Genomic DNA, 125563 nt, shown 5'->3' on the forward strand with positions numbered 1-125563 from the left:
ATCTCCTGAGTTAAATGTCCTGCAAATACTAGGGACTACTGTATCATGCAAGGTAAGGTGCAAAAAATTTTTGAAAATTGCTTCTGAAAAAATTTGGAACTTTGACATTCTTATTTATCAAATCACTTATATTTGGGTTCATATATTTATTGTGCCTTTGTGATGTGAATACTTATACAAATATGGGCTTACTGATTTATTTAACACTGATATTACCTGTATGACAAATAATGGGGTTGTTCTGAGAAGGAAGAAATGTGGTTTGGGGAATGGTAGACTGAGTCATTGTACTGACAGATCTGAGGTCAGAGCAAGTTGACATCCTAAATGCTCTAGAGAGATAAGTGGATTTGTCTGGTTTCATCACATTCTAGAAGTCAACCTAAAAGTTAGAAATGTGCCCTGAACATCAAAACTTTTGTGTAGTAAACCATCCAGATTTAAGTTTGTTTTGCTTTTGTGCTCTAGAAAGTTATTGACATCAATGGTTTGAAATACCAAACATTTAAACCCAGATACAAGACAAGCTGTTAAAAATGATTATTTAATTTTCCTAGTGCTTTTGTAGATTTATATTTAATGATTTTTAGATTTCCTTAAAATTTATATTTGAGAGCCGGGCGGTGGTGGCGCACGCCTTTAATCCCAGCACTCGGGAGGCAGAGCCAGGCGGATCTCTGTGAGTTCGAGGCCAGCCTGGGCTACCAAGTGAGCTCCAGGAAAGGCGCAAAGCTACGCAGAGAAACCCTGTCTCGAAAAACCAAAAAAAAAAAAAAAAAAAAAAAAAATTTATATTTGAGAAACTATTGTCTTTAGATTGAGTTGTCATAATTAAAGGGATAGAATTTAATTTGGCTATCAGTATATGGAAACATTAATGTGAACAATGTTCATTTGTGTTTTTAAAGTAGTTACTAGCAGCTGTGATACTGGCTATAAAGGACAGTGTACTTGTTATCCTTAAATAGATTTTATATGTATTAAGAATAAATAAACACTAGACTTTTATTAGTATAAAACAAACTTTTCAGCCAAGGAGTATAACTAATTTTATCCAGAATATATAAAACTAGAGGCATTAAGCGGTATTAAATTCTATTAATTCCTCCTTCCAGGCTGAGATATCTTAGTTTTGTAATGTCTCATTTATTAGTAAAGTACTTTTAGTGCATTTAAGGTGTGGACTTACATATAGTTCTAAGAATCTCGTACGTAAAGTTTGACTTTCGAAGTTGACAATTTATGTGGAGGAACAATGAAGGCTGAGTGAGTAATCCTTGTCTGAATGCTTGAAACCAAACATGTTCCAGGTTTTGGGAGATTTGTGCAGAACATTCCTAATTTGAAAGTTGTGGTGCATAAAAAATTTAGTATTTGAGGTAGGCATGCTTGCTTAACTTAGAATTATATGTAAACAACAAAACTTAAATGTGTACATTCATTCTTGGGTAAGAGGGCCTAGTTTGGAAGAATATAGATTAACAAAAACCTCAGATTTATCACTAGTAAAAACTATATGTCTTCTATCCAAAGATCATCAGGGATTCACATTGGAATTCCAATTTTAAGGACCCGTTGTAAATGTCACATAGATTTAACTGCTGAAGATTTAGTAGAGTGGGAACTTGTCACTTGGATTATATGTCATTAACCAAGGACTGCTGGTATCACCTGCAATTCAGAGAAACTTATGATAAAGGAAAGTTAAAAGAATTCCACAACAAAGTCATTACCTGGGGAATTTGTCACTTGGATTATATGTCATTAACCAAGGACTGCTGGTATCACCTGCAATTCAGAGAAACTTATGATAAAGGAAAGTTAAAAGAATTCCACAACAAAGTCATTACCTGACCCCCAAGTGAACTGTACTACCTGTAGAGTTAGAAGTGGATGCTGTGGAATATCTTTCTGTATGCTGTGAAGGTGTTGCTCTGATTGATTGATAAATAAAACGCTGATTGGCCAGTAGCCAGGCAGGAAGTATAGTGTAGGCGGGATAAGGAGAGGAGAATTCTGGGGAAGTGGAAGGCTGAGTCAGGAGACTGTCAGCTGCCCTATGAGAAGCAAGATGTAAAGGTAGAACTGAGAAAAGGTACCAAGCCACATGGCTAAACATAAATAAGAATTATGGGTTAGTTTAAATGTAAGAGCTAGTCAGTAATAAGCTTGAGCTAATGGCCAAGCAGTTCGTAAATAATATAAGCCTCTATGTGTTTACTTGGGTTCGAGTGGCTGCGGGACTGGCGGGTGAGAGGAATTTGTCCTGACCACCGGCAGGCTGGGACACAGGAAATCTTTAGCTAGAAGTGGATATATTCATTCACACAAAGTACAGGATTAATAATTGGGTCTTTAGAGAGAACGTACATTTAGAAATTTTGCAGCATTACTTTTATATTAATTAACCCAAGGGCCTTAACTTACCATTTTAGGCTCATGCTGAAGATTCGGTTATGGACCATCATTTCCGGAAGCCAGCAAATGATATAACGTCTCAATTGGAGATCAATTTTGGAGACCTAGGCCGCCCAGGACGTGGTGGCAGGGGAGGACGTGGTGGCCGTGGCCGTGGTGGACGTCCAAACCGTGGCAGCAGGACTGATAAGGTGATTTTAAGAGGCTTTTTTTCTGTTTTAAGCAATTTAGGACTTGTAAGAGATTACTGTCTGGATATTCTGGAGGGTGGGGGATACAGAACTAAAGAAAGAAGTGACTTATTTTCAAAAACATTTTTAACAGTTTCACTATGTGGCTCCAGCCTGCCTGGAACTCATCTGTGTGGGTCAGGCTGTCTTTGAACTCTTTGATCTGCTGTGAAGTGCTGGTAAACATACACTGTGACACCAGGCATTAGTTTTATTTCTGTTTAAAGGACTTTAATGATTATAGTAGTGCCAATGAGTTGAACGAAGCATACTGTTGAATTCTTACTTTGTGCTTGTCAGGGTGCTGCGTTAGGCTTTTTGCATGCTGGCATAATTTCTTTTTATTCTGGGGTGTTTATCCTCACTGCTGAGTAAATTGAGGTATAGAAAATTCTTAGGATTGCTAAAGTTGCTGTGAAACATACTCTATGCCATGATATAAGAGTGGGATACAATATTAATTTGTTTATGGGTGCTATGTCAGGCTATTCCCAAACTTGCAGTCAGGCCTCACCCTCCCAAAGGTCCTTTATATCATGTCCAGCTCTAAAACAAGCTCAAGGAGTTGATTTTGAATTCAGAATTGTCTGTTGACAGAGTATTAGGGATAGCTTTAATGTCCAGTTTGAAAAACAAACCATATTTATTTTATTTTTGGAGCTTTTTTTGTTTTGAGACTGGGTCTCACTACACAGCCTTGGCTATCCTGGAACTCACTGTAGACCAAGTGGCCTTTGCCTTCCAAGTGCTGGGATTGGCAAAATCTTGTCCCAAATGGGGTGGGGAGGGGCCAGGAAATGTAACAATCAGTGGTAGAACATTTAACCTAGCAATATACAAGCTCTGTACATGAGACCTAGCACATCAGATAATTAAAGTACTTCATTGGAGAAACAGAGACTCATTGCTGGTGTATGTATAGTTTTATTCTGATGTATAATTTTGTGTCTAAAAGCTTCAATCTATTTTATGTAGTGTTTTAACCTGAAGACTTTATAGAATTCAGTGTCTAAATATAGACACTAAGAGCCTATTTTTAATATTTGAGAATTGTGGTTAATTTTTTCTTTTTTTTTTTCCTCCTCAGTCAAGTGCTTCTGCTCCTGATGTAGATGACCCAGAGGCATTCCCAGCTCTGGCCTAACTGGATGCCATAATACAACACTGGTTCCTTTGTGGACCCTCCTGTTCAAAGCTTTTGCATGCTTAAGGATCCCAAACAACTAAGAATTAAAAAAAAAAAAAAAGACTGTCATTCATACCATTCACACCTAAAGACTGAATTTTATCTGTTTTGAAAATGAACTTCTCTAGCTACACAGAAGTAACAAATATGTTAGTCAGTTTTGTATTTAGAAATGTATTGGTAGCAGGGATGTTTTCATAATTTTCAGAGATTATGCATTCTTCATGAATACTTTTGTATTGCTGCTTGCAAATATGCATTTCCAAACTTGAAATATAGGTGTGAACAGTGTGTACCAGTTTAAAGCTTTCACTTCATTTGTGTTTTTTAATTAAGGATTTTAGATGTTCCCTCAATTACAAGCCGGTTTTAAATATTAGACACAATACTGGTTTTAATATCTGCTTTGCATTTTCACACATGGTCAGCTGGGACATGTAAACTTCTGATTTACCAGATTTTATGCTGCGTGAAATACTAACCACTATGTATTTTAACTATATATTTTTATTTGGGAGTTGAATTTTTTTCCACAACTTATGATAGCTGATATATACTAAATCTTTATACAGAATTATCAGTACTTGAATGAATTCAAAACACATTGGTTTATTAACTCTTGGCTCATGCATGGTTTATTAGGTTCAAATTATATCTGATTCACCTATATTTACTTTTAAAATGTATGGCTTCCTCATTTTAAAAGTAAAACTAAACACTGCTTTTGGAACTTGTTTAAGCTACTACTTGTTTACAGATATAGCCTGTGTTCATTAAAATAGTTCTGTGGGTGTGGACAGAGTAAGTTAGTTTGATAATGCCTAACAGTTAAACTTGTATAAAAATAAGAGCCTAGCCATTTGATATTTGCGTGCGAAAGGTCCCCAAATCAAGGTGGTTATCTGTAATTAACAATCTTTATTTTTGATTTATATAAACCAAAGGGCACTCATTGGTTACTATGCTGAGATGGAAAACTATCTTGTAGTATTTCAAAACCAGCTTTACTTAGTTTGGAACAACAACACCATACATAAAATACAAAATAATATCTTGTTTATGAACTTCCTATATATTGTTATGATTTTGCCCTGTGTTGATAGACAAATGTTTCACAGAAAGTGTTATAAGTTTCCATTTCCTCCATTAGAAAATTAGGTAATCAATGGATTTTTGAACAGAAGCATCACTGCTTATTAAAAAGTATGTACACAGAATTATCAAAAAACAAGTTTTCTAGGATATTTTTATTCACATTTATTAATTAACCAGGGAAGGAATTTTACTCAAAGATTTTAAGACTTGTCAGTTGTTAGTAGTTTTTTTTAAATCTGTTGTAATTTTAGAAATAATGGAGATCTTAAATCTTACATTTGCTAGTTAGATGATTGATTTTTATGTACACATCTAAATGGTATTGTATAGTACATTTAGTTATTCATTTAATTGCAATTACTTATCTGGTTGCCAGCAAGTCTGACAGCTTGAAAAGAAGGGTTTTGTGTTTTTTTGGTTTTTTTTTTTTTTTAATAGAACTTGATGTACAAGTTCTGTACTAATGCTGATACCTGACTTTTCACATGTTAAAAGACACCTCTCCAGAGGTAAGGGTTAGCCCATGTGGACTTGTTGGCCCTTGGAGAGTGCAGCATATGCACCCGTAAGTCAGTATGTTTAAACTTTCAAGTATCTTAATTGACTTTTTAATAGTAACACCTTTATAAATTCAGATTTCCAGTAACATTGCAGAAAACACCTTCTCTTAGAACACACAGGTTTTACTGAGCCACTGTCACCAGAAAACACAGTGGCATTTGCAACATTGTTGTAAACTTTCAAAGTAGGTTGAATTTGAAGAGGTAGGTCTAGTCTTTCTAATACCTGTGAGTTTGCTTTCAGGTTTACTTTCATGTGAAGAACTGAACGTAGACTTTGCTTATTGAAAATAACAATTTATTTGCATGTTCATTTCCTGAAAGATACAAAAGCAATCAAGTGGGAGCCCTTTTATATATGTTTCTTGGCTTCCCATTTTCTGATCTCTGTGCACTGTCAAGATAATATTACTTTTAAGATTTTGAATGTTTAGGTATCACGTGAGGTTTAAAGTGAACCGCTGACTCCTATGCGAAGAATACTTAATGACAAAGTTGGGAAAGTTAGTACAATAATTTCAAGAGTGGATATAATAGTTGGCCTAAATGCTTTTAAATATAAATGGTATCAGTTGAAATTTTTAGGATAGTTCCAGCTTGGATTGACGGGAGAATGAACTTTATTAGTTGAATACTATTTGGAGTTGTCCAGAGATCTTAAATGTACCAGCAGGTACTACAGTTCATTTTATTCAGTTCACGACACGTAATTTCCAGAGTTGTGAATGTATTTGGTTTATTTTGGGTATGGGTTTGGAGAGATTATTACATATTCCTTCTGATTGTTATTTTTATAATTACTAGAGATGATTGATGAAATAGAAAAAATGTTATACTTAGTTTGCAAGTGAAGTGTAAGTATTTTGTGTTAAATTTTTAAAAACGTCTTCAGAGCATTAGCAGGTGGAAGAAACCAGGTATTAAAAGTTAAAAATGAGAAGCTGCCAGAACCTTACCCATGTTGACTCTAAAGGTAAGACAATGCAGGCACATCTTCTGGACAGGTGGCCCAACACTGAACTAACTGGTATTGTACACCTATCATGCATGCCGTTTTGCTTCCCCTCCCCGACTACTTTGGTGCTGGGTATCTGCTGGGCAAGTATGCTGAGCTATAACCACAGTACCACAGTAAAGGAAAAGTTGAGTGAATATATTCTAGCCCAAACCTTTGTGATTATAGTGAGATTAATATGTAAATGTTAGATCTGAATGTCATATCTTCACATTAACTCAAAGCCTGGAAACCAGACTACTAGTATGCTTTGAAGAGTATGACTAATAACAAGACAGTAAAGTATTACCTTATTGAACACCCTTAGTAATTTATCTGCATCAGCAAAACCAGTTGTCAGGTATTTTTTAAGGTTGATTTGAAGTGCTAGGGATTTGTGTATTCTAGGCACGTGTTTTGCCACCAAGCATTCCTTAACATGAGTTGCCAGGTTTTGTTGGGATAAATTAGTTGGCTGCTTTCTGAAGTGTGAGTAGGGTTTGCTAGCTATGTCCTTCCTGACTGTCTGCTGTTCCTGATCATCCCAGGCCAGAATGTAAACGCTCCTTTAAAATAAAAGTTTACCTCTATGTATCCATTAAGTCATGCTACTCTTAAAACAATCTGTCACTTTAATCCAAAGTGTGGGGTTGGGTACAGTGTCTATCTGGTAGCCACTTAAATTGCCCATAGTCAAAAAACTATAGAGGTAATATCTGTTTTTTTTTTTTAAAGATTTATGTGTGTGAGAGAGAAGAGTGGTGTATGTCTGTGTGTCTTTGAGCATGTGAGACTGCAGCTGCCCATTCAGTCCAGAAGACATTAGATCCCCTAGAGCTGTAATTAGAACTCTAGCCTCTGATTTTGCTATTTTAAAACAATATATTATAGCTTGCATTAGTTGAATTGGTTTTCATTACAATACTTGGTTTACAGTTATTTCTAAAATTTAGTAGTGTCTACTTTGTAGAAATTTATTTACATACACACAAAAATCTGTGAACTCCAAATTAATTTATTTGACTAGGATTTTCTTTGGGCCTAAATGCTTCTAGTCAGTACTGAGACAATTTTTTTTAGTTTTATTTAATTTTTCACTAAATTTTAGAGCACATACAAAGGTTCTTTTTATACCTGTAATCCACAGAGACCTAATGTTCAGTTTGGATGCCAGTTTCTGTGGGAAGTTCTTGACAGGGCTCTTTTAGTAATTCAGTATTTAGTAATGAATTTAAAAAATAGGTTCAAGAAGATGTTTTAGTGTTCTCCCATCACATACATGAACATGCTGAAGTTTCCATGATGTGAAGTTAAATGTATTTTTAGAGACAGGCAGTTGGGTGGGATTTTAGTGTTTTGTTTTTCTAGAGGCAGTGCTTTGCTCAGCATTGCAAGCTAGCCTGAAACTGGGGGTCTCCAGCTTGGGTTTTCTGAGTGGGTTATAGATAGGCATTACCATGCCTGGCAGTTCTTTTGCATATTCTTCCCGGTTTTCAGAATTTCTACTAGCTTCGACTTTATTCTATACACCTTTTTAAGTGTTTTCTTTATATATTCATGAAGGGTTTACCTGGGTGTTAACATCTAACATCAAGTAAGACAACTTTGGTATGTGGGAGACCTGGGTAGTTCATTGCCTCCTTATCAGTGTGCAGTGGTGAATCCATATTCTTAGTTACGTAGTATGTGCCTCACATTAATTTTTTTCTTTTAACAGTATACTTACTATGCCTTTAAAAGCAGATGACACTTTGTCACTGTATCAGAAAGATCTAGGTTAATTTTTCTATTAGTGATAGGCCTAGCTTCCATGAATCTCATTTTTTAAGAGTCGAGAAGAAGAGTTAGTTTTACCTGAAGTGGAGGATATTGCCAGTAAACTAGCACTTCCTAGTTACAGGAGAGCATGGACGCTTTCTTTTTCAGCTTCATCAATCAGTCTCTTGATATTTAGAGTTTATTGCAGTTTTAAAGTATCACTTTTCTGAGAAAGGCACTTTTCTATTGTTTACAGGAATTGAAAAGAATCTAAAAATTGAGTTGTCCAATGTTGAGGGAAATTAGTGTTTTACTACAGTTTTAGGTAAAGAAAACAGATGGTCAGTAGTCTTTAATTTGTTGTGATGGAATAAAAGTTGTAACTTCTGTTTCTTAGTGAAATCTTAGAGTCCCACGTATTAGTGAAAGGTTTGATTAAATCTGAAGTTTAGCAAGTGAATAATGAACAGCGTTTTTGTTGCTTATATTCAGTTTTGAAGGTATTTTTACAGTTTTGAAAACCAGGAACTGTGTAGACGAAGACCAAGCTGGCCTTGAGTGGTGGCATTGAAAGCATGAGCCACTGCACTGGATTTAGTGAAAATACTCTGGATGATTTTTTGATAAGTTAATGAGAATCAGTCTTCATAATGTTACCTGGTTACCCATTTTTTCTGGAAGCGTTACTGCAATGTATAGCTCGTAATATCTAGAGTAAAGTAAAAGACTTTTTTTTTTTAACTGACTGAAAAAATTATTCATGGCACAAGATTCAGGCATCTTTTTTGACTTAAATAACTTAAGCCACACTTCAAAATGTATAAAGTGGGTAGAATTAGGAGGTGGAAGATTATTCTCAGTTAATTAGTGTTCAAAAGGCATGCTAGGCTTGGTGGTTCTTGAGGCTGAGTTTAAAGTTAGAAGCTGAAGGTCAGTCTTCTTGCATAGAAGGAGATCTACCTTAAAACCCAGGTCTCTACACCTCCCAAGAAAAAGCATGGTTTATTTTGTTTATCAGTGTGATAGGTTTTTTGGTTTTGTCAGATTGTCACAATCAGAGTTGTCTGAGAAAAGGGGAATTGCACCTATTAGATTGGCCTGTGTGTAGTCAAATCTATGGGGACATTGTCCTAATCTACAGGAAGAGGTGCCACCCCTGTATCTCTGGGTTGTATTACAAAAAGCAAGCTGAGCATGCCAGTGAACAGTTTTCATGGTGTCTTGCTTCAGTTCCTGCCTCCAGGTTCCTGTTGTGACTTTTGGATGAACAGTGATTGAAATTGTATGACAAATCATGTACTCTCCATTTACTCTCCAGTCTGCTTTTAGGGTTTTACCATAACAACAAAGTAAACTAGGACGCAAGTTGGTACCAGGAATGGAATAATGCTGTGACAGACCTGGCCTTGTTGCTTTGAGGAAGACTAGACATGGCTCAAAGCTAAATGGGCTATTGTGTGGGAGCTTGGAAGTGCTGAGAAAAAGCCCAGAGAGCAGTGTTCTTTCATGGTCTCCACTTCCATTCCTGCCATGGCTTCTCAGTAGTGGTCCATGATGTTTTATCATACCAATAGAAAGCAATCATACAGAAGTTGGTACCAGTAGTAGAGTTTGAATCTATACAGACAGGTACAATGTACTTGTATGGGCATGTTCACTTCAGTGTGGAAAGCAGGGGCATTGCATTGTGCTCCCCCACCCCCCAGCCAGACTTAACAGGCAGTTTTAAGCCATCCTGTGTGGATGCTGCGAATTAAACTCTGGTCCGCTGCAGCAGCACTCCATGCTTTAATAAGACTTCATTTTATGTGTATGAGTATTTTGCATTTTAAGTGTGCACTATGCATGCTGTAGCCATGGAGAAACAGCTACCAACTTGATGTTGGGAGTGGGACCTGTATCCTTTGTAAGAGCAAATTGCTCTAAGCCACTGAGTTTTCTTCTTTATTCTGTATAGTATAGTATAGTATAGTATAGTATAGTATAGTATAGTATAGTATAGTATAGTATAGTATAGTATCCTTTATCAGTTTTATGCCCTGTCTTAATTTTAGGGATATCAAAATGTGAAAGGCTAAGTCCTACATGCCTCTAGCATGCACAAGGCCAGTTTTATTCTTAGCACCACTAAAAAGAAAACACCGAGACCAGTGGCACAATGCAGTTTAATTAGGGTTTTGCTTAGAATTCAGAATCATGTAGAGTCGAATTCCTTGAACTCCACAGTATTTTTATTGTACAGATAGGCACTACTAGTTTTTGAAGGGCCACCATTTCAATTTACCGATGAGAAATCCTGTATTCCTAAGATACTAAGCTGCTCTTGGCTATGTTGATGAGAATTGAGTTGGCTATTAGAATTTTGTTGAACATTATCTGGCTGCCCCTCAAAATTGTCTACTAATACCAGTTTCTCTTGATTAATACTGGCTAATTTGCTCTGTAATCGCTGCTAAACTGGTGGAATTACTTAGTACTTGGTTTGCATTTCTTCAATTACAGTTGACCACAGTTAATTATGTACTTTGTGTCATTGAAGTGCAGTCTTTCAGACGTACTTGTTCAAGTGCCTTATTAAGGAACTCGTTTTATTAGAAATTTATTTTGGTATAAGCTATAAATTCCAACTTCTTTCAATCACTCAGATTGAAAAGTTCTACCACATATAAGAACTTGGGAATCCAAGTGGTAGGCTATTGCTTCTCATAGAGCTATGCCTTTTAGTCGGAATTGCTTTTCTATTTGAGGGAAGAAGGAAGGTCTTTATCTGAAGCTCTTTGAAAGTGCTTTGTTCTGGAAGTTTTAAAGTGGACAGTGCAGGCTAGAAGAAAAATAAACCTTGAGAGGGCTTGATCTTTGATATTGGACTGGAGGCAAGTTTCAGGTGACTCAAGAACAGACCCTACTTAGAAGAATGGAGCACAGAGTAGCTAGTGGAATTTTTCCCCCCTGGCTCCAGGACATGGGTGAGCTGTGGTTGTAGCTATTAGTGGGAGATGAAAAGTGATGACAGGGTTAGGACTGGGGGGTTCGGTGTGGGAGAATGAGAGATTAAGTTTGACATCCCTCCTGCCTGCGAGAGGACTAGGAAAAACAAACAAAAACTCCTGGCTTCTGGGAAAGGACATTTTCAGGGCAGTGTGAGAATCCCTACCTGAACTTGAGGTCTGGACACAGTAGAGTTTGTCTAACAGAATCATGGATCCTACCCCCACACCTTCAAAACAAACCCAAGATTTCTCTGACCTTTAGTGTTGTACACTATGGTATTTAGGTTCCAGAGAATTGTGGAATTTTATGAGTTAGGAAGTAGATTTAGTTGGTGTTGATGGAATATATTTTAGACTTTAAAAATACCAAGGAATGAAAGACTTAACTCTTTGGAGTTTTACTTGGGGAAGAACTACTTGTAGTAGTGGGCAAAGATTACCTGTTTCTTTGACATTCATCAAGATCTGTCAAATTGAACAGTCAAAGAGAGACATGCTTAATGTACCTGAAAAGTAATGTAAGTCCCTTAATGTGATTTTGTTTGTTTTTTTGTAAAGCTTGTGCTATAATAGCCGGTGGGTGGGAAGCAAGCAAGTTGGGCCAACAGAAGTGATGACAGGTGACATGACCAGGAACTATACTTGCCAAGTAGGTTGTAGATTAAAGTAACATGAGAATCTTGATGAGGGAAAAGCATGGAAGAGACGGTCAGCCTTACATAGAACCTTGTCATGGCAATCAACTAAGGGCACTTGATGGGTGCAGAGATGCCAAAACTATACAGTAGTTAGGGTAGAGTAGAAATGTAATATACTTTGAAAAGGACTTCAGATTAAGTCTGGAGTAGCAGCAGGAAATGATGTTTATGAGCAAACTGACCAGATACGTTCAGTTTCTAGAGCTGCATAGGAAACAGACTGAGAACAGTTTACAAGACTAGGCTATACGACACATTGCTAATTTAGTAGGTTAGAAAAGGAAGTACAAATTTACAATAGATAAGCAAAACAGCAAGGTCCATGTTCTTGTGGCTTGAGCTTTTTAGACCCAGAGGGAATTGGTGTTAAAGGCAGCAAGTCCCTATGGTGAAACTAACAGTCCTGAGACAGCTGGCTGGTCTGCACTGTCCTGAAGCTACAGCCAGGTCTGATACTACCAAGGATGGTGACCACTGGAGTAGGAACTGGGTAACTAGATATGTTGTGCTGCTCTTGTGATTATAGTTAATGGGCACATTGACTTTCTAGGTATCAAGCCTCATTACTCATGAGGGAGTCATACCCCATCTTTAACTGATCTAGAGTCAGCCTCTCACCACAGAAGGTGAGTGGGCGAAGAGAACTTGATGCAAAAATGGAAAGAGAGATGTGTTGGTGCTCCAGTTCTAAAGAATCAGTTGAAGGAGCCTCATGTGGAGAGAAGTCTTCTATGTTGGAGGGTAAATAGCCTTCATGGCTGGGAAGGTAGTCCACTGGGGTGACTGTCAAGGAATTGGTCAGGTTGCCCAGTTTTGAGTCAGGTTCCCTGCTTCCCAGCACCTTGTATAGATGAACTAGTCTTGTGTCGGCTGTGAGAGTTCCTGTAGGTTGTAGACTGGAGGCAATGTATATTGTGTCTTCCTTGGGGGTAGAGTGATCTTGGAACCTTTGTCTTCTTTTGGGGCAATAGGGTTGTCTGAAGATTGGGGTCATTTGGTAAAGGACCTCATTGATGATTAGGGGCTCAGGCTCTTCGGGAGTGGGCCAGGCCATCAGGAGACTGTCCATGGCCTGGGAGAAGAAAGAATGGGTATGTAGGTCACTTTGACAACCTGTATCTCTGAGTTTCCAAAACTTGGCACCCTGCCCTGTCTCAGCCTCAGATGAGAAGCTGGGCCTTTAAATTTTGGAGGCACCAGAGCCAGATATCCATGCCCTACTCATCATTGCCAATCTCCAACCAAGGGCAGATTGATGAGCTTAACCTTCAGTCTCTGAATCAAGCTATACCATTTGCTTTTTCTAGTGGCATAGGCCTGGAGACAGAATGGGAAGGCTCGAGCAGAGTCTGGAGAGAGGGAGTATTTTCCAGGTTGGAGGTGGTAGAGGGAAATTAGTGTATTGAGCCTGCTGGTTTGTTGTCTTCCACTATTCATTGCTGAGAATCAAATCCAGGGGATTATACGTGCTAAGGCAAGTGCTTTACTATTGAGTCACATCCCTAACCCTGTTATTTGTTAGTACTGGGGAAAAAACAAAAACAACAGAGTTTAGAAATGGGCGAGACTACTCATGAAGGGCTTCTACTAAAGACCGCATCATCACTATGTAGCCCTGGCTAGCCTGGATATCTGCCTCCTGAGTGCTGGGATTAAAGGTGTGCATCATGTCATTAAGGCCCTTTAAGAGCATGCTAAGGGGTTTGGGCTTTGATGGAATTAGATGATTTCAGATAAGGCAATGTTCTTGTCAGGTTGGCATTTAAAGAGTATTTGAATAGCTTTTCTGTAACAGATTTTCATCTTCCCCTTTAGCTAGTCTTGATAATGCATTACTAAATTTTTCTGTTAACTTTTCCAGCATCTCTTTGGTCATCAGCTCTACCATGTCTTCTTAATAAGTTTACTGCCAGTTCTCAAGTTCAAGTCCTTGGCACTTGATTAACATTTCTCCTACCAGGCTTTAGTTGAGTTCTTCTTACATCTTATTCTGTTGCACAGTTTGTCTGGGCTTCCCAAGGTAGAGCTGTTAACAACTAGGCTTATATGAAAAGATTTCAGCCCCTAGTCTGCTCCTTTCTGCATCTATTTCCCATTTTACTTCCACATAGTTTCTCAGTGGCAGCAACACATCTGTTTGGCACCTGACATTTCCATTAGTTCCCTATTTGCACTCCATTCAAGCAGTGCATTCAGACCACCCAGGAGGATCTGAATACGTAACTTAGAGAATGGGCAAATTCTGAGGATGAGCCCCAGCTTTGATAGTCTTTGGGAAATTTTGATCAATCTCTGCCTTGTTTTTCTCATTTATTAAATGACAAGTTGCACAAGAGGGTCTTGGTATAATTAGCCTCTGATATGGCCACCTTTTGAGGGCATGACAAGTGTCATGAATGATGACAATGTCAAGAATTCCATGAAAGGCTTCCATTGTTCTCTTAAAAGTTGGTTCTCCCATGGTCATCCTCAAGCTGGTCCTGGCATGTATGTTTGTCTTGGAACATGCATGGCAGCTGTGCCAAAGCAAGGCTACCATATGGGAGAGATTAACAGGATGAGAGAAGTTTGTTTGTTTTCACTAGGTGAGCTGTTCTGCCTCTGTGGGACAGTACTGACAGACTACTCTCTAGCACTTCCTTAAGGCTGGCTTCTAGAAAGCCCCAGGGTTCCTTTAGCCTTATGGTTCAGGAATACCATGGGCACCGATTTTAGTGATCCTCTGTGTAGTTTGGCCTTTTCCTTCAGAGTTTTAAGGTATATCTTTATTTCAAATCTATTTTCTGCCTCAATCGGGTACAAAGTGCATTATATAGTTTTTTAGAAACAGACTACCTATGTACTTTAGAAGTCAAACCATCCAGGCTGTGGGACTGCTTCAAAGTCTTCATCAACTACATTTTTAAAGGCTATTTATGGAGATGGCTCAGAGGTTAAGAGCACTAGCAGCTCTTCCAGAGGTCCTGAGTTCAATTCCCAGCAACCACATGGTGGTTCACAACCATCTAATGAAATATAGTGCCCTCTTCTGGTGTGCAGACATAAATGCAGACAGAACACTACACATAACAAATAAATTAAAAAAAAACCCCAAACCCTTAAAGACTATTTGTTCTTTGTGTATATGAGTGTTTTGCCTTCATGTATGTTCTGTTCCACATGTGTGAAGTACCTGCAGAAGTCAGAAGAGGACATTGGACCCCAGAGGTGGTTGTGAGCCACCTTTTGGGTGCCAGTAACAACTCAGGTCCTCCTAAGCAAAAATGTGTGCTTTTGACCATTGAGCCATCTTTCCAGCCACTGAAAGCTACTTAATTTTTTCCCCCAATGGACTATTTTTACAAAGTAATAATTCAGACGTCAAAAAGAATATGCAATAAAAATCAAAAGGCTTCCTATTCTCAACTTCTCTTCAGAAGCAGCCACCATAATGGGCTTATGTATTTGGCAGGCTTCTGTAAAAGCTATCTCAAGCACTTGTTACAAACTTGTTGACTTTTTTGTGAGACTCCTGATAGCTCACATTGCTCCTCCTGCTTTAGCCTCCCCAGTACCTTTTACCTCTCACTTGTAAGTGGGTTAAAAATCTTTAAGCACATACAAGTCTCACTTTTCTTTTAAGCGTGTTGTATTATTGCTATGACTAGTGTACTTCTGCCAGGTGTCTTTGGGCATCTATTTATATGACAGTTTTTGCTACTGTACTATCTCTAAACTTTTGTGCATCTTATTTGATGTTTTGTCCAGCCTGTAGCATCTCTGTGTTGCCTCTATTTCCTGGTCAGAGTCCATGGTTACAGTGTGAAGGACAGTGTTTTCACCCAGCACAGAGCTGCCTTCCACTGTGTTTTAGCCTTAGATTGTCAAGCTCAATTGGTTCAAATCCTGGTACTTGAATACTCTCTTACGCCAGCAAGGCAACTTCTAAGGCCTTGTGGCTCATTGTATACTCCCGTAGATTATGGTCATCCAGTGAGGGCCAGTGTGTGGATACCTCCCTAGTGAGTGTTCAGCTCTGCAGTATGGGACACTAGAAACACTCGTCATACTGTGCTTAAAGGTCTGTTGTAAGGTGTAATGTCTTCATATCCTGCTTGGAAATGAATTTAGGATCCATTGTTTATCACTAGTATTGGGCAAATTATTTGGTCCTCTGCTTTAGTTTCCTCATCTGAAAAATCAAGATAATACTATGTCTTATAGCTGCCAATAAATTGCTGATACATGAAATTAAAAGTGCCTGCTACATAGGAAGTAATATGTAGGTTATATATAAATACAATATGTTGATGTACTCTAATTATGTACTTGACTAGTACATAGTATAGTATATAGTGTATATACATCTATCATTGTTACTACCTGTGCTATTGTAAACAAAAATCTCTCAATAGAAGTCTCCAAGTATGGTTGTTCTTGGGAAGAAATGAAAACTGAAAAGAAGTGAACATGGTGGATGATGCCTATAATCCCAGCATCATGGGAGTCTGAGGCAGGAAGATATTTGTGAGTTTGAGGTCAATCTGAGCTATAGAGTGAAAAGCTATCTCAAAAACAAACTGCAACAAAAAAGTAAAAAGCATTTGCTTCACATGGCATCTTATTTACACTTCTGTAATAAAATGTGAAACGATGGCACTTGGTATTCAGATAGTTGGGCAAGTTATCCAAGATGCACACATGGTAAACAACAGCAGCAGGCTCTTCCAGAACCAGTTGCAAAGATGCTGAACTGCAGTGATTGAAATTCCTAAAGCAGAGGTGGCTAGGAGCAGTTCCTCTAAGCAGAGGCTGAGCCACTGGCTTTTGGCTTAAGGAAGTGAATCAAAAGAATCTTGAAAAAAGGCTTTCAGGACTCACAGCAGCAGGAAAGATTGGCATGTGGCTTCCTTTCCCTCTTGTTCTTCAGATGCCACAACTTTCCGACCTCCAGAGATACCCATCTCGCTCCCTCCCGTAAACAGTGGCAAAGTCCCTTTGCTGCTTTATCCCCAGTGCTCTTTCACTTGTATGTTGAGCCATCTCTTCCATAAAGCCTTTTCTTTATATACATAATGACTTCCCACAAAATTCAAAACTAAGGGTTGCTTTTACTTTGTTCTGTCCTCTAACAGGATTGGGAAAGTTAAATTCAATTGCCTGAATTTGGATCAGTTAATTATCAGGGTACTATTCCAAATGACAAAAAACAACCAAAAATACATACTTTCTTCTTTTGAAATAAGTTGAAGTGAGGGGCATGAAAGCTCCTGGAGTCATAAATCTTGGTAGGTCTTATGTTCATGGGCTTCAGTTCTCATGCATGGACTGCTCTTGAGTCCAGAAGAAAACATAACTCATTATCAACTCTGCCCATCCACAGTATCTTATTCCTGGGAGGATTTCTTTAGATGTGGTTATTTACTAGCACTACATTAGCTGCAATGTGACTTTGTACCTTACCTCTGCAATGGGGTACTTCTTTACCCATGTGCTATTTGCTGGATCTGGAATGGTTCTGCTGTACCATTGAGGTCTGAGAGTAGAAAGGAAAGCAAATAACCTATAAATAAGAAAACAGTGACAAATAGTTAAATGTGTGTACAAAGGCACAGTTTCACAGGCTCTCAGTGCAGTTATTTTAGGGGAGAGGATTCTTTTGTATGAAACGAGTAAAAGACAAACCCTGAAAGAAACATTGTCCAAGGCAGGAGTTCTTTGGATTGATGACAATAAATCACGATACAACCACTTAGAGTTTGCTAAATAAATTAATAACTTTTGAGGCCGGGCGTTGGTGACGTACGCCTTGAATCCCAGCACTCGGGAGGCAGAGCCAGGCGGATCTCTATGAGTTCGAGGCCAGCCTGGGCTACCAAGTGAGCTCCAGGAAAGGCGCAAAGCTACACAGAGAAACCCTGTCTCGAGAAAAAAAAAAAAAAAAAGGAAAAAAAAAAACCTTTTGTTCCACTTAATTTTTAGTAGTCCCTCACTATTTAGCCATGCATTAATTCAGCAAGTAACATTAAACTAAGTATGTGATCAGTACAGTGGCACATGCTGGGAATAGAAGAGCAAAGCAGAAGATATTGTTCATATGCTTGGGGATCTTGCTAGTGAGCTAATTAAAATATTAGTACATTATTATAATGAAGATTTAAAATAGGATATAGAATAGTGTAATATCTTGATTATAATGTTTAAAATACCAAGGAAAGGGTATTTTAGAGAAATATCTGTTAACAGTGATTACACTTTGTGATCAGAGGAAATTGGAGGTCTTGTGATGAGAAAAAATTCAAGAAGCTTATTAAGTACACATGACTTAAAACTATTGGCCGTTAAAGAATCAAAACCAGTCAGGCAGTGGTGGCACATGCCTTTAATTGCAGCACTTGGGAGGCAGGGGCAGGTGGATCTCTGTGAGATTGAGGCCAGCCTGGTCTACAGAGTGAGTTCTAGGACAGCCATGGTGGTTACACAGAAAACCCTGTCTCAAAAAAAAAAAAAAAAAAAAAAAAAAAAAAAAAAAAAGGAAAAAAAGAAGAAAGAAAAAAAATCAAACCCGATATAAAGTATTGTTCAAAGACTGATAAGCTTTGATGAAGAAAGGCCAGCTATGATTTAACTGTTAAATCAGGGATTCTCAACCTTTCTAATGCTGTAGCCCTTCCATATAGTTGCTCATGTTGTGATAACTTCAACCATAAAATTATTTTCATCTCTACTTCATAACTAATTTTGCTACTGTTATGACTTGTAATGTAAATATCTGATATGCAGGATATCTGATAAGCAACTTCTGTGAAAGGGTTGCTAACTCACAGGTTGAGGACCACTATGTTAGATGACTAGCTATGCTATGTGGCAATGGTGGGTAGTGATAGCTTGGATATGATTCTCTTTTACTCCTGAGATAAACTTTATCAAAGTATTTTTTAAAGTTATTTGTTTTTGTCTTTTTATGTGTATGGATGTTTTGCCTGGTGCCTACAGAGGCCAGAAGAGGGCACCAGATCCCCTGGAACTAGAGTAACACAGTTGTGAGCCACCATGTGGGTGCTAGGAAATGAACCTGAGCCCACTATAAGAGCAACTGGTGCTTTTACCTGCTAAACCATGTCTCTAGCCCCTTACAAAGTCTAAAGAGTTCTGCTCTGGTGATCTTTGGGTAGATCTGCCAGACAAAGTGCACTGTCTGGCAGAATGTCAAGTTTGTTATATTTGAATGCCAAGTTGTATTGCTTGGCATCTAAAGAAAGCTTTGTGTTGAAAAATGAACTGATTATTTTTCCTTTGCAAAATAGTATATTTTAAAATTAATTTTTAAAAAAAGATTTAAAATATTATTTTGTATTGGTGTGGGTGCACATGTGTTATCATGCATGGGAAGTCAAAGGACAGCTTGGTGTAGTGGGTTCTAGGGATCAATCTGTCATCAGACTTGGTGACAAGTGCCTAACCCACTGAGACATCTGTCTTGTTGGCCCAACTTTTATAAAATAAGTAGAAATAAATTCACCTATGGTTCCCAAATATAACCACCATTTAATACTGTGTTGTGTATCTTTGGAGCAGAGTGTTCATTGCCACTTAATATTTTATTTCCTCCTTTTTCCGCAATTCAGGATCTTGATTTATTGAGATGACAGTGAATGCAGCTAAAAGACCATAATGTTAGTCACTCTTGCCTCATTGAGTTATGTCTTTTGAGATAAAACTGAAAGTATCATATGCATGCAACTTTCAAGCTCCTTAAAAGGAAAGAATTGATACCTTTTCCTTTTTCCCCCATTGTAGAATACAATACTGGTAGTTCCCACAGCTATGAGATCACAGGGTGAAAGGTCATGAAGAAGCTGTAGGATAATAGAGTGCAATATATCATCCAAATCAGGATAGAAAATTTGTTGCTGTCAACTGTAGCCCTTTACCCAGGTGAGAACATGCTACACAGCTTATATAGATCCAAGCTAATGGAGTACACACAACCAACTGCGTATTGAGAGCTTATTTGGAGGTTCTAACAGGAACACAACTACTCACATACCCTTGATGGAAGAACAGTCCTCTACCTTGGAAAATGACTCTTGGTGTGTTCCTTTGGGAGGCACTGCATAGAGTGATGAGGAAAGAAGCGGACCTCTTCCTAGTTAGTCAGATGAGCTGAGTCACCCTGGTGACTAGTGGGGTGTCAGATGTAGTCAGATTGCCTGCTCACCTCAACTGTGTATGTGACATGTTTCTGTGTATTATTTCGAAATATAAATACTGTTTGCAAAATTTAAAAACTAATAGCATTCATTACCTCTAACTTCAATATTATCTTTAGTGGATAAATAGTAAGACACCCAACATCCTTCTCTGCCCTCCACATACCTATGCATAGTTTCCCTGTATGTACATACACATATGTATCACACACACACACACACACACACACACACACACACACACACACACTCACTCACATATTAAATTGGGGGATGTAACAAACAACTCACTTTTGCCGGAAGGAACGGATTGAGAAAAGACCCACCGTGATGATAGCAATGCAAATGCTTGATGCCACAAATGCTTTCCAGTTGGCTTTGCCTGCAAAGTTAGCAAATCTTGTTATGGTGTTATCGTCAGTAAAGACTTCAAAAGTCTGACTTTTGTGAATCCTCTGGACCTTAACCCACAGTGCCTGGGTAGTTGGGTTTAGGAACAAAGTCAACTCACTTCTGACTATTCAGTTAGAAGGACACTGTGGGGACCCAGCTGTATATATTCTAAGAGGCATCCAGCCCTGCAAGGGCTCCCCCAGCTCACAGGTGTCGAAGGAGTATTCAGTGGTGGATATAAGCCTCACAGGGCTTCCTGGATGAGGGGTAATATTTCTACTGCATTTTGAAAAATGAGTTGACAAGTCTTCAAGTAGACAGTGCGGTGGGAGGGCAACATATAGTGCGGTGCGGTGGGAGGGCAACATATAGGTTAATAGCAAGTGGGAAGTGCCTGCAAGAAAGACAGCAGTGAGGTAAGAAAAGTTGAGTAGGAATGTGTCTATGTTAGAGTCCACAGTGGACTGGCTGTCTTCATTTTCTTACCCTGGGGACAAAATTCCCTTTCGTTTCCTTGGGGACTTTCACCAGCAGCAGTCAGAGCTGTCATCCATAGGACGTATGTCACTCCAGGCTGCAGGCTGCTTATTGGATGTGAATTTTGGGAGTGTCTGTATGGGATTTCTGAAAGGAAGACAAAGGAAAACAAGGCTGTGTAAAGAAAATAAGCAATGTAGGTACTCACCTATTTTTATTTTTAATGCATCTTTTAATTTGAGAGAGAAGCATATTTGCCTCCTATGTACTATCTCCTGGGTTGCATCCTCAGCATCTGTCAAGCTAGAATGTGAACAGCAGTAGCTGCTGGCTCACTCAGCCAGCCTGTGCCTATGCTGAGGACAATAATGGAAACTGGAACTGAAGACTGGATCCAACTTCATCAATGGCCCATGAACAGTCACAGATTCGTGTTGCCCGCTCTGAACATACAGCATCACCTCAGAGAATTCACCATGTAACAGGAAGAACAGACTTTGTCCACTCTTCTGTTCTACTTAACTATGGGTAGATAGTAAGAAGGAGCCCTGGAAAATTCCCTCTGCCCCACTAAAAAGGGTTGAGGCATGAGCAGATCATTTCGTAGGCTATATTTTACAACTTTTTTTTTGTATTTTACAACCTGTTGAGAAAAGTATCTTGTGGAAAATTCCAAGGTCTGCTCAAATTGCTTACACAGACTTAAGCAATATGATTAAGTGGGTGTGTGGGGATCCCTATTCCTAAAGGAGGGGATTTTTTAAAAAAAAAAAACTTTCTTTTAGGAAGTGCTTCTGTTCATCTTGCAGGCACCAGGGAGTCAGCTGTCCAACTGTGTGAGGTGTTCTGCGCTGAGGAAGTGAGATGAGACACTGGAACAGAAAGGAAGGGATTTCTATGGTTTGCTGGGCTGGTTTGCACATGCCTATTTGAAGAACAAAAATAGCAGCTGATGTGGGGAGGTGAGAGTGGCAGAGTCAGCAGTTTTGTTGGCAAAATAGGCTAAGTTGTGTAATGAGACAAGTCAAGCAAGAAAGACTGGTCCTGCTGCCTCTGGGCTGTGATCCCAGGAGAGATAAAGGGGTCCCTTCAAACCTCAGTGGATGGAAATTTAAACTCAGGTGGTTCAGTAATAAAGGGATGAATTTAGAAGGATGTGATCGCTGCCAACTCTCTGATAGAATGTGGCTATGAAGGTCAAGAAGAGTAGACCTGAACAGTTACACTGATTCTGAGAATGAATTCAACCATTTGTTATTCAATGGATACCCTGCTTACTTAGTAAGTACACCTACCATCTCTCTGGTTGTGTTCTAGAGGAAAGAAATGGTGATTGAATTGCTACAGCTTGTGTCCTTGAATGCTCAGAACTCGTTCGCAAAAACAGGCAGGCAGAGGCAAGTGTCCTGCAGAAGGGAGGTTTTTGCAGTTGGAGCACCAGTGCATGTGGCCATGCCAGCAGATATCCCGACAGCAGGCTGTGCACTGATGCCAGGGCACTCTTAATTCTTCACCTCACCTGTCCCTGTAAAGCTAGTGTAGTGACAAAGAACTGATACTTCCACATGCGTTTGCATTGCTCTATGGGACTGAGTAATGTAGTGGTATTTGCTGCGCCCATGACCTTGGGCTGTAGGGCCCGAAGGAGGTGGTGTTTCCTGCCCTTGTACATGACCTCTTAAAAGGAGAGGGAGAAGGGTCACATGTTCTTTAACTCTGGCATGATCAGACACCAGCAGGCCTGGGAACTGAATCTGGGTCCTCTGGAACATCAGTCAGTGCTCTTAACCACAGAGCCATCTCTTGTACAATGCACCCATAGCCCAAGGTCATGGGTGGAGCAAATACCACTAGACTTTTCTAGTTCCTCGGCACACTGAATGCTCTGAGGCTAGGGAATGGGGCTTAGTCACTAATGTGTGCTTACTGGAATAAGTGGGAATTTAATCTAGACTAGTAAAAAGTCAGACTGTGAATCTTGCCTTTTAGCTTATTTAAAAATACCCTTGTGTAGGCTCTACATGCATCAGATCTGTGAGAAAATATAGTAGGCTATTTTCAACATCTACAGCAACAGCTACAAGGACCAACTAACCACACTGATCTTTGTGGTTGTGAATGGGCATTAGCTTAGATTTTGCCAAAAGGAAAATCATTTCTGGGGCAAATATTATAGGAAGGATCCCAAATACCCCATGAAAAGGCCAGTTGATTGGCCAGCCTTTAGGAGGCCTCTCAGAACTGTCTTACCCTGACAGGCCTGGTGACAGATTAGCTAACAAATGACAGAAAGTCTACAGAGCTGTTAATTAAGAATGAATCAACTCACAGAGACAGATGTGGGGAGATCATCGAAAGTGCAGGTCCATATAGAAAAAGATCCCAAGCACATTTTTGTGTGTGTTATTCGCACCCCCCCCCCAGAGGAATATACACAGAACAGCCTGAGAACTTTTATTTTCTCTGAAAACTAATGTAAAAATTAATAGTGAGAGTCATAACTGAGAGAAAGGTCAACAGAGAAGACAACTCTTCTTAAGGTTCCTAGGCAAAAAGCTCTCCTGTGGCAACACTCTGGAGCCTACCACTCAAGTAGTCTTATATTTCTCAGCCAATAATTCCAATGAAGGGATGAAAATGCCCCTTCTTTCTAACAAATGCTCCTGAAAGAAAGCCAGCTGCTTATGAAACAGAGAGGGCCAACCAAAGAAACAACAAAAAATAAAAACAAAGCAGCTCTGATTAGATCAAAGAACTGAAGAGCAGAACTCAAGTGACTAGTTACTTCAAGGAATGATTTATGAAACCATTTGAGATAATGCTGCAGCCAGAATTTATTGTAATTGTTTGCTTTTCCAGCTGTAGAACAATTATAGGTCATAAAGAGTTATCTAAATTATGCTGTATTTTATCTATTCCAAGAAGAAGAAAATATAGTAATTACAAATGTGAAGAGTTAAGAAGTATCTGAATGTTTTGAGCCTCAAGGACGTATATGATTAGCACTGACGCGCCTTTACTGTTTGTTTCATTAAATTGTCAGCTCTACTTTGACAATCAACATCATCAATGACATTATAATTCTGAGCTTTCTTGAGTGTCATATTCCTCTTGTTTAAAAACTCAGGATAAACCAGGAGTTTGGGGTTGTAAAACTGGATTTTTTTTTTTATCTTTTACCTGTCTTTATGTCCCCCCCCCCCCCCCCCCCGACAGGGTTTCTCTTGTATAGCTTTGCACCTTTCCTGGAACTCACTTGGTAGCCCAGGCTGGCTTCGAACTCACAGAGATCCGCCTGCCTCTGCCTCCCGAGTGCTGGGATTAAAGGCGTGCGCCACCACCGCCTGGCCTTTTTTTTTTTTTTTTTTTTTTTTTTTAACCAGTTCAACAAATGCACAAATGTTATTATTTGTCATCTGCTTTGAGACAGAGTCTCACTGTGTAGCCCTGGCTTACCTTGGCTTGCCTTAGCTATCCTAGTTTGGTCTTTGGGAGCAGGCCCTGTAAGAGGTTAGTCCACTCATTTCATTTCTATATTTTAAACAATTTGCTTAGCATGTAACACATATTCAATATCTTTTCATGTGTGCATTTAGGTGTCTTTTATTTTTCATAATTCAGCTCATTTCACAAGTGCTGACTTAGTGCTAGCACTTGTGTAGAGTGGAGACATGCCTAATCTGTGCTTTTCCAACATCTAAACAGGAGGCCCCACAGCACTTGGTTTTCACACATACCACAGAGTTCAGGCTGCCCAGTAGAGTTTCGTTCTTTCCAGTATATTCTGTAATGGAGGATGCAGCCCACTGACTCCTCGACTGGGATATGGGACCAGGAAATCAAAAGGCTCTCCTTTTTCTCTATGATGTCAGTGATCTGAGGGCCAGTCAGTGGTGCTGGGGAAAAGGACACAAGAGGTTTCTGTCACCCTCCAAATCCAAACCACTAACCGAAGCTTGAGTGAAAGATCCTAAAGGTCACCTTTGTGGCTGGAGTCACCCAGGGTGGAGATGCAACCCCCTTGGTCCTCTGACAGTGCATGCACCCGGATTTCATAACAGGTGTAGGGATAGATGTTCTCTGCACGAGAAAAAGTCATGTTAATACCTGCATCTAAGTCATTTTTAGTTTTCCTTAGTTTGAAGATTGAAGAGCAGTCTGGACTGAATAAAGGGATGGCCTAAGTTAGAATTTCCCAGCATCTTATGTCAATGATGCAAGCTTCTAGGTACCACTTCCAAGAAACATAAGGGATTTTATTTATTTTTGTAATAAATTCTTTTTATGTAGCCCAAACTGTCTTCAAATCCACAGCAGTCACCCTGCCTCAGCCTTCTTAGGCCAAGAGTTCAGGCATACATTACTATGCCTAGTTTCTTCATTTAAGTGACCAGAGTAACTGTTCTTTTTTTTTAAAATTAATTAATTTTATTTTATTTTACAATTCCATTCAGTTCTACATATCAGCCATGGGTTCCCCTATTCTCCCCCCTCTCACCCCCTCCCCTTACCCCCAGCCTACCCCCCAATCCCACCTCCTCCAGGGCAAATCCTCCCCCGAGGACTGCGATCAACCTGGTAGACTCAGTCCAGGCAGGTCTAGTCCCTTCCTCCCAGACTGAGCCAAGTGTCCCTGCAAAAGCTCCAGGTTTCAAATAGCCAACTCATGCAATGAGCACAGGACTTGGTCCCACTGCCTAGTTGCCTCCCAAACTGATCAAGCGAATCAACTGTCTCACCTATTCAGAGGGACTGATCCAGCTGGGGGCCCCTCAGGAGTAACTGTTCTTAAAAAGGAGATAAAAGCCTTTAAAAAGCTCTAATGAGGATTTAAACATATCCATACAAATACAAGCATACCGAATATTGGATTCTACAAATGAGTCACTTGTTTATATGGAGTTGTTGGAGTTTTGCAGGTATAGCACCTCAGTGGCTTTCATATGGCACACTGGTTTGTGACTAAGGGGTGTTTGCAATGCAATCCAGCCCCTGGTTCCTGCTCTCGGCTCCCCTCCAGTTAGATCTCAGTTGTCTTACAGCCTCAAATATTAAGGTAATTTCCAGGAATGTTAATGCTCCTTTCTAGCTTTGAAATGCTATACTTTGCAATTTTTTTTGTCAGTCAGTGACTCTTTCCCACCCAAAGTCCTTATTGTACTGCCTGTGAAGGATGGTAAAGTCCTTATAACACAGCCCATGATGTGCCTTTAAAATTCCAAATCTTGCTGGGCCTGGTAGCACACACCCAGCACTGGGGAGGCAGAGGCAGATGGGTCCTTGTGAGTTCAAGGCCAGCCTGGTCTACAAAGCGAGTTCCAGTATAGCCAGGGCTACACAGAGAAACCCTGTCTTGAAAAACCAAACCAAACCAACCAACCAAACAACCCCCAAATTTGCCGGGTGGTGGTGGCGCACACCTTTAATCCCAATACTCAGGAGGCAGAAGCAGGTGGATCTCTGTGAGTTCGAGGCCAGCCTGGGCTGCAGAATGAGTTCCAGGAAGGGCTCCAAAGCTATACAGAGAACCCTGTCTCAAAAAACAAAAACAACAACAACAAACACCCCCAAAAAACCCCAAATTCCAAATCCCCTCCATCTTATTTTTAGTTGTGTGTGTGTGGGGGGGGGCGGGGGTGGTGAGGGCGGGGGTGGCTTGGTGTGTCTGAGGAAGCCAGAATAAGAAAGGCATCAGATTCGTTAGAGCTAGAGTGACAGGCTGTTGTGAGCTGCCTGATGTGGTTCCTTTGGGAGAGCAGGAAGTGCTCTAAACTTTTGAGCTATCTCTAGCCCCTAAACTCCAAATCTTGAAGGCACAAGAGAGATGATTCTCACTAGGTAACTATAGTATCAGGTGCTTAGTGCTGCCTGATGGCTTACTTGGGTACCTCTACACTGATAATTGACTAGGATTTAATGTCTTTTTGGGGTGCAGAGGAATTTTACCTCACACAATTATCGATTAAATTGTGTGTGTTTACATGAAAGCCCACTAAATCATCACACAACCAATGTTGGAAGAGAGCCTGACAAGATAAGATTCATATGAGAGTGGGTGCCAACTGGAGTTCATAAACCAGAGAAAGTGGAGAAGACACTTGCCACCTTAGCCTGTAGAGTGCCATGGGATCCATGCTGAAGGCAACGGAGGATATGGAATCACACTTCCTTGGGAAGGGTCTGGCAAGTGGCTCTCATTTCCAGTGTTTGGTTTACTTTACTGTCCCATGTCTTGAGAAGAGCCAACTGACCCACTGCCCTGTGGAGATCTGTGAGTTCCTGATGAGCCTTGCAAAGCAAAATGTGAGTGAGGGCACTACTATACTGATCAGAAGCTGGGTTTTTGCCCCCTGTGAATTGCCTGTCCTTAGTCAAGGAGGAAAGATAACGTGGCTGTGCATCTTCATTGACATTTTCTCTTTCAAGAAGAGCAGAGCCTTCCTACCAAACTTTTTACTGATTTTGGCCTTAAGGAGACACTTTTTTTTTTTTTGGATCATTTTGTATGAACGCTCCCTACCCCCACCCCACTCCTATGGGTATCTACTCCCCACCTTAAGAACCTTAGTGGAGGAAGCCCACCTGCAGAAGACTCTCATTTCCTTTGCAATATGACCCAGTTTCCAAGCTCATTTCATGTTACTATGCTGACCTATATGCACAACACCCTTGGGCAAAGGCCTTGTCTTTGTTTATAAGCTATTCTACAGACTTTTTTTTTTTCCTCTGCAGAGATTTAGTTTCATGTCAGGTGTGGGAGAATATAGGCAACTCTTCCATGAATAATGTACTCAAGAGTCATTCTGTACACACCAAGACTAGCTTGTGAGGGACACAGCTACCCTGGGTCTCAGGGGAAAACTTCCAGACACTGAGATACAGTGGGCAGACAGGATGGGTCTGGTAGTCTCTAGCTCCACCGTCCCACAGTCTAGGAATCAGGTTTATTCTGACTCATTCCAGGACATCTGACACTGTCCATACAGCCAGAGTCAGAAAAAGCTTGTAAGGATCCAGTGGCATTAGAAATAACATTTGAATTCATGGTAAGTAGCAATTAGTGAAATTTTCAATTCAACAGAAAGTGATAGCAAACTTAATATTTCCCAAGTGGCAGAACAATCATAATCAGTTATTTTGCAACTTTATTAAGTTGGCTTTATTCAAATGCATAATTCAAAAGTGACTCAGAATATTTTATTTTACTAAGTATGGAGAACATGCTTGTCATCAACTTTATGGTATTTGTATAGAATTATCTGATTTCCAAAAGAAAGGCAAGGTTCAAATTGTCCATGAGGGATGAATTTTGATATTACCTCCCAGATGAATTACTGCTTTTCTTGTCTGTATGCCATTTAATTTGGTGGGTGTGATATCACCCCTTCACCCTCCCAGGGAGACTAGTACTACTGCAAAGCCTCTAGCTATCCCAGAAGAAAGTCACAAAACTGCTCTCAGATTTGATGCCTCCTTCTGGGGTGTAGTAATGAATACATGTCTTCAATTCCACCACTCAGCAGTCAGAGGCAGGAGGATTTCTGTGAGTTCTATGGTAGTCAGGACTAGAGTGAGACCCTGTTTCAAACAACAACAAAACTTGATGCTTTCTTTTCTTACCAATCTTGCTTTCTTGAGCAACCAAGGAAATACACACATTCTTTTGGATGTATATATATTGAAACCAGCAACAATAATCAAACTGCTGCCTCATCCCTTCTAAAATCTCTTCTATGGGCTAAATGGTTTCCAAATGAAAAGTTCTAGATTCTCTGTGTCTTGCTTTTCTTTTTCTGGATGCTCAATTTATTTGGACTCCTCCTTAAGGGTTAGTAAGGAGATCATAATCCGTTAAAGTTTGGGCAGGCAGGCCATAGAAGAGGCACACAGTTAAGGATCAGCCCATATGTTATTGTATAATACATTTTTCTCCAAGTAAAGCTTACCTTAAGCAGATTGTATACATCCCCCTGGAGAGGTGGAATGATTTTCATGGTGGAACAATAATATAGTTTAATGTTTGGAGCTTGTAAACCTATTCAATTCTTATTTCTGACACATTTAATAATAATCACTTGTTAGCTAAATTATTCAGTACTTGAAATATGCTAAGCACTGTTCAGAACATCTTCCATATATTAATGCAGTCAGTCCTCATAACCACTCAGATGAGAAAAGAGAGGCAGAGCAGAAATCTGCCTAAGATCTCTCACAAGTGTTAGTGAGGGAGTCATGACTCAGACCTGCGTAGGTTGTCTGTATAGCCAGACTGTGAACCACAATGCTGAGCTTACATTTAATATGACATTAGGTTCGCTAGTCCTTTTAATACGTTTTCAGATACTTTCTCTCACTTTATTGCAACCCCTGACAGAAACCTCACTTAGGAATAGAGATCCCAATTATGATATAATAGTTCAAATGTCAAATAGCAGGATTGGGAATGAGAATCTCCTGGTTTTGTTATCTGTATCATGGGTTTAAAATAATGACTCAATGCACAAAATTATTTTGAGTTAAATGACTTTATAAAGATAAAGGTATTTGTTTCATCGACAAGTTAATTTAGGTTTCTGCCATACTTATTTGGTTCAATTATTATTTCATCTTACTGGGTATGGTACTAGGGGACATAATTCTTCCATGAACATAAGACTTCTTAAGTTAGTTGGTCCTCAAATTAGTCCTAAGGACAGTCTTTGCTTTTTCAAGACAAAGTCTCACTATATAGCTCTCACTGTTCTGGAATTCACTCTAGATCAGTCTGGCCTTGAACTCACAGAGATCTGCTTGCCTCTGCCTCCCAAGTGCTGGGATTAAGGGCGGGCACCACCACATCTGCCTTACAGGGCAGTCTTGATGGACTCCAGGTTCCCACTGTGTAGGACTGCAGTAACCCTCTGTAACTGAAGGCAAAATTTCTTGAGATCTCCCCACATGTCTTAGGGTTTCTATGACTGTGATAAAACACCATGGCCAAAGGCAACACGGAGCGGAAAGGGCTTGCTTCATCTTACAGCTTCCACCATCCAAGGAAGTCAGGGCAGGACTCAAGGTGTGATTCTCAAAGCAGTGTCTGACTGACGCAGAGGCCATGAAGAAACGCTGCTCATTAGCTTGCTCCCTACAGCTTGCTCAGCCTGCTTTCTTATAGCAACCAGAACCACATGCCCAGGGGTGCCACCACCCTCTGTGGGATAGGACCTCCCACATCAATTGTTAAGACATAGTCTTGCCTACAGGCCAATCTTATGGAGGCCTTTTCTCAACTGTGGTTTCCTCTTCTCAGATAACTCTTGTTATCGGGTTAACACAAAACTAGCCAGCACACCAAAAAAAAAGGAACTTAGTGGCTCTCTAGAAGGAATGTGAGCAGTGAGGTACCTGAAATCAGAGCAGACATGTTGTAGGGAGGGATCCGCAACCAGTGTGGGGGAGACCTCCTGGTGTTTCCTGGCTGTAGAGCCCTCCACTCCACTATGAACTCCTGAACAGCAGAGGCAGCTTTCTGGGGAGGCTGCCAGGTCACCACAATGTTGTTCATGTCCTCTGACCTTGCAGATACCCAGGAAGGAGCCAGCAACCCTTTGGGGGTGAGGAAGAGGAAGGACAAAATGAGAATGGATAAAGATGAAAACAGGAACTGGGAAGACATCTCAGTCGGTCAAGTTTTTGAGGACACGAGTTCAGTCCCCATATCCCACTGGGCTAGACAGGGTTGGCATGGTGGTGCACGTTGGTCCTCCTAGTCCTGGGGAAGTGGGCCAGGAAGATCCCTGGGGCTATCCAGCCAGGCAGACTAGCCTACTTAGTAAGCTCCAGCTAGTGAGAGACTTTTTTTTTTTTTAACAACAAACAAAAAACCAAGGTAGATAGTGCCTGAGGAATGACATCTACCTAAGGTTATCCTGTGGCTGTATATGCACACATGCATCTGTTCATGCATGAACACACACACACACACACACACACACACACACACACACACACACACACACACACACACGAGACAGCTTATCCCAGCTCAGTCTTAGAAACCATCAATCTCTCTTTTTGGGACTTCCAGGTCAAGGATTAAGTTTATGTTTTTCAGTTCATGGGGGATTAGCCTCAGCAGCTTGTCCTATAATCCTGTGTAGCTTTCTTTGTGGGTTTATTTCCTCTTTGTCTTCACTTACTTCATTCCCTCAAAGTGCTAACTCCGTTAAATGTGATCTACCCCCTTTTAATGACCGCCCAGCTGTCTCTTTAGACGGAAATGTGTCACTGAAATGCAGTGTGGCCCTTTGCTTGGCTGTGGTGTTTTCCCACAACAGACTATTTTGTCAGACCTTTTCACTTAGCTTTCTGCTTTCTGTTTCTGGGATAGATTCCTCCTCCTTCTCTGTAAAGCTAGCTCACTCCCTCACACCTCTGCCTACGCCCTTTTCTCATCTGCTTCCCAGTGGCCAGCAGGAGTGTGCTGACACAAAGACACGGGGACCGGTCTCTCTCTCTCTCTCTCTTTTTTTTTTTTTTTTTTTTTTTGGTTTTTCGAGACAGGGTTTCTCTGTGTAGCCTTTCCTGGAACTCACTTGGTAGCCCAGGCTGGCCTCGAACTCACAGAGATCCGCCTGCCTCTGCCTCCCAAGTGCTGGGATTAAAGGCGTGCGCCACCACCGCCCGGCAAGGGGACCGGTCTCTGCAGGCCATCTTGTGCACGTACAAGACCATTCTGTATGAACGTGCGCAAAACTGCTTGCTTAGGGAGTGTCCTTCTGCTTGATCTCCAAAACACATGGATGAGAGGAGGATGTAGCTCTTGCCCAGCCTGAGGAAGGCACTGGACACATGCACAGAAGGTAAAAAAATTAACAGCATGTTGACACTTCACCAAAAGTAGCTAGCCCAAGGACTCTCACTCCACCTACACTTTGTATTTCCCTACTCTCTATGTTTATCAATTTGATATACATAAAATGATATGTGATTAGAGGTTTGATTTTCATGTTTGTGAAAGTTTCATAAGGCCAAGCTTCTCATTGACTTTTCTTCTGTGACAATTTGTGGACTTGGCTCATTTTTCTCTGTGATTCTGCCTTTTTATGATTGACAGGTAGCTTTGATGATCCTAATTACTTTTCAGTTTTCTACTCTTAATACAGTCAGTTACTTCTCTGGCAACTTTATTATCTGCAGTGGTGCTGGTAAATTTACCTCAGTTTTGATTTTGAGTCTTGTTTGTAAAATTCTACCACCCCGGGGCTATAAACACATTCAACTACATTGTCTTCTATTGGCCTTTACTTCTGCTTCTTTTTTTTTTTTTTTTTTTTTTTTTTGGTTTTTCGAGACAGGGTTTCTCTGCGTAGCTTTGCGCCTTTCCTGGAGCTCACTTGGTAGCCCAGGCTGGCCTCGAACTCACAGAGATCCGCCTGGCTCTGCCTCCCGAGTGCTGGGATTAAAGGCGTGCGCCACCACCGCCCGGCTACTTCTGCTTCTTATGCTTAGGTTTTCAGTCCAAAGCATAAGCTAAAAGGGTTATTTTTTTTTTAAAGGGAAATGATACTATTTCTTTATGATTTCCAGGGCCTGTGAGTCTGTGTGGTAAACTGCACAGACATACCTCACCTGCTAGTCCTTAGATATTCGCTTTTCCTTTCAATTCTGGGGGTAGTGGCTTCCCTGGGGTTTTACTTCTCCGATGGGTAAAAGAAGAATTGGGTAATAGGAAGAGTATGATGAAAGTACATGGTAAATATGTATGAAAATGTCACAATGAAACCTATGAATATACACTAATAAAAATAGCAGAAAAATTCTTCTTAAGTAGAAAGGAAAGAAAGATATTTTATGCTAGCCCTCCAGTTACAAGTAGAAATATTACTAGCTAGAAAAAAAAAAAGCCTTCATACCCTAAGAACGAAGCATTTACTTGAAGAACAATAGAAAATTATAAAGCAAAAGGCACTTAATGACAACGAAAGAAGTTTCCTAGGTGCAGACATTTATTTCTATCTGCAGTGGGGGTCAGGAAGGAGGGAGGGAGGAGGAAGAGGATTATTGCCTTTTTAGTTTGTCTATTCTTTACTGTTTGAGGACAGAGTAATACTTTTCAAATGCTGCATATGCTTATCTGGAAGTTGGAACTATTGGCGCTAATTTTTAATATGTGTCTATACAGATTTAAATTGCCAATAATTAATTTAGATTTTATGTTTGTATGCACAAATGATTTAAACAATAATCTTTCCTGTACTGTCTTTATTTGCCTTTATTAATAAAATAAAATTGATCAAAAAACAATTTATCCCACAAAACAGATTGGACAGCTTTCCTTATTTTCTATTTTCTACAGGAACTTTAATAAAATAAGGTTATGTATTTTTTCAGGGTTCAGTTGTAAAGTAGTTTGTGCCTGGGCATATTTTAAAAAGCATAGAGGTGGGAGTAAGGTAGCTCTCATTTTCAAAATGGTTACCAAGGCTGCCTTTATTTTATGTGTGTGTTTTATTTTGTATGTGTGTGTGTGTGTGTGTGTGTGTGTGTGTGTGTGTGTACTCACACGCTAGTGTCGAAGCACATGCATGCAGGGGAGAGGACACCTTGCAGGAGCTGGGTCTCTCCTTTCACCATGCCATCTCAGGCCTAGAATTCAGGTGGTCAGGCTTGGCAGCATAAGCCCTTTCCTGCGACTCATCTTGTCAGCCCGAGGGTATTTTTTTTTAGAATGAAATTTATTCATTCCATAGATACTGAGTGCTACAGTTTGAAAGACCCTTTGTCTGAGGTTGTGTTAAAATCTCCAAAAAGCCCTTTTCATCTCTACTTTATCCGGAATTTGCCAAGCAAATCAGCTTGCACCTTTCAGGACTCCTTCAGCCTCTAGGTCGCTGTTCTTGCCAGGTACCAGTCTGGAATTTCCTTCTCTAGGATGTCTGCCAGACCACATTCTTCCCTTCAGGACCCTGCTAATAATGCACCTTTTCTCATTCACCTTTCAGAATCATCCCTTTGTGATGCATACCTTTAATCCCAGCACTTGGGAGGCAGAAGCAGGTGGAGCTCTGTGAGTTCGAGGACAGCTTGGGCTACACAGTGAGCCCTTATCTGAGAAAACAAAAACAAAACAAAATTACTTTTTCAGCTTCAATCAGAATATCCTATCTCCTTGTTTCCTGAGAACCACTCTGTGGAGTTCTGATGCTTGTAAGGTACCACCTAAGAGAAAGGAGGCTACCTTTTCCATTCTGCTCTGTTGCTTACTGGATGTCTTATTTTGGATTGCTCAGATTATTCTCATTAGTGATTCACTTTGAGTCCCCAGTAACGCATCAGTATCGAACTAAGGAAAGAAATAAAACACTTCCTCTTGGAGTCATTTAACCAAGAGAACAGATTTGAATTCTCTACTTCATGTTCTCTGTCTTCAGTCCTCTGTCTGCCCCTGTGTGTCTGTCTGTCTTGTACGTTTTGTGTGTGTCTGTCACATGAGCTGAATGTGTCTCTGTGTCTGTCTGCTGCATGCCCTGTATGTGTCTGTATGTACTGTCTGTGTCTCTGTGTGTGAATGGTGTCTATCTGACTGTATCTGTATGTGTGTCTGTCCCTTGGGGTGTGCATACATATGTATGTTTTACATAGGTAAAACACATATTCAAATATGTAAAATATGTAAAATAAATATGTAAAATATGTAATAATATGTAAAATAAATATGTAAAATAAAAGTAAGTCTTTAAAAAGTCTATGTGTAATACTCATCCACAGAGAAGAAATATTAAATAAAAATAACCAGGAGGTTATAGGATGGCTGAGCATGTAAGATGCTGTTTGTTAAGCCTGAGTTTGATCCCTAAGATCACTTGGAAGAAGCAGAGAACTTACTCCCCAAAGTTGTCCTCTGACCTACAGGCACACTGTGACATGAACATAAACACACATACTAAATCAATAAATGGAAAAAATAAAATAAAATATTTATTTATTCTTTTTGGTTTTTCAAGGCAAGTTTTCTCTGTGGTGCTCTGGCTGTACTGGATCTCACTCTGTAGATCAGGTTGATTCAGAGATCCTTCTAAGAGCTGGGATTAAAGGCATGGATCACGATGCCCATCTTAAATAAGATTTTTTTAAAGGAAAGAATGTACCAAAAAGTGTGTTTGGGGGGTTGAAGAAAAATCACCTGTAATTCACATGAGGCAAAGATGATCTCTGCTAATATTTCCATGGCTTCTACTAGTCATTTTGTTTTTAACTATAGAAAAAAATCTGCTCATATAAGTACAGATTTAAATGGAATTATCCAATATATCTTTTAAAAATTTATTTATTTATTTATTTATTTATTTATTTATTTATTTATTTATTTATGTATTGGTGTGTGTGAGGTATCTCTCTATGTATTCCTGAATGGCCTAGAGTTCCCTGTGTGGACCAGGCTGACTTTGAACTCATGAGATTCTGCTTGCCTCTGCCTCCCAAATGCTGGGACCAAGTATACTTTTAAAGACTACTTTGTTGCTTGTAATGTAAATCTTCCCACTGAACAGTTAATGGCATGCTAGTGTGTGATTAAGACAGGGAAAGGTCAGACATATTTAAGAGTCTGTTCTCTATTTAGGTCATTTAGGTCAGCTATAGTGTTATATTGCTTCAAGAAAATTTTTCTTTTTACAAAATATATTTATTTATTTATTTGTGCATATGTGTGTACCATAGCACAGGTTTGAAGGTCAGAGGACAAGTTGAGGGAGTCTCTTCTCTCCTTCTACCTTGTAGTAGATTGAACTCAGGTTATCAGGCTTGGGGCAAGTCCTTTACCTGCTGAGCTATCTCGCCAACCCTCAAGCACTTATTCAACAAACATCTGAATTTACATTTCTAATATTATTCTATTATCTCCTGAATATACACTTCTCCTTCCTTCCTTCCTTCCTTCCTTCCTTCCTTCCTTCCTTCCTTCCTTCCTTCCTTCCTTCCTTCCTTCCTTCCTTCCTCCCTCCCTCCTTTCCTTCTTATTTATTTTTGAGGTTAGTCTCACTCTGTATCCCAGGCTGGGCTGGAATTCACTATGTAGCCCAGACTGGCCTTGAATCCTGAGATTACAGGCAGGAAACAACACACCTGGCCTGACAATACACATTGAATTGTGAAATTCTATGGACAAAAGGCATGATCATATTTAGCATTTTTTATATATTGCCAAATAGTTTTCCAGAAAGTTGTACCAATTTACATATCTACCAACAACACACAAAAACAGTTTCACTGACATGGAGCACACTCATTCTTCTCATTCTGTCAGACTAACTTGATTTTTTCATGCTTTTTCAAAATTTACATCTCATTAATTGCTAGCTAAGTTAAACATTTTCATATCTTTATTGCTCCTCTCATAATTGGTCGGTGGGGTCATGGAGATGCAATGGGGGTCAACCTTAGGGTCTTGTGTATATTATAAAGCACTCTCTGAGCTATAGTTTCTTTTTTTGAGTTGTGTGTTCATATCCCCGATATCCCATGTATTTGAAAAAAAAAGTACAGATAATTAAAAATTAATTTAAAAAGATTAACATAGACATAGGCAATATCAACTCTCTTTATACTAAAATGTGATATATATCACACAATTATATAATATATGATACCATATAATATATGATACATACATATATATATATATGTATGTATTTAAGCTCTTATTTGCATTTTAAGCTTTGCTTGTATTTTTTCCTTCTTTTTGAGACAGCATCTTACTACAGAGCCTACACTGGCTTCTAGCTTGCAAACATCTTGCTTAGACCTCCTGTTTGGGTTACAGGTGTGCACTGTCACATCTACCACTAATTAATTAGTAGGTTTTTTTGAGACAGGGTTTCTCTATGTAGTTTTGGTGCCTGTCCTGGAACTCACTCTGTAGCCCAGGCTGGTCTCGAACTCACAGAGATCCATCTGGCTCTGCCTCCGGAGTGCTGGGATTAAAGGTGCGCACCACCACTGCCCAGCCACTTATAGTATTTTCAAGATAAAATTATTTCACAGTGTGTGAACTTGGAAGTGTTTCCCCATAGTTAGAGAATCTATCTTATCCTTCATGTTTCTCCCTTGGGTGCTTTTCTCACAGAAGGAAGGCATTATCCATTGCCTAGCAAAGAACTTTTCATCTTCTTCAGGAAGGGAACTTGGTTGCCAGAAATGTGGTTCTTGAGCCCTTTTTGCAGCTGAGTGTGGCCAGGTGGGTGGTGATGGTCAGCAAATGGCCATGAGTGCAAAGTTGTGTGCACTGGGGGGAGCTCCTGCAGACTGGGGTCACTCCCTTCTGCCTCCTCTCTGTCCTGCTGCCTACAGAGCAACAGCTAGAGGTCTCGCAGCCTTTTGGGCCATTTCCATGTGAGGGTGAATGCCAGCTCCGGCAGAGGGAAAGAGAGAGGAGCTTGGAGTGCTGATGTCACCACCCTGAGCTATCTGTCTGTGAACCTCCTTTACGTGAGAGGGCAGATGAGCCACAGTAGTCAGACTTTCGGTCAGACTTGACTCTGCGGAGCAATTCCTAACTCAGAGTCTAAATCAAGGTGATTGATACCCATGTTTATTGGTATTTTCTTCTAGCTGTTTTCATCATGTGCTCTTAAAATATAACCAAGATTTAATGGTGCATCTAAAACAATGTTTTGGGACTGGAGAGATGACTCAGCCATTAAAAGCATTGGCTGTTCTTCCAGAGGACCCTTGTTAGATGGGTCTCAGCACCCACATGGCAGCTCACAATCATTAGTAACCCTATTTCTAGGGGAGGTGATGCCCTCTTCCAGCCTCCATAGAAACTGTATGCAAATGGTACATAGACATCCACGCAGGCAAAAGACCTATACATATAAAACAATAAATCAATCTTAAAAACAACAATCTTTTGGCAGAAATTTCTTCAAATTGATGATTGCTGGACTCATGTATATACAACATTATGACACTAAGTTATAAGAGAGGGTCCAATTACAGTGTTTTATCTTGCTTAGACTTTTTTTTTAATAGTTCAGACTTTGAGACATAGCGTAAGATCCATTTTCTTAGCTAATTATGGTCTTTTCTTTGAGGAGATAATTTTAGAAGATATGATTATAAATGTGAGACTTTACATCTAGTTGGGATTATTTTACTGAAGACAATTAGATACATATTTAAATGTATGTAATAACGAAAATTTTATCATAGTTTCACTAAGGTCAGAATTTCATTTTAATACTCAGTTTTTAAATATAAGTCTAATTTTTTGTCTAGAATTTAACAATGTATATTATTATTGAATCTGTAAAAGTTAGTCTAATTGGAAAACATTACGCTAATGTAACTTTACTAATACTTATATGTAAGATTATAATCTTATAGTGATTTGCAAGACAGTAACTATAATTTCCATCTTATAAAGAAATTGAAGCACAGAGGGTTCATTTTAATTCACTTGCTCAAGGTCAACCCCAGGGTAACAGGAAAAGAGAGACATTGACTCCAAAGTCTAAACTCTTGGCTACTCACACCAGGCTCTGACCTGCACCTGCCAGAGAAAAAAGGTGAGGGAGACAGTTTCCCACAGGCGGTGTTAAGGTGACTGGGTACTTACCGGTGCTGCACAGGTCCACTATGTTAATGCGAGTGGGCGCAGAAGTGCCTTTCGAATTGGTTGCAGACAGGGATGCAGTCCAAGCCCCGGTTCTGGGAATGACCCCAGTCCAGGAGGTGTGATTTGTACTATTCTCCAGTGTCATTTCCCCTGTCACCTCCTGTAGGGTCACCTGATAGCAGAGGATTTCCCCCCTTGCCTCTGATGGACTCAGACTCTGCAAGAAAGCATATGCACATACCCTTACTCCCAGACAAGATCTTGGATGCTCTTTATGCCTGGACCACCTGTCCCGGCTGCAGGTCACTCTGTCTTAGTGAGTTTTTAATTTATGTCTTCCCATCTCCACTCCACACTTTCAGTGATTCATCCTCACACCTTCTATTTAGTTTTTTTTAAAAGGTTAACACTTTAAAAAGATAACTCTTTAAAACACATTGATTTTTCTTTCTTCAGAACGAAGCTTACCCATAGTAAACAAAACTAATGAGAGAACTGTGGAATCTGACTGTAGAAGCACTGGCTCTGAGCTTCGAATTTACCATCACTCAGATCTTGGGACAAGCACTCAGTTCCTCTGGGTTTTTGTTTTTAAATTTCTGAGATATACTCATAGAGAGACATGTCACAGAGACCTAGTCACAGAGATACTCAGAGGGACACACAGAGAGACACATTCACAGAGAGAGACTCACAGAGACACACACTTACAGTGAAGGCTTGGGTATGGGTTGGGGGAGAGGGAGAGGGTGCCTTTTTGTTTGTTTTTTTGAGACAGGGTTTCTCTGTGTAGCCCTAGACTGGCCTCAAACTCAGAGATCCACCTGTCTCTGCCCCCTGAATGCTGGGATTAAAGATGTGTTCTACCTGGTGAGGGTGCCTTTTTAAATATAGAAAGTGCAAGGCTGCTTAAAACATCAAAACGACCACTTTCAGGAGCTAAACGAGTAAAATGATCCTTAGGGACTTGAATTAGGCATCTGTGCTAGGAACCTAGTTCCAAACTGCCAAATTCTGATTGAGATCATTTGGGAACAAAGCCACAAAGTAAGCAGAAACTGTTGTTTTTCTCGTTTTGTACAATGGCCATGGCAAACGCAAGCACAGACCTGAAGAGTTGTGAAGCCCAACCCTGGCCGTGCCCATCCCTGCCTACTGCAGGAAGAAGGCTTGGCTAACATATTTAAGCCGCATAGTTTTCTGGGCACAGCCATTTCTTCATGGCAGGAAACTGTTTACTGGGAGATCCCCTGAGGACTAGCAAGTGCCCTTGTTCTGGTTCCTTGATTACCAAGAGGCTGAATAATTTGGTTTCCTATGTGGTTTATCTGTCAGAAGAATTTGGACATGAACATCTGGCACACTTCAATTCTTTAACTTTAAGTGAATAAGCTGCCTTCCTGATTATAATTTGGATTCTGAGACAGTTAGTACCGGAGAGAGACTGTTCTGATTCTTTGAGTCAAGTCTTCTGATTGGACCAGTAGCTACATTTTTTTTTTTTTTTTTTTTTTTTTTTATAGCCTACAGCACCTGGTATTCCCAGGCGGTCTCCCATCCAAGTACTAACCAGGCCCGACCCTGCTTAGCTTCCGAGATCAGACGCGTTCAGGGTGGTATGGCCGTAGACCAGTAGCTATATTCTTACTGTAGTTAATCAATGAGCTCTCAGCTCTGTATGCTGCCACTTCTAGAGCTTAGTTAATGCAAGTCTGTTGGAGGAAACTTTTGGTCCACAAGTCCTAAACTAGATCTTAGCCTGGTCCAGGGTACCAGGTGAGGACGGTGCTGCTGCGAACCTTTGGAGAATATTCAGCAACTCCCTGAAGTTATCTTTTCAGGTGTCCATTACATTCATCACAATCAATCTCATTGACTGTTGTGAGGATTACTTAAGTATTTGTTTGTTTGTTTATTTATTTTTATTATGTTCCCCGGTTTTTGTTTTGTTCTGTTTTGTTTTTTTGTTTTTTTGAGACAGGATCTCACTGTGAAGCTCCAGCTGACTTAGAACTAATTACATAAACCAGGCTGACCTCAAACTTTGGTTAGTGCCCCTGCGTCTGGGATTGTAGGTACGTGCCACTACACCCAGCTACACAAATGTTTTTTCAAGTCTGATGTTCTAACAAGCATCATATTAATAAATGTGGCCTTTGTCAAAGGAGAAAGGCAACATAGATGGAACAAACGCTTGTCAGGGAAGCCATCCTCCGGCAGGAATGGGGAGCTATGTGAGCAGTTAACTTCTGAGGAGTGCCTCGGTGGGGAGAACTTGGGACAGTCTATGTTAGATCCATTTATCGCTGAACCAAGAGGGCTGTCAGGGAAAGACGGAGTGAGAGACAGCTGAGGGGATGCCTTTCTGTAACCAGCACCTGCTTTCATCTATGGTGTTTTTCTCCCTCTGCCGTGATGTGTGTTGCCCCTCAGGCCTGAGGCAGGGAGGAGGTTCCGGCTGCTGCAATTTACAGATGGAATCCCAGTCACCCTCTCAGCCCAAAGTTGCAAAGCACCTTTTCCAGCTGTGGGGTTATGATGCATTCTGACACACAGCGTCAACAGAAGGCATGACTTTAGCAATTTGGGAAGGGTGGGGACAGAAGTTTTTCTCCAAGAGCCAGAAGGCTCTGAGTCACGGGAGACAAGCCGTGAACTCTGAAGATAGCCATCCTGACCAACCGACTGACTCTGCAGATAAACAGTCGTAAGCCAGTGCTACTCATTTGAGAAGGTGATAAGGGAGAGAAAATAACAGTTAGTTAATCATGAGCTTTACATTCCTTGTCATGTGTAGCTCTTCTCTCTTCCCTTTCTGAGGCGTGAGCCCAGTCTTCGAGCAGCTGAGTAACTAGCTCAAGCCATTCCCGGAGAGAAGACGGATGAGTTTGTAGAGCGCCCCCTGGGGGATGTCAGGGAGGGGTGTTATCTGGAAGGTACAGTTGCCGATCCTGGTAGGGTTTCTGACATTTGGATCCATCCCTTCTAGTAGCACTGAGTACAAACAATGAAAGGAAGAACTGCTAGGTGGCTATGTGGTACGGCAGCCAGAACACTGCCTCTAATGACAGAAAGGGAAGGCCATTAGAGTTTTGCTTATGTCAAAGAAGAGCAGCAGTCATCGAGACCTCTTTGGAAGCTCAGACATTGAACACGTTAGTCACAGCTCTCCTTTCCTTTCATTTCAGCTTTGGATTGTTGCCTGGTTTGTGCATGGTTGATGCTGGGGATTGAATACAGGCCCTGTGCATGCTACTACGTGCTTTTTGCACTGGACTGTATCCCCACCCTCGATTCTTAGTAGGAAGGACCTTTGATTTTCTCACTTCTCTGTGTAACATCTATTGCACAGAGATATTTTATCACTCTGAGACATAATATCTCTATTTTCAAAATAAGGATAATAAAAACTTCTGGCTTATCCTTTAGCTCTCTATGAAATTTCTAATGTCTGACCTGATCACAAAGTCCATATATTTGTGAGTTGAAAACTGAATACTGGGCTGGCAGGACAGCCCAGTGGGTAAAGGCATTTGCTGGAAAGCCTGATGACTTGAGTTCAGTTTTTGAAATGCACATGGTGGAAGGAGAGAACAGATATCCATACTGTCAATGTCACATGCACATGACAAAAAAATAAATAAATGTAAAACAACAGCAAAACAACAACCCCTCCCTCGACACACAAACTGAGTATTTCATTTTGGAATCATGACTTACATTCATCAACCCCAGTACAAAGTGGAGAAATAGCAAGAAGTGCTCATTGTTTGTTTGCTTTCCTGAGATGGTCTCTCTACGTTACCGAGGCTAGCCTTAACTTCTGAGGCTTAATGATCCCCCTACTTCAGACTCGTTAGTAGTTGGGACTACAGGAACATGCCAACTGTGTTCTAATTTTGATTTCAAGTTTTAAGCATCACTCCACTGAAATCTTTGATGTTTTTTATTCTCCCCTCCCCTGAAGACTACCAGTTCATCTTCGTATCCTTACGGGTTTGCACAATGCTTGTCTTGTAACAGGAATGTGGCCCTGACCTTCATAATTACCTTGTGAATCTTTATGGTAGCCTCATGTGCTATACACTAGTATTATCTTGAGTTTGCTTATGAGGAAAGTATGTCCAGGGAGGCTAAACACCTTGCCCAAGAACACGTGAGGTACCCCACCATGCAGCTGCAACAGAACCACACAGAGAGTCCTGCTTGCTCATGAGGTCAGAGGTGAGCACTCCTGCCAGCCCTGGCATGCCCCTCAGCTGCCACAGAACTGAGCGGAGAACCTAGTCCATTAGGTCAGCAGCCAGCACCCTTGTTGTTCCCAGAACCCCAACCTCCAGCCATGTGAAACTGTGTAGAGAAGCCCTGTGCTTGTGTGGTCAGTGGCCAATGCCCCTTCTGACCCGAAACTTCACCATCTCCCCAGCCACCACATGGAGATCTGGCCTGCTTTTCAGATCAGAAGCTGACACTCTAGCGCCTCATCCCCAGCTGCCCTAGAACTGTGTAGTGAGTGAACTTGTCCATCAGATCAAAGGCCAGCACTTTTGATGACCCTGACAGCCCACCACCCTACCACAGGACTGCATAGAGATCCCACGGGTTCATTAGGTGAAAGGCTAGCATCACAGCTGACTGGCACCCCGTCTCTTTGATACTGCAGAATCACATTGAGTGCTAGCTCACGAGGTCAGAGGTCACTCCCACTACTCAGGCATCTCCCTTGCCAGCTTACACAGGTTATCCACTTATGAGGTCAGAGGCTGTGCCCCTTCCAGACAAGCTGGTGCCACCTCAGCTATCCTACCACATACCAGTACTGTGTGTTTCCATGAACGAACTTGAAGCAGCACAGCTGATCCCAAACCGGAGAAGCTGGGTTAATTCCAAGCATAGATCCAAAGAGTCACCCAACACAGGTAGGCTAGACACTCAAACAAAAAGACAACCAGTGAACAGTTCCAGATGTAGAAATCCCAGCTCAAAAAACCAAGACAATATGTCTCCTCTCCAAATGGCCAATCCCATAGTGATGGTCCCTAGTGAGAGCAACTTAGGTGAACTTCCAGACAAAGTGGTCCAAAGAATTATAAATATGTTCAAAGAATTCAAAGAGGACGTAAATAAACTCCAAAATTAATTTGAAGAGGACTGAAATAAACTCCTAAATGAATTCCAAGACAACTGTTTGTACAAAGAGCTTGAATAAAATAAAGAAGTCAATTCAGGATACACAAATAAGTTCAATGAAGAAATAGAAATACTGGGAAAGAAGCAACCTGAAATGTATAAAAACGAAAAGTTAAGTAAGTCAGATAAAAAAGAAACCCAGTGGAAAAACCTCACCAGTAAAATGGACCGTGCAGAGAATGGAGTATCAGGGTTAGAAGACAATGAAAGGACTGGATCCTTCAATTGAGGAAATCAATGACATTTTAAAGACTTGTTCATTTATTTTACTATAAGTGTTTGCTTGCATGTGTGTACATACACTCTGTATATCACATGCATGTCTGATGCCCAGGGAGGTCAGAAGAGGGTATGGATCCCCTGAAACTGTAGTTACAGATGGTTGTAAGCCACCACGTGGGTGCTGGGAACTGAACCCATTTCCTCTGCGAGATCAACAAGTACTCTTAAAAACACTGAGCCATCTCTTCAGCCCTATTGGTAAACTTTTGCAAACATAAGAACAGACATGTGAGATCTTTGTGACACTTCCAGATGGCCAAATTATGCACTATGGGAATAAAGGAAGGAGAAGAATGCTGTGCCAAAGGCATAGCAAACATAGAAACTTTAAAAACCAGAAACAAGAGCCAGGCAGTGGTGGTGCATGCCTTTAATCCCAGCACTTGGGAATCAGAGGCTGGAAGATCTGAGTTTGAGGTTAGGCTGGTCTACAGAGATATATATATCTCCTGCATGTGTGCCTACAAGCCAGAAGAGGGCACCAGATCTCATTATAGATGACTGTGAGCCACCATGTGATTGCTGGGAATTGAACTCAGGACCTTTGGAAGAGCAGCCAGTGCCCTTAACCACTAGCCATCTCTCCAGCCCAAAAGCCTGTCTCGAAACAAAACAAGAACAAAAAGCCTGAAACACTTATAAAGATATATTTCAAATTATAGAAGAGATTTCATAGGTGGACTGGGGGTGGGTGGAGATGGGAGCACAAGGGATCAGGTAGGGTGGGATGAGGGGAGAATACTGAAAGAGTCAACTGGAAAGGGGAGCATTTTGGGGTGAGGTAGAAACCTGGTGCAAGGGAAACTCCTAGGAATCTACAAGGGTGACCCCAGCTAAGACTCCTAGCAATAGAGGATACATAGCCTAAACTGGCCATCTCCTGTGATCAGGAAAGACTTCCATTGGAGGGACCGGGACACCATCCCAGCCACATAGCCTTCAACCTACAGTCTGTCCTGCCTATGGGGTGTGCTGGGGTAACAGCGGTGCAGAAATTGTGGGAGTGGCCCACAAAGACTGGTCCACCCTGAGACCCATGCCACAAGAGTAAGACCACCCCTGACACTGCCTGCAGCACCAGGACCCAGAGGCTGGATGACCCAGAGACCTAGGATAGAACCAAACATGACTAGAGAAAAAAAGTCAATGTAATGATGCCTCATGGTACTCTGCTATACTCGTAGATTAGTGCCTAACCCAATAGTCTTCAGAGAGGCTTCATCCAGCAACCGATGGAATCAGATGCAGAGATCCACAGCCAGACATTAGGCTGAACTGGGGGAATTCTGCTTAAGAGAGGAAGGAAGGATTATGGGAACCAGAGGAGTTAAGGACATCATAAGAAAACCCACAGTTTCAACTAATCTGGGTTCACAGGAGCTCACAGAGACTGAACCAATGACCAGGAAGCCTGCATGGGACTGCCCTCTGCATATATGTGACAGGTGTGTAGCTTTGTCTTCTTGTGGGACTCCTAACTGGGAGCAGACACTGTCTCTGACTCTTTTGCTGACTTTTGGGACCCTAGTCCTCATACTGCCTTGCCCAGCCTTAATAAAAGGTGAGGTGCTTAGTCTAACTGCAACTTGATATGACATCTTTTGTCGATATCTATGGGATATCTGCCCTTTTCTGAATAGAAACAGAGGAGGAGTGGATGGTGGGTGCAGAGAGGAGGTGAGGGAGGAGAGACAGAAAGGAGAGGAGGGAGAGGAAACTGTGGTTGAGATGTAAAATAAATAAATAAATAAATAAATATTAAAACAAAACAATAACAAATATATACATGCATACATACACACACATATATATGTATACACACACACACAAATAAAACACACCAAAATGTATAGAATACAATGAAGGTGATCCCAAGAGGGAAGTTTGTAGTTTTAAATGCCTACATTAAAAAATCAGAGAAATTCAAATACACAATTTAACAAGAACAAACCAAACCTCAAGCAGCTGACAGGAAGAAATAATTCTTTCTTTCTGGAGTAGTGCAAAAGTTTAAAATAAAAACAAAAAGCACAATACAAAGAAACTATGTTGCAAATCAAATTCAAGAACATATAAAAAAGAGCATTCACCTTGACCAAGTATAATTTATTCCAGAAATGCAGGAATGGTTCAATAAATGTTATAAATTATATAAAAGGAGTTGAGGACAGAAACCACAAGGTCACTTCCATAAAGGCAAAAAAAAAAAAAAAAAAAAAAAAGCATTGACAAAATCTAGCATCCTTTCATGTTAGAAGCTCTGAAGAAATTTGAAATGGAAACAACATATCTAACATAATGCAGGGTTTATGTAAGACATACCCATAGATAGCATTGTATTTGAAGTGAGAAAGATCCAAAGTTTCCCACTAACAGGAACATGTAAGCATGTCTACTTAATCTGCTCTTATTTGGCATAGTACTAGAAGTGCTAGCTAAAACAATAAGACAAGAGAAGGAAATAAAAGGGGTACAAATAGGAAAGGAAGAAGTCAAGGTATCTCTATTTGCAGATGATATGACTGTTTGCATAGAGACCCTAAAGATCTTACCAGAAGACATTCAGAATTGATAAACACTTATCTGTAGCATGAATCTTAAAAGTTCTTATTAATAAAATCAAACATGAGGCTAGTTATTGGGGTGAATGCTGGAAGATCAGAGAAGCAGAACAAGCCACAGCTACCTCACCTCGCCAGTTCCTCAGCTGGTCCTGTTTCCTCAGACTGGAAGCCTCTGAGTCCTCATCCGGAATGAATCTCAGCTGCACTGCTGCTAGAAGCCTGAAAGCTTAACCAGCCAAATGCTTAACTAGCTCTGGTTCCTGGTTTTCATGCCTCATATACCTTTCTGCCTCTTGCCATCACTCCCTAGGATTAAAGGCCTGAGTCACCATGCTTGGCTGTTTCCAGTGTGGCCTTGAACTCACAGAAATCCAGAGGGATTTCTGCTTCTGGAATGCTAGGATTAAAGGTGTGAATGCCACCATTTTCTAGCCTCTGTATCTAGTGGCTATTCTGTGCCCTGGCCCCAGATAAGTTTATTAGGGTACACAATATTTTGGGGAACACAATACCACCACACTCATCAAATTGGCAGGATACAAAAGTAGCACACAAAAGTCATTAGATTTCCTCTGTATCAAAGACAAGTAAACTGAAAAAGAAATAATGGCAATAATCTCGCCCGCAATATTCTAAAACTAAGGAATAAACTAAGGATATGAAAGATTTCTATAATGAAAACCTTAATTTTAACCCTTGATATTTTTTAAACAGGGTTTCTCTGTGTAGCAGCCCTGAATGTCCAGGAACTAGCTCTGTAGACCAGGCTGGCCTCAAACTCTTAGAGATCTGCCTGCCTCTGCCTTCCAAGTGTTAGGGTTAAAGGTGTGTGCCACCATTGCTCAGCGACATTTTTTTTAGATTACATTTTATTTATTCATTGTGTGTCTGTGTATGTACAAGCCTGTGTAGTATTGGTTGAACATACCACAGTTTATGTGTGGTGGCCAGAGATGACTTGTAGATGTCAGTTTTTTCTCTAACATGGGGTCCCAGGGATCAAACTAAAGCCATCAGACTTAGCAATAGGCACCTTCTAAAGCTACCTCATTGGCCCCATAGAAGAAACTTTAAAACACTTAAGAAAGGGATTGAAAAGGACACTGGAGCAGTGGTTCTCAACACATGGTTCATGACCCCTTGGGACCAAAAGACCCTTTCACATGGGTTACATATCAGATATCTTGCATATCAGATATTTACATTATGATACATAACAGTAGCAAAATTGCAGTTGTGAAATAGCAACAAAAATAATTTAATGGTTGGGGGTCACCACAACATTAGAAATTGTATTAAAGGGTCATAGGCTTAGGAAGGTTGAGAACCACTGATCTAGAAGATGGATAGGTTTCCCATGCTCATGAGTTAGAAGACCCAATGATGTAAAAATGGTCATCTTCACAAAAGCAACCTACAGATTAAATTCAACCCCAATAAAAATTCCATTCACATTCTTCACAGATATAAAAAAAATCTTGGAATTCTTATGGAAGTACAAGAGACCTTGGACAGCCAAAACAATCCCAGGCAAAAAGAAGACTGCTCGAAGCATCACTGTATCTGATTTTAAGCTATATTATGGAGCCATACTAATAAAAATAGCATGGTGTTGACACAAAACCAGGCATGTATATCAACAGAATAGAATAGAGGATCCGAGTAGATGCCAGTAGATAATAGCACATACTTATCTTGCAAAGGACCCAAGTTCTATTTCTAGCACTCATGTGGGTAGCTTGCAACCATATGTATCAACCACATGCTCAAGACTCAGTAAACATTGCAAAAGAGGAGGTAGAAAGAATGTAAGAGCTAGAAGATGGGAATAAATACTGTGAAATGCTGTCTTCTGACTACAACATGGCCATTGCACTCATTGTAGTGATCTGCACAAGACCTGCACAAGATCAAGCCAACAATGTCAGTCAATAGTGGATTCATTGGGTTATTAAAAAAAAAAAAAGGAGAGGACATGAAGTGGGGAGGGAGATGTGATGGGTGCCTGGGGGAAGGAGGAAAGGGGACTTGAGGACAGATAAAATCAAGATACACTGTTTACATGTATCTTAGTCAGGGTTTCTATTGATGTGAAGAGATACCGTGACCACAGAAACTCTTATAAAGGAAAACACTTAATTGGGGCTGACTTACAGTTCAGAGGTTTAGTCCATTGTCATCATGGTGGGAAGATGGTGCTGGAGAGGTCACTGAGAGTTTTATATCCAGATCTGAAGGCAGCAGGAAGAGACTGCCATACCTGGCCTGGCTTGAGCATCTGAGACCTCAAAGCCTGCCATCTAGTGACACATCTCTTCCAACAAAGTCACACCTACTCCAAAGAGGCTACACCTCCTAATAGTGCCACCCCCTGTGCATTCAAGCACATGAGTCTATGGGGGCCATTCCTATTCAAGCCACCACATTACCCTCCTTGACCCCCATAAGCTTGTAGCCATAACATAATGTAGAATGTATTCAGTTCAACTTCAAAAGTCTCCATCATCTATACCAGTCTCAAACTTGTTTTAAAGTCCAAAGTTCAAAGACTTCTGAGATTCATGCAATTTTTTTTTTTACTGTAATCTCTGTAAAAGCAAAATAAAAAAGCGGATCACATACTTCCAACATATAATGGTACAGGATATATATTGTCATTCCAAAAGGGAGCACAGTGAGGAAATACTGGACCAAAATAAGACCAAAAACCAGCTGGGCAAACTTCAAACCCTGCATCTCCATGTCTGGTGTCAAGGAGCTCTTTGGATCTCCAACTCCTTTCAGCTTTGTTGACTGCAACACACTTCTTTCTCTTGGGCTGGTTCCACTCCCTGTTAGCAACATTCCTTAGCAAGTATCCCACAGTTCTGGTATCTCCAACATCTTGGAGTCTTTGAACACAATCCAAGCTTCACCTTCACAGTTTCACTTATGGCCTCTCTATGCCTCCATGCAGGGACACCACTGACACATGCCTAGCCTCAGTGGCTTTCCTTAGTTGCAGAGGGAGATTCCACAACCCTTTTCTTCTATCCTTGTCTCTAAACTCAGAAATACATGGCCAAAGCTGTTGCTGCTTTGCTGGGGCTGGAACGTGGTCCCCTCGTTCAATTATGTCTTCACCAGCTTTTTGTTTCTGATGGTTTCCTTTATTGTCTAAGCATGGCTGTCCTGGAACTCACTCTGTAGACCTGGCTGGCCTTGAATGTAGAGATTCACTTGCCTCTGCTTCTGGAGTGCTGGGATTAAGGGTCTGGACCATCTGACCTGGCCCTAAGTTTTTCTTTAATTCCTTTTCACAAGTTGTAAACTTAGTTGGGTGGGGTCTTGCCCTAAAGTCACCACTCCCTTTATTCTATCTAATATCAGGCTTTTCTTTCATCTGTTATCTCCTTGAACATAGGATTTAGCTCCATTTCACTTTCTGGTGCCCCCTTTCCCTTTGAACTGTCCATTTTGTATTTGTACTTGCTCAGCTTGCTCTTTTCCATTATAGATCTTCGTAAGAGTGAACACTAGTAACCACACGACAGAGTCAACAATAGGCTGTTTTGAAATTTCCTCTGCTAATGGAACTAATCCAGAATTCTTCACTTTAGCCTCAGGCAGACTTTTGGAACAAGGGCAAAAAGTAGCCACATTCTTTGCCAAAATATCACAAGAACATCTCTAGGCCACACACTAAAATTCTTCTCCTCTGAAACCTCTTGAGCCAGGTTGCCAGAATTCAAGTCACCCTCAGCACCACTGTCTTCCATGCTCCTATTATTATGACTCATTAAGTCCCAGTTAAAGTGTTCAACTGCTTTTCTAATTAAAAGTCCCCAAAATCCACATTCCTCCAAAACAAAAGCATGATCAGGCATATCACAATAATACCCCAGTCCCTGGTACCAACTTGTCTTAGGATTTCTATTGTTGTAAAGCAATAAAATGGCCAGAGCAACACTTATAAAGGAAGACATTTAACTGGACTGGCTTACAGTTCAGAGTCCATTGTCATCATGATGGGAAGCATGGTGGCATGCAGGCAGACATGGTGCTGGAGAGGTAGTTGAGAGTTCTATGTCCAGATGTGAAGTCAGCAGGAAGAGACTGCCAAACTGGCCCTGGCTTGAGACCTCAAAGCCTGTTGCATAGTGATACACCTCCTCCAACAAAGAAACATCTACTCTAATAAGGCTACACCTCCTAATAGTTCTATTCCCTATGACTAACCATTTAATCACATCAGTTCATGGGGACCATTCCTATTCAAACAACCACAACATCTAAGAAGTTTTCAAAGTATAAATAAAAAAATATTCTATTAAAAAAAGGAAAATTGGTGAGATTAATCTTAAACTGTATTATCTTTAGCCTAATATAGTCAACTATTACTTCAACATCTAACAAATTTTAAAATTGAGATATTAAGAAAATGAATCAGTAGAACAGGTTAGTTGAAAACATAAGCAATATTAACAAATCATTAGCTAAATTAACCAAAAGAAAGAAAAGAAATAATAACATTGGAGAAGAAAAGAAGACATTGCAAGAAATACTGATGAAATGCATAAAATCATAAGGACACATCTTTAAAAGTTATATTCTACTAGATTGGAAAAATCTAAGGGAAATGGATGAATTTCTAGATTTCTATGACCTACAAAAGTTAAACCAAGATGAGAGAATTAAGTTAAACAGACCTATAACAAGCAATGAAATTGGAGCAGTAATAAAAAAAGCCCAGGTCCATATGGACTCATTGCAGAATTCTACAGTACCTTAAAAGAAGAACTACAATCAATGTTTCTTAAATTATTCTGAAAAAAGGAAGAGAAAGGAGGATTTCAAACTCTTTACAAAGCCAGTTTACTCTAATACCCAAAGCAGATAAAAACAACAAAAGAAAAGTATATGCCAACTATAGACCAGTCTCTCTGATGAACATAAATGAACAAAATTTTCAACAAAATATTTGCAAACAGAATTCAGGGACACAATAAAAATATCATTCTTAATGATCAAGTTGGCTTACACCAGTGGTACAGGGATTGTTCAACACATGCAAAGGAAAGAAATCATATGGTCATTGCAATAGATACAGAAATGGCCTTAAAAGTCCAGGAGAATATTGGGATGGAGAAAAAAAATCTCTCAACATAACAAAGGCTATATATGCAAACCTATTAAGATCATGAACAATACAAGGGTGTCATTTACCCACCCTTATTCAATATAAGGTCATAGCTAGAGTAATAAGACAAGAGAAGGAAATGAAAGTAAATTTGAATAGGAAAAAAAGAATTTGGTTTCCCTATTTGCAGATAATATGATTTAGTGCATAAGATAAAGACTCTACCAGAAAAACTCCAGGAGCTGATAAGCATTTTCAACCAAGTGGTAACATATGAAATAAATATATAATTATCAGTCCTACAGAGTGGGAGAGCAATGAAAAAGATATCTTGATAGAGGGAGATATCATGGGGATAGGGAGAAACCGGGTGCTAGGGAAGTTCCCAGGAATCCATAAGGACAACCCCAGCTTAGACTAGTAGTAATAGTGGAGGGTGCCTGAGCTGGCCTACACCAGTAATCAGATTGGTGAATATCCTAACTGCCATCACAGAGCCTTCATCCAGTAACTGATGGAAGCAGATGCAGAGATCCACAGCCAAGCACCAGGCCGAGTTCCAGGAGTCCAATTGAAGAGAGAGAAGAAGGATTTTATGAGCTGGAGGCATCAAGATCATGATGGGGAAATCTACAGAGACAAATGAACCAAGCTCCTAGGAACTTACAAACTTTAGACCAACAGCTGTGGAGCCTACATGGGACTAGACTAGGCCTTCTGCATAGGTGAGGCATTTGTGTAGCTTGGTCTGTTTAAGGGCCCCCTGGCAGTGGGATCAGGATCTATCCCTGGTGTATGAGCTGGCTTTTTGGAGTCAATTACCTATGGTCGGATACCTTGCTCACCCTTGATGCAGGGGGGAGGGGCTTGGATCTGCCTCAACTGAATGTACCAGTTTTTGCTTTTTTGGAGGAGGGAATGAGGGGTAGTTTGAGGGGAAGGCTGTGAGGGAGCAGGAGGAGGGATGAGAGGGGCATCTGTGGTTGGTATGTAAAATGAATAAAAATTTTCTTTTTTTTTTTTTTTTTTTTTAAAGATTTATTTATTATATATAGTGTTCTGCCTGCATGTATCCCTGCAGGCCAGAAGAGGGCACCAGATCTCATTACAGGTGGTTGTGAGCCACCATGTGGGTGCTGGGAATTGAACTCAGGACCTCTGGAAGAGCAGTCAGTGCTCTTAACCACTGAGCCATCTCTCCAGCCCAAAAAATTTTCTTAATAAAAAATAAAAATAAAAGAAATCAGTCTTAAACAGGACAGCTATATCATTCCCTTCAAGGCCCAGTGAAAACAGGGAAGAGGGAGCAGAAAGAACATAGGACGAGGGAGAGTGCTGTAAAACACTGGAATGACATGGCAATTGCGATCATGAGGCAGTAGCTGTGGTTACCTGAACAAGATTTGTGTGAGATTGGGGCCATCAACATTCCCTCAAGGACAGGGCAGGGACTCATGGGTACTTACTCTTCCTTAAGGAGCAGTTGATAGTTAGTGGGTTGCTGTGGCAGGGGAGTCATTTTCCTTAGTTGTGTAGCCACTGGGAAATTGCTCAACCTTCAGTAAATAACACTACCCATGCTTATGCATGTAACCTCAATTAAATCCAGTGGGTCACATACATGTGAAAAAAGGAGTTTAGCAGGGTGGGTGGGCAACAGACAATAATGGGTGTGAGTCTCAGCATGATACAGTGTGTGCATATATGACATAAAAACACCCACATTAAATATTTGTATGAAATTTTCAAAAATAAATTAAAAAATTATAACACAAACATACACACATGTACCACACACACACACACACACACACACACACACACACACTCATACACATGCAAGTTCATACAGACACATATAGATGGACACACAAAAACACATGGATCACATGATAGAAACAGAACTTGAACCAGGCAGCACAGCTCTATCTAGACTAGAGTGTGGACTCGTAGCTGGACCAGTTGGCACTTACCTGAGCTCTTCCCTAGAGGCTCTGCTTCTGTGCTGATTGAACCAAGAATGAAATCTCATGGGTGTTTCCCTGGAATAATAATTTCTATCTCAATTTGCAACCAGAAATGCTGTAAAATAAGGGAGCCTTTTATGAAAGCAAAACTCTATTTTCCCTTCTGTTTCTGCTAATTTGGTAACTCTCTTCCCCTGATTCTCTCTTTTCTGTCATTGGCTACATTCTGCTCCTTAACCAGAACCCTCTCTCTACCTTTCAGATGAAATAATGGATAATTAGCAGTTGGGGAAGAGCAACCTTTCTTCCCACAAATAACTGTCTTTGGAAATGCTGTGTCCGTCTGTGATAGGGCAAGGACTGGAAAGGAAAGAAGACAGCATGGAATCTTACAACAAACCATCAATATTTTACTGTTGTTTTTTGTACTGGCTAGTTTTATGTGTCAACTTGACATAAGCTAGAGTCATCAGAGAGGAAGGGGCCTCTGTTGAGAGAATGCCTCATGAGATCCAACTGTAAGACATTTTCTCAGTTAGTGATCAGGGGGAGAGGGCCCAGCCCATGGTGAGTGGTGCCACCCCTGCACTGGTCGTCCTGAGTTCTATAAGAAGGCAGGCTGAGCAAGCCAGGGAAGCAAGCCAGTAAGCAGTATTCCTCCCTGTCCTCTGCATCAGCTCCTGCCTCCAGGATCCTGCCCTGTTTGAGTTCTTGTTCTGACTTCCTTCAGTGATGAACAACAATGTGGAAGTGTAAGTCAAACAAACACTTTCTTCTCCAACTTGCTTTTTTGGTCATTGTGTTTTGTAGCAGCAATAGAAACTCTAAGACAATTTGGTACCAGGAGTGGGGTATTGCTGTGACAGACCTAACCATGTTTTGGGGAAGATTGTGGAAGGACTTTGCGACTTTGGACTAGAAGAACCATTGAGTGTTAAAAATTCTCTGGGATGTTCTTTAGGAGCTTGAAAGGTAAGACACTGAGAGCAGTGCAGAAGATGGAGGTCTGGATTGTGAAGTTTTAGAGGGAAGTCTAAAGACTCTTTCAGGGTCATTTGTTATTTTTAATTAAGATCCTGTGGTTCCAGTTAGCTGGAGCTGAAGAAATCAGCTGTGATCAACAAGATACCAGAATTACTAAAGCAATTTTTGCTTTGCTGGGATACTTGATGCTGGTTGGCTGGAGCTAAGAAATTGGTGGTGATTAAGAAGAGACCAGCATCACTGAGGTGAAATCTGGGAAGTGTTTCCTGAGAGCACAGAGAAGCTGTGTTCCAGAGGTGGCCAAGGTTGTACCTTGTGCTGGCAGCTGACTTGGTAATGTATAGAAGTCAAAAGTGGTACTAGTTTTAAAGGTATGAAGGGGTCATTGGAGAGCTGCTAAGGCTTTGTCCTGTGAGAGGCCAGGAGAGGCCTTTGGTGAAGGTGCAGCCTCGATGGCAGTTGAAGGCCCAGGACATTGAGGCTTGGCACCATGAGGAAAGCCTATGAGAGGCTATTGGTGAAAGTGCAGCTCAGTTGCATCAGAAGACCCCAGTGTTTTGGAGATGCCAGTATCATGGGAAGACCACTAAGAACAGTAGCAGCAGTGGAGTGGAGCCAGCAGGAACCTGGAAGACAACCTGTGTGTGCTGCAGAGGGTAGAGCCAGAGAGGTGACCATAGCCTTTTTCAGGAGTCTAGAAGATCATGAGTGAATCCCAGATAATTGGACATTGAGGTATTTATACTGTTGGAGTTTGATTTGACTTGATTCAGATTGTGATGGTGCCCTGGTTCTTCCTTCTTGAAGAAGGTATTTAATTTAATTTTGACTTTTAAAGGAGCTCACAGCTGAAAGACTTGAACTCTTAAAAGACATTGCATATTTTAAAGAGACTGAAATTTTAATGTGTTTGAATTTGTGGGACTTTAAAAATCATTTATGATTTTTAATGTGAGAACTTGGGGATAAATCAGAAAGGAAGAGTTGTGGCTCAATAGTGATGGATTTGTGTGTCAAGTTGACAAGGGGCCAGTTGTCCTGCCTGGTTTTATGTGTCAACTTGAAACAAGCTAGAGCCATCAGAGAGGAAGGAGCCTCAGTTGAGGGATTGCCCCCATGTGATCCAGATGTAAGGCATTTTCTCAATTAGTGATCAGTGGGGGAGGGTCCAACTTATGGTGGGTGATGCCATCCCTGGGCTGGTGGTCCTAGGTTCTATAAGAAAGCAGGCTAAGCAAGTCAGGGGGAAGCAAGCTAATAAGCAGCACTTCCCCATGGCCTCTGCATCAGCTGCTGCCTCCAGGATCTGCTCTGTTTGAGCTCCTGTCCCGTTCTTCAGTAATGAAGAGCAATATTGAAGTGTAAGCCAAATGAATCTTGTCCTCCCCAACTTGTCTTTTGGTCACTGTGTTTGTAGCAGCGATGGAAACCCCAAGGCACACTTGTTGCTGCTTTTTGTTTGTTGTCATTGTTTTGAGAAGGTCTGTAATCTCAGCACCTAGGAACCTGAGGCAGGTGGATTGCTACAAGTTCTAAGCTGCCTGGACTCCAGAGTGAGTTCAAAGTCAACCTGAGATACATAGTGAAGCCTTGCCTCAAATAATGAACAATTATACAATCCCTGAAACTAAAAACAATCTCAACATAAGTCCCCCTGCCCCATCCCCAATCTCTACATAAGTTAAATGGCTTGTTTCACCAAGGTGATGCTTTCCATAATGAAGTTTCAGTTCCAGGTCTCCCAACAAATGTCCTCTCATCCTTGTCCTGGGGACTCATGCTTCTGGGTCCAGCTCTAGTCTTACTGGCTGTGACATCCTTTCCCTGCTACTCACTGTTTATTCCTGATCTATTGGGTGATGGACCAGAATGCCTTTCTGTTCACACTTGAACTCTTCCTTAATCCACAAGTATCCTTATCACCCTGCTCCTATATCTGTTCCCCTGATGGCCTGTGAACTTTGGGATGCAAGGCCTGGGTGGGGCTTCCATATCCTACCAGGCAGCAAATGTCTAGCTCTGAGTTGCTTGCTCACTTGTTTGGATGGCAGAGTGGATGAGCTCCTGAGCAAGCAGAGCTTTGTCATGGGCTATGACACAAATACAACAGATGGCAATCAGTAATTCAGGTGTTGACCCACCAGGTGAATAACTCTCTGATGAAGGAACCTCTGAAAACTGATTGCTTCTGTCTGTTTTTTTTTTTCATGTGCTACTACATTACTTCCCTAAAAACAGCTATTGTTATTTTCCCCACTGCCTGTGTGTTTATCTCACATACATGTTCCATCTGCTGGGCACACATATATCTGTGGATGGTCAGGAAGATTATTTCTTTTTAAGCTGCATAATTTTGATGAATAGAAATAATACCAGGATATTTTTCATAGCTCAGACTGACATAGGAAAATGACAATATTCTCAGCTACCAAGACAGTTGTAGATTTTATACAATTAGCTGATTTAAGACCTCAGAGCAAATTCAAAGCAGACTAGTTGCCCCTGCAAATGAAATGCACAAGGACAAATTCCCAGGTGTCTAATTGTTGAACCAAGGTCAGGCATGAAACAACTTTAGTGCCATTTCTTTGCTTGCAAAAGCCTGCCTGATAACATTAATGACATAACTTCCTGCACAAATTCTCTCAGCAACTGACTCTCTCTGCACACTCCTAATCTCACTTTTGTGATACAAGGCTCAAGGTTCAGCCAACTAACTGTTTATTGTTTAGGTCCCGAATTTCAATGTCACTCTCTGTCGAGGAATGCTGACCACTCAGAGCTACATGCTCGCTTTACAGAGTACACATCAGGGAACTTGGTGGATAGCCGAGAGTTGCCATGGTTACTCATCATGCCCAGTCAGTGTGACTTCTCTAGCCTGTGATTTCTCATGTGTTACCAAAATGGCTCTGTTTCTTTATTGTTTACTTAAAAAATGTTATTTAACTCTCAAAATGTAACTCATATATTTGTCCAGAGTTTTTCCTGTGAGAGAGATGAAGATAGATGTGTAGGAGAGAGATGTGTAGAAGAGAGATGTGTGAAGAGAGGTGTGTAGCTGTGTAGAAGAGAGATGTAGCCGTGTGGAGACAGAGAGATCGTCAGGAGAGAAGATTTTTTTCAAGATGAACTAGAAGAGACAGTTACCACCAGAAAGAGTGTGTTTTCTTTCTTATTACCCCCTCAGATAGAAAAATTTAGCTCTCACCATATTCATGAATTTTTTTTTGCATACCCTGTGCTACCCTCCAGGCAGCGATAGAGCTTCATTTGGACACAGATGTTGCTTTCCCATATCAGTGGGCCTCAACCGTAATTTTTGGGGTCAATACTGAGGAAATTAAGAGGCAAGTACAAAGGCCAATGTGACTTTAATACATTGCCATGTTTCTTTCAGTCTCCATCTAAACCCACACATTGAAGACAGCTTTCATTTAAAGGATGTGTGCTCTGGAAGAAAGGCACACAGGAGTCATGGGTTCAAACAGGTGTGCAGTCAGAGCAAATGGCATGAAGCCTTGGGCAGTAGGAAGTGGCTTACAGGATGCTCCTGGTGAATGGCCACACAAGTGCAGAACCTGCCGCAGATTCTACAGCATTTCTTCTGTACTGCATTTCTTTCATTTCTTAGATTACCTAAAACTTTTGGGCTTCAAGATAGGGCCTACTTTTAAAAATAGTTATGATTAAAAAAAAAAGTACAGGCTATTGGGCCAGTGAGATGGTGAAAGCAGAAAAAGGCACTACCACCACAGCTGATGAACTGAGTTTGATCCTTGTGACCCACATGGTGGAAGGGAAAAACTGATTCCCCCAAGTTTTCTGACTTCTATACACACATCTGTGCATGTACACACAGGCAACAATAATAAGAATATTACAAAGTACAGGAAGTGGAGTTTTCAGGAGAAAATGAAAATACTGAAATACAAGAAAATGATGAATTGTGGAAACATAACAGTGAAGTAAAGTCTTCTTCATCTTAGCACCCCACACATTCACATAGACATACATCCACACACTTTATGTTACCTTCTACCCACATATGTAAACTTCTACCCACTCACATCCTCACTCACTCATATATACACTTACCTGCATGTAAACATTCATTCCTACACATAGGTTGACAAGTCACTCCCTTATATATACAAACTCCTGTGTACACACTCATCCTTATATACATACAAACACATTCACACATACGTGGCACAATCTCATAATGCACACACCCACAAATATTCATGGGAGCACACTTACACCTGCACCCACACACACTCTCTCTCTACAGGAGTTGCACCCACACAACATAAACACCCTACAAAAGTGTAAGACCAATTTCACATTTTCTTTCATTCAAGAATAACACTCTGTCATTGTCTTCACAGTCTGATGGAGTTTTACTTTGGACTTCCTCTTTGCAGTTATGGGGTGTTCCAGTGTTGTAAAAGAACACTCATATGCATGCCCTCAAGCCCTCCCTGCAGTGCAGCATTATTTAAAACATCCTTATTATAAAACATTCAATATGGATTTTTCATTTACAAATTATGGCTCTCAACATATCTTACTTTGAACATTGTTCTTGGAAGCAGCTTCATTTTGAACTGCAATGTTAGTTTCAAAGTAAAGGGCTTGGTCATGATGCAACAAGTTATTTTTAAGAGATTTTCTTGTACCAGATACTTGTGTGTGTGTGTGTGTGTGTGTGTGTGCGTGTGCGTGTGCGTGTGCGTGCGTGTGTGTGTGTGTGTGTGTGTGTGTGTGTGTGTGTGGTAGGGGGAGGTGGGAAGGAGCGTTGAGAAATAAAATATAGTACACCTCACCTGGAAACCTTGTCCTGTGAGCACGCAGTCATTGCTGAATTCAAACAGTATTTTGACTCAACAGAGATGACTCATCAAGTTGTAGAAAAAGATTTAGAGAGGCTCTCAAGTCCCCATCTCCACCTAGTGACTGGATGACCCTAGGCATGCGCTACCATTCTCTGTTTTTTTTTTTTTTTTTTAGATATTCCTATCTAGTGCCTAACCCACGGGGGTTGAGGGAATTAAATGAGGTAGTGATACTGGCTTTCAGCGCAGATGCAACTTTGCTTCTTCATAAGAAAGGCGGGTTCTGGCCGGACGGTGGTGGCGCACGCCTTTAATCCCAGCACTCGGGAGGCAGAGGCAGGCGAATCTCTGTGAGTTTGAGGCCAGCCTGGGCTACCAAGTAAGTTCCAGGAAAAAGGCGCAAAGCTACACAGAGAAACTCTGTCTCGAAAAACCAAAAAAAAAAAAAAAAAAAAAAAAAAAGAAAGGTGGGTTGTAGTGTTCTGTTGTTCCTGCTGAAGAGGGTCGCTCTCTGTTACTATTTAGGTTATTTTCAATTTTTAAAAACCCTTTCTCTTTGAATAACTGTGGGAAAATTTCCTAAACATCCACACTCTCAATTTTCTCATCTTTTCTTCCCTGAGGATGACTCAATAAGACAGAAGGTCTCTGCGGAGCACAGTTTTGGAGGAGTGGTGGCTAAGGGGAGGGTGCAGTTTAGAGACAGAAATGCTGGTCATGGAAGTGGGATGAAGCAAGGATGTGAACATTGGAAGAGGGAACTCAAATGGAGTGCTGATGACATTAAGTCAGGTATCACAGAATCGTCTGAGCTCCCATGTCCCTAAAGTGCCATATCAAAGCCACAATGGAAGCAGAAGGACATGTTCTCATACTCTGTTAAGTATATACTCTCCTTGAGTTTTAAATTGAAGGCTTACCTTCCAGAAAAGAGAGATCTGTTGTTTGTTGGAGCCGATGTTCTGTTTCATGTACCAGATGTCTAATGTCCCAACAGGCTCTGATGGAGGGAGAGGGGAAAAGCACATATTCACATAAATATAGATATATACACAGTAGAAAACCTTTAGAAGTCAATAGATAATTCTGGAAATAGGATTATAGGCTAATTTCAATTTTCACTGTAATCTAGTATTTCCTGTTTTATTTAAAAGCAAACATGTATACCTTTGGCACAAAAGTAAAAAAAGAAAAGATGGATACTTTGAAGAAAAAAATTAAAAATACTAAGAAAATTTATTTCCTCACTTACCTTTAAAATATATTAACTCACATTTCATTTGTTCTAAAGTATTTAAACTAAAAACCTCAAGGTATGTGTGATTATTTCTTTCTTTTTTTTTTATTGTGGAATGTGGGAAAGCAAGGATGTAAAGGAAACCAAGGTATTAGTACAAATAGCAAGCCTTGTCTTTATTCCAGTCCTAAACTTAGACCGAAGTGTGGTTATTTGGTGTGATCTACCTGGAGCAAAGGCACATCTCCTTTACTTAGAAGCCACAATGCTGAGTAGAGTATCTAGGATGTAGTAAGTGTTGTTCAGTGATGAAGGAACAAACCAGGCAATGTTATTCATTTGATGTCAAAACACAAGCTGAACAAATAGAAGAAATAAGCATCAAGCTACAAGACAATGGTTGAATACAGTACAATTGAACTTGAGAAAGGCAAACACACTTGAAAAGGAGAATAATCAGCCCTGTGCAGGGTGCGTGCGTGCGTGCGTGCGTGTGTGTGTGTGTGTGTGTGTGTGTGTGTGTGTGTACATGTGTATGTGTGTGTGTACATGTGTATGTGTGTATGTATGTGTGTGTGTACGTGTATGTGTACGTGTACGTGTGTGTGTACATGTGTATGTATGTGTGTACATATGTATGTGTGTATGTATGTGTGTGTTTGTGTGTACATGTATGTGTACGTGTGTGTGTGTGTGTGTGTGTGTGTGTGTGGTTTCTCTCCTACTTGACAGATTTGCTTTTAGCCAGGAGTACAACCAGTACAACCAACCACTGAAGTTATCTGCTGTCACCCCAACCCATCTTCCTTCACAGGGAACTTTCAGGGTGTTTGAGGTGAGGCCGCACTGGGGTTCCTTCTGGGGTAAAGCTCCTCTCAAGCAGAACAAACTTTCTAGCATAGTAACACCTACTACCTGGATAACAAAAGCTAAACAGCCGGGGAGGGACTAGCCATGGGAAGGCAAAGTGGGGCAGCCCTGTGCCAGCACCCTTCAAGGGCCTACTGGGCTCTTTGCAGCACCCCCTTCCTCATGTCCTGCTGGGACTGTAGATGGAGTGCAAGGGGTACCAAGGAACCAGGCTGTCTACCACAGAACCCTGCTGTGTGATCTTTACCAGACACGCCCTTTAGCAGGTTTCCTCAGCTGTCAAATGGCGTTGATAGCTCTCTATCGTGGGGGCTGTCTTGAGGATTTAGACGAAGAGTGCTGCCACAGGGTGTGTGGCTGTTGCTATTTTTCTCATTTGAAGACTGAGCGGCTGAGTGGGTAAGAAACTTACCAATTAATAGTTATGGAAGTCAGGCTTTGAGCATGGGTCTATTTGATCCTATCGCCTGGTCTGGGCTTTGCACCTTGCAGTGACTTGGCTCTGAAAAAAACTTGTGACTTCTCTATGAAATTCACATTCCCTATTGGGTGGACCTCTTCTGTGGTTCTTCTCTCTCTCTTCTGTCTTCTACTTGCGTGTGTGTGTGTGTGTGTGTGTGTGTGTGTGTGTGTGTGTGTGTATGTGTGTGTGTTTTGTGTTTTGCTTTTTTAAAATTTATCTAAAGCCCGTTTCTCTCTTCTCTCTTCCTATTAGGGGTAACATTGCTCTTTCAGCAAAGACAACAAGATGAGAAAAGCTTTCATAAAGCATTCTGAAATGCTTTCAGTTCTTCAGGACATGAAAGCGTGACACAGGAACTGAGCCTGGGCCTTGTATCTGAGAGTTCATGTCCCAAGACTTAAAAAGTACAGGCAACTGACACTAACCACTGGGAAGTGCAAGGGAAAGTGCAGACACTGCCATGTACATGGTCTCACTGAGCCCTCTTCTGATATAGAAGACTCACATGATGACATCTGCTGTCGACAAAAGACTCAGAGCTGATACCTGGCAAAGCTGAGAGCTGTGGCCAGCTCTTGCTATCTCCAAAGAGCCTGCTTTTCCCCTTCCAGTTTGCTATAGTGAACAAAGATCTATATTGAACATTCCACAAATTACATCGTCCAGGCATTGACCATGTAATTAGGATTGGGTGTGTTCAGTATCAAATCAGTTGGCTTGTTCACAGCAATAACACCTTCAACTAATTACATATTGGCAACAGATTTAAAGGTATTGCTCACTAGATTGCTTGTTAAAGATCCAGCACCTAACAGATTATTACGGACTGGGAATGAAATTCTGCACTGACGCTCCCTCTACAAACTCCGGAACAAATGTAAGTGAAGTTTTAGTGGTGCTCTCCAGCACAGGACTCAGACTGCCTTCCCTGGATCACCAGTGGCCCCTCCCTCAGACCCTCATCATTCTCTTGCAAATGTACTGCATTGGGACTGATCCCCAAGAGACAAACAAGGAATTTCTCTTTTTTTTTTTCTTTTGGTTTTTCAAGACAGGGTTTCTCTGTGTAGCTTTGCGCCTTTCCTGGAACTCACTTGGTAGCCCAGGCTGGCCTCGAACTCAGAGAGATCCGCCTGCCTCTGCCTCCCAAGTGCTGGGATTAAAGGCGTGCGCCACCACCGCCCGGCTAAGGAATTTCTTAATAGCATATACTTTTCCACTACTGCCCCCATCTCTGTCTTTCACAGAACCTTTTGGAAAGAGTTGAGAATTGTGGCTGCCTTCATTCCCGCACTCCACATGCGCTCTCTGTCCATGTTATGTGACATCCCTTCCTCCATGCACACTGATCACACAGCTACAGGCTGTCCCAGTCACCAGGTCTAATGGATACTTCTCCACTCTTATTTCGACGCACTTCTTAGCATCCCAAGTCAAGAAGTTGTTTCTATTCTATTTTTCCGATGCAAGGATTTTTCTGGAGACATGATTATGTGTGAGAAAGTGATGAGGGAACCAAGATTTCAAGTTCTCTCCTGCTGCTTCATCCACTCAACAATGAAGGGATTAGAGTAATGATGGGAAAAGTGGGTTGTAGGTTATAGAGAGAGTGCAACTTTCAGAAAGCCCAAACAAGGTATGCTAGGTGTTGTTTAGAGACACATGGATGAGAAATACACAGCCCGGGACAGTGCAACCAGTGGGAGGACATAACAGGAAAAGAACATATTGGTAATGTGACAGAATTTAAGACAAGTGTTGAATCTGGAAGTGCTAATGTTATCCTACTTGTGATGAGATCACGGATGAGAACGGGGAAGAGAAAGATAGCGCAAGAGACCAACAAAAAACCAAGACCATGAGATTTCTAAGAACTCAAGCACATTACACATTTCAAGAGGGCAATCACTCCTTTCCTCACTGCAAGACCTTGAAGATTCTAAATCCCAGACAAAGTACCTTACGTCAGACTGCTGTTAACCAAATCTATAGAATGGATGGCTTGAACAACACACATCTGTTTTTATGGCTCTAGAGGCTGGGAAGTGAAAATCAAGGTGCTGTTAGATCTGAGCCTAGTGAGAGCCTGCTTGGTGTGGCTGCCTTCTTCCTGAATCCTCACGTAGGAAGTGGGCGAGTAGGAGACAGAGCTGTTTTCCTCTCCTTTTGATGACTTCATACTCATAATCCAGTTACTGGCAAAAGTCTCACCTCCTAATTCTATCCTATCAGGGATCAAAGCGTCATTATATGAATTTTATGGGAACACAAACTTTAGTTTTTAGCAGTGAAGAAATGTAAAAAGGCTCCCAGATTCCTCTTTGGGGTTATGCTTAACCTTGGTGTTGCCTCCACCAGGAATTTTGCTATATCCTTTCAAGATAAATTGCAATTGCTGGAGTCTGAAGTTCTGACTGGTTGTCATTATGTCCCAGCACAAGCTGTAGCTCCTGATGCAAACACATTCCTTGTAGGCCATGCTTTCTATTACAACAGAAAGCACTTTCCAGTACTGGGGTGGCCATCGTGTGTCAAATAACTGAGCACAGGCATTTATTTCCTTAGAGACAGGGACAGCCTTAGGGAAGACTGAGAAGAGGCAAAGGTCTGGACTCTGACTAGATCAAAAATGACTTCCCCCAATGAAATGTTTGTATGCGAATCCTTTTAGTAGTATACGAAGACCTTCATTCTCATTTTCTCCAGCCTTAGGCAAAGAGATAGAAGCATGATAATCTCTGGGCTTATTCTAGGGGTTGACAACTATGGCTTGTGAGCCAATTCCAGTCTGATTCTCATTTTTGTAAAGTTGTAAACAATAATAGTTGCTTGGCATTTTTAAATGGTTATAACATCAGAAATATCAATTTACATGGAAATTATGTAAAATTCAAATGTTGGTACTCATATATGGAGTTTCTTTGGAACCCAGTCATATCTGTGGTCAATGCCAATGGCTGCTTAGCTACTTCAAGAACAACTTTTAATAATTGCAGAGACTACATGGTCTACAAAGCTACAAGCATTTACTTCTTGGATCTGCACATAAACTGATTGCTAACTCCCAAGCTTCACTGTGATGAAAGGCTTGTTTTCTAAGATGTCAGAATAACTCTGGTATTTAATTGTCACATCTACCCTAATGGTGATAATAGTTTAGTATAACATATGAATGAATGAATGAATTTCCTGGCTTCTCAATATGAGGAAGGGTGGCTGTAATGGGCTGCTAAATCTCTCTTTCTTGGGCATCTTTCACTCATCTGTGCTGTCAGAACGACATGAGGCACTTCTTTGCCACTCTGATCTGAAGATAAGCATGCCATGCCTCCATAATTATTTCCCCAAATTCATTGAGGCGAGTAGCACTCAAACCTGTAAACAGAGAGTCACATACATAAAAGGAGGCCTATTCATCTTAGTGGAGCCTTCTGCTAGGTGTTGTGAGTCTTGAGTGTGCACAGGTCTGCATACTTTTGAGCTCAAATTTATGAGTGTTCTCTCACTAGAAAGAAAATACGGCTTCAAGTCCCCAGAGTCAACACTGCTTTTGATAGATGCTGAATTAGAAACCGTTTCTCAGAAAGTGACATGGTTTCCTTCCCCCTCCTCTTCCTTAGTGGTCATTTCTCTGAAGACCAGGACAGGAGTCAAATTTAACACCAAAGGAAGGGCCCACGTGCAGTGAAGAGAGTCTTCACTCAGTTGGAACGACACAAATAGCCACACCTGGGCCACCAGGGGACACCATGCTCCTCCCAGGTTTTAGAAGTTTAGCCTACAGAAAAAGAACCCTCTCACAAATCATTCACAGTTTCAGGGAGTAAAGCGAGTTATGTATGACTAGACACTTAGAAGGGTTAAAAGCAGGAAGTGTTAAAAAAAATTTCACACGTTTAGGTTTACGTCAGTTGGTGTTTCAAAAAGAAACTGATGACAGAAAAGAGTGGTAAGGGGTGTCAACCACAGAGCTTAAAGTAAGAGCAGCAAGTGCCCACAGAAAGATCAAACACAGAGAAGCAAGATGCAGACATGGAAAGGAAGCCTCCAGGCCGAGGTAAACCACGCCTCAGTTCTCTGAGTGTCTGCCCTGCTCTGAACACATAAGCCTCACAGTGACTGGTGGCTTATTTATAGCATATTAGAGTCACTAGCTTGCCTTGGAGAAGTCTGAATTTATCAGGCAAGTGCTAAAAAAAAAAAAATAAATAAGAAAATCCTTTTCAATACATCTAAGTAAGCCATTAATCTGTGTATAAATGACAAGGATCCATAAGCCTTGAGTTTCTGTAGTTTATAGCTCGGACCCCTGTGATGTAATAATGTAGATTACAGATGTCTAGACCCATATATTCTTTTGGATTTGAATATCAAATATGACCCATTTGAAAAATCTTATCTGCATTGTCCAAACAAAATCAAGTCCACGAAGTATTTAAGAAATATTACTTCACACTGAGGGGAGTGGCTCACGCCTTTAATCGCAGCACTCAGGAGGCAGAGGCAGATGGATCTCTAAGTTTGAGGCCAGCCTGGTCTACAGAGTGAGTTCCAGGACAGCCAGGACCACATGGGGAAACGGTGTCTTGAAACGAATGAACAAACAAACAAACATTACTCCAACTACATTAAAGAGTGCAAAGAAAAATCTCTGGACTACAGAGGGGCATGTGGGTCACTAATGTAATCTTTAGTCAGAAAACAAGGTATTTAATTATCACTCACTAGATAAATCCATTTTAAATATTTTCTTACATGGAGAAATGCAATTACCAAAAGACATGAAGATTATTATCCAAACTCTATATTGGGTGTAATAGTCTCATAGTAGGTATCAGGCCTCTCTGGGGCCTTGGATGCCACCAGCTCATCACTGATAAGTCATCAATTACCAAAAGACTATTAAGAAATGGGTTGTGGTGGCACATACCTTTAATCCTAGCACTCAGGAGGCAGAGGGAGTGGGGAGGTCTCTGAGTTCGAGGTCAGCCTGGTCTACATATTGAGTTCCAGGCTAGACAGAACTACAGAGTGAGACCCTGTCTTCAAACAAACAAAACCAACAAAACTCTCAACTATTAGGAGCTCAGAGTGCAGCTAAATCACAAGGCTGCTTCCCATATACACATACTCCCACCTTCGTAAATAATCACTTAGATGTTCACATCAGTATTATAAAAACTCCAGCTGGGCACGGCAGTGCACATTTTTAATCCTAGCACTTGGGAAGCAGGAGAAGGCAGATTTCTGTGAGTTCAAGGCCACCCAGGTCTACACAGTGAGTTCCAAGCCATCCAGTAAGAATTTGTCTCACAAACCTCTAGATAGTAGTAGGCAATTGGTTACATTCCTGTAATTTTTTCTTTGATTTAAATTTACATGAAGTATCATAACAGTGCCTCAGACCTGATTAGGCCCCCAAACTTTAGCACAACTGACTTCATGATGGAAGTACCATTCAGGCTGTAAAACTCTGCATGTAGACAGCACCACTGGCCACAACTAAAACAAAGACCTAATCCATCAAAGCCCATATAGTTCTGGGAAAGTATCAAAATGTTTTGATCTTGCTTTTTAGCTTCTGTAGTTCTGCTTCTGGCTAACTGTTCATGTTAGCTATGTCAACCCAGAATATGGTTTTTGTGCTTAAAAGCTCACCCTGAGAAAGGCTCAGGGCTACACTGGGATCCTGAACTCCCAGTGTAGTCACTGACTGGCTAATAGAGTTTCTCTTGGCTTAAACCTGTATCCAAGCAATCTTCTCTGGTGAATGAATACCCCACAAGAGTATGAAAAGTTCTATACTATGCCACTACTGAGTGCTTAAAGAAACAAAACAAAACAGAATTCTTGTGTATTCAAGCGTTGTTACTATTGGGAAGGAAGTGTTTTCCAGACACAGCAGAGCAGGTGCCCATTTGAATTCACAGTGGTTGAGACAATGAGCACAAGACAAGCCAGAGTTCCAGCATGGAGAGGGGAGGCAAGCATGGAGTCCCGCCTCCTGCTGAGGAGTTCTTGCCAATTGATAACTGCTGGGAGAGGGAGAGTCAGGTTTCTCTAAAGGTGTGTGTTGACTGCCCTCCAGTGAAGGCCACACATCCTAGAGTATATGGGCAGCATGAATCGAGCTTCATGGGTTTTTAAAACAAACAACAACAACAACAAAAAAAAAAACAAACAGGAAAAAGAAGACATAATTGTGTGAGTTAGTTATAAGTCTGGAAGGAGTTGGGGGAGGGAGTGAATATGATCAAAATATATTACACAAAACTCTTAAGGAACTAATAAAAATGAGAACAATTTGTTAATATGACAGAAAGATTATATAAGAATTTCTGTTTCAATAAAATGTTTGCTCATGTTTCAATAAAATTGACTTCTCAATAATGATCAAAAGGAAAAGCCCATTAATTAGATAAAGACTTGAACTGGTTATGCTGCTCCTAGCCCTGGCACAATGGGACTCCTTTAAGCAGGATAACATCGTAGGCTTGGAGAAGTGCAATGCAGCATTTGAAGAAAGAGGATTGTTGGACATTCCTTTTATTTCGGGATACTGTCTTCAGAAATTCTTTCAAACTTTTAGTATGGCTTATAGTTTCTAAATAATCGTTTATAATTTTCAAAGAACCAAAGAGATAAAATACATCAAAGAAATGGGATCGATTACTGGCTACAGCTTTGGGGAATAACAGTCACTGAGACAGAGGAATAAGAACACATTTAATTGGACACTAACAAAGCCATGGTTTGACTGATGGAGAATGGGCAGGACCGGCCACATGCTCAACTTCTTAGCACCATAAATGTACCTTCCTGGGCAGTTTCTGTAGCCCATATCCTGGAAGAGTCTACACCAAGTGAGACTTTGCCTCTTCCCACGCCCTTTTTCTGCTTCCTCCACCTTGTTTTTGGCTAGATGCCTACCTTCCTCGGGTGTTCGTGTTGTCAGTGACTTACTCCAGTCGCTCCAGCTTCCTTTAGAGAGATGTAGCTTGGAGGAAATCTGAAATTCATAGTCTGTAAACGGTGTCAGATCTTGTAGGCTGTGTCTTCCTTTGGCATTTGTAGTGTTAACCTAGAATCAGATGAGATTTGTTTCACTGAGAGACAACGCTTGTGCATTTTTAGAGAGTGGATTGTGTATTGTGCCAGTCCAGTGCGGGCAGAGGGTATGCAACGGCCAAGGCAAGGAGATAAGGCTCCCCACAAAACAGTAAGCATCGAGACCCGAGAGATGGGTCGGTGATTAAGAGCACTGGCTGCTCTTGCAGGGGGACCTGGTTTCCATTCCCAGGACTCGCATGGCAGCTCACAACCATCTAGAACTCCAGTTCCTGGGGATCCAATCAGATGCCCTCTTCTGGCCTCTGTAGGCACCAAACATGCATGTGGTACACAGAAATAAATTATGTACAACAACCATAGGCATTAAAAAAAATCTGAAAATAGTAAGCATTTTCATACTCTTTTGATTGCTTTGAAGTGCATCATAGGTTACTTCAGCTGTTTAGGTGTTAACGTGCTAAGGGTGAGCCTGATGTCACTCCTTTCCTCAATCTCCTCCTTCCACTCTACCCTCCACAGGCTCTAGTGACAAATACATGCTCTTACTCATTAAGGCAATCTTGTAGGACAGAATGGAACAGCAGGACAGACAAGGCCACTAAAGTGCCCATTAGTAGTAAATGGACGTAAAGAGGAGACAGCTCGGTGGTGCAGCGTGTCCTCAGCAAGTACAAAGCTGATATACAGAAAGGATAATACAAAGAATTTTTAGAAGATTGACTTATGTATGTGCGCGAGTGCCTGAGTGTTTGGATGTGCACCATGTGTGTGCAGGAGGTCCGAGGAGGCCAGTCAGAAGAGGGCATCAGATCCCTTGGAACTGACATTATAGCAGTTGTAAGCTGGGAACCAAAGCCAGGTCCTCTGCTGTTGAGGTATTTCCCCAGCCTGATACAGAGAATTTCAACTTGAAAGGACAATCTAGATGAGATGACCTTTTAATTCTCTGGATCAACCATTCAATGAGAATGAACAATTGTAAGGTTATTGAATATGAGATGTTAATCTAATATAGTAGTTTCTCTTAAAAAAAAAATCTCTAGAGATTAAGAGCCTGTCTGTTGGGGGCTGGGGAGATGTCTCACTGGTTAAGAGCATTGGCTATTCTTGCAGATGACCAGGGTCCAATTCCCAGTACCACATGGTGGCTCACAACTGTCTGTAACTCCAGTCTCATGGGATCCACCCTGTTCTGGCTTCCATGGGCAACAGGCACACATAGACACATAGTACACAGCACGGACAGGCCTAGAACTCTATCCTTTCTCTCAGCCTTCAGAGTACTGGGATTATAGGTATGTGCCATCACACTAGTCCAAAAATCTATCAGTTTTTAAATCCATGTGGAAAATTTCTACACCATAGACATAAAACTGGTTTCAGGAAAAAAATGTTAGTCCTGTTCTCTCTCTCTCTCTCTCTCTCTCTCTCTCTCTCTCTCTCTCTCTCTCTCTCTCTCTCTTTGTTCTTTGTTTTTTTTTTTTTTTTTTTTTTTTTGAGACAGGGTTTCTCTGCATAATAGTCCTAGCTATCCTGGAACTCATTTTGTAGGCCAGGCTGGCCTTGAACTCACTGAGATCCACCTGCCTCTTCCTCCTAATGCTGGGATTGAAGGCCACCACCACCTGGCTTAGTCATGTTCTCTTGAGTCTCAACTATATGTGGAGCCAGTTCTTTAGTATTATCATAAGCCACTGTACTTCACAAAAATTCTTGAAGGAATCATAATCCTACTTTTTTTTTTTATTATAAAGAAATGGTAGTGCCAGGTTGGGAAAACGGCTCAGTGGGTAAAGTTATGCTGATCAAATGTGAGGGCCTGAGTCAAATCTCCAGGACATGTGTAAATCCAGGCACAGGCACAGGCACAGGCACTTGTAATACGAGGCTCCAGCAGTGAGGTAGTCCAGGAGACCGGAGAGTGCTATAAGCTCATGGGCCACTCACCTGTTGTATGCATCTGAGAACCAGAAACACACCCTGTCTCAAATGAGGTGTAATTGAAAGGTGGGGACTGACCTTCGTTCTCTGACCTCCACATGACACATATGCACTCCCAACACCCCCCCTCACAACACACACACACACACACACACACACACACACACAGTGTAGTGCGTAATATATCAAACTGCAATCCTTTCCTTGGGAATATCTAGTTCCATATAAGCCTTTGAGTACATATTCTAATATTTCTTTCCAATATGTTGTTAATGTTAAAAAAGAAAAATGAGAAAGGGGATAGAAGAATAAGGAGAAACAAATTATTTATTAAAAATAGGTTTATAAAAGTCCTTGGCTTAAAACAATCAGAACGAGGGCCTGCGAGATCACTCAACAGGTAAAGGTGCTTGCAGGGTACGCCTCATGACCTGAGTTCCACACCCAGGACCCACAGTGGGAGGAGAGGATGGACTCCCAAAAGTTGACCTCTGACCTCCACATATACACTGTGGCACACATGTACCTGCACACACACACCAACAACAGTAAAATAAAATGTAAGGGTTGGGAAGTAGCACAGTGGCAGAACACCTGTCTGATACAGGCAAGGCCTTGGGTTCAATTCCCAGCACGCCTAAAACCAACCAACCAACCAATCAACCGACCAAACCTGCTGTTTAAAGAAAAGACTTTAAGGATGTCATGAGATTGCTCAGTGGGTAAAGGGGCTTGCTGACAAGTCTGACATCTTGATTTTGATCCCCAAGATCTCTATGGTGGAGCCAACTCTCATCAGCTGTCCTCTGGCCTCTACGTGCTTCCCACTCCTTGTTCCATGACCCTCCTCTCTCTCTCTCTCTCTCTCTCTCTCTCTCTCTCTCTCTCTCTCTCTCTCTCTCTCTCTCTCTCTCTCTCACACACACATACATACACATATACATACACCACCACATAAATAAGTAAATAAACAAAAATGAACAATGAAAATAAAATTCAGGATCAGGGATCAAGATATTTTGTGTGTGTGAGTGTGTGTGTGTGTGTGTGTGTGTGTGTGTGTGTGTATACTTGTTCATAAGTGTGCATGTATGTGTGGGGCACATATGTGTCTTTGCATGTGTATGTACACGTGAGACCCGAGGTCATTGTTAAGTGTCTTCCTCAACTGCTTCTCCACCGTATTTCTTTCTTTCTTTCTTTTTTCCTGTGAGGAAAGTTTCTCACTGAAGCTGGCTCTCACTGACTGACTGGGATAGCTGACCAGTGCCCTCCAGAGGTCCCCATCTCTATCCATCAGTGCTAGGATCACATGCACATGCTGCCACGTTCCACTTTTTAGTGAGGGTTCCGAGGATCCAAAGTCAGGTCCTCATGCTTGCTCAGCAAGCTCTTTACTCACGGACCCATCTCCCCTACCCCAATCTTTCTTTCTTTCTTTCTTTCTTTCTTTCTTTCTTTCTTTCTTTCTTTCTTTCTTTCTTTCTTTCTTTCTTTCTTTCTTTCTTTCTTTCTTTCTTTCTTTCTTTCTTATTTGTTTCAAGACAGGGTTTCTCTGTGTAGCCTGGCTGTCTTGGAACTCACTATGTAGACCAGGCTGGCCTTGAACTCACAGAGATCCCCCTGCCTCTGCCTCCCAAGTGCTGGGATTAAAGGCATGTGCCACCACTGCTTGGCTCATATTCTCTCTTTTCCTCCCTCCCTCCCTCCCTCCCTCCCTCCCTCCCTCCCTCCCTCCCTCCCTCCCATCCTTTCTTTCTTTCTTTCTTTCTTTCTTTCTTTCTTTCTTTCTTTCTTTCTTTCTTTCTTTCTTTCTTTCTTTCTTTCTTTCTTTCTTTCTTTGTATTTATCAAAATTTAATGATTTATTTTTATTTTATATACAGTGGTATTTTGCCTGCATGTATGTCTGTGCAAGGGTGTCAGATCCTCTGGACCTGGAGTTACAAACAGTTGTGAGCTGCCATATGGTTGCTTGGGAATTGAACCAAGGTCCTTTGGAAGAGCAGCCAATGCCCTCAACCACTCAGCCATCTCTCCAGCCCCTCCAATGTTTCTAAATAAACAGAGAGATGGCTCAGTGATGAAGAGCACATGCTGCCTTTGCAGAGGACCAAGTTTTGGTTCCTAGCACCCATATGGTGTCTCAGAATAACCTGCAACTCCAGCCTCAGGGGATCTGATGCTCTCTTCGGGCCTCTGGGGGCACAAAGCGCACATATATGCAAGGGAAACACTTGTACACACAAAATTTTTTAAAAAGCACACAGAAGTATGAATAACTTTCTGATGGATTTCCAATATGTGTTTCCATGCTAAACGCTCTTAAACTCCCTGCTTTGTTGACATGATGAGTCTGTGCAGCAATGTCGAGGCCCTTACTGGTTCTCTCCCTTTCCTCTGAACACTTACCATATTCCAGGACCTGCTGTTCCGAGGCCGGTATCTGAGTCGATTGCGAACCACCTGCCGCTCATCTTTCCACTGCAGGATACATCTGCTCCCAGAAGCATTTAGAAAATTGATTCTGATGTCCCACGGAGGAAGAGGCCTCACTGGTAACCGAGACAAACCAAACTGTTCAAGTCAGCCTTTATGATCGGCGATTGCTTTAAGTACTGACATGAGCTATTTAAAAATGTTGGTTTCACTTCTCAGCCATTGAGATAATTGCCCTTAACCCAACCTCATCTTTACCAAGTAGTGGATGTGTTGACCCCACTTCCTGGATTTAAAGAAAACCAGTATGCCAAGGACTGCAAAGGCAGGGGTGGCGAGTTGTGACCACTTCAGGAAAAAAAAATGTTAGGAAAATTCAAAACAAAGCAAAAATACAGGAAAACCAGAAAGGCACAGGGAAAGATGGTGGTGTAGACACAGTTTTTCAAGAGACAAAAGGTGGATGAGGAGAATGGTGGAGAGCAAATAGGTATGCAAATAGCAAGGAGATACCACAGGAAGGGAGAGAGACACACGGTGTGAGTAGGAACTATAGGCAGGACAGACACACAGGTCCATCTGGATCGTTGACAGTTGGGATGCTTGAGCTTGGCCTCTAATTTAGCTAGGCCAGTTCTAGTGTTCACACATGTGCTGGGACTGGTGCGTTACAGTTTCCAGGGACCAGCGCTAGAGGCTAGCATTCTCAGAGCAGATACATCTGTATCTTGGCACATTGTATGCACAGTGTGCACAATGAGGGTAGCCAATGGGATAAAAGGACATCTGTAAGACCTCCTGGGACACTCTTCCATTAGTGGTGTCACTGGCAGCTGCTTATGTCATGGGAAGAAGTCAGAAACTCTTGACTTCTCTAAGAGAATGAAGTTGAAGGTCCCATTCTGCAGCTACCTCTACATGGCCACAGGCCAGTCCTTCTTTCACATGCATCAAAAAAGCCACGAACTTTGTCTGTACCCATTGGTTGCTTTCCATCAGCTCCTGTCTCCTTTAAAACAACTACACATAGAAGATTTGAGTGAGCTTTAAGGTACTTTTCACGTGCCAGTAAACAAACCTGAGAAATTGCAAATTTACCTATGTCCAAGAACGTGAATGTAAATGGAAATGAAGAAGAGTTTCCAAGGTCATTGATGGCAGTGACACTGACTGTGAACGTGGATTCAGCTAAATCAGAAGTTAGAGTGATTCCAAGATTCAAACGACTACAATTCTGACTGCTGCACAGGCCCTGGCAGGTCACATTGTTTGGTCCAGTTAACCTGTAACCCAAACACAAGGCTGTTTAGCAATATACTTTACATTCTGCTTCCTGAAGTCACTACAAAAGAATACAATGTTCTAAGATCAAAAATTTCAGACACATTTCAAGGCTGGTCTTATTACTAGGGGATATACTTGAATCCTGTTCTCATGTATAAGGCCATGTCTCCTCCTTCCCCCTTTTTTTGGTACAACTGAAATCTTTTTAAATGAATGCTCTTGTAGAGGGGTATTTGCCTACACTGTTCCCCCAAAACTGGCTGTCATCTCAGCTCCTCAAAGCAGGTCCAACCTTTATCCAAAGAACCTTTGAGCATCTGACCTCCATTGGATGGAAGTATAGTGTGAGCTCACAGTATAGTGGTAGGAAGACTCCAGTCCTAGTCCCATTGTCTTTTCTATCTCTTGCCCACCTAGACACAGCTGGACTTGTGATGGGATTATGGGATATCTTCCAGGAAGGGAGGCTCCCCATATCCCCTCTTGTGGACTCTCACACCAGCCAACTGTATTTTAAAATGCAGTTCCTCCAAGGAGGAGTCCATTTCTGTATCATGATGCCCAAGAGTGTTAGATTCCAGAGGAGGTGGGGTTTTGCACAGCCAGATTAACCCAAATGCAGGGAGACCATCTTAACCAAGGTCTTAGATGACCCAAAGAAAACCTTGAATGAGAATGTGGGGCCAAGATATCAGGCCTCATAGTTCAAATGACTGGGGCAGCTCTCACTGACAGGCACTGGGAACAGTATTTAAACTCTAGGTGAGGAAGCCATTGCTGTTTCTACTTGGCATATAACAAAAATGTTTGATACTGATGAAAGCCATGTAAGATAGAACATATACAAAACAGCCACATAGTCCCTTACTCACTGTAAAGTGTAGTGGGTTTTCAGATGAGTATATTGTCCAGGGTCCCAGGTGCAGGTCACAGTCCCATGTTCTCCTTTCTGGATGCATGATATGTTTCGAGGTGGCTCTGGAGCAACTTTAAGAAGGAAGAGCAAGACTTGGAGTTTGAAATATTCTGTAGGTAATCTCAAGATCACATTATTATTATTTGCAGTATATTGATAATGCCTTCCACATGCCCACAAATCTACATGAAATCATATTCTAACATGTTCACATTTGCTTCCAAGGCATGAATTTTCTCTAATAATTAAAGCAATAGTGATGAATATTGATCACTTCTTATAGCCTAAGCCCTGTGCCAAGTGTCTTATAGGCAGTTCCCTATAAAGCTCTCCACAAAATAAGTAAGATTATTTTTCACTTTATCAAAGAAGAAACTAAGACTTAGGCAAAACATCTGGCCCAGACTACAAAACTATGAAGGGCAGAATCATGGGTCCAGTTCAGGTATGGCTGGTAAGCCAAATTCTACCTTTTTTTGTGTAAAGGCAAACATCTATTACCCCAGGGAGACCCACAATGCCAGGGGAATAGCAACTCATTATAAGAAAATTTAAGCCAGGCATGGTGGCACACACCTATAATTTCCTCACTCAGGAGACTGATGCAGGAGGACTGTGAATTTGAGAGCAGCCTGAGCTATATAGATCAACCCTGTCTCAACAAAGAAACAAAAACAAACAAAAATAAATCTCTACTCCCAGTGACAAATTAAAAGACAACAACAACAACAATTGTCTTTGTCTCCACGCACATGAAATGGGCTGCTGAGACACTGTATTGCTTGGAGCACTTTATGAGCAGGTAGGTATAGCTTATGCATACAGATGTTTACAGCTTCCAGTCTCCAGACACAGGCCTGGCTGTTGAAACAAAGATATACAAGGCAAAGGGGATCTATTTTCAAACAATGTATTTTTAAAGTGAGCATGAGTGTTTTGCCTGTGTTTGTATCCAGGCACTGTTTGCATGCCACAGAGTGCAGAAGAGGGCATCAAATTCCTTGGCACTGGAGTTATAGATGGTTAGGAACCTCCATGTGGGTGCTGGGAATTGCACCAGGTCCTCTGCAAGAATAGAATTAATGGAGGGCTTTAAGAAAACACTTAGTTGCGCAGCCACCCTATTCTAATACTGTGCTGAGACTCTCATGCAGATAGATGTGCTTTTGGCAAGATTAAAAAGTGCACACTACAAAATCCTCCCCATCTCTTCCAAAGCTGTAACTGATGGGATATATATATATATATATATATATATATATATATATATATATATATATATATATATATATTGCTAGCATTCACCACAGATACATACACAGTAGTGTTCATTGTGTGGTTTTGGACAAGTTAACATCTCAGCATTTAGTTCTGTCTATTGACTAGGTATAATGATATATATCTCTCATGGTTCTATTTAATAAAATAATAAATTATTCCTTTTGCTAAAATAATAAGCATTTCCTTGCATACATGTATTTAGGCATATATACCTCCAGAACAATGGAGGCTAAAGAGCTATAGAATCCTTCAGGGCCCAACCACGTTCAGCAGCTTGCCTAGCTGGACCGGAGAAGCTGTGGGCTGCTGGCTGGGAACTGCAGGCAGGAGTCTGCTGGCTTCCCTGTGCTCATGCAGTAGAGGCCAGTTGTGATGTTTTAGTTTTTTCCTCTTAGCAGTTGCCTGGAGTGTCAAACTATACAAGCCAGTAGCGTAACAGAGTTCCTATGGGGAAAACTTGGACCAATTAGGAGCTAGGTAAAGGCTTTTCCCCTTTTCTTGCTCGTGTGTTTCCATATGCTTTTCCTGGAAATGTCCTTAAGTGACCAAAGTTAGCAGTATTTTCTGCCAAGGCCTTGTCAGCTTAGTAACATCACCATGATGTACCATCATGTACACATAATGGTGTTTCAGTCTACAGACCACATTTGTAACAGTGTTTCTGTGAGATGTTGTCACCTGGCAATGCCATTTTAGCTTAAGATTACTTTATGTTGTTTGCACAATGGTGAAATTAATGACACTTTTCTAGAACCATTCCAATACTAAATGATGCATTAACTGTATTTCCCAGCTCCTTTCCTCACTCTCAGCTCCCTTCTTGAAGTATTAGCCTATCAGTTTTGCACTGGGAAAATTTCCAGGAAAGGCCCCTAAGTATGGTGGAAGTTTCCTGTTGCTCCTCGTGTGACAGCCGCTCCTCATGGGTGAGTGGAGATGGAAAAACTACTTGCTGTGCAATAAGTGAGGGAAGAGGAGGTGCTCCCAGTGTGCTGCCAGCCTGGGATGCAAGTTGGAAGAGACACTCTTCCATCTCTTCAGGAGCTTGTAGCTTTGAACCAGTTTCCCTAAATCAAGAGGGTGTGGCAATCCAGCTCCAGAGCCAAGGGCAGAGAGTAAGCAAATTCTCCCAATGGTCAGAGAAAGAGAAAAGGAAGAAAGAAAAGAAGTGAGAGAGAGTGAAGGTCCAGAGCTGGGGAGAGACTGTGAGCTGCTAAATAAGATCCTAATTCTGTTGATTTCTGGCCTCTTCACACCAAGATTCTCATGCTGCTCTCACAATAAAATACTTAATGTTATGGAAGAACAAAGAAATCTGTCTGATGTTTGGGTTCTATTTATGTCATGTCAAATACACACACACACACACACACACACACACACACACACACACACTCACACACACAACTTCCTAAGAGTTCAGAAAGGAGTGCTCACCACCAACTGAGATCTCCACCCCACACACTCGGTGCCACACTCGGTGCCAACTCTTGGAACATTTCAGTATGCAGACAAATAAGGTCACACCAAGGGGAAGGTTGGTGACTTCAAAAGTGAAGGAGTTACCAGAGTGGGAATGGACTTTTTCTTCGAACTTCAAGAGGGTTAAATTGTTAGAACTGAAAGGAGAACAGCCATGTTTGGGATTCAAAGAGCAGGAAATATTGGCAGCTGACCCAAGGGGAATCACAGGGGAAGGCTTCACAGTCACTGTGCCTCGCTTGCACACATCTGCAGGAAGAGACAAATGCAAAAATCAGCTAGGAGGAAGACATCCATTTCGAGATGGAGGGTTTGTTCAACCCCCACAGCAGGGTGAAATCAAAACTCATCAGATCACAGAACTATTAATAACCTACATTGCTCCAGTAGCATTGGCGATGCTGGAGAGCAAAAGAAAGCCATATTAACATGTGCTTGAATTAAATATATATTCTTCTCAAGACATCCATGCTAATAACCACAAGATAATAATAATATATATTATATATAATAATAACCACAAGAGGAAAATATCAAGAAAGCAGCATTGAAAGAACATTCTGGAATGCAGTTCCTAAATCTCTCATGGGACTTTTTCACATGCAGATTTCACACCAGAGCACTTAAAGAGAGCTTCCCATGATAAATTGCATGTTTATCATTGTCTTTGTAATTTAAAATGCTTATTTTAATACTCACATTAAGAAAAAAGAAAGACAATGTTACAAGACTTTAGAGTCATATCTAGAAATAATTTCTTCTCTTAATTTATCAGTTGTATTAAATAAGTATAGCTTGTAACATCATTTTATAATCAAGATAAAATATTCCAAGGTTCAAGGGTGCTTTTAATTGGCATCAGGGTGAAAATCAGAAGCCAGGTGTAACCGGTTCTATGATCCCAGCACGTAGGAGGCTGAGATGAGGCATTACGAATTAGAGGACAGACCAGGCTACATAGTCAGAGAATGTACCAAAGAAACAAACAAAAACCAAAGCAGAGTGGGTCCAATAACCTGCATTTTGGTATTTCTTCAAGTTGTAGGACCCTGGGTAGTGTGGTTGAAGTAAATGACATGTGTGTGCCTCCTTGAACTGCCATTTAACTCACTCCCAAAGCCTTCCACTGACACACTTCAGTAAAAGGAACTACAAAATCCAGATTCATTCTCACTCGCAGAGGTGATGTAAAGTTCCCACTGGAAGTCTTCTTTGGGGATAGTTCTGTGATAAGATCAATGTGCATCAGGAGGAACTGGCAGAGAAACTATTTACATCAAGTAGATGAAATGCTGAACAATCCTTTAAAATAAAACACTCCTTTTTATTTTCAAAGCTAAATGGAGCCTATCACCCTCTCCTATTTTTCTTCTATGTTTGGTCTTGGTTTCTTTGGTTTTTTTCAATATAATAGGCCAGAAAGCCAAAATCAAACTCTTAGTCATAAAGCCAGGAAAATGTAGACACACACAATATATATGTATGTATTTGTGTGTGTGTGTGTGTGTGTGTGTGTGTATGATAGCTGAATTCAACCATGAATACCCCTGCTAAAATACACTGTACCTTTTTATTTTATGAATTATTTATGTGTGTGTGCACATCTGCCACAGCACACATATGGAGGCTAGAGTGTGAGCTCACAGGATCAACCTCAAGTGGTCAGGTTTGCACAGCAAGTGCCTTTACCTGCTGAGCATTCTTTCTGGTCCTAAGATGCACTTTAATGTGAAGTATGCTTCCATTACACTTCATGTTTCTTAGCCAGTTTCTCAAGAGTAAATACATGAGTATATCCTTATATTACCCATTAAATGGTAAAAGACTGACTATAAAATTCACTTACAATACTTACCACAATGCATGGTTCATTTGTACCTGAGAATTTAAACTGCAATTCCTTCCACAGACTAGTTTACAGAAATATCTTACCTATTTTTGCTTTAACCAACAGCCACATGAATAAAAAAATAAGTCCCAACAAGCATTCTCTAACAGTGTGCGCCATGAGTCATCAACTCCAGAATACAACTGAAGTTCTCCTTGTAAAAGAAGACAAATTCATTTATGTTAAGTACATTCAGAAAATCCCAGAACCACCACTTTCCAGAACAATTCAAGCACTACTGTTTGCCCATGTTGTTAAGACTGTTAAACTAGAAAACTGAAGAATCATAGCCACTTTCCCGCAGCCCCCTCTGCTGACCCCCATCTCAGTGAACCACCTTGGTTCTGCCATAATTTCTTTCAATGATGAATTGTGATGTGCAAGTGTAAGATACAATGGGCAGACACTGGGAAGGGGCTGCTCTCTCATTGTGTTCAGGCTACTGCAACAGCTCCAGAGTGACACTGAGGAGCAACTGGACGCATAAGATCAAGAAGGCAGAAGCTTCAGTGTCTGATGAGGACCTGCTTCTCAGTTCATAGACAACACTTCTGGGCTTGCTTTCCCATGGTATAGGAGCAAGGCAGCTGGGGCACTAATCCTATCCATGTGTGCTGAGCTCTAGGATATGATCATCTCCCAAAGGCTCCATCTCCCCAACCGTTGGGGATTAACATTTAAACACATGGATTTTGAGGGGACATGAACAAAGCAAACTCTGAAGTCATTTAAAAATACGGGTGTGGTGGTAATCTAATTGTACTGAAATGTGATTTTGATTGTATGTTAATAAATAAAGTTGCCTGGGGGTCAGAGCTATTAGAGCCATAGCAAGAGTGTGGCGGTGGTGGCACACGCCTTTAATCCCATAGATATCTGTGTGTTCAGGGATATAGCCAGCATTGGAGACATATGCCTTTAAGACCTAGGGGACTGTACCTTCAGACAGTGATGAGGCAGTCACGTGTTTGGGTTTACAACCAATGAGAAGGCAGAACAAAATACTTTAAATAGACGAACAGACAGGAAAGAGGACCCTCATTCGGGTGGCTGGGACACCGCAGGCGGAAGGGTGAGATTTTGGCTCTGAGCTCTGACCTCTCGGCTTTCTCTTTTGCATTGTTTCTGTGTTTCTTGTTTGATAAGACGGTTGGTTACATCTATATACGGGCTTAAATACTTTGTGACCATATGGAAATTACTTAGCCTGTCTATACTCTACCATACATAAAATTTGTTTTTCTATTAAAAAGGGGCTGCATCATCACAATGAAATGGAGCTTTTGATTGGGGGAGAATTTCTAATTTCATTGTAGCTCTGAAAACATTAAAAATGGCTCACATTGGTGTGATAGCATTAACACTGCATTATATTTTATTCTGCTTATTTTTGCTACACTGTGATTGGCATCTTTAATGGGTTTTCATTATTGTAGTTAAAAGGTTAAATAAAATACACGATCATAAGACATTAGCCATCAATACTACAAGCACTGGAAAGATGTCAGTGACAAGAAGGTCGTTTTTATACTGAATATGGTGGCACAAGTGGGCAGCCCCAGCACTCTGGAGCCTGAGGCAGGAGTTTCACAGGTTTGAAGCCAGCCTGGGCAAACCCCTGTCTCAAAATACCAACACCAACAGGGCGTCATTTTGACTTTGTCTTGGTTAGTTTTATGTCAACTTAGCATACACTAGAGTCATTTGAGGAGAGGGAATTTCAATTGAGAAAATGCCCCCATAAGATCTGTCTGTAGGTGACTCTATGGGGACATTTTCTTAATTCATGATTGGTGTAGGTGGTCCAAGCTCACTGGGAGCAGGGCTACTTCTGAGAAGGTGGTTCTGGGTGCTATTGGGAAAAAAACAAAAACAAAAACAGGCTGAGCAAGCCAAGTGGAGAAAGCCAGCAAACATTATTCTTTCATGGTTCCTGCTCCCGTTTCTGCCATAGCTTATTTCAGTAATGGACTGTGATGTGCAAGTGTAAGATGAAACAAATCTGTCCCTCCCCAAATTGCTTTTAGTCATGCTGTTTTTTCACAGCAACAGAAATCCCAACGAAGATAAAAATTGGGAACAGAAGCAGGATATTGCTCCAACAGACCTGACCATGTTGTTTTGGGGAGGATTGTGGAAGGATTTTGGAACTTTGTACTGGAAAAGTCACTGAGCATCTAGAGTTTAGACAACTATTGTGGGAGCTAAGAAGATAAACCTGAAGGCAGTCCAGATGATGAAGACCTAGCTTGTGAAGGTTCAGAGGGAAGGAAAGACTCTACCAGTATTGTTTGAATGATATTTTGAATTAAGAACCAGTAAGAGGAAACCTTTGCTTTGTTGGGACAATCAGTACAATCAGCTGTGATTAAGAAGAGGCCAACATCATTTAGGTGAAATCTTCTGGGAGTATTTCTTCAGGATAAGCACACAGAAGCTGTGGTCCAGAGGCTGTATCTCATGCTGGCATCTGAACTTGGTAATACATAAGAGTCACCTAGGTGGTACTGGTTTTGAAGGCATGAAGAGGTCACAGTGAACATCTGAGACTTGTCACTGTGTGGCAGAGCAGGGGTCCCTGAAGAGAGGCAGAAGAGTTCATTAGTGAAGGTGCCCTCAGTTGCAATTTAAGCCCTAGGGTTGAAGGGGTCATGGAGAAAAATTGAGGCTTGACATAGGGTCTCTGAAGAGAGCCCAGAAGAGGCTGTTGGTGAAGGTGTAGCCCAGTTTCAGTGGATATGCTAGCGCCATGGGATGATGAGCAAGGACAGCAGGGACTGTGTGTGAAGTCAGCCTGAATCTATAGGGCACAGTGTGTCCTGCGGCAAGTCCTTTAAAGCCTGGAAGACTGTGAGTCCCAGAGTCGGACGCTGTGATTTACACTGTTGGATTTTGGTTTTGCTTTGATCTGATTGGCACTGCCCCGATTTTTCACTCAGAGTAAGAAAGTATTAAACTTATTTTTGATTTTACAGGAGCTCACAACAAAGAGACTTTGGAATTTTACAGAGTTTGGATATTTTAAAGAGACTTAACTTTTAAGTGTGAGATTTTTAAAGTTTTATATTGTAATATGAATATTGAGATAATCTGGAGGAGCAAGAAAAGGAAGGTTATGGTTTAACAGTGAAGTGTTTATTTATGAAGTTGACTGGGGTCAATTGTCCTGGTTAGTTTTATGTTGACTTGAGACAGGCTAGTATGGTGATATTTTATTTGTGCTGATTTTATTTGTATGTTAATAAAGTTGCCTGGAGATCAGAGCTAAGAGCAAGCCATTAAGCAGAAGTCTGGTAGTGGTAGCACACGCCCTTAATCCCAATCACATGACTGACAGAATCTCTGCGTATTCAAGGACACAGCCAGCATGGAGATACATGCCTTTCATCTCAGTACCAATCCTAGAGACCTGGAGGTCTGCATAGACAAGCAGTGACGAGGAGGTCATGTGGTTGGGTTTACAGCCAATGAGAAGGCAGAACAGAAAGTCAATAAAAGGACAGACACACAGGAAGCAGGTCTCTTTCTGAGGGGAAGGATGACAGCGATGGGTAAGAAGGTGGTCTTAGCTCTTGGCTGCTGCTTGATCTCTGGCCTTTAACTCTGCATTTGGCTCTGTGTTTCTTATTTAATAAGACCATTCAGAATTACATCTACAGGCTAGAGTCATTTGGAAAGAGAGACTCTCAATTGAGAAAATTCCCTCATAACACAGCTCATGTTGGCAAGGATGTAGGGAAGGGGGACATTTATCCATTGTGGGTGGGAGTGCAAACTTGAGCAGCTTCAGTTCCTCAAGAAACTAGGACTAGATCTACCTCAAGATCCACCTACACTATTCTTGGGCCTATACACAAGGGGCTCCACATCCTACTACAGAGACACTTGCTTATCCATGTGCTCTATCCATAGTAGCCAAATACTGGAAATGGCCTAGATGTCCATCAACTAATGAATGAATAAAGAAAATGTGATACATTTACACAGTGAAATTATTATTCAGCTGTTAAAAATAAAAGCATAAATTTCACAGGTAAATGGATGGAGTTAGAAAAATTCATACAGAGTGAGGTAACCCAGACTCCAAAACACAAATATAGTATATATTCTCTTAAAAGTGGATGTTGGCTTTTAAGTCTTCACCAGGCATCCTACAGTTCACATACCCACAGAGGCTAGGTAACTAGTAAGGGACTTGGGAGGCAGAGGAGGGTTTCCCAAGGAAGAGGAAATAAAATATATAGTTATGGAGAGAGAGTGGGAAGAATGGAACATGAAGATTAAATGGGGAGGAGGGGAGAAGAGGAGGTAAGGAGGAGGATAGTGAAAGGTCAACACTAAGGGCTATTCGATGGAGTATATGGAAACCTACTGTATATAAGTTTCTTAAATGATATACACACATAAAGTAACTCTAAAGGGAGTCACCAAATAACAGGGAAGACAATGCACCAACTACACACCTTTTGGCACCAAGTGTAACTCAAGTGACAGGAATGGGTTACATCTAATTGAGTTGTTGGCCAAAGGGGCCCCATGGGAACACTCAAACAACTCAGGCCAAGGCTACTGGTGGCTCTCCACAAACTAATTGGAAGGCTTTATTGCTGAAGACAACACTTACATATCTCATTAAACATGAAGAAGTAGAACTGGTGTCTAACTATAGACTTTACCCCTACTGTCTGGTGTTCAGGGTACTAGAAGGTATTCTGCATGGTACCAGAGGAGAAAAAGGTAAACCACAACCCAGTTACAAACCCTGCAATCACAATGGTGACCTGACTGCAAAATATTCTTGTGCAATAAGGGTGCAAATGTTATGAGAGTAAACAACCACTCTGTGTTTGGATTTAAGGCCCACTCCATGAGATGGAACCCACGCCCAACACTGCTTGGGATGCCAAAGACCTGAGATTAGATAGGGTATGTACCTAGGGGAAAACAACATACTATTGTTTGTGGTTGGTATATTGAGCACCCCAATAAACTTATCTGGGGGTCAGAGAACAGAACAGCCACTATATTAAACATAGGATTAGGCAGTGGTAGCACATTCCTCTAATCCTATCATTTGGGAGGCAGAGATTTATCAGGATCTCTTCGAGTTCCAGGCCACACTGAAAACTGCCAGGCATGGTGACACACACCTTTAATCTCAGGAAGTAATGGCAGGAAGCAGAAAGGTATATAACACGTGAGGACCAGGAACTAGGCTTGTTAAGCTTTTAGGCTTTTAGCAGCAATTCAGCTGAGATCCATTTGGATGAGGACACAGAGGCTTCTAGTTTGAGGAAACAAGATCGGCTGAGAAGTTGGCAATGTGAGGTTTGCTGTGGTTTGTTCTGCTTCTCTGATCTTTCAGTGTTCACCCCAATTCCTGGCTCCGGGTTTGTTTTTATTAATAAGACCTTTTAAGATTCGTGTTACAGTTGTTCTGTTAAAGGAACACAACAATAAAATGACTTCTAATGACATTTTGCTGTACCTGTAGATCAGTGCCCTGCTCAGTCATTGTCAGAGAAGGTTTCTCTTTCAGTAGATGGAAACTAATACAGAGACCCACAATTGGACAATGTGCAAAGAGTGAGAGACTGAGGAACACTCACTCCTAAATGAAATGTCTTCACCAATCCCCTTCTCCTAAGGGCTCTGGGGCTGAGGAAGAGGAGGTAAATGATTGTAAGTGTGATGGAGGACAGAAAGGAGACAGTGTCTTCCAGACACAGAAGGAAGGATGCACATATGAACTCACAGAGGGCCAGCACAGGTTCAAGCTGGACAAGGTTCCAATGCTGAGACGGGGAAGTGGACATCACTTCCCAGCCCTACTCAAGAAGCGATCCCCAACTGACCCCATTTGCAAAGGACAGACTTATTTTCTCCAAAGGAACCTCACTGGGTATATAAGGGTAGACTGCACTCCCAGCATGGCTAACACAAAATGAACTCAAAGGTGTTTTTGTAGATTTGTTTGTTTGTTTGTTTCATGTTGCTTTGTTTGAGCATTAAAAAAATTCTTATTGGCCTTTTGCTTGTATGTTATGGATTCTGATTATATGTTATTTTTTTTTTGTATCTGTGTGTTTCTTATGATTTTTCATTTTTTAAAATTCTGGTTTTTTTTTTTTGTTTGCCTGTTTGTTTTCTGGTCAGAAAAAGAAGGTGCTGAATTGGATGGGTAGGAGGGTGGGGAGGGTCTGGGAAGAGATGAGGAAGGGGAAATTGTGGTCAGTATATATTGTATAAATTTTCAGTGAACAAAAGAAAAAAGAAAAAATTTGTCTGTAGGCAAGTCTGTGGAGCTTCTTCTTGATTAATGGTTAATATAGGTTGTTCCAGGTCACTGGGGGCAGTGCTAATTCTGGGCAGGAGGTCATGAATAGTATAATGATTAATGTAGGGGGTCCCAAGGTCACTGAGGGTAGTGCCACTCCTGGGCAAGTGGTATTGGATGGTATAAGAAAACAAGCTAAGCAAGTCAGGGGGAACAATCGAGTAAGCAGTATAACACAGTGATGTAAACATAAGCATTGATTGTCCCTGAAAGCCATGTGAAAACCCCTCAACAACCTTCAAGTAAATGAGGCATCTTCCAATAAAACGAAACCTCATACAGGCTGTAAACATCCTTCACATAGCCTGCCTCTAAGGTCAATATCAAAACTACAGCTCTATCATGAATCACAGAATGACAGACTCTGTCCCTGACTCCTCACTCCACAGCCTCCAGACAGTGAAAACAATGCACAGAGGGAGGCCAGGGAAGGACCCCAAGCAGCACCACCCCGCAGAGGCAGGAAGGTACAGCAGCTACTCCCAGCCAACCTCTGCCCAGTCACCTCAGAGACAAACACCAAACAGGCTACTTCTTTGAAGCTGTCCTTCAGCAGACTATGAAAAAACCCCAAACGCTTGGTCTTCCACAGGTGATAATTTCACCCAGACAGGGACACTTTGTATGTCCACATTTGTTTTCCTCTGCAGCACTGTAGTAAGCTGAAGGAAAAAGGTGGTATTGTGAGGGGGGGGGGGGAAGGCTAGTACATCTCAGTTCTGTTGTGGGCTGCTATGTGTGAGAGCCTCATTTCCTCATCCCTGCGGTGGGCATTCGTAATGCCTGCCCAAACAAAGGTGTCATGACTTACCAAGTGAGCTGTCCACCGAGGCCACTGTCTATTTCATTTTCTCTTTAGTCCTGGGTTGTGTTGCTTTCCGAATCACTTTCAGTGTAGGGGAATTGTACATTTTTTCTGAACAAGGTAAAATATTGTATGTTAGGCATTGAAAGAAGGCCTCTCAAAGGTTGACAGATAACTGTTATGGGCTTCTGTCTGCCCCCCCCTTCTTTATAGGTGACATTTCTGTTCACCACCAAACTGTCTCTGAATGTGCACGGGGCTTGCTGTGTTACAAAGTCATGCTGTAAATTAACAGTAGAGTCAAGGAAGCTTGTCATAAAAAATAAAAACAAAACCAAATCTTTTATAACTTTCAAGGTTCTAATACTTTTGTATTAGAACCAAGCTAGTTTTATGCTCTCTATACATTGAGGATGATCTTGGACTCTTTGTTTAACCTTTAAAATTCTATCATCTATCTATCTATCTATCTATCTATCTATCTATCTATCTATCTATCTATCTATCTATCTATCTATCTATCATTGTCTGTCTGTCTGTCTGTCTGCCTGTCTATCTATCATCATCTACTTATCTATTTGTGCATGTGCACTTGTGCCATGGTGATTGTGTGGAGGTCAGAGGACTACTTGTGGAAGTTGGTTCTCTTCTCCCAGTTTGTGGCTCTCAGGGACTGAACTCAGGTGGCCAGGCTTGGTGGCAAGTTCCTTAACCCACTGATCCATCTCATCAGTCCTGATTTTGAACTCTTTATCCTCTTACCTCCCCCTTCCACGTGCTAGGATTATAGGCCTGAGTCACTACATCATACTCTAGTTGTGTGCTTTTAAATAATCAAAATACTACACCTTTTATAAAACCAATACTTAAATAGCTTAGAAAAAAAAAGAAGGAAAGACAATGAGAAATCTTAGCATGCTAACCAATCAGTAAAATTTAATATCTAAATAAGAATTAAATAACTAGAAAATTATGCTTAAAAAAGGAGGAAGTTAGAAAGGAAAGAAAGCCATGTCAAAAGTTTTTCCATAATGGAAACATATGTTAATGAAACATATGTTCAGTTCCAAGATATTCCCAGATTAAAAAAACTTTTTTTTGAGGCAGGGTTTCTCAGTATAGGCCTAGCTGTCCTGGAACTCACTTTGTAGACCAGGCTGGCCTCAAACTCATAAAGATCTCCCTGCCTCTGCCTCCCAAGTGATGGGATTAAAGGCATGTGCCATGCCTGGCCTCCCATAAAATAATTTTTTTTGTTTGTTTTTTGAGACAGGGTTTCTCTGTGTAGCCCTGGCTGTCCTGGAACTCACTCTACAGTCCAGGCTGGCTTCAAACCCACAGAGATCCATCCACCTGCCTCTACCTCCCGAGTGCTGGGATTAAAGGCGTGTGCCACCACCTCCTGGCCTAAAATATATTTTTTTTTACCAACATTAAAATTATCAATTTGGGGCAAGAGAGATGATTCAGCAGTTAAGAGTACTGGCTGTTTTTCTAGAGGACTTGGATTTGATTCCCGGAATCGACATGGTGGCTCACAATCATCTATAACTCCAATTCCAGGGGATCTCACACCATCTTCTGGCCTTCACAGGCCCCGGGCATGGTTATGATGCACAGGCATACATGCAGGCAAAACATCCATACACATAAAGTAATGAAATAATCAAATCACACAACTGAAAAAGAAACATACAGATATGATACTATCCAGGTGCATTGTGCTGCAAGTCACCCACTTTCAGCCCTTCCTCTGGCTGCTGCCTTCTTTTCAGTCCGTCCCTCTCCTCCTGCATATATAATCCAAAAGTTGAGATTCTCGAAAGTTCTCTGATATTCTTCTTTTAACATTTGCAGATACCGAAGGTTGAACCTTGGTAGTGTAGAATTTTCTCTAGTCACTACTGAAAAAATAGATATATCTCTTCTTTGGAGGAGAAGATAGAGATGATATCATTTTCATATCACTAGAAGAAAGTGATGGGAGCAGGAATCTTTCTATTACAGGTACTAAAAATTACCGTCACCTGTGTTCTCTTTGCTTGCCTCTCAAAGGCTTACAAGCCGTGGGAGGTTGCTCTAGCATTTTGTTTCACCTCTGCTGTAACAGCAGGAGGATGGTGAACATTTACTGCTGGGAACTGGAACCAATCTGTGCAGCTTCATCTAAGTTTGCAATTTGTGTGTCATCCCTGCCTCTTACCTGGCAAAAGCTGGACACCCGGGGAACCTTCTTTGTTATGTTCTTGTCTGGCACAGAAATATCGCATTAAAAAGCTGATCTGGCCTTTTCTTTGCGGCAATAGCTCCTGTTTGATACACCCTTGGGGCCTTTTGCGAAGGGTATGTAGGCCTGCACTGTTTGATGAGGGTGGTCTGCTCCAATCACATGATAGTTAACTGCTGTGATACTCCTATATCTATTCTTTTAGTGTGTTCTTTTATAATTTTCCATATGGTGTCACAAGCTTTAGCAAACCAAGCTTTTCAGCTAAGTAAAATTGAGAGAGCAAGACTTTCCTACCTTCTTCTGAAATTAGTAGGCAGTTTCTAAAACCACCATATAGCCAGCAACCCTTCTTCAGAGTTTTCTCTTTCTACCCAATAGCTGAAACACCACTGATGTGAACCAAATTTGGCACACACACCTGTCTTCTATCTGTGTGCGGCTGCTGAGGCATCACTGGATTCCTGCTCATCTCGCTGTTTGCAGCTCTGTGCTTCTCCTTAGCTTTTACCCAAGGATAGGGACTTTCCTTTCTTGCTTGAGTTTAGGACTCCGTACTGTTTGCTTTTTATTTGTTTGTTTGCTTGCTTGCTTATTTTCAGCCCCTTTAGGATCTCTTTATCATCTATCCTTAAAAAAAATCTTGCCAATTCATTCCTGTGATATACAGATGGCTTACCGCACACAAGTCAATAAATGTAATACAGCACATTAATGAACTCAAGGACAGAAATCACTTGATCTTTTCAACAGATACATAAAAGGCATTTAAACAAAATCCAACATCCTTTCAAGATAAAAATCCTTGACAAGATTAGAAATGGAAGGAATATATTTCAACATAATAAAGGCTATATACAACAAACTTATTGCCAACATTATGCTAAATGGAAAAAAAATTCAAAGCATTACCTTTAAGATCAGGAATAAGACAAGGGTTTTTACTGTCTCCATTCTTACTCAATAAAGTATTTAAAGTCTTAGCTCGAGCAATAAGACATGAGAAGGAAATAACAGGGAAGCAAATAAGACAGCAAGAAGTCAAGGCATATTTGTTTGCAGAAGACTTCTTTCTATACTTAAGGGAATGTAGCTCAGTGGGACAGTCCTCACACTGGGGAGGCAGAGGCAGGCTGATTTGTGTGAGTTAGAAGTCAGCCTGGTCTACTTGACAGTTACAGCCCAGTCAGGACTAAACAGTGAGACCTTGTCTCAAACCAACCAACCAACCAGCCAACCAGCCAACCAACCAACCAACCAACCAACCAACCAACCAACCAACCAAAGACTCCACCAGACAGCTCAGAACTGATGAACACCTTCAGCAATCTGGCAGGATACAAAATTAACATACAAAAATTAGTAACCTTCCTATACACCTGTGGCAAACATACAAAGAAATTGGGGGAAACAATCCCATTCAACACACACACACACACACACAAAACAAAACAAAATAAACACCTTAGAATAAGCCCAAGTAAAGAGGTGAAAGACCTCTTCAATGAAAACCTTAAAACACTCAAGAAAGAACCACTAGAAGATGGGAAGACATCCCATGTTCATGGACTAGAAGAATCAATATTGGGAAAATGGTGACACTTCCAAAAGCAAGCTTCAGACTCAACAAAGCCACGAATCAAATTCCATTGACATTCTTCAAAGAACAGAAAAAAAAAATCTTGAAATTAGTTTGTAAGCACAGGAGATCCCAGATAGCCAAAGTAATCCTGAGCAAAAAAGAATAATGCTAGCTGTGCCACACACCTGATTTCAAGTTGTACTACAGGACTATGTAACTAAAAGAGCACAGTATTCATGCAAAACAGACACCTATGGAGCTAAAGACATAGATTATAACTCACATAGCTACAGCCACCTATTTTTTTTTCTTTTAACAAAGATGCTAAAAGTACATAATGTCGAAAAGACAGTGTTTTCAACAAGTGGTCCTGGGGAAACTGGATATCCACATGTTGAAGAATGAAACTAGGACCTATAAAAAAAAATCACCTCCAAACAGAGCCAAGGCCTGAATGAAAGACCAGGAGCTTTTTAATTGTGAAGGAAAAGGTAAGAAGCATACTTCTAGACATAGGTATAGACAGGGACTTCCTCAACTGGATTCTAGTCATGCAAGAAATAACCCTAATTGACAAATTGGACCTAATGAAATGTAAAAGCTTCTGCATAGAAAAAGAAATAGTTAATCAACTGAAGAGATAGTCCTCAGAAATCTTTGCCAATTATACACCAGAGGATTAGTATATAGAATTGGACCTGATGAAATGTAAAAGCTTTTGCACAGAAAAATAAATAATCAACTGAAGAGATAGTCCTCAGAAATCTTTGCCAATCATACACCAGAGGATTAGTATGTAGAATATATAAAGATAAAAAAGAAACCTAAACAACAAGAAATCAAACAACCCAGCCAATAAATGGGCTAATGAAAAGAACAGACAGTTCTGAAAAGATGAAGTATAAATAGCTAACAAGCACATACAAGTGCCTAACATTTCCAGATACCAGTTAAATGCAAATAAAAACCACATTGAGATTCCATCATCACTGAGCCAGGATGGCATAAGGAAAAAGCAAACAAACAAAACCAAAACCAAACAACAAGGAGAGCTAGCAAGTTGTGCAGAGGTTAAAAATACTTGTTGTGCAAGCCTGATGACCTGAGTTTGATTCTTGGGTCCCAAAGTGGAAGCCAACAACTGACGCCTACACATTTCCCCTGACCTTCACATGCTAACTGTGGCAGGTGTGCACATGAGTACAAATAAACACATACTACAACGACTAAAAGATTTAGATGGCCAAACTAGGTAAGGTGGTATAGACATGTAACTTCAGCACTCAGGAAGCTGAAATTGGCAGATCACTACAGCATAGGAGTTCAAGGCCAGCCTGGGAAACACAGCCAAGAAGCCCATCTTAAAAAAAAAAAAAAAAAAGTAAATGAAATGATTCCTAATGATAACCTGCTATACTCATAGATAGGTGCCTAGCCAAGCTATCATCAGATGAGGCTTCACCCAGCAGCTGATGGAAACCGATGCAGAGACCCACAGCCAAACATTAGGCAGAGCTTGGGGAATCCTGTGGAAGAGGGGGAAGAAGGGTTGTAGAACCAAGAGGTGTCAAGAGCATCACAAGAAAATCCACAGAACCAACTAACCTGGGCTCACAGGGGCTCACAGAGACCGAGCTGACAACCAGGGGGCCTGTGTGGGACTGACCTAGACCCCTCTGCATATATGTTACGTTTGTGTAACTTGGTCTTCATGTGAGACTCCTAACAGTGAGAGGAGGGACTGTTTGTGACCCTGTTGTCTGCTTTTGGGACCCATTCCTCCTACTGGATTGCCTTACTCAGCCTTAATAGAAGAGGAGGTGCCTAGTCTCATTGCAACTTGATATGCCATGGCTGGCTGATATCCATGGGGTGCCCACCTGTGTCTGAAGAGAAACAAAGGATGGGTGGGGGAGGTGAGGGGAGGAACTGGGAAGAAGGGAGGGAGGGGAAACTTTGGTTTGGGTGTAAAAATAAAAAACAAACAAACAAGGTGAAACAAATCAAACAAAACAGAAGGAAACCAAAAACTCAAAGAATACAAAACAAAGAACAAAGGAAAATGACCCCAAATGAAACCAAATGCAACCAACATTTATTGAGATAATTAAACCATAAGGCTGGGGAAATGGCTTAATGGTTAAGAGTGGGAATCACTCTTGCAGTGAACCTGAGTTCAGTTCCCAGCACCCACCTCAGGCAGCTCACAACAGCCTGGAACTCTATCTAGTTCCAGGGCGCTGAACACCTCTGGCCTCCATTGGCATCTGTACTCCTGTGTACATACGCACTCCTCACCACCACCTATACACATAATTAAAAACAGTAATAATAAATCCTTCCTAAAAAGAACATCAAATCTCCTGCAAGATGTTTCTTCCTCAGTTTATGGGACAGGCCTCTCTCCGATACCTCAGTGCTGATGTCTCTGTGTGTGATCAGTGCGTGGAGGCAGGAGGTTCATTTCTGCCTCTTGAGCACTGGGAAATCCTGACAAGTTCACTTCATCTTGCGACATCACCCTCTGCCTTTTCATAAAATAAGGCGAACTCAAAACGAACAGCCATCCTACAGGGTTTCTCATATAGAGAGTTCAGCTGAAGTTTCTGCCCTCACAACCCACATGTCAATATCTCTGCCTGACGTTTGCTTAACCAGTTCCTTTCCTTGACATTGTAATGACAAAACACATTCTGATTAATCTAAAGTTGATCATCTTTTGTGGCCTTGGTTAACAATTTTACAGAATGCAGAGCGTATAATTTAGTTATTAATCCTTGCTTGACTACACAAAGTAACTATTGTCATTTCTAGACTGGTGAAATGTGTAGTGATCAGGATGGCACGGGAAACTTAGGGGCAGATTCAGAGCCACATTGAGCATGTTCCATGCTTTCCTCTCACTCCTCCATCACTCTGGATGCTTGCTAGCCAGCAGCATTTCCTCTTAGGCTGCCTCTTCCAGTTCTGTGGGAACTGGCCTATATAACTCATCTATTTTCAGTGATCCTTAGTGCTCCCAAGTCAATGCCACAAAGTAGCTAATTCACAGCTGCATTGGGATGTTTGCTCTTCACACTTTAATCAAGCTTTCAAAAGAGCCCCCTGAACAACTGGGCTAGTCAAGAATTGAGCAGCAGACCTGGGAAAAAGCAGCAGTCCCAGCTGATGATTCTAGCTGTGCGGCCTATCTATGGAATGAGAAATAAAACGGTCCCTGCTTAGTCACGAGACTATTTTGGGGTTAAAATGAGATGCTCTTAAACACTGGACCCAGCATACAGCAAGTGCTCAGTAAATAACCCTCCTGTTCCGATGCTGAAAAGGAAAAGAACACCAATTTTTTTCAAGGACATTGTTAAAATTCAGGTAGTGCTTAGTCTGAACTTCTGATTTCTCTCTTTAAGCATTCATCTAGTGCCACTGAAAGATTAATTTGATTAAAACTAGATGCCATCTCTTCGTTTGCTATCCTCTTAACTATATCTCTAGTTTTAACTTTGAAGGAATGAAGTAGGTCTTCTACTGGTTACAGTGGCCACAAATGCAGTGAGAAAAACGGACATTCAATTCATATTTTTATCATTAATTCATATTTTTATCTTAAAAACCAACAAAAAAAAAGTTGTTGCCGATTGCGAAGAGTACTAGAAATTTCCAAGAGCAAAGGAAACCGTTGTTCCAGATCTCTTCTGAGATTTGGTGGTTACATTTTAAAAGCAGTGACGGCAAAAATTTGCTAGAGAACAAGCCAGGTGCAGCAGCAGGAAAGCCAGCCCATTACTGAAAAACTATTTGCAACACTTACTTAGACGATTCTTCTCCTCTAAAGCCAGACTGAGGTTCAGTTTGTCAGCCTATCTATCTAACCACGGTGACAACTGAAGAGCCATGAGGCACAAATCTGAGCGTACTGCTGTGCCTAGCAACGGGGTAGTGGAGGACTCACTGATCAGGAGTGGGGGATGCACAGGGAAAGGGGCGCTGTACCCATTCCTCACAGATGGAGAACAGGGAACCCAATCTCTCTTTCCCTCTCTTCTCTACTTTTAAGACAGCACCTCACTCTGTAAGGAAGCCGTGATGCCCTGCCTCAGTCTCCCAAGTGTGGGCCAGGGTCACGGCTGACCCCGAGGTGTGGCTCCCTTCCAGACCTTCGTCAAGGGCGCCAACCACTATTCTTACCCCAGGGAAGCCTGCGAGACTCAGTCTGAGGACCAGCCAGAGCCCGAGGGTGAAGGGAAGTCCGACAATGAACCCCGGAGTCGCGAGGCCGCCTTACCGGGTTGCTCGGTGCTCGCCCGGTACCGCTACTCACCAGTTATTTCCGCGCACAGGACGCGGAGAGGGATTCCGGCCCCCGCTGGCCGCGCCGCGCCACCCGCGGGAGCCCGCGCGACAGCGTGGTCCTCCCTCGCTGTGGCCACGACAAGAGCCCAAGCGGGGGTGCCCGACCCTTGGGGAAATACCTCCTGCGCTCTCACCACGCCCTCCCGAGCCGCAGAGGGAGGGTTTAAAACTAAGTGAGAAAGGAACCTGGGCGTGTGACCCCAGCAGCGAGCGCCCCTGTGCTTAGTGCGGTTCTGAGAACAGAGGGAAACCACCCAGTGCGGGGCGGCGGCATGTGCCAGAAAATGACAAGGCTGACGCGCGACCCGACCCAGGGCCACTTAGCAACTCATTAACTAACATCCCATTTATTTAAACGTCCCTTTAAGGACACACAAAGCAGAAGCGGGGGCTCAAAACAAAATACACCGGGTAAAATATTTTTTTATCTGTGTTCACATTGAGACTCTAACACGCCTAACTAAAGTTTTTTCTTTCACTCAGTATCAGCGGATGAACAAAGCAGAACTTCAGAAGCACGTGTGGTGTGTGTGTGTGTGTGTGTGTGTGTGTGTGTGTGTGTGTGTGTGTGTGTGTCTGTGTGTGTGTGTGTGTGTGTGTGTGTGTGTGTGTCTGTGTGTGTGTGTGTCTGTGTGTGTGTGTGTGTGTGTGTGTGCTGCTGTCTCAGTGTGGTCCCCAGCCCCCTCCTCCCCCACCTCCCGCCCTGCCCAGGCCACTAGCTCTGATCTAGGACTTCAGCTTTTCTGCCTTCTACTTTGCCCGGAGTTAAAGCTGGGAAAGGTGCACATCTAGAATCCACGACTTGCAAATAGATTGTGCCGCATGTGATTTACATTCTCTAGTAAGTTATGCGAGGGCTACAAATAAAGCTTTTAAATTTCAGAATCAACACTGCTTTGTACCAAGATGGCTCAGAGTTGTGGAAATCTTTTGTAACAAGGCTAACGGAATTGTCTCAGTCTAAAGTAGGTAATGTAAACCAGGTGTAACGTTTCTCAGCTGTGATCCTAGGCAACAGGGCTTCAGTAAATTCCAGGCCCGCCTGAGCGATAGAATGAAATCATTAATTATTTTTTTTTACAGAAATAAATATTTCAAATTTGCTCACTTCTCTGTAAGATTGTCCATAATATGGTACCTATTTTTTCTTCAGAACATTCAAAAGCCCGAATTTATAAGTTTTGTTAACACCAAATGAGAATAAGCTAAATTAATAGTGAATAAGCAAGTACACAGTAGCTTCTGGTTAGTTGAAAGGATGGCTGGTGATATCAGAGATGATATGATATAAAAGCTATGGTGGCCAAATATTGATGATAAACTCTGTGCTTTGTGGGTTAGGTTGTTTTTCAATAATTCTATTTAGCTTATTAATTATTCCCCTATGCATACAAAATGAAAAGCAGCTGAACATATATTGAAACTGAGGTCTTAGAAATCCCTTTTTCTGGCCGGGCGGTGGTGGTGCACGCCTTTAATCCCAGCACTCGGGAGGCAGAGGCAGGCGGATCTCTGTGAGTTCGAGGCCAGCCTGGGCTACCAAGTGAGTTCCAGGAAAGGCGCAAAGCTACACAAGAGAAACCCTGTTTCAAAAAAAAACCAAAAAAAAAAAAAAAAAAAAAAAAGAAATCCCTTTTCTTTTTTGAAGGAATATAGTCTAAAATGCCCAAAGACCACTGGTTACTGACCTCCATCTACCTTACAGCATTACCATCAGATGCTCATTGCTTTAAATGCCCCTGAGACATTTTATTTACCTCAGAGTAAGACATGAGAGTTTAAGAGGCAAGTTTAAAGACTGTGAAGCAAGTACATCAAATTGTGACAATACAACTTTCGTTGGTTTTTCTTTCTCCAGAGGCAAATCCATCAGACGGCCTTTCTTACATAGCTTAGAAGAATGTTCCCCTGTCTATGTATGTCATTTAACTCAGGGTTCAGGTCAGCTAGAACTTGTGCTACTAGTTGTACATAAGAGTGCTTCTCTCATCCCACTTGCACCCTAGGTTTTAAGTTCCTAGAGCCCAAGGATCCTGTGTGCCACACCTGCTTGCTCTCTTGCCTCTAGCACATGGCACAATGGAGGGCAGAAGACAGGAAGCTCAATAAAGTTTTATTGAGTTGAATCAGCCCTTTTCCGAAAGAGCTCACTCTCTTTGGCCAACCAAAATGACAGGTATTTAGAATTTTCAAAACTTTCACCAGAGTTACAAAGTTGTTGGAAAATGACAGTATTCTTGGGGAGTCTGGGGCCCTTTCGTCAGTGCAGAGCTTTCTCTTTGTCTCCCTCCATTCTCCTCCTCTCCCTCCTCGTTGTAGGTGGCTGCCTGTCTAGTTAGAGAGGAGAGGGAGGCTTGCTGGTGTGCTTTCTAAAGAGCAAGCCTAAGACAGAGGAGGCGGTTTGTGCAAGGCAGCAGGAGCCCAACATGTGAACCAAAATGTCAGCCTATGCCTGTGACATGGCCTTCTGCAAACGAGAAACTCAGTCAGCTATGGGCATAACCACAGTGACACCATCAGAGGCTTTTCTAGGAAACACTAGCTCAGTTTCCATTTCTGGTGCATTTTTATTCCTTCAAGCGTCTACTTTGGCTCACGGTTGACACTAAGCTTCTTGAATGTCCTTACTTGGGCATTCTAAGAGTAATGGAGTCCTCTGCTTACAGTGCCCCTCGGATAAATATTAAGACGTGTCTGCCAACACGGAGAGTGCGGGTATTAGAGAGTGCGGCTGTTAGGTAAACATGGTAAGATGTCTTAGCCAGTGCTGCTACTCACGAAGTAAGTGTGGTGGTTTGAATGAGAATGCCCCTTAGGAACCAAACATTCAATTATGTAAGCCTATGATAGGAGGCCATTCCCATGCAAACCACCAGAGAAGGTGTCAACACCAGTTTGACATTTTACAAACAGTGAGACCCGGATCTAAAACTAACCACTCCTCCTTGTTGCCTTGCTTTCAAAAAGCTTTATTTTTAACAGCACTCATTCAATTATTGGTTTCACTCACCATAACGCCTCAATATGCTTGTGGTTATCAAATGTTGGAAAGGCAAAATATATATAATCTCTCTCTCTCTCTTCCTTCCTTCCTATTTATTTATTTATTTATTTATTTATTTATTTATTTATTTATTTGAGACAGGGTTTCTTTGGCTGTCCAGGAACTCACTCTGTAGACCAGTCTGGCCTCAAACTCAGAGATCTGCCTGCCTCTGCCTCCCAAGTGCTGGGTTTAAAGGTGTGCACCACTAATGCCCGGCTAATATATGCAATCTTACATATACATACATGAACAACCTTAGATTCTAATAAGTTCCATTCTTAAAATATAGTCATAACTTTTTATTTGTTTATTTATTTACTTTTCATTTATTCTTCTCTCATATCTGCTGACAGCAGTTTCCTCTTTCCCTCTACCCACAGCACCTCCCGGCCCCACCTTCCCTAATCCCCGGAGCCATTCCTCTTCTGTTTTCCTCCAGAAAAGAGCAGGCTTCCCACAGATATCAGCCAAACTCAGAAAAACAAGATACAGTAAGACTGGGCACAAACCCTCATATCAAAGCTGGGCAAGGCAATCCAGTAAGAGGAAAAGGGTCCCAAGAGCAGGCAAAAGAGTCAGAGACACCTCCACTCCCACTGTTAGGAGTCCCACAAAGCCACTAAGCTAACAACCCTAACTAAGATATAAACAAAGGACCTAGTGCAGACTCATGTAGGCTCTGGTGATTGTTGCTTCAGTCTCTGTGAGCTCCTATGAGCCCTGCTTAGTTGATTCTGTGGGCCATGTTCTCCTGGTGTCCTTGAGTCCTCTGGCTCCTACAATTCTTCCTCCCCTTCTTCCCTGGGGTTTCCCAAGGTCTCTGGCTATCCAGTTCCTACTCCCATTCCTGGTCACCCAGGCACAGTAGAGCATGGGCTCTCACTCATGTCTGGGCCTCAAATTAGATTAGTCATTGGTTGGCCACCCTCACAAGTTCTGCAGCTCCATTTCCCTACCACATCTTGCAGACAGCAGGATAGATTGTAGGAGGAAGGTTTTGTGGCTGGGTTAGTGTTCCAGTCCCACCACTGGAAGCTTTGCCTGGTTACAGAAGATGGCCGGTTCAGTCTCTGTATCCTTTACTAGGAATCTGTGGTGGTTTAAATAGGAATGGCTCCCATAGACTCATGTGTTTGAATGCTTGGTCTATGGGAGTGGCACTATTAGGAGGTGTGGCCTTGTTGGAGGAAGTGTGTCATTGTGGAGGCAGGATTTGAAATCTCATATGCTCAAGCTATGCCTAGTGTGGCACATAGTCTCCTTCTGCTGCCTGTGGATCAATATGTAGAGCTCTCAGCTGCCTCTCTAGCACCATATCTGCCTGCATGTTGCCATGTTTCCCACCATGATGATAATGGACTAAACCTCTGAACTGTAAGACAGCCCCAATCAAACGTTTTCCTTTATAAGAGTTGCCATGGTCATGGTGTCTCTTCACAGCAATAGAAATCCAAAGTAAGACAGAGTCCTTGATAGAGTCATCCTCATAGAATCCTGGGTGTTTCTACTGCACTAGGTTTCCACATTGCCTCCCCGATGTCCTCCAGTTCCAATCATCTCTCCCCATACCATCTACCTCCATTCCTCCCCCTCCCCCCAAACCTGATCCCTCTTGGGAATGATCCCATTCCCACCCACCCTCAGTCTACCTACAAGCAAAATCTATTCTATTTCTCCTTCCCAGGGAGATTCTTGCACCCCCTCCTTAAGCCCTTGTTACTTAGCCTTTCTGGGTCTGTGGATTGTAGCGTAATTATCATTTACTTAACAGCTAATATCCACTTGTTAATGACTACATACCATGTTTGTCTTTCTGGGTCTGGGTAACCTCATTCAGGATGATTTTTTCTAGTTCTAGATATATGCAAATTTCATGATATCTTTGTTTTTAACAGCTAAGTAGTACTCAATTGTGTAAATGCATCACTTTTTTTTTTTTAAATGGATTCTTTGGTTGAAGGACATCTATGTTGTTTACAGTTTTGGGCTACTAAGAAAAAAGCTACTATGAACATAATTGAGCAAGTTTCCTTGTGGTAGGATGGAGTGTCCTTTGGATATATGCCTAAGAGTGGTATAAGCTAGGTCTTGAAGTAGATTGATTCCCAATTTTCTGAGGAACCACCATATTGATTTCCATAGTGGCTCAACTAGATTGCATTCCCACCAGCAATGGAGGAGTATTCTCCTTGCTCCACATCCTCCCCAGCATGAGTTTCCACTTGTGTTATTGATCTTAGTCATTCTGACAGGTATAAGATGGCATCTAGAAGTAATTTTGATTTACATTTCCCTAATGGATAAGGATATTGAACATTTCTTGAAGTGTTTCTCAGCTATCTGAGATTCCTGTGTTGAGAATTCTCTATTTAGATCTGTACCCGTTTTCAAATTGGATTATTTGGTTTATTGATGTCTAGTTTCTTGAGTTTTTTTAAAAATATATTTTGCATAGTAACCTTCTATGGGATGGAGTTGGTGAAAATCTTTCCCCATTCTGTAGGCTGCTGTTTTTGTCCTATTGACAGTGTTCTTGGCCTTACAGAAGCTTTTCAGTTTCGTGAGATCTCACTTATTAATTGTCCATCTTAGTGCTATTGGTGTTCTGTTCAGGAAGTCGTCTCCTGTGCCAATGCATTCAAGGCTGTTCCCCATTTTCTCTTCTGTAAGGTTTAGTGTATCTGATTTTATGTTGAGGTCTTTGATCCACTTGAACTTGAGTTTTGGATAGGGTGATAAATATGGCTCTATTTGCATTCTTCTATATGCAGACAGCCAGTTAAACCAGTACCATTTGTTGAAGATGCTATCTTTTTTTCCTATTGTGTCTTTCTGGCTCCTTTATAAAAACAATCAGATATTCATTGATAGTGGATTTATGTCTGGGTCTTTGATTCAATTCCTTTGATGAATGTATTTGTTTTTATGCTAATGCTATGCAGTTTTTATTAGTACAGCTCCGTAGTACAGCTTGAAATCAGGGTGGTGATACCTCTGGAAGTTCTTTTATTGTCCAGGATTGTTTTAGTTATTTTGCTTTTCTGTGTGTGTGTCTGTGTGTTTCCATATGAAGCAGAAAATTGTCCTTTTAGGATCTATGAAGAATTGTGTTGGAATTTTGATGGAGATTTCATTGAATCTGTGGATTGGTTTTGGTACGATGATGATTTTTACTATGTTGATTCTACTGATCCATGAGCATGGAAGATCTTTCCATCTTCTGATGTCTTCTTTAATTCTTTCTCCAAAGACTTGAAGCTTTTTATCATAGAAGTCTCTCCTTTGCTTTGTTAAAGTTACCCCAAGATAATTTATGTTATTGGTGGCTGTTGTGAAGAGGGTTATTTCCATAATTTCTTTTTCAGTTCATTTGCCATCTGTATACAAGTAGGCTACTGATTTTTTTGAGTTTATCTTGTATCCAGCCACTTCACTGAAGGTGTTTATTAGCTGTAGGAGTTCCCTGATAGAATTTTTGGGGCCACTTATGATAGTATTATCATATCATCTGCAAATAATGATACTTTGACTTCTTCCTTTCCAATTTGTATGTTTTTATGGGTGTAGTTAATCTTCTTGGGTTGGAGTTTTCCTTCTAGTACCTTCTGTAGGGCTGGATTTGTGGATAGATATTGTTTAAATTTGATTTTATCATGGAATATCTTGTTTTCTCCATTGGTGATTGAAAGTTTTGCTGGGTATAGTAGTTTGGGCTGGCATCTGTGGTCTCTTAGAGTATGTAGGACATCAGTCCAGATCCTTTTGACTTTTAGAGTCTCCACTGAAAAGTCAGATATAATTCAAATAGGTCTGCCTTTATATGTTACTTGATGTTTTTCCCATGCAGCTTTTTGCTGTGGAATGTCATTCTGTATGCTGTGAATGTGTGTTGCTCTGATTGGTTGATAAATAAAATGTGATTGGCCAGTAACCAGGCAGGAAGTATAGGTGGGATAAGCAGATAAGAAGAATTCTGGGAAGAGGAAGGCAGAGTCAGGGGTTGCCAGCCAGACACAAAGGAAGCAAGATGTGAAGACAAAACTAAGAATAGGTACCAAGCCACAGGACTAAACATAAATAAGAATTATGGGTTAATTTAAATGTAAGAGCTAGTCAGTAATAAGCTTGAGGTAATGGCCATATAGTTTGTAAATAATATAAGCCTCTGTATGTTTACTTGGGTCTGAGCAGCTGAGGAACTGGTGGGTGAGAGAGATTTGTCCTGACCATGGGCCAGGTGGGACACAGGAAAACTTCAGCTACAGCTTTTAGTATTTTTTCTTTGTTTGTTATGTTTAGTGTTTTGATAATTATGTGTTAGGGGACTTTCTTTTCTGGTCCAATCTAATTGGTGTTCTGTAAACTCTTTGTACTTTGATAGGCAGCTCCTTTAGGTTAGGAAAATTTTCTTCTATGATTTTGTTGAATGCATTTTCTGGGTCTTTGAGCTGGGATTTTTCTCTTGCTTCTATCCCTATTATTCTTAGGTTTTGTCTTAACATAGTGTCCCAGGTATCTTGAATGTTTCATTTTGGGAATATTTTAGATTTAACATTTTCTTTGACCAATGTATCATTTCTCCTATCATATCTTCAGTGTCTGAGATTCTGTCTTGCATTCTGTTGGTGATGTTTGTCTCTTGCAATTCTTCTTTTCTTGCCTAGATTTTTTATTTCAATAATTACCTATTTGTGTTTTTTTATTGCTTTTATTTCCATTACCATGTCTTGAACAATTTTATTACTTTCTTTTAACAGTTTGTTCATTTTTCTTGGTTTTCTTTAAGGGATGTATTCATTTCCTCTTTAAGGAACTTTATCATCTTCATAAAGTTGGTGTTAAGGTGTTTTTCTTGTGCTTCAGCTGTGTGGGAATATTTAGGGCTTCCTGTAGTACCGTAGCTGGTTTTAGTGGTGACATATTGCCTTGGCTGTTGTTGATTACCTTCTTATGTTGGCAAATAGAAAACTGGGTTTGGGGTGATTTTAGGTCTCGGTGCCAATTTCTGAGTTTGTCTTTTTGGTTGGGTGTTTTGTTCCTTGGTTTCTGTTTCATCTATTGTCTTCTGACTTGTGTGGCCTCTGGTTGAGCAGGGGGTCTTCACTCAAGTTGGGGGTTGGGACATAGTGCTTAGGAGGGGAGGGGGAATTGGAGTAGGGTGGGTGGCCACCAAGAGAGTGAGGGAGGGCCATGGGAGGGCTTGATTTCTGGTAGCTGGTGTGGCCTCAAATAGTCAGTGTGGCCTCTTGTCATAACTTCTCTTAAAAATGTATTTAGTATTATATTCTTATTTGTGTTTGGGGATGGGGGATGGGGCTTGCATGTCACGGTGTAAGTGTGAAAGTCAGCAGGACAGTTTTGCAGAGTTAGTTTTCCTCTTCTGCCTTTATCTGAGTCCTGGGAACTGAACTCAGGTCTTCAGATTTACACTGCCTCAAGTGGCAAGTTCCTTTACCTGCTGAGTCATCTCACCACCCCAAGTTATAACTTCCCACAAGAGAATAACCCCAGCATCATGACATTTAGCAAGAATAGACATTGTCAATGGATGAACAAACCACATAGAAAATTTATGGCTTAGAGAGGAGTAATGGTTGTCTAGAGGTGTTTAGATTACTAAAGGCCACACTGAATGAAAATAGAAGTTAAAGAGTAAACTGAGATTAAGACCAATTTCAACCCTGATGGCACAAGGCCCTATACAGTAGAAACTTTGTTTACACACTGGCTCTGCTAGTCTCAACAGTTAAGTCTAGACATAGGAATTACTGGATGTGTGCCCCTTCACCCCTCCATATAAAGGCTGCTTACTCAGTCCTCAGGAGTAGACATGTTGGTGACATAAAACATTTAGAAGTTTTTATGAAGAGGAGAGGTAACTAGTGACATAAAAGGAAAAAATTTTCACAAACATTGGATATAATGGTGCCTGCCTTTAATCCCAACACTCAGGGGACAGAGACTGGTGGATCTCTGTGAGTTCAAGGCCAGCCTGGTCTACAAACAGAGTTCCAGGACAGCCTGGGCTGCTACACAGAGAAACCTTGTATCAGAAAACTAAAAAGAAATTTTAAAAAAGTATGTTCTATATATGTTGGCTTTGTTTGTATAGTTTTTTAGTGCTGAAGATCAAATCTAGGGCCCAGTGCTGCTAGGCATGTTTTCTACTACTGACCTGTATCCCCTGTTTAGGTCCCCCCCTTTCTTTCTCTCTCACCTTTCTTCCTCTTCCCTCCCTGTCCTCCCCTTCCCCTTCCATTACCTTCTTTTATATTCCCTTGTCCCTTCTGGTTTCCTCTCTCCTTCCCTTTCCCTTCTCTTCTTCCCTCCCTGTTCATTTCTCCCCTCTCAGAGCTCTGTTGAACAGTTTGATGAGCATTGACATTCTTTTCTGCATTTTGTTTTTCTTTTTTTCAGTGTGTATTTCTTGTTTCCTTATTAAAAAAATCAGATGTTCATAGATGGTGTGTGGATTAATGTCTGAGTCTCCAGTTTGATTCCATTGACCAAGTTGTCTGTTTTTTTGTGTGTGTCAATACCATTCAGTTTTCATTACTATAGCTCTGTAGTACAACCTGAAGAGGATGATAATACTTCCTGCAGTTATTTTATGACTCAGGATTGTTTCAGCTATCCTGTTTTTTTTTTTTTTGTGTTTCCATATGATGCTGAAAATTGTCCTTTCAGTATCTGAAGAATTGTGTTGGAATTTTGATGGGGATTGCATTGAATCTGTATATTGCTTTTGGTAGGATGGTCATTTTTTTTTCTACATTTTTTTTTTTATTTTACAACACCATTCAGTTCAACATAATAGCCACAGATTGCCCTGTTCTCCCCCTCTCGCCTCCCTCCCCCTCCCCCCAGCCCACCCCCCATTCCCAGCTCCTCCAGATCAAGGTCTCCCCCGAGGACCGGGATCGACCTGGTAGACTCAGTCCAGGCAGGTCCATTCCCCCCCTCCCAGACCGAGCCAAGTGTCCCTGCATAAGTCCCAGGATTCAAACAGCCAACTCATGCAACGAGCCCAGGACCCGGTACCAATGCACAGCTGCCTCCCAAACAGATCAAGCCAAATGACTGTCTCACCCATTCAGGGGGCCTGATCCGGTTGGGGGCCCCTCAGCCTTTGGTTCATAGATCCTGTGCTTCTATTCATTTGGTTATTTGTCCCTGTGCTTTATCCAACCTTGGCTTCAACAATTCTCGCTCATATAAACCCTCTTTTTTCTCACTGATTAGACTCCTAGTGCTCCACCAGGGGCCCAGCCATGGATGTCTGCATCCAGATTCCTCAGTCCTTGGATGGGGTTTATGGCACAACTATCAGGGTGTCTGGCAGGATGGCCATTTTTATTATTTTAATCCTACTGATCCATGAGCATGAGAGAGATCCATTTTTTTTTTATGTAGTTACTTAGTGCTATAAACTTTTTTCAGCACTGCTTTTATTGTGTCCCGTAAGTTTGGGTATGCTGTGTATTTATTTTTATTGAATTCTAGAAAGTCTTTAATTTCTTTCTTTATTTTTGTCTTGATCAATTTTTCATTCAGTAGAGAACTGTCCAGTTTTTAGGAGTTTGTAAACTTTCTTTTGTTTCTGTTGTTGTTGATATCTAGTTTCAATCTGTGATGGTCTGATAGTATGCAGGGAGTTATTTTGATTTTCTTGTATTTTTTGAGACTTGCTTTGTGAATGAGTATGTGGTCAATTTTGGGGAAAGTTCCATGAGGTGCAGAGAATAAGGTATATTCTTTTGTGTTTGGGTGAAATGTTCTGTAAATATTTGTTTTCGCTGCCTGGGAGACCAGCCTCCAGCAATGCAGGGCTCAAAGGGGAATCCATGGAGTCAGCATACTATCACTTTTTTATCTGAGAGGTAAGGAAAAAAAACACTCACACACTCTCTTGATGGTTTCCTTATTTTGTATTCTTTATTCTGTGTTCTATATTCTCTTTTCTTATCCCTATCCAGAAATGTCCCTGCTGTCTCTCTTGATGCTTTCCTTCTAACTCTATCTTTTTGTTGTTGTTTGTTTTTCGAGAAAAGGTTTCTCTGTGTAGCTTTGGTACCTGTCCTGGATCTCCCTCTGTAGACCAGGCTGGCCTTGAACTCACAGAGATCCAACTGGCTCTGCCTCCCAAGTGCTGGGATTAAAGGCATGAACCACTACCCAGCCTAACTCTATCTTTATTCTTCCTTATTCTCTCATTCTTGATGTTTTCCTTCTAACTCTATTTTTATTCTTCCTTTACAGCTTACATATCCCAGCAAAATCTTTCAAGCAATATAAAAATTACAATGTAGTTACATTCTATTTTACAAGTAAATGATTATAAATGAATATGGGTAAAAGCATGTTTTTCACTTCTCTTATATGATTAAAATAAAGTGATCTCAAGAACCCATATAAATTTACATCTAAGTAACTTGTTATAAATTAGCAGAGTGTGAGCAATCAGGGTATTTTTCTCAGCCATTTCTTTTACTGGCAGGCTGCATATTGTGGTTATAAGGAAAGAGTCATTCCTTTTATTGCTATTTTTGAAAGGTAATCTTATAAGGAATCTTAAAGGAATCACAAACCTAAACTTTCATACATGAAAAAAAATTAGTCAGCTTTATATTAAATCTTTAGGGTACATACCCATTCATCAATAGTTTTTTTATATTAGGAGATTGAGAGCAAAAATGGGTATAAGGAATTAATCATCGTCTTTGATCATCAACCAATCCTAACAAGAAAAATACATTAGCTAGTATCAGACTGCTTTGTAGTCTAATGAATCCATAACTCAGCTATGGATCCTTGTGAACTTTAAATTGTTTTCTAGGGTTTTTTCCATCTCAAAGCTATTATCAAAAACATCTAATCGAACTTGGTGTTATTTTGAAGCTTTGTTTCAGCTATGATGCACACTGAAACCTGCAAATTCATCTTTTAACATTAAAAGAATTTGTGACCATCTGGCTCCTGGGACTCAATTGTTTTCCTTAATCATTAACCTGAACTATGATTCATTCAGCTCCTTAGGTGAAACTCACAGACCCTAGCTGTGTAACAATTCCTTATATATATCTTTAATCATAAAAAATTAGACAGTACAAGCCGGGCGGTAGTGGTGCACGCCTTTAATCGCAGCACTTGGGAAGCAGAACTAGGCGGATCTTTGTGAGTTCAAGGCTAGCCTGGTCTACAGAGTGAGTTCCAGGAAAGGCGCAAAGCTATACAGAGAAACCCTGTCTCGAAAAACAAAACAAAACAAAACAAAACAAAATTAGACAGTACAGCTTAAGAAGAAATCATCTTCACACTAATCCACAGGTAAAAATGCCCAGTAGAACATGATGTTTTCATGAGATAAACACACTACTTTACAGGCAGTGGGGATCTACCCATACCCATTCACACCATGCTAGGTACTAGAGAAAGATGGCAGCAGCATGTAAAGGCACAGCAGAAGCAAAAGACATTCTGGAGTATGTGGTCTTGGGGGCCTTGCCTATCTGAGATTCACCCATCAGAGATTTGCCCCCTGGTGGGCTGACACCTTGAACTTCAATTGCCAGCTGGTGCTCCTCTGACATGTACACCAGCAACTTATCAGATCCATTTGTTTTACGATGTTGTTTAGTGCCAGAATTTCTCTGTTTAGTTTTTATCTGAGTAACATGTCTATTGGTGAAACTGTACTGAAGTCACACACAATCACTGTGTGAGGATCAATATGTGTTGAAGCTGTAGCAGTGTTTCTTTCAATGAAACACTGGATGCCCTTGTGTTCAGTGCATGAGTGTTTAGAATTACAATATCCTTTTGGGGGATTATTTTTTCCCTTTGATCAGTACATAGCAGCCTTCCATATCTTTTCTGATTAGCTTCATTTTGAAGTATATTTTGTCATATATGAAAGTGGCTATTCAAGCTTGCTTCCTGGGTCTATCTGATTGGGATACTTTTTTCATCCTTTTATGCTTAGCTGATGTCTATCCTTGATGTTAAGGTGTGTATATTGGATGCAGCAGAAAGATAGATCCTGTTTTAGTGTTCAGTCTGTTAATTTGTGACTTTTTATTGGGAGTTGAGACCACTGATGTTGAGGATTATCAAAGAGCGGTATTTGCTGACTCCTGATATTTTGTTGTTACAGTGTGGGCCCCCACCCTTTTGATATGCTGCTCTAGGATTATTTATTCCTTGTGTTTTCTTGGGTATGGTTAACTTCTTCAGGTTGAAGTTTCCGTATAGCATCTTCTGTAGAGCTGGCTTTATAGATAGATACTGCTTAAATTTGCTGTTATTATGGATTTTTTCTTCCATCCATTGTGATAAAAAGTCTTGCTGAATAAAGAGATCTGAGCTGGCCTATGTGGTCTCTTAGAGTTTGTAGAATATCCATTTCAGCCCCTTCTGGCTTTCAGAGTATCCATTGAGAAGTCAGGTGTTATTCTAATGGGTCTGCCTTTATGTAATACTTGGTCTTTTTCCCTTGCAGCTTTTAATATTTTTTTCTTTGTTCTCTATGTTTAGTGTTTTGATTCTTACATGCCAAAGGGACTTTCTTTTTAGGTCCAGCCTATTTGGTGTTCTGTATGCTTTTTGGACCTTGATAGGCATCTTTTTATTTAGGTTGGGGAGATTTTCTTTCATTTTGTTAAAAATATTTTCTGTGCCATTAATCTGGGTTTCTTCTCCTTCCTCTCTTTTCTATTATTCATAGATTTTTTTCTTTTCATAGTATTCCATATTTCCTGGATGTTTTGTGCATGAAAGTTTGAAAGTTTAATATTTTCTTTGACTGAGGTATCTTTCTTCTATCTTGTCTTCAATGCCTAAGTTTCTCTCTTCCCTCTCTGGTATTCATCATTTCATTCCACTGTTCATTTTTATTTTCACAGACTTCATTAATGGATCTATTCGTATTCTCTTTAAGGTCTTGAATGTTGATGGGTATTTATTTTTCTAACTCTTTTTACTCTTTGCTTTTTGGGGGTCACTACCCAGCTCCCAAATAAATACACAGAGACTTATTTTTACTTATGAATGCCTGGCCTTAGCTTTGCTTATTTCTAGCCACCTTTTCTTAAATTATCCCATCTATCTTTTGCCTCTGGGCTTTTACCTTTCTCTATTCTGTATGTCTTTCATTCCTTCTTACTCTGTGGCTGGTTGTATAGCTGGGTGGCTGGCCTTTGGTGTCTTCCTCTCCTTTTCTCATTTCCTCCTCTTCTCTCTTTTTATTCTCTCTGTTTGACAGCCCTATTTCTCTCTCCTGTCTAGCTATTGGCCATTTAGCTCTTTATTAGCCCAATCAGGTGTTTCAGACAGGCAAAGTAACACAGCTTAACAGAGTTAAACAAATGCAATATCAAAGAATGCAACACATCTTTTCATCATTAAATCAATATTTCACAGCATAAAATAATGTAACATCTTTAACTAATATTCCATAACACTTGAACATATTCATAATAGCTTTTAATCCCTTTTTTTTTTTAGGATTTTTTAAAAAAGATTTATTTATTTATTATGTATACAATGTTCTGTCTGTACATATTCCTGCAAGCCACAAGAGGGCACCAGATCTGATTACAGATGGTTGTGAGCCACCATGTGGTTGCTGGGAATTGAACTCAGGACCTTTGGAAGAACAAGCAGTGCTCTTAACCTCTGAGCCATCTCTCCAGCCCTTAAGTCCCTTTCTTGAGCTTCAGCTGTACTGCATTTCTCAGGGCCTACTGTGTTAAGATTGCTTGGTTCTGATGGAGCCATATTGTCTTAGGTGTAATTGTGTTTTTGCACTGGTATCTAGGCATCTGGGTTTTGGATGATTCGAATTTTAGATGTTGATATATGGTCTTGTCTTTGTTGGGTAGACGTTATGTTCCTTGGTTTCTGTTGCTTTCTCTGGATCTTAGGAATGTGTGGTGGCTGTGGGTTGCCTGAAAAGGAGTGCTTCTGAGTCCCTGCCAGGTGTGGCCCCCAAAGTTCTGGGGTAGAATGTTTTCTAGGTATTGGGGGTTGACATGAAGGAATGGAGATAGGCTAGAAGAGGGGACTGAGAGGTTCCATAGGAAGGGGGAATGCTGAGTCTGTCATGAGGTTTGGTGAAGTCCCAGGGAATGATGGCAGAGAGGGAGGACAGCCTCCTGCAAGTAGTCTTCTACAGGGCTGGGAATGACACTGGAGATTTAGTAATGGAGGACAGGAAGGACAGTCCAGATCACCTATCTGATTCCCAGGCTAGTGTGTCTAGTGGGTTTTCAGGTACAGAATGCCTCTAGGTCTTGGCAGCTGATACAAAGGGATGGTGTGAAGGACTGAGTACACCGAGAAAGGCTATCCATATTTATTTATTTATTTTTTGAAAGACACAGACATTCACAGGGAATCTTGTGAACATGGAGGAAGGGTGCAGCCATTTGGATGTCAAAGAGTGCTCAGACATCTTGATGTCTGACTTCCAACCTCCAGAACTGGGGGAAAAATAAATTTCTGCTGTTTCAGCCACCCCAATTGTGGTAGGACTTTGTTGTGACAACCCTACCACCCCAACTTCCAGGCTTTCCTAAAGGCCAACAGTACATGAAAAGGTACTCATTAGTCATCGGAAAAATGCAAATTAAAACCACAACAAGCTACCATTCCCCACCTACTACAATGGTTATAATTAAAATATCTGATGGTGCAAAAAATTTAGCTTCTACTATAATTATTGCTATGCTCAATAGATACTTACAATAGGTTGTCTTTGGCACTGTTCTAGAGAACTGCATCACAGAGATAAAGAAAACAAAGGCTGCCCTACCTTTCTTGAACTTATGGACCCTGAAGGAGGAAAGGCGAGTAGACCAGTCAAAAGAAATAATCTGATCTAAGCACTGTCATTGTGAAGGTCACTTTGGGAACACACAGCAATATGATCGAGCCTAGATTAAAGGCAACATCAATGATAATTAAAGAGAAGGGAGAGCATGGCAGGCCTTTTCTGACAGAATAGGACTGAGATACACGGCTTTGCAAACAGATGAGTAACTGGTGTTACTGCGGAGATGCTGTTCAAATAACTGATTGACGTTACTGAAAGGTGAGACCCAATGTGTTTGAAAAGACAGAAGGCCCTCTGGGGTATTCTCCTTTCTTCCCCTTCAGGGTGATCCAGTTCTGGCCCCAACTCAAGCTCAGCAACACAGAAGGCTGCAGTCCAGGTTGGCTTCATGCGAAAGCTGCCAGCTCCCGGCTTCCGGGAACACCATGCTCATTTTAATGCTCCACTACCACCTTCCTGAAACTGGAGATAATTTTTACACAGAGTCCCCCCATTTTCATGGTGCATGTATTACATAGCAGATCCACTCTGCTGCTGCTAAGAGTAGTCATAATCCTCACCAATTTAATGTGCTCCTTAAGGAACCTCACCTGAATACTCTGTAGGTGACTTAATACCCTGTACAAAGAGGTTCATTTGCATAATAGAATGACAAATCACATTTCAAAAAAAGGTATGTATTTGATGTCCAGAGAGGGATGGTCCAAAGAGGTTATATGAAAGAACAAACATGACTCTTAGGTTTCTATTGATGTGAAGAGACACCATGACCATGGCAACTCTTATAGGGGAAACATTTAATTCTCCCCATGATTCTATGGGGGCCATTTTCGTTTTGACCATTATACATATCATAGAGGAATGATGAGAAATCTGAACCTGAAACCAGGGTCCCTGGGTTAGCCAAGCATAATCATCATATATTTGAAATAATTCAAATAGCCAGAACCAATGTGATGCCATGTAAATAATTTATGCATTTCCTCCAGATTACCTGTTTTTTTTTTTTTTTTTTTTTTTTTTTAAAGATTTTGTCACATTTGCTTCATCCTGTGTACCAGAATTCTGGAAAAGAAGCTCTGTCCACAAATATTTACTAAAACTTCAGTGACTATGGAGAGTTTGGACTACTGCAGCCCCCAGAGTATAATTACAATTTCTCTATCTTTAGCCCCACAAAGAGCCATTCCTTGCCCACATCAGTGTCATATCTAATATCCTGATAAACATATTAAAAAAAAAACCCTTGGGATGTATTTGCTTAAAAAAGCCTCATCTTCTACCGAGGGAAGGGCAGGGAAGGGTGAAGAATGCCAGGAGATAACATCTAAGGCCTATAGTTGAGATTCTCTCATTTTGCAGAAATTACCTCCCAGGTGCTTCTACCAATACACTAAAAATAAATAAATAAATAAATAAATAAATAAATAAATAAATAAATAAATGCCTTGATTTATAACTTTCTTCCTTCTGTCACCATAAAACTCCACGAAACTGCTTCCATTGGAACATTGTGTCCCAGGAGCATGGTTATTTAAATTTTGGTTCTAGAATAAACTTTCTCTTATTCCCTTTGAGTTGAGAGCTGTATTTTTGTGTGGATGATTCCTTATTATTCTGTCTTTCTTTTCTTCCCCCCTGAACCTCCAAGAGAGGCTGCTTGCAGACATAGCAGCCTGTTACAGTCAGCTGTAAAACCTGTATGTGTTTTAATATAAATAAAAATATGCCTTTGAATGCTCATAGTATAGCATCAATGAAACAAACAACATTGTTCTACACTTCTTTTTATAATCTAAGGCATCAAAATTTTGGTGACTGTCCCAAAAAGCACCTGACAGAAAAGTCTGTCATGCTTCCTTGTGTGCAGGATTTGGTCCCAATTCAAGTGTTTTATTCAGTGGTGGACTCTGTTTTCTTTTTAATGATTTATTGTGGCTGGATCTGGATATGTGTCACAGGTGAGCCTTTAGTAACTTTTCCAGGACATGTGCGTGCGCATCATGGGTTCTCTCTCTCTCTCTCTCTCTCTCTCTCTCTCTCTCTCTCTCTCTCTCTCCTGCTGATGTTGTCTTGGTATAAGTTTCTTATTTTTTTGTGATCTGTTTATTAGTACTACTAGAAAGAAGGATCCAGATTTGCATGCCTACTTAAAGAAACAATTTAAACAGCAGCCCCTGGGATTCACCAAGGAACTTCTAGTGCACTGATGAATTAGGCACATGGGTAGGAATGAAGGGACATGTCTTCAAAAGCCATATCTATCTGTTACTACACCCTAGTAGGTGATGCTGGGTTGCCTTAGCCATCAAATGGTGGTGATAACACATACCTCAGAAGTTGTTAGGAAGTGTAATTAAACAATGGAGGTGAAGAATCTGGTGTAAATGAACGTGTGCACTGAGATTTAGTTTCTGTCAAGTTTATGTATTAATGATAATGATCCTTGGTACCCCAGTAAGCCTATTTACACCAGGGGGTGCAGGAGCTGACACTTAGATAATTTCTTCCTCAGTTTGTAGGAAGAGTTACCTGATTTCTGTGCAAATACAATGCTTTCTCTTTTATGTGCTATACCACATCAAACTCAGTATCATGCAAAAGATTTTTGCTTATGTAGTCACAGGAAAGAAAACTTGCATCAGTTGGCTTGACAATTTTGTTTAGCTATACATTATTTACATTCTGAAAGTTAGCTGTGTGTTTTAGGGGTGGTGGTTGTTTCCTCTTACTTGATGCTTGATATCTTTATCCAAGAACAGTGTTTTAATCAGAGACATAAAGGTCTGAGTAGGACCATTTGTAACCATAAAACAACAGGGCTTTCAGTCTGTTTCAGATTTCCAAGCAGGATGTTCAGTGAGTTGCTAACATGAGCTAGTGTCTTCTCAAGGGCCTTTAAGACTGTGGTGTTTTCGTTGCTTTTCAGTGTGATTTCACTTGTTCAATTGCAAAGATGTCAATGGAAGAGGAGATGTGAGGGAAGCTTCAGGTTTAACCCCCAGCATCCCGTTTCCTTAGGCTGTGGTCTCTGTTCAAGTTCAGGCACTTTAGCGTACAAGGCAAAACAATCACTGCAAATTATTGCTAACCATTATTAACACAAAATCATGTACATTCTAGAAGACAAACACGAAGTTTCTCTTTAATTCTTTTTCCCTGGGAAATGGGAAATGGCTGAGAATCTCACTTGTAAATAACAGAAGCTGGATTCTAAGTAGCAAAGAAAAAATAGACCGTAGGATGGAAGGATGAACCGTCAGTTATGACCGTGATTGAACTTGAAGGAAGTATTCATAGCTGACCTCCAATCCCAGCACTTGATGGGTAGAGGCAGGAGGGTTTGTGTGAACTCAAGGGCAGCCTGGTCTACACAGCAAGCTCCAGGCTAGCCATGGATACACTGTGAGATATTGTCTCAAAAATTTATGTGTTTGTTTTTATGAATGTGGGTGATCTGTCTACATGTCTGTCTATGCACCATGTGTATGAAGTACCCACAGAGGCTGGAAGACGGTGTCAGATCCTTGGGGCTGGAGTTACAAATGGTTGTTAACTGCCGCGTGGATGTTGGCATTCAAACCCCTGTCCTCTAGAAGAGCATCAAGTACTCCTAACTGCTGAGCCATCTCTCCAGTCCTGTAATCAAACTTTGTTTTATTTTATTTTTTTAAGTAATAAAAATAATATGTCTTCTCAGTGAGGATTACTCCACATGCTTAGAGATGAAGGAAAAGTTCTTTACTTTAGGCCTTGACCAACTGGGGCTAACAACCAAATAAGAGCCCCAACAGAAGATTTCATTAGTTTTTATCCACTTTAGGCTTATATATTTTACACATGTTGTCATTTTAAATTTCTTTCTGGCTTGGCCCCAGGTTACACTTCCAAACAATTTAAATAGGGACAGGAGACTGCAAGTCTGGCCGCTTACGCAGATTTACACCACAAAGACTTTACATATTGACAGAATTATTTTAAGTATGCCAGTGTAACAACCAATAGTTGTTACCCAGGGTCACCTGGCAGAGTTGTGTTTTTCCTGATAAGAGTACAGCAGTCTTAATGGCAGACCTGAACTTATTGATGACTGTGACTCTACACGGCCTGCCCCCTGAGCTGCCCTTTAGAGGTATTCCTTTGTATGGAAATCAGGGCCTAATGGCTGGTCAATCCTGGTGAACATTTACATCCTAGCATCCCAAATTTCCCTTGTTGCCAATAGACCTGGTTAGCCTAGTACTTAACTTTGGGATATTTTTGAGAGAGTGCTCTCTTAGCTAAATTTCACTTGTGAGACTTCATGTCTCTAAGCAAATATACTAGTAAAGCCTTTATAACATCAATTTCATTACCTTTGGGTTTCTTCTACATCAGGGAGATGTTTTGTGTATGTAAGTTCTGGTGTTCATGAAGGCTAGAGGCATTGGATACCCTTGGAGGTGAAGTTACTGATGACTATGGGCCCCCAGGGGTGCCAGGAACCAAACTCAGGAACTATGAAAGAACAGTACACACTTTCAATTGCTGAGCCATCTCTTCAGCCCCATGATGGCACTTAATTTTAATTCCCTAGCATGAAGGCCCACTCTCCAAATTTCTCATAAAGGAAGTTAGAGCTTCAGTGTATGCATTCAAGAGAAGCAGTTCTGTCCACAATACTGGTGATGTGCTGTTTCTATAGTTCCCCTTTTCTGGTTTCCCCCTACATTCCCACCAGTGTAGGCCAATCAGCTAGCTTCTGTTGACTGACATAGGGTATACACATGCTTCAAGATAAGCTTATCAAAGCCCTCCCCCAGGACTTTCATGAACAATTGTGTACATTTGCCCCATGCTAGATGCATCAAAGGCTCTCTTTAGAGAGTTTGGAGTCCGGTGTGTGAGAGAGAATCTCCCCAATGACACACTAGAGATCTAGTTCCAAAGCTGTTATCAGTCTTGTTTTTATTCATATGGCCAGAATAGAAGAAGTAGGCCCTGCAATTACCAAGCAAGGATAAACAGATATATAGAAAATGTGAAAAAAGAATAAAGGCTCTAAATGGCTTGAGTCTTTAGTTTTGTTAATTATCGATGGGTATAGTGGCTTATTTGTGTAATTCTAGAACTCCTAAGGCTGAGGCAGGAGAATCATAAGTTTGAGGCTAGCACAGACCATTTAGAAAATTGGTCTCAATGATGTAGAAGAAACCCAAAGTAATAAAATTGATGTTACAAAAGATTTTCTAATAGATTTGTTTGGGAGACATGAAATCACACAAGTAGAATTTAACAAAAAGACCACTGCCTCTAAAATACCCCAAAGGTAAGAACTATGCTAGTCAGGCTTGTTAGAGACAAGCAAATATTAGGCTGTTAGGATGTAAATGTTCACCAGAATTGACCAGCCCTATGGAAGGAAGATTCCCTTCCCATAACAAAGACAATTTGCATTTAAGCCACTGTGGCAATCTGAATGAGAATGGCTCCTATAGGCTCATATCTTTGAAAGCTTAGTCACCAGGGGGTGGAACTGTTTGTGAAGGATTAGGAGGTGTAGCCGTTGGAGGAGATATATATTGGGGAAAATTATAAAGGCCACTCCACGTAGTTAAAAGGAAGATTTATTTAGTGGATGACTTACAAATGAAGGAATGGATAGGTCGCGGGGGTCTGGGGAAGGTGTATCGCAATCCAGCGGTGTTCTCTGGAGCTCTGCACAATCAATCTCCACCATCCAGGGTCCAGGCGCAGAGAGCACGCCCAGAGCGAGCGCTTGCCCATCCAGCTCGCGGGTTTCCAGCACCTCCCCTCGCCCCGCCTCATAGGCGTGACAGTTGCCAGAGTCTCAATGGGGGTTGGAGCTTCCAGATCCAAGCTGGAATGGCTACCCACTACATCTCCCCCTTTTTGTCTAAATAAGAAGGTTCTAAACTAATACAAGACTATATACAAAGGAATGGTTATCAAATATTGTCCAGAAATAATGAGGGATAATGACCTAGATAAGATGTAACTACAACCAATGCAAACAATATCAAGCAAGAAACACATTCTAAAATCCAGAGAAGTATAGAGCATAGGTAAACGGCATGTTATAAAGATCATTCAAAGGTGTCCTATCCTAAAGAACCTGAATCTAATACTTAATATGTTCTATCTAAGATATTATATATACTAAGTTGTAACTATAACTGCTAGTCTTCAATCCCATCAAAGACCTGAGAAGGAACATAGCCAATAAAGGTAAAAAAGCCCCTTCTCATGAGGCAGAAACTTAGTTCCTGGAAGTGTATAAAATACCTCTAGGGGTTTGGGATTTAGCTCAGTGGTAGAGTGCTTGCCTAGCAAGCTCGAGGCCCTGGGTTCAGTCCTCAGCTCTGAAAAAAAAAAAAAAAAAACCACCTCTGGCAAACCTTTAGAAAGTTCCAACAGAGCTCCCAGGAGCTCAACTTCAGCCGTTTTGGAAAAAATTAAAGTTTTTTCCCCTATTTTTTTCTGAAATGGATTCTGGGTAATTGAAACAGAATGAGAACCACAGATCTATTTGTGAGCACATTAATCTGGTGTGAGTTGTAATAGAGCCCTGGACTGGAGTGAGGGAGAGGGTCTGGCCCATCAAACCATATGTAAATCATCAGGCTAAGCTCAGTTTCATTCAGAAAATGAATGAATTGAATCTAAACAAATTAGATGTCATCTATAATAGTATCTTAGTAAATAAAATCTTAATAAAACCCTTGGTCTTAGTAAAACTCTTAGGGTTTTGTTTTGTTTTTTTTCCAAGACAGGGTTTCTCTTGTGTAGTTTTGGTGCCTGTCTTGGATCTCTCTCTGTAGACCAGGCTGACCTGGAACTCAGAGATCTGCTTGGCTCTGCCTCCCAAGTCCTGGGATTGAAGGCATGCGCCACCACTGCCCGGCCCATGGCAACTCTTATAAAGGAAAATATTTAATTGGGGCTGACTTACAGCTCAAAAGTTTAGACCATTACTGTCATGGCAGGAAGCATGGTGGTGCATAGGCCAACATGGTGTTGGAGAGATCAGAAGGCAGCAGTAAGAGACATACTAGACTTGGTGGAGCATCTGAAACCTCAAAGTCCAGTGACATACTTCCTTCAACAAGGCCATACCTCTTAATAGTGCCACTCCCTATGGGATCATTTTGTTTCAAACCACCACAAACAGTAATATAAAATAAATGACTATTAGAAGTAAAGGCTTTGCAACTCATAGGGTGAGGCTGTAGCTCAGTGGTAGAATACATGCTTGGTTGGCATGCATGAAGGCAAGGTTTTTATCACTAATTACAAATTCAGATATGGAAGCAACATATTTCTTTATGCCAAACTTCCTATCAGCTATAATAATGCTTTGTCTTTTATAATTTAGCTGTTAAAGGATATTTAATTAATGTTCTGGAAGGTGATCATGTAGGTTTGCTCACTCATTTTCTTTTATTTAGTGCACTGCTTGCCTGTGCCGTATCATGAGGCAGATGGTTATCTAATTAGTGTGGAAGTTGGACAGATTTCTTCCCCAGTGAGGGACATTGTTTACTTGGTGGGGTCTTATTTCTATCAAATGAATCCACCTGAAAAAGAAAGGTTTGGGTCAAAAGCCAAGAAATTCATTGAAAATGACTGTGACATTGGAGTGACTCAAGAAAATAAAACTGAGTAGATAAGAGAAATGTATGAAGTGTATTGTATTGTTACTTTCACACCAATCATGTGACAGGCAACTAGGGAAACATCTGTCATGGAGATGCAACATAGGGGTATTATGAAAACAAAACACCACTACCACCAGCAACCTCAGACTACACAGGTCTGAAAGCTTGCCAATGGTTCCAGGTAGGAATGTTTTCCTTCACAGGAAGATAAAGGAATTAATAGTCTATGCCATTGTCTATGTGTTTCTTCTATCAGAAATTTTGAAGTGCCCACTTATGAGACACTGTTCTTAGTGTAATATTTTCAGGGAGAGACAGGAGAGTTGGTGCAGTAGTTAAGAGAACTTCTTCTTGCAGAGGACGTGGGTATAATTCCTTGTAGCTGAAGTTTTCCTGTGTCCCGGCCTGCCGGCAGTTGGGACAAATCTCTCCCACTCATGTCCCTCAGGTAAACACACAGAGACTTATATTACTCATAAACTATATGGCTGTGGCAGGCTTCTTGCCATCTGTTCTTATGTCTTAAATTAACTCATTTCTATAAATTTATACCTTGCTACGTGGCTCGTAGCTTACTGGTATCTTACATCATGCTTCTCCTCATGGCGCCTGGCAGGATCTCCCTGTCTCAGCCTTCTTCCACCCAGCATTCTCCTCTCCTTGTCCCGCCTACACTATCCTTCCTGCCTGCCTACTGGCCAATCAGCATTTTATTTATCAATCAATCATAGCAACATATATTCACAGCATACAGGTCATCCCACAACAATTCCTTGCACCTAATGACAGTTCACAACCATATATAACTCCAGTCCCAGGGGATCTTATGGCCTTTTCTGACCTCCTTTGGCACCAGACACGTATACGGTGCATATACATTTATGCAAGCAAAATACTCATACACATAATATATATAAAATAATAAAAAATAAAAATAAAAAAAAAGATTTTCAAGGAACTGATTTTGGATTGACCTAAATGGCACAGAAGCAAATAAGACTTTAAGGAAGTCTTAAAGACTGAGTTTTCTTTATCCATTACAAAAATTGGAAAAAGAAACTTTTAGGCAGGAAGCAAAGGAAAGCGAAAGAGAAGTCTCGTTGAATTTTGCACCTCACACTTGGGTCCGGTGTTGGGCTGTTTATGATTTCCTTCCTGTGCTCTGAGAGAGCAACTAATTTTAGGTTTGTCTTTATGGTTAAAGGAAATATTTTGTTTTGCTTGAGACAATGATCTAAGGAAAAAATGTTCACCATTCTTTTCGCATATACTAAAATTGATAAATGTATATTAAAAAAAAAGCAGTTCTACAAACTGCTGCCTAGCCTGATGGTGCTTTGTTTATCTTCTTCTTTTCCTGTTATACAACTCAACCAGAACGTTCTCACTGCTCCGAGTAAAAGCAGACCATTTAAAATCACATTCTTTTTCTTTTTTGGTTACAAAAATAGTTCTTGTTTTATTCTTTTTTTTTTTAAATTTATTTTACAACACCATTCAGTTAAACATAATAGCCACAGATTCCCCTGTTCTCCCCCTCTCGCCCCCCTCCCCCTCCCCCCAGCCCACCCCCCATTCCCACCTCCTCCAGATCAAGGTCTCCCCCGAGGACCGGGGTCGACCTGGTAGACTCAGTCCAGGCAGGTCCAGTCCCCCCCTCCCAGACCGAGCCAAGCGTCCCTGCATAAGTCCCAGGATTCAAACAGCCAACTCATGCAACGAGCCCAGGACCCGGCACCAACGCACAGCTGTAAAATCACATTCTTAATATTTGCTAAATGTGAATTATGAGAAAAGACAAGAGCTTGTATTTCTGAACATAAGAGCAAATGGAATGCATCTTCAGAGCAATTATGGGAATTCTACACATGCAAGGTGTAGAGTATTATCCTAAGTTAGGCTGAGTGGAATTAGTAAAACGGCTAAAAGAGCACTAACATGAAACATTTATTGGAATTTAATGGTTAATCTTGGCAGTGGGGAAGAGACATAGTAACGCTCTGTCCAGCCTCTGGTAGCTCTCTGTAATTTACCTTAACTTAAATAGAATTGTACACAATCTATTCATGAATCTGAATCTAATTACTTTGTATTAGTTTCATGCTTTTACCTCAGAGAGAGCCATGGTTTATTTTTAATCACCTCTTGCATGTTAAATCAATAGTGTCTGCCAAGTGGGTAACAATTCCCTTTAAGGTGAAGCCCTCTGTAATTGGTATAATTACCTCACATGGAGAGAAGCCGCAGTAGGATTCCATAATATCCAGCTTTATGAAATCTAATTACGTTCACAATACACTATTTTATTTTCACTGCTCTCTGAGCCCAAATGTGAACACAGCCCAGACAAATCCCACATTAACCAGAGAGCAACTAGGTCATCCTTGGCGCGGCTGCCTCCCTCAGCTGTCTGAGGGAGGAGGCCCTGGGCTCAGCCATGGCACAGAGAAGTTTAGGAATGGTCTAGATCAACCTTCTGGGCTGGCCCACTTGATATCAGATGAAAAATTCTGTTCGGTCCTGAGGTTCGGCCTTCTCCAGGCTAGACTCAGTGCACAGGAAGGGAGAGAGATGCCCAGTCTGGGTTCTCCATGCTGCTTTAGAGGCAGCTGCAGGTAAGAGATGGAGAAAGGGAGAGAGATGCCCAGTCTGGGTTCTCCATGCTGCTTTAGAGGCAGCTGCAGGAAGACATGGAGAAAGGAAGCCTCAGAAAGGTCTCCAGTGTCTTCTCAGCAGGAAGTCTGCCTTCCTCATCTTTACTCTTTGGAATGCTACAACTAATTGTGCTTGAGAAAGGGGTAAATTGCTGAAGTACATCTTAGAAAAACCTCTTCTCTATGCAGCCACCTCAGTCCCTCTGTCAAAAAAAGGGTGATTAAAAATATAAGAAAAGAATACGCTGGGGATGTACAGGGAGTGCAACCCAGCAACCCATGCTGTCCAGGAGCCACATCCCTTACTGTATCTTCCACTTTTTAACTCTGCTTACAACAATTCTACTCTTAAATAAAGTAAACGGACAGACAGACAGAAAGACACACACACACACACACACACACACACACACACACAAAACCTGTTCCAGGAAATGGCCCCACTGTACTTCATCTGTGCCTCCATTATTTTTAACATAATTTTTGATTCTTTGGGAATTTCACAACATGCACCCCAAGAACATTTCCCACTCTTTCCATATCATCTCACTCATTTCCCTGTCTTTCCATATCCACCCTCCACCCTTGTAACCTCCCCTGCACCGCCAAAGAAAATAAAAATTTAAAATTAAAACAAAACAAAAAGCAACCAACCAATCAAACAAAAAACCAGGCACAACCTGCTCTTCTATCAGCCGCAGCCTTTTCTCTCTCCCATCACCGCTGTCACTTCTCTAGTTGTGCTGCGCATGCACCGTTTTGCACCTCTGTCTTTCCCACCACTCTATCACATGTTCATTCGTTGCCGTGGCGTTGGAAGTGTGTGTCATGCAGTATACCCTTTTGTGTATTGCAATGAGTCATTGGTCTGGTTCAAGGCCTCTGGCTTCCATTAGACCGTCAGTACAGGACCCTCACTGAGACTCCTCTGGGATATCCGGCTGTTGTCTTGGGTCATGGAGATCCTGCAGCTATGGTTCCACAGGACCAGTCCCTTCAGGTGCTCCAACAGCTCATAGATGGGGAAGATGTCAGGGTGGGCCAACTCAAAGCCCTGAATCTGAGCCTGGGTGGTAGCTGAGTTGATCAGCCTGCCAGCTCTCCCTCGCCCAATAATGGGGGCCAGCTCTTTCTCAATGCCCAGGTGAGAGGCAGGGTCTGCCTCTGTTTTGTTGCTTATTCTCCTTACCAGCTATTGTAGTGTACAGAGCAGGTACTCCACTGTCTGTCAGCATCTCCCCCCTTACTCTTTCTTAGCGGTGTCTTGAGAACCACTTTCTCACTTCTCCTAAACCATACCAAAAGAAAAGATATTTCCACTTAGGATCAGCAACTTACAATACTGTGAGACTCAAGGAAATGAAGTTAATAATATACTTAAGAGCAAAATGGGTAGATGTCATGGTTCAGACTTGTTCCCAGAAAGTTCAGAAAGTACAGGATGAAAGAGTCAAAGATGGGAGGTGAAGTGGGTAGGAACAACAGCGGGGAGAGAAGTATGACCGGAAACACTCACGAATTTTTCTGTGCTGACTCAGACCTGAGATTTGTATGGCAATGGTGATGGCACTTCTAATGTAATAAGTATTAAGTATAAATAATAATAATTCTATGTAACAATTCAATTAGCACTGGGTAAAAGAATTATAGAAAGAAAACACACAAGATCTACTCAAATGGATCGAATCCCTCAGTGTGAGGGCTGAAACCATGAAAGTTCTACAGGAAAAAATAGCTTCAGTTTTCATTATAGAGGCCTTTCATTTCCTTCATTAGATTTATTCCAAGGTCTCTCTTTCCCTTTCCCTCCCTCCCTCCCTCCCTCCTTACCTCCCTCCCTTCCTCCCTCCCTTTCTTCCTCTTTCTTTTCTTTCTTGATTTCTTCTTTGGGGAAGAACTTTTCGAATAGGATACCCTTGTTGCTTAGGAAACAAGGCCTGGAATGGGACCTCATGAAATTAAAAAAGTTTCTGTACGGCACAAGAAGTAGTTAATCAAGTGAAGAGACAGCTTACAGAATGTGGGAAACATCTTTGGCAGCTGTACTTCTGATAGAGGATTAATGTCTAGAATACTAAAAGAACTAAAATAGCTAAACAACAAGAAAACAAACAAGGGGCTGGAGAAACTGGCCAGTGGTTCAGCGCACCGGCTGCTCTTCTGGAGGACCTGGGTTCAATTCCCAGCAGCTACATGGTGTCTCACAACCATTTGTAACCACAGTCCAGGAGGATTCAGTACCCTCTTGTGGCCTCGGTGGGCACCATATGTACATGGTGTACAGACATGCATGTGTGCAAAATACCCATACACGTAAATATACCTGAAAAGAATACAAACAACCTGATTTTTAAAAACAAGCTTAGGGAGTTAACAGAGTTCTTCAAAGAGTAAGTAAATGTTTTTTTTTTTTTTTTTTTTTTTTTTTAAGTGTTCAAGATCACTATACATCAGGGAAATGCAAATTAAAACTTTGAGATTCTGCAGCCTGGGTCCTCACAGTTCAGGCTGGCTGGAGACATCCACAGGCCCATCTGGCACCGTTTGGCTCAGGCTGGCTTGTGGCGCCAGGTAGGTAGGTACCATTATGATGAGCAACTGTATGGTGGATAAAATGGAAGAGGAAGAGAATCAGAACAGTTCATGTGCTGTAGCGAGAGACAGAACTGAAGAAGCAAAGAGATGAGGAACAGGCTGATATGCGTGGCTGGCTTGCCAGTTGGGGACAGGTTGATATCTGGTCCTGGGATGCTGCTGCCAAGGGCATGTCTGGGCCCATGGTCCTACTGCACCCAGGGTCTGTGTTGACATACATGGCCCATGTTGCCACCAAAGTCCACAAGGACAACAGGAGTCTGGGCTGCCACCTGTGGCCATGTGGGTATCCAAGGTTCATGCCACCACTGGGTCCATGCCAATCTGAGTGGCCTATTCTACCACCCAGGACCCCAGTGACATCAGGCCTGCCTGAGCTACTGTCAAGGGCCATGTCTGGGTCCATAGCCATGGTGCAGCCAGTGTCTTTGTTGATGTCTGTGGCTCTGATAACATCGAAGGTGGCTCCTGATACCATTGAAGGCTGTGTCAATGCCATAGGGCCAAGCCAGCATCCAATGGCCATGCTGCCACTGGGCCATGCTGATTGGAGTGGCCTGTGTTGCCGTCTGAGGCCATGGTGACATCCAAGCCCAGGCTGCTGCCGAGGATCATGTCTGAGTCCATAGTTCTACCACAACTGGGGTCAGTGTTGATGTCTGCAGACCATGATGCCACCAAAGGCCACATGGATGCCTGAGATCTGTGGCCATGTTAGTTTCCAAGAGCCACACAGCCTCTAGGGCCATGCTGATCTGAGTGGCCTGCATTGCTAGCTGGGGCCATGGTATCATCTGGGTCTGGGCTGCTGCCTAGGGCCATGTCTGGGTCTGTGGCCCTACAATGACTAGGGTCTCTGTTGATGTCTATGGCTCCTGATAGCATCGAAAGCTGTGCCAATGTCAGGGGTCTGGTCAGTCACTTGAGACCATGTCGGTATCTGAGGGCCATGCTGCTACCAGGACCAGACTGATCTGGGTGTCCTGTGCTGCCACCCAGGGCCATAGTGATGTCCAGGCCCAAGCTGCTGCCTAGATCATGTCTGGGTCTATGGTCCTGCTGCAGCTGGGAT

General features: G+C 41.3%; 2 protein-coding genes and 1 pseudogene across 14 annotated transcripts in view; 1 reads left to right on the forward strand and 2 right to left on the reverse strand.

Annotated features, from left to right (window-relative positions):
* The window catches only part of Serbp1 (SERPINE1 mRNA binding protein 1), a 16454-nt gene extending 12315 nt beyond the window's left edge, over positions 1–4139 (forward strand). For all 4 annotated transcript variants that reach the window (XM_006988839.4, XM_006988840.4, XM_006988841.4 and 1 more), the window contains exons 7-8: positions 2436–2609; positions 3736–4139. In XM_006988839.4, the coding sequence (XP_006988901.3) occupies positions 2436–2609; positions 3736–3792 (231 nt within the window). In that variant the 3' untranslated portion in view covers positions 3793–4139. The remainder of the gene's footprint in view (positions 1–2435; positions 2610–3735) is intronic.
* A 6250-nt stretch (positions 4140–10389) lies between these two features.
* Positions 10390–95965, reverse strand: Il12rb2 (interleukin 12 receptor subunit beta 2). 10 transcript variants are annotated; one of them, XM_076566895.1, is made up of 18 exons: positions 95675–95953; positions 87554–87658; positions 82736–82983; positions 80450–80559; positions 78473–78766; positions 75711–75825; positions 74653–74837; positions 73528–73670; positions 69035–69185; positions 60455–60534; positions 38591–38807; positions 30376–30576; positions 24973–25071; positions 24729–24887; positions 21001–21138; positions 20448–20503; positions 17372–17471; positions 10390–13001 (listed from the first exon to the last, which is right to left on the reverse strand). In XM_076566895.1, the coding sequence occupies exons 4-17, from the start codon at positions 80523–80525 to the stop codon at positions 17403–17405; spliced, it is 1983 nt and encodes a 660-aa protein (XP_076423010.1). In that variant the 5' UTR covers positions 80526–80559; positions 82736–82983; positions 87554–87658; positions 95675–95953; the 3' UTR covers positions 10390–13001; positions 17372–17402. The 10 variants fall into 10 exon arrangements, with proteins under 10 accessions (XP_076423010.1, XP_042129366.2, XP_042129369.2 ...); XM_042273432.2 differs by having other exon boundaries at positions 20413–20503; positions 95675–95941; XM_042273435.2 differs by having other exon boundaries at positions 20413–20503; positions 78602–78766; positions 95675–95814.
* LOC121828384 (5S ribosomal RNA) lies at positions 40112–40220 on the reverse strand (annotated as a pseudogene).
* Positions 95966–125563: the final 29598 nt, after the last annotated feature.

The sequence above is a fragment of the Peromyscus maniculatus genome, chromosome 3 (genome assembly GCF_049852395.1).
Source record: "Peromyscus maniculatus bairdii isolate BWxNUB_F1_BW_parent chromosome 3, HU_Pman_BW_mat_3.1, whole genome shotgun sequence".
NCBI classification, from domain to species: Eukaryota; Metazoa; Chordata; class Mammalia; order Rodentia; family Cricetidae; genus Peromyscus; species Peromyscus maniculatus.

Excerpts from the sequence above, each read along its gene's own strand:
- Il12rb2 (XM_042273432.2), bottom strand. The coding sequence starts at position 80,525 with ATGGCGCACACTGTTAGAGAATGCTTGTTGGGACTTATTTTTTTATTC. Across the intron at positions 73,671-74,652 it reads ATTCACGTTCTTGGACATAG|TGAGGCCTCTTCCTCCGTGG; the intron begins GTAAATTTGCAA and ends CTCGGTTACCAG. Across the intron at positions 25,072-30,375 it reads CATGTCTGCTCTGATTTCAG|AGAACATCTATCCCTACACC; the intron begins GTACCTCACTGC and ends TTTCTCGTGCAG.